The following is a 144,179-nucleotide window of genomic DNA, read 5'->3' as shown; positions in this document are numbered from 1 at the left end:
AATGCTTTATTGGCATGAAAGTTTACAGGGAACCATATTGCCAAAGCTTACATAGCAAAAAGGTACAGTTTTCCAACATTCTGTAGGTGTCAATCGATTTGACATTTGTTGGGTATATACAATATTACTTTTAAACAATATTAATTTTAAACAGTCTTTCTACTTCATTTGGTACGTTCAATATTAATTTTAAACAGTCTTACTTTTAAACAGTCCTCAGGTTGTGACATGTTGTTACATATTTAGCCCCAAGGTATGGTCTGTCTCCTTCTCCTAGGACTAATCTCAATTTTGACAGATCATCCAATTCCTTGAAATCTGGGGTTGTTTGGCTTAGCTTGTTGAATAATATGTTTCTTGATGTGTTGAATTTTTCGCATTTTAGGAGGAAATGCATTTCTGTTTCAACCTCGCCAGCCAGACATTGATCGCATATTCTATTCTCTCTAGGCTGCCAGGATTTCTTGTATCTGCCTTTTTCAATTTCCAGTTGGTGGTCGCTTAGTCTGTACCTGGTGATGGTCTGTCTCTGTTTTGTGTCTCTGATGGTCGTGAGGTAGTCTGCCAGTTTATATTCTCTTTTTAGGGCCCGGTAACATTCTAATCTGCTTTGGTTTTCGGTTATTTTGTTCCAATGTTCCAGGTAGGTTTCTTTGCATTGTTTAATGATTTGGTTCACTCGGATTGGTGTTTGGACGGCTGTGTTGGTCTGGGGCTGGTCAGGGTCCGGCTGAGTACTTAGTTTCAGTAGCAGCTGACTCAGGGGACTCTTTTCTGGGTTTAGCTCTTGGGTCTGAAAGGCTTTGAAATGAAGGGTGTCTGGGGAGCTAGATTTGAGGTGATTTAGGAAGTTTAGTGCTCGTTTTTGGATGTTTATTATCAGTGGGTATCTGCCTAGTTCGGCTCTGCATGCATTTGTTGGCGTTTTTCTTTGGGTGCGAAGGATGCTTTGGCAGAATTCTGCATGTAGGGCTTCTATTGTGTGTTTTTCCCATTTAGTGTAGCTTTGGTGATTTAGCGGGCCCCATACTTCACTACCATACAGTGCAATGGGCAGGATTATGCTGTCAAAAATTTTGAGCCAGATTTTGATTGGGATTTGGATGTTGTAGAATTTTCTTTTTATTGCATATAGGGCTCTTCGGGCTTTTTCTTTTAGTGCATTCACTGCTATGCTGAAGCTCCCTGATGCTGTAATAGTTAGACCAAGGTAGGTGTAGCTCATAGTGTGTCCTATAGTGGTATCACTGAGGGTAAACTGGTATTTGTTTTCCTGACATCTGGGTCTTTTCTGAAAAATCATGATGTTGGTTTTCTTTAGATTTACTGTTAGAGCCCAATTTTGGCAGTATTTGTCGAGTAGGTCTAGTTGTTGCTGTAATCCCTGTTCTGTGGGAGACAGCAGAACCAGGTCGTCCGCATAGAACAGGGACTTCACTTCTCCATCCAGGAGACGGAGACCTGGTGACTCGCTTTGCTCCAGCATGTCTGCTAGTTCATTTATGTATATGTTGAACAGGGTCGGGCTCAAATTGCAGCCCTGCCGGACGCCTCTTCTCTGGGTGAAGAAATCGGTGCGTTTGTCTCCAATTTTGACCCCGCATTTGTTTTTCAGATACATTGATTTAATAAGGTCATAGACTTTGCCCCCTATTCCACACTGAAGAAGTTTATAATAGAGCCCTTCGTGCCATATAGAGTCAAAGGCTTTCTTGAAGTCGATGAAACAGGCGAATATTTTCCCATTTTTTGTTTGGTGTTTATGTTTTTCAATGAGGGTGTGAAGGGTATAGATATGGTCGGCGGTGCGGTGTTTTGGAAGAAAGCCTATTTGGTTTTTTCTGAGGATATTATGTTTGTTAAGAAAATCAAGTAATCTACTATTTAGAATACTGCAGAATAACTTCCCTAGACAACTGTTGACACAGATGCCGCGGTAGTTATTTGGGTCTGATTTGTTTCCACTTTTATATATGGGGGAGATTAGTCCTTGGCACCAGATATCGGGAAAACAGCCTGAGCGTAATATGATGTTGAATAGTTTGAGTATCGCACCCTGCATCTCCATATTGCTGAACTTTAGCATTTCATTTTTGATGTTGTCTGGGCCACAGGCTTTCTTTAGGTGGAGAGATTTTGTTTTTGTGGCCAGTCCTTTCCATGTGATTGGGGAGTCTAGAGGGTTTTGGTTGTCTTTAATTGTTGCTTCTAATGTGTGGAGTTTTTCTGTGACCTGATGTTGACTTGGGTTTGTTTTGTTTTTTGGGATGTCTTTGTAGAGGTTTTCAAAATGTGTTCTCCAGATGTCGCCATCTTGGATTGGTAATGCTTGCAATTGTGTTGTACTCAGGTTATTCCACATTTCCCAGAATTGTTTTGGATTGGTGGAGTTTTCAATTTCTTCGAGTATTTTGTGGGTATAGTTTTGTGTTTTGTTCCTAATGGTGTGTTTATATCTTTTGAGGGTTTCATTGTATCTAGTACGTAGGTCCGGATTGTTTGGTTGCCGATGCTTTTGGTTTGATATTTTTCTCAGGTCTTTTCTGGCATTTTTGCATTCGTGGTCAAACCATTTCATATTTTTATTTTGTCTTTTGTGATGCTTCCTCTTCTGTTTCACGAGGTCGGCTTTTACAGCTGCCTCATGGAAGATCATATTTATATCCTCTATGGCCGTGTTTACACCATCTCTGGTGATCTCATATAGATTTTCTTTAAATTTTGAAATTTTACTTGTGAGATCAGGTGAATTTAGTGCTGTGATGAATTTATCTCCACTGTCTGGGGCCCATCTGTATGTCTGGTTTATTTTATGTAGCTTACTGTGTTCCTTTTTTGTGTCTGTAGTTTGGGCAGAAAGTTTAAGGTACACATTTATTTGGTTATGGTCTGAGAGGGGGGATTGTTGCCTGACAGTGAATGCGTTGATATCGCAGGGGTCCAGGTCAGTGATTGTATAGTCCACCACACTAGACCCAAGAGTTGAGGAGTATGTGAGTCTCCCTTGGGAGTCCCCTCTGAACCTACCATTAACTATGTACAGGCCTAAGGCTCGGCAGAGTTGCACTACCTCCCTACCGCTTTTGTTTATTTCACGATCAAGGTTGTTCCGATTTGCGATGGCTGGTGTGACATCTAAAGGGGTCTGGCCAAACACATGGTTGTTTCCCTGTGGGTCTATGAAGTCAGGTTCACAACCGGTCCTTGCATTTAGGTCCCCACATATTATCACCTTTCCTTGGGCCTGGAAATGGCTGATTTCCATGTGGAGAGTATCAAATAACTCCTCTTCGAAATATGGCGAATCTATTGGAGGTATGTAGATCGCACATAAGTAAACATCTTTTTTTGCTATTCCTATATTTTTATCTAGTTTTAGCCATACGTGTGATTTCCCCTGTTTTACCGGTGAGATGTGTTTGTCCAGTTCTCCTTTATACCACACCAATATTCCCCCGGAGGTTCTGCCCTTGCGTGTTTTAGTGTTCTTTACTGAGGGCACAATGATTTCATGGTACATGGTACTCTCTCTCTCCGCTATATATCCTCTTTCTAACACACACTCTCCGCTCTATATCCTCCTTCTGACACTCTCTCTCTCCACTATATATCCTCTTTCTTACACAAACTCTCCGCTATATATCCTCTTTCTAACACTTTCTCTCTCCGCTATAAATCCTCTTTCTAACACACTCTCTCTCCGCTATACATTCTCTTTCTAACACACTCTCTTTGCGCTCTATCTATTTTCTTTCTAACACATTCTCTCTCTCTTCATTATATATCCTCTTTCAAACACACTCTCTCCGCTTTATATCCTCTTTCTAACACACTCTCTATCTCTCCGCTATATATCCTCTTTCTAACTCACTCTCTCTCCGCTATATATCCTCTTTCTAACACACACTCTCCGCTCTATATCCTCCTTCTGACATTCTCTCTCTCCACTATATATCCTCTTTCTTACACACACTCTCCGCTATATATCCTCTTTCTAACACACGCTCTCTCCGCTATATATCATCTTTCTAACTCTCTCTCTCCCCGCTATATATCCTCTTTCTAACACACTCTCTCTCTGCTATTAATCCTCTTTCTAACACACTCTCTCCCCGCTATATATCCTCTATCTAACACACTCTCTCTCTCTGCTATATATCCTCTGTCTAACACTCTCTCTCTCCGCTATATATCCTCTTTCTAACACTCTCTCCACTATATATCCTCTTTCTAACAAACTATATCTCCACTATATATCCTCTTTCTAACACACTCTCTCTCCGCTATATATCTTCTTTCTACACATTCTCTCTCCCCTATATATATTATCTTTCTAACACATTCTCTCTCTCTCTCCGCTCTGTATCCTCTTTCTAGCAAACTATCTCTCCGCTATATACCCCCAACAAGCTGGCCACCAAACTCCAAACTCTTGGCCTGAACACTTCCCTCTGCAACTGGACCCTGGACTTCCTAACAAACAGACCCCAGTCTGTCAAATTAGGCAACCACACCACCACCCCCCTGACCCTGAACACGGGGGCCCCACAAGGATGTGTGCTGAGCCCCCTCCTCTACTCCCTCTTCACCCACGACTGTGTGGCTGTTAATGGTTCCAACACCATCATCAGGTTTGCAGATGACACCACGGTAGTAGGCCAGATCACCAACAACGATGAGTCAGCCTCCAGGGAGGAGGTCCAGCATCTCGTGAAGTGGTGCACCGACAACAACCTGGCCCTTAACACCAAGAAAACAAAGGAAATAATCGTGGACTTCAGGAAGTCCAAAGGCGGAAGTCACACCCCCATCCACATCAATGGGGCGGAGGTGGAAAGGGTGGCCAGCTTTAAGTTCCTCGGAGTCCACATCACGGAAGACCTCTCCTGGTCCCTCAACACCTCCTCTCTAGTGACGAAGGCCCAGCAGCGCCTATATTTCTTGAGGAGGCTGAAGGGATGTAATCTGTCACCCCCGATCCTCTCTAACTTCTACCACTGCACTATAGAGAGCATCCTGACAAACTGTATCACAGTATGGTACGGCAGCTGTAGCTCCCATGACCGGAAAGCCCTGCAGCGGGTAGTCAAAACTGCCTAACGCATTACCGGCACCCGGCTACCGACCATAGAACATATATATCAGAAACGCTGCCTACGGAGGGCATGGTCCATCATCAAAGGCCCTACCCACCCCACCCACAGTCTGTTCGCCCTCCTACCATCGGGAAGACGCTACAGATGCATTCGCACCCGTACGACCAGATTTAAGAACAGCTTCTTTCCCAGGGCTGTCATCCTACTGAACTCCACAAATAAACACTAAAGCCTGCACATCTGCCGATGCACTTTATTATGGTCATACTTATGCTAATAAATATGTGCAAATGTATGTTGAAATGTTTAAGTGTCCTAATCCAAATTGTACACTCTCGGGAGCCGCAAGCCTACATTTCGTTGTACTGCACTTGTGCACTACAATGACAATAAAAGTTGATTTGATTTGATTTGATTTGATCTTTCTAACACTCTCTCTCTCCGCTGTATATCCTCTTTCTAACACATCCTCTCCGCTATATATCCTCCTTCTGACACTCTCTCTCTCCGCTTCATATCCTCTTTCTTACACACACTCTCCGCTATATATCCTCTTTCTAACACTCTCTCTCCGCTATATATCCTCTTTTTACAGTCTCTCTCTCCGCTATATAACCTCTTTCTAACACACTCTCTCCGCCATATATCCTCTTTGAAACACACTCTCTCCGCTATATATCCTCTTTCTAAGAAAATATCTCTCTGCTGTAAATCCTCTTTCTAACACTCTGTCTCTCTGCTATATATCCTCTTTCTAACACTCTCTCTCTCCGCTGTATATCCTCTTTCTAACACTCTCACTCTCCGCTATATATCCTCTTTCTAACACACATTCTCCGCTATATATCCTCTTTCTAACACTCCCTCTGCTATATACCCTCTTTCTAACACACTCTCTCCGCTATATATCCTCTTTCTAACAATCTCTCTCTCCGCTATATATCCTCTTTCTAACACTCTCTCTCTCCGCTATATATCCTCTTTCTAACACACACTCTCCGCTCTGTATCCTCCTTCTGACATTCTCTCTCTCCACTATATATCCTCTTTCTTACTCAAACTCTCCGCTATATATCCTCTTTCTAACACTTTCTCTCTTCGCTATATATCCTCTATCTAACACTCTCTCTCTCCGCTATAAATCCTCTTTCTAACACTCTGTTACTCCGCTATATATCCTATTTATTTATAACACACTCCGCTATATATCCTCCTTCTGACACTCTCTCCAATATATATCCTCATTCTTACACACACTCTCCGCTATATATCCTCTTTCGAACACCATCTCCGCTATATATCCTCTTTCTAACACTCTCTCTCTTCGCTATATATCCTCTTTCTAACACTCTCTCTCTCCGCTATATATCCTCTTTCTAACACACTCTCTCCGCTATATATCCACTTTCTAACAAACTATCTCTCCGCTATATATCCTCTTTCTAACACACTCTCTCCGCTATATATCCACTTTCTAACAAACTATCTCTCCGCTATATAGCATCTTTCTAAGTCTCTCTCTTAGCTCTATATCCTCTATCTAACACTCTCTCTCTCCGCTATATATCCTCTTTCTAACAATCTCTCTCTCCGATATATATCCTCCTTCTAACACTCCCTCTCTCCGCTATATTTCCTCTTTCTAACACACTCTCTCTCCACTATATATCATCTTTCTAACACACTCTCCGCTATATATCCTCTTTCCAACACTGTCCGCTGTATATCCTCTTTCTAACACACACTCTCTCTCCGCTATATATCCTCTTTCTAACAAACTATCTCTCTGCTATATATCCTCTTTCTAACACACGCTCTCTCCACTATATAGCCTCTTTCTAACGGACTCTCTCTCCGCTATAAATCCTCTTTCTAACAAAAAATCTCTCTGCTATGTATCATCTTTCTAACTCTCCCTCTCTCCGCTATATATCCTCTTTCTAACACACGCTCTCTCCGCTATATATCCTCTTTCTGACAGACTCTCTCTCCGCTATAAATCCTCTTTCTAACACACTCTCCGCTATATATTCTCTTTCTAACACTCTCTGCGCTCTATATATTTTCTTTCTAACACATTCTCTCTCTCTTCGTTATATATCCTCTTTCAAACACACTCTCTCCACTATATATCCTCTTTCTAACACACTCTCCATCTCTCCGCTATATATCCTCTTTCTAACTCACTCTCTCTCCGCTCTATATATTTTCTTTCTAACACATTCTCTCTCTCTTCGTTATATATCCTCTTTCAAACACACTCTCTCCGTTATATATCCTCTTTCTAACTCACTCTCTCTCCGCTCTATATATTTTATTTCTAACAAATTCTTTCACTCTTCGTTATAAATCCTCTTTCAAACACACTCTCTCCGCTATATATTCTCTTTCGAACAAACTATCTCTCCGCTATATATCCTCTTTCTAACACTGTCTCTCTGCGCTATATATCCTCTTTCTAACAATCTCCCTCTCTGCTATATAGCCTCTTTCTAACACTCTCTCCGTTGTATATCCTCTTTCTAACACATACTCTCCGCTATATATCCTCCTTCTGACTCTCTCTCTCTCCGCTATATATCATCTTTCTTGCACACACTCTCCGCTATATATCCTCTTTCTAACACTCTCTCCATGATATATCCTCTTTCTAACACACTCTCTCTGGTATCTATCTTCTTTCTAACACACTCTCTCCACTATATATCCTCTTTCTAACAAACTATCTCTCCGCTATATATCCTCTTTCTAACACTCTGTCTCTCCGCTATATATCGTCTTTCTAACACTCTCTTTCTCCACTATATATCCTCTTTCTAAGTCACACTCTCCGCTATATATCCTCTTTCTAACACACTCTCTCCGCTATATATCCTCTTTCTAACTCTCCCTCTCTCCGCTATATATCCTCTTTCTAACAAACTATCTCTCTGCTATGTATCATCTTTCTAACTCTCCCTCTCTCCGCTATATATACTCTTTCTAACAGACTCTCTCTCCGCTATAAATCCTCTTTCTAACAAACTCTCGCTCCGCTTTATATTCTCTTTCTAACACACTCTCTCTGCGCTCTATATATTTTCTTTCTAACACATTCTCTCTCTCTTCGTTATATATATGCTCTTTCAAACACACTCTCTCCGCTATATATCCTCTTTCTAACACACTCTCTATCTCTCCGCTATATATCCTCTTTCTAACTCACTCTCTCTCCGCTCTATATATGTTCTTTCTAACACATTCTCTCTCTCTTCGTTATATATCTTCTTTCAAACACACTCTCTCCGCTATATATCCTCTTTCTAACAAACTATCTCTCCACTATATATCCTCTTTCTAACACTGTCTCTCTGCGCTATATATCCTCTTTCTAACAATCTCCCTCTCTGCTATATAGCCTCTTTCTAACACTCTCTCCGCTGTATATCCTCTTTCTAACACATACTCTCCGCTATATATACTCCTTCTGACACTCTCTCTCTCTGTTATATATCCTCTTTCTTACACACACTCTCCACTATATATCCTCTTTCTAACACTCTCTCCATGATATATCCTCTTTCTAACACACTCTCTCTGGTATATATCTTCTTTCTAACACACTCTCTCCACTATATATCCTCTTTCTAACAAACTATCTCTCCGCTATATAGCCTCTTTCTAACATTCTGTCTCTCCGCTATATATCGTCTTTCTAACACTGTCTCTCTCCGCTATATATCCTCTTTCTAACACACACACTCCGCTATATATCCTCTTTCTAACACACTCTCTCCGCTATATATCCTCTTTCTAACACTCTCTCTCTCCGCTATATATCATCTTTCTAACACTCTCTCTCTCCGCTATATATCCTCTTTCTAACACACTCTCTCTCTGCTATTAATCCTCTTTCTAACACTCTCTCTCCCCGCTATATATCCTCTATCTAACACACTCTCTCTCTCTGCTATATATCCTCTGTCTAACACTCTCTCTCTCCGCTATATATCCTCTTTCTAACAAACTATATCTCCACTATATATCCTCTTTCTAACACACTCTCTCTCCGCTATATATCTTCTTTCTACACATTCTCTCTCCCCTATATATATTATCTTTCTAACACATTCTCTCTCTCTCTCCGCTCTGTATCCTCTTTCTAGCAAACTATCTCTCCGCAAAATACCCCCAACAAGCTGGCCACCAAACTCCAAACTCTTGGCCTGAACACTTCCCTCTGCAACTGGACCCTGGACTTCCTAACAAACAGACCCCAGTCTGTCAAATTAGGCAACCACACCACCACCCCCCTGACCCTGAACACGGGGGCCCCACAAGGATGTGTGCTGAGCCCCCTCCTCCCTCTTCACCCACGACTGTGTGGCTGTTAATGGTTCCAACACCATCATCAGGTTTGCAGATGACACCACGGTAGTAGGCCAGATCACCAACAACGATGAGTCAGCCTCCAGGGAGGAGGTCCAGCATCTCGTGAAGTGGTGCACCGACAACAACCTGGCCCTTAACACCAAGAAAACAAAGGAAATAATCGTGGACTTCAGGAAGTCCAAAGGCGGAAGTCACACCCCCATCCACATCAATGGGGCGGAGGTGGAAAGGGTGGCCAGCTATAAGTTCCTCGGAGTCCACATCACGGAAGACCTCTCCTGGTCCCTCAACACCTCCTCTCTGGTGACGAAGGCCCAGCAGCGCCTATATTTCTTGAGGAGGCTGAAGGGATGTAATCAGTCACCCCCGATCCTCTCTAACTTCTACCACTGCACTATAGAGAGCATCCTGACAAACTGTATCACGGTATGGTACGGCAGCTGTAGCTCCCATGACCGGAAAGCCCTGCGGCGGGTAGTCAAAACTGCCTAACGCATTACCGGCACCCGGCTACTGACCATAGAACATATATATCAGAAACGCTGCCTACGGAGGGCATGGTCCATCATCAAAGACCCTACCCACCCCACCCACAGTCTGTTCGCCCTCCTACCATCTGGAAGACGCTGCAGATGCATTCGCACCTGTACGACCAGATTTAAGAACAGCTTCTTTCCCAGGGCTGTCATCCTACTGAACTCCACAAATAAACACTAAAGCCTGCACATCTGCCGATGCACTTTATTATGGTCATACTTATGCTAATAAATATGTGCAAATGTATGTTGAAATGTTTAAGTGTCCTAATCCAAATTGTACACTCTCGGGAGCCGCAAGCCTACATTTCGTTGTACTGCACTTGTGCACTACAATGACAATAAAAGTTGATTTGATTTGATTTGATTTGATCTTTCTAACACTCTCTCTCTCCGCTGTATATCCTCTTTCTAACACATCCTCTCCGCTATATATCCTCCTTCTGACACTCTCTCTCTCCGCTTCATATCCTCTTTCTTACACACACTCTCCGCTATATATCCTCCTTCTAACACTCTCTCTCCGCTATATATCCTCTTTTTACAGTCTCTCTCTCCGCTATATAACCTCTTTCTAACACACTCTCTCCGCCATATATCCTCTTTCAAACACACTCTCTCCGCTATATATCCTCTTTCTAAGAAAGTATCTCTCTGCTGTAAATCCTCTTTCTAACACTCTGTCTCTCTGCTATATATCCTCTTTCTAACACTCTCTCTCTCCGCTGTATATCCTCTTTCTAACACTCTCACTCTCCGCTATATATCCTCTTTCTAACACACACTCTCCGCTATATAACCTCTTTCTAACACTCCCTCTGCTATATATCCTCTTTTTAACACACTCTCTCCGCTACATATCCTCTTTCTAACAATCTCTCTCTCCGCTATATATCCTCTTTCTAACACTCTCTCTCTCCGCTATATATCCTCTTTCTAACACACACTCTCTGCTCTGTATCCTCCTTCTGACATTCTCTCTCTCCGCCATATATCCTCTTTCAAACACACTCTCTCCGCTATATATCCTCTTTCTAAGAAAGTATCTCTCTGCTGTAAATCCTCTTTCTAACACTCTGTCTCTCTGCTATATATCCTCTTTCTAACACTCTCTCTCTCCGCTGTATATCCTCTTTCTAACACTCTCACTCTCCACTATATATCCTCTTTCTAACACACACTCTCCGCTATATAACCTCTTTCTAACACTCCCTCTGCTATATATCCTCTTTCTAACACACTCTCTCCGCTATATATCCTCTTTCTAACAATCTCTCTCTCCGCTATATATCCTCCTTCTGACACTCTCTCTCTCCGCTTCATATCCTCTTTCTTACACACACTCTCCGCTATATATCCTCTTTCTAACACTTTCTCTCTTCGCTATATATCCTCTATCTAACACTCTCTCCGCTATAAATCCTCTTTCTAACACTCTGTTACTCCGCTATATATCCTATTTATTTATAACACACACTCTCCGCTATATATCCACTTTCTAACAAATTATCTCTCCGCTATATAGCATCTTTCTAAGTCTCTCTCTTAGCTCTATATCCTCTATCTAACACTCTCTCTCTCCGCTATATATCCTCTTTCTAACAATCTCTCTCTCCGATATATATCCTCCTTCTAACACTCCCTCTCTCCGCTATATTTCCTCTTTCTAACACACTCTCTCTCCGCTATATATCATCTTTCTAACACACTCTCCACTATATATCCTCTTTCCAACACTGTCCGCTGTATATCCTCTTTCTAACACACACTCTCTCTCCGCTATATATCCTCTTTCTAACAACCTATCTATCTGCTATACATCCTCTTTCTAACACACGCTCTCTCCACTATATAGCCTCTTTCTAACGGACTCTCTCTCCGCTATAAATCCTCTTTCTAACAAACTATCTCTCTGCTATATATCATCTTTCTAACTCTCCCTCTCTCCGCTATATATCCTCTTTCTAACAAACTATCTCTCTGCTATGTATCATCTTTCGAACTCACCCTCTCTCCGCTATATATCCTCTTTCTAACACACGCTCTCTCCGCTATATATCCTCTTTCTGACAGACTCTCTCTCCGCTATAAATCCTCTTTCTAACACACTCTCTCTCCGCTATATATTCTCTTTCTAACACTCTCTGCGCTCTATATATTTTCTTTCTAACACATTCTCTCTCTCTTCGTTATATATCCTCTTTCAAACACACTCTCTCCGCTATATATCCTCTTTCTAACACACTCTCCATCTCTCCGCTATATATCCTCTTTCAAACTCACTCTCTCTCCGCTCTATATATTTTCTTTCTAACACATTCTCTCTCTCTTCGTTATATATCCTCTTTCAAACACACTCTCTCCGTTATATATCCTCTTTCTAACTCACTCTCTCTCCGCTCTATATATTTTATTTCTAACAAATTCTTTCACTCTTCGTTATATATCCTCTTTCAAACACACTCTCTCCGCTATATATTCTCTTTCTAACAAACTATCTCTCCGCGATATATCCTCTTTCTAACACTGTCTCTCTGCGCTATATATCCTCTTTCTAACAATCTCCCTCTCTGCTATATAGCCTCTTTCTAACACTCTCTCCGTTGTATATCCTCTTTCTAACACATACTCTCCGCTATATATCCTCCTTCTGACTCTCTCTCTCTCCGCTATATATCATCTTTCTTGCACACACTCTCCGCTATATATCCTCTTTCTAACACTCTCTCCATGATATATCCTCTTTCTAACACACTCTCTCTGGTATATATCTTCTTTCTAACACTCTGTCTCTCCGCTATATAGCGTCTTTCTAACACTCTCTTTCTCCACTATATATCCTCTTTCTAAGTCACACTCTCCGCTATATATCCTCTTTCTAACACACTCTCTCTGCTATATATCCTCTTTCTAACTCTCCCTCTCTCCGCTATATATCCTCTTTCTAACAAACTATCTCTCTGCTGTGTATCATCTTTCTAACTCTCCCTCTCTCCGCTATATATCCTCTTTCTAACACACGCTCTCTCCGCTATATATCCTCTTTCTAACAGACTCTCTCTCCGCTATAAATCCTCTTTCTAACACACTCTCGCTCCGCTTTATATTCTCTTTCTAACACACTCTCTCTGCGCTCTATATATTTTCTTTCTAACACATTCTCTCTCTCTTCGTTATATATCCTCTTTCAAACACACTCTCTCCGCTATATATCCTCTTTCTAACACACTCTCTATCTCTCCGCTATATACCCTCTTTCTAACTCACTCTCTCTCCGCTCTATATATGTTCTTTCTAACACATTCTCTCTCTCTTCGTTATAAATCCTCTTTCAAACACACTCTCTCCGCTATATATCCTCTTTCTAACAAACTATCTCTCCACTATATATCCTCTTTCTAACACTGTCTCTCTGCGCTATATATCCTCTTTCTAACAATCTCCCTCTCTGCTATATAGCCTCTTTCTAACACTCTCTCCGCTGTATATCCTCTTTCTAACACATACTCTCCGCTATATATACTCCTTCTGAAACTCTCTCTCTCTGTTATATATCCTCTTTCTTACACACACTCTCCACTATATATCCTCTTTCTAACACACTCTCTCTGGTATATATCTTCTTTCTAACACACTCTCTCCACTATATATCCTCTTTCTAACAAACTATCGCTCCGCTATATAGCCTCTTTCTAACACTCTGTCTCTCCGCTATATATCGTCTTTCTAACACTGTCTTTCTCCGCTATATATCCTCTTTCTAACACACACACTCCGCTATATATCCTCTTTCGAACACACTCTCTCCGCTATATATCCTCTTTCTAACACTCTCTCTCTCCGCTATATATCATCTTTGTAACACTCTCTCTCTCCGCTATATATCCTCTTTCTAACACTCTGTCTCTCCGCTATATATCATCTTTCTAACACAAACCAAATTCAAATTCAAATTCAAATGCTTTATTGGCATGAAAGTTTACAGAGAACCATATTGCCAAAGCTTACATAGCAAAAAGGTACATTTTCAAACATTTTGTAGGTGTCAATCGGTTTGACATTTGTTGGGTACATACAATATTACTTTTAAACAATATTAATTTTAAACAGTCTTTGTACTTCATTTGGTACGTTCAATATTAATTTTAAACAGTCTTAATTTTAAACAGTCCTCAGGTTGTGACATGTTGTTACATATTTGGCCCCAAGGTATGGTCTATCTCCTTCTCCCAGGACTAATCCCAATTTTGACAGGTCATCCAATTCCTTGAAATCTGGGGTTGTTTGGCTTAGCTTGTTGAATAATATGTTTCTTGATGTGTTGAATTTTTCGCATTTTAGGAGGAAATGCATTTCTGTTTCCACCTCGCCGGCCAGACATTGATCGCATATTCTATTCTCTCTAGGCTGCCAGGATTTCTTGTATCTGCCTTTTTCAATTTCCAGTTGGTGGTCGCTTAGTCTGTACCTGGTGAGGGTCTGTCTCTGTTTTGTGTCTCTGATGGTCGTGAGGTAGTCTGCCAGTTTATATTCTCTTTTTAGGGCCCGGTAACATTCTAATCTGCTTTGGCTTTCGGTTATTTTGTTCCAATGTTCCAGGTCGGTTTCTTTGCATTGTTTAATGATTTGGTTCACTCGGATTGGTGTTTGGACAGCTGTGTTGGTCTGGGGTTGGTCAGGGTCCGGCTGAGTACTTAGTTTCAGTAGCAGCTGACTCAGGGGACTCTTTTCTGGGTTTAGCTCTTGGGTCTGAAATGCTTTGAAATGAAGGGTGTCTGGGGAGCTAGATTTGAGGTGATTTAGGAAGTTTAGTGCTCGTTTTTGGATGTTTATTATCAGTGGGTATCTGCCTAGTTCGGCTCTGCATGCATTTGTTGGCGTTTTTCTTTGGATGCGAAGGATGCTTCGGCAGAATTCTGCATGTAGGGCTTCTATTGTGTGTTTTTCCCATTTGGTGTAGCTTTGGTGATTTAGCGGGCCCCATACTTCTCTCTCCACTATATATCCTCTTTCTAACACACACTCTCCGCTATATATCCTCTTTCTAACACACTCTCTCCGCTATATATCCTCTTTCTAACACACTCTCTCTCCGCCATATATCCTCTTTCTGACACACTCTCTCTCCGCTATATGTCCTCTTTCTAACAACTATCTCTCCGCTATATATCCTCTTTCTAACACACTCTCTCTCCGCTATATTTCCTCTGTCTAACACTCTCGCTCTCCGCTATATATCCTCTTTCTAACTCTCTTTCTCCGCTATATGTACTCTTTCTAAAAATCTCTCTCTCCGAAAAATATCCTCTATCTAAAACTATCTCTCCGATATATATCCTCTTTCTAACAATCTCTCTCTCCGATATATATCCTCTTTCTAACAAACTCTCTCTCCGCTATAAATCCTCTTTCTAACACACTCTCTCTCCGCTATATATCCTCTTTCTAACTCACTCTCTCTCCTCTCTATATATTTTCTTTCTAACACATTCTCTGTCTCTTCGTTAAATATCCTCTTTCTAACACTCTCTCTCCCTCCGTTATATATCCTCTTTCTAACACTCTCTGCACTATCCATCCTCTTTCTAACAAACTCTCTCTCCACTATATATCCTCTTTCTAACACACTCTCTGCTATATAACCTCTTTCTAACACACTCTCCGCTATATATCCTCTTTCTAACACACGCTCTCTCCGCTATATATCATCTTTCTAACTCTCTCTCTCCCCGCTATATATCCTCTTTCTAACACACTCTCTCTCTGCTATTAATCCTCTTTCTAACACACTCTCTCCCCGCTAAGTATCCTCTATCTAACACACTCTCTCACTCCGCTATATATCCTCTGTCTAACACTCTCTCTCTCTCCGCTATATATCCTCTTTCTAACACTCTCTCCACCATATATCCTCTTTCTAACAAACTATATCTCCACTATATATCCTCTTTCAACACACTCTCTCTCCGTTATATATCTTCTTTCTACACATTCTCTCTCCCCTATATCTATTATCTTTCTAACACATTCTCTCTCTCTCTCCGCTCTGTATCCTCTTTCTATCAAACTATCTCTCCGCTATATACCCCCAACAAGCTGGCCACCAAACTCCAAACTCTTGGCCTGAACACTTCCCTCTGCAACTGGACCCTGGACTTCCTAACAAACAGACCCCAGTCTGTCAAATTAGGCAACCACACCTCCCCCCCCCCTGACCCTGTACACTGGAGCCCCACAAGGATGTGTGCTGAGCCCCCTCCTCTTCTCCCTCTTCACCCACGACTGTGTGGCTGTTAATGGTTCCAACACCATCATCAAGTTTGCAGATGACACCACGGTTGTCGGCCAGATCAACAACAACGATGTGTCAGCCTACAGGGAGGAGGTCCAGCATCTCGTGAAGTGGTGCGCCGACAACAACCTGGCCCTTAACACCAAGAAAACAAAGGAAATAATCGTGGACTTCAGGAAGTCCAAAGGCGGAAGTCACACCCCCATCCACATCAATGGGGCGGAGGTGGAAAGGGTGGCCAGCTTTAAGTTCCTCGGAGTCCACATCACGGAAGACCTCTCCTGGTCCCTCAACACCTCCTCTCTGGTGAAGAAGGCCCAGCAGCGCCTATATTTCTTGAGGAGGCTGAAGGGATGTAATCAGTCACCCCCGATCCTCTGTAACTTCTACCGCTGCACTATAGAGAGTATCCTGACAAACTGTATCACGGTATTGTACGGCAGCTGTAGCTCCCATGACCGGAAAGCCCTGCAGCGGGTAGTCAAAACTGCCCAACGCATTACCGGCACCCGGTTACCGACCATAGAACATATATATCAGAAACGCTGCCTACGGAGGGCATGGTCCATCAGCAAAGACCCTACCCACCCCAGCCACAGTCTGTTCGCCCTCCTACCATCTGGAAGATGCTACAGATGCATTCGCACCCGTACGACCAGATTTAAGAACAGCTTCTTTCCCAGGGCTGTCATCCTACTGAACTCCACAAATAAACACTAAAGCCTGCACATCTGCCGATGCACTTTATTATGGTCATATTTATGCTAATATATATGTGCAAATGTATGTTGAAATGTTTAAGTGTCCTAATCCAAATTGTACACTCTCGGGAGCCGCAAGCCTACATTTCGTTGTACTGCACTTGTGCACTAACAATGACAATAAAAGTTGATTTGATTTGATTTGATTTGATCTTTCTAACACTCTCTCTCTCCGCTGTATATCCTCTTTCTAACACATACTCTCCGCTATATATCCTCCTTCTGACACTCTCTCTCTCCGCTACATATCCTCTTTCTTACACACACTCTCCGCTATATATCCTCTTTCTAACACTCTCCGCCATATATCCTCTTTTTACAGTCTCTCTCTCCGCTATATATCCTCTTTCTAACACACTCTCTCCGCTATATATCCTCTTTTTACAGTCTCTCTCTCCGCTATATACCCTCTTTCTAACACACCCTCTCCGCCATATATCCTCTTTCAAACACACTCTCTCCGCTATATATCCTCTTTCTAAGAAAGTATCTCTCTGCTGTAAATCCTCTTTCTAACACTCTGTCTCTCTGCTATATATCCTCTTTCTAACACTCTCTCTCTCCGCTGTATTTCCTCTTTCTAACACACTCACCCTCCGCTATATATCCTCTTTCTAACACACACTCTCCGCTATATTTCCTCTTTCTAACAGTCTCTCTCCGCTATATATCCTCTTTCTAACACTCTCTCTCTCCGCTATATATCCTCTTTCTAACACTCTCTCTGTCCGCTATATATCCGCTTTGTAACTTTCTCTCTCTCCACAATATATCCTCTTTCTAACACACTCTCCGCTATATATCTTCTTTCTAACACACTCTCTCTCCGCTATATATCCTCTTTCTATCCAATTCCAATTCCAATTCCAATTAAAATGCTTTATTGGCATGAAAGTTTACAGAGAACCATATTGCCAAAGCTTACATAGCAAAAAGGTACAGTTTTCCAACATTCTGTAGGTGTCAATCGATTTGACATTTGTTGGGTACATACAATATTACTTTTAAACAATATTAATTTTAAACAGTCTTTGTACTTCATTTGGTACGTTCAATATTAATTTTAAACAGTCTTAATTTTAAACAGTCCTCAGGTTGTGACATGTTGTTACATATTTGGCCCCAAGGTATGGTCTGTCTCCTTCTCCTAGGACTAATCTCAATTTTGACAGATCATCCAATTCCTTGAAATCTGGGGTTGTTTGGCTTAGCTTGTTGAATAATATGTTTCTTGATGTGTTGAATTTTTCGCATTTTAGGAGGAAATGCATTTCTGTTTCAACCTCGCCAGCCAGACATTGATCGCATCTCTCTCTCCGCTATATATCCTCTTTCTATCACAGTCTCTCTTCGTTATATATCCTCTTTCAAACACACTCTCCCCGCTATATATCCACTTTCTAACAAACTATCTCTCCGCTGTATATACTCTTTCTAACACTCTGTCTCTCCGCTATTTATCTTATTTCTAACACTCTCTCCACTATATATCCTCTTTCTAACACACACTCTCCGCTGTATACCCTCTTTCTTGCACACTCTCTCTCTCCGCTATATATCCTCTTTCTAACACTCTCTCTGTCCTCTATATATCCTCTTTCTAACACACTCTCTCCACTATATATCTTCTTTCTAACACAATTTCTCTGCTATATGTCCTCTTTCTAACACACTTTCTATGCTATATATCTTCTTTCTAACACACTCTGTGCTATATATCCTCTTTCTAACAGACTCTGCATTATATATCCACTTTCTAACACACTCTCTCACCACTATACAACCTCTTTCTAACACTCTCTCCGCTATACATCCTCTTTCTAACAAACTACCTCTCCACTATATATCCTCTTTCAAACACTCACTCCGCAATATATTGTCTTTCTAATACACTCTCTCTCCGCTATATATCCTCTTTCTAACACTCTCACCGCTATATATCATCTATCGAACACACACTCTGTCCGCTATATATCTTCTATCTAACATACTCTCTCTGCTATATATCCTCTTTCTAACACAACCTCTCTCCACGATATATATTATCTTTCTAACACATTCTCCCTCTCTCAGTTTTCTATCCTCTTTCTAACAGACTCTCTCTCCGCTATGTATCTTCTTTCTAATAATCTCTCCAATATATATCCTCTTTCTAACATTCTCTCTCCACTATATATCCTCTTTCTAACAAACTATCTCTCTGCTATATTTCCTCTTTCTAACAAACTATCTCTCCGCTATATATCATCTTTCTAACACTCTCTCTGCATAATGTCCACTTTCTAACAGACTCTCTCTCCGCTATGTATCTTCTTTCTAAGAATCTCTCCAATATATATCCTTTTTCTAACACTCTCTATCCGCTATATATCCTCTTTCTAACAAACTGTCCGCTATATATCTTCTTTCTAACACACTCTCTCTCCGCTATATATCCTCTTTCTAACACTCTCTGTGCTATATATCGTCTTTCGAACACTCTCTCTCTCCGCTATATATCCTCTTTCTGACACTCTCTCTCCACTATATATCCTCTTACTAACAAACTCTCTCTCTGCTATATATCCTCTTTCTAACACACTCTCCACTATACATCCTCTTTCTAACACTCTCCGCTATATATCATCTTTCTACACACTCTCTCTCCACTATATATGTTATCTTTCTAACACATTCTCTCTCTCTCTCCGCTATATATCCTCTTTCTAACACACTATCTCTCCGCTATATATCCTCTTTCTAACACTCTGTCTCTCCGCTATATATCCTCTTTCTAACACTCTCTCCACTGTATATCCTCTTTCCAACACATACTCTCCGCTATATATCCTCCTTCTGACACTCTCTCTCTCCACTATATATCCTCTTTCTAACAAACTATCTCTCCGCTATATATCCTCTTTCTAACACTCTGTCTCTCCGCTATATATCCTCTTTCTAACACTCTCTCTCTCCGCTGTATATCCTCTTTCTTACACATACATCTGCGCTATATATCCTCCTTCTGACACTCTCTCTCTCCGCTATATATCCTCTTTCTTACACACACTCTCCGCTATATATCCTCTTTCTAACACTCTCTCTCTCCGCTGTATCTCCTCTTTCTTACACTCTCTCTCTCCGCTATATATCCTCTTTCTAACACACAATCTCCGCGTTATATCCTCTTTCTAACACTCCGCTATATATCTTTCTAAAACTCTCTCTCTGCTATATATCCTTTTTCTAACACTCTCTCTCTCTGCTATATATCCTCTTTCTAACACTCTCTCTCTCCGCTATATATCCTCTTTCTAACACTCTCTCTCTCCGCTACATATGCCCTTTGTAACACTCTCTCTCTCCACAATATATCCTCTTTCTAACTCTCTCTCCGCTATATATCCTCTTTTTAACAAAATCTCCACTATATATCCTCTTTCTAACACTCTCTCTCAGCTATATATCCTCTTTCTAACACTCTCTCTGCTATATATCCTCTTTCTAACACTCTCTCTGCTATATATCATCTTTCTAACACTCTCTCTCTCTGCTATATATCCTCTTTCTAACACTCTCTCTCTCCGCTATATATCCCCTATGTAACACTCTCTCTCTCCACAATATATCCTCTTTCTATCACACTCTCTCTTCGTTATATATCCTCTTTCCAACACACTCTCCCCGCTATATATCCTCTTTCTAACAAACTATCTCTCCGCTGTATATTCTCTTTCTAACATTCTGTCTCTCTGCTATATATCCTCTTTCTAACACTCTCTCTCTCTGCTATATATCCTCTTTCTAACACTCTCTCCGCTATATATCCTCTTTCTAACACTCTCTCTCTCCGCTATGTATCCCCTATGTAACACTCTCTCTCTCCACAATATATCCTCTTTCTATCACACTCTATCTTCGTTATATATCCTCTTTCCAACACACTCTCCCCGCTATATATCCTCTTTCCAACAAATTATCTCTCCGCTGTGTATCCTCTTTCTAACAATCTGTCTCTCTTCCATATATCCTCTTTCTAACACTCTCTCTCCGCTATATATCCCCTTTGTAACACTCTCTCTCTCCACATTATATCCTCTTTCTATCACACTCTCTCTTCGTTATATATCCTCTTTCCAACTCACTCTCCCCGCTATATATCCTCTTTCTATCACACTCTCTCTTCATTATATATCCTCTTTCCAACTCACTCTCCCCGCTATGTTTCCTCCTTCTGACACGTTCTCTCCGCTAAATATCCTCTTTCTTGCACACTCGCTCTCTCCGCTATATATCCCCTTTCTAACACACCCTCTCCGCTATATATCTTTCTAACACAATTTCTCTGCTATATGTCCTCTTTCTAACACACATTCTCTGCTATATATCCTCTTTCTATCACACTCTCTCTGCGCTATATATCCTCTTTCTAACACACTCTCCGTTATATATCCTCTTTCTAACACACTCTCTCACCGCTACACAACCTCTTTCTAACACTCTCTCCGCTATACATTCTCTTTCTAACAAACTTTCTCTCCACTATATATCCTCTTTCTAACACTCTCCCCGCTATATATCCTCTTTCTAACACACTCTCTCTCCACTATATATCCTCTTTCTAACACTCTCTCCATTATATATCATCTATCGAACATACACTCTATCCGCTATATATCTTCTTTCTAACACACTCTGCTATATATCCTCTTTCTATCACAACCTCTCTCCACTATATATATTATCTTTCTAACACATTCTCTCTCTCTCCGTTTTCTATCCTCTTTCAAACACACTCTCTCCGCTATAGAACCTCTTTCTAACAAACTATCACTCCGCCATATATATTCTATCTAACACACTCACTCTCCGCTATATATCAACTTTCTAACACACTCTCTCTCCGCTATGTATCTTCTTTCTAAGAATCTCTCCAATATATCTCCTCTTTCTAACACTCTCTGTCTACGATATATCCTCTTTCTAACAAACTATCTCTCCGCTATATATCATCTTTCTAATTCTCTCTCTCTCCGCTATATATGCTCATTCTAACACATGCTCTCTCCGCTATATATCATCTTTCTAACTCTCTCTCTCCACTATATATCCTCTTTCTAACAAACTATCTCTCCGCTATATATCATCATTCTAACACTCTGTCTCTCCGCTATATATCCTCTTTCTAACTCTCTCTCTTTCTGCTATATATCCTCTTTGTAATACATAATCTCCGCTGTATATCCTCCTTCTGACACTCTCTCTCTCCACTATATATCCTCTTTCATACACACACTCTCCGCTATATATCCTCTTTCTAACACTCTCTCCGCGATATATCCTCTTTCTAACACACTCTCTCTGCTCTATATCTTCTTTCTAACACAATTTTTCTGCTATATATCCTCTTTCTAACACACTCCGCTATATATCCTCTTTTTAACAGTCTCTCTCTCCGCTATATATCCTCTTTCTAACACACTCTCTCTGGTATATATCCTCTTTCTAACACCCTCGCTGCACTGTATATCCTCTTTCAAACTTTCAAACACACTCTCTCCGCTATATATCCTCTTTCTATCACTCTCCGCTATATATCCTCTTTCTAACACTCTCTCTCCGTTATATATTCTCTTGCTAACACTCTCTCTCTCCGCTATATATCCTCTTTCTAACACTCTCTCTCTCCGCTATATATCTGCTTTGTAACACTCTCTCTCTCTGCTATATGTCCTCTTTCTAACACACTCTCTCTCCGCTATATATCCTCATTCTAACACTCTCTCCGATATATATCCTCTTTCGAACACCCTCTCCGCTATATATCCTCTTTCTATCACACCCTCTCTTCGTTATATATCCTCTTTCAAACGCTCTCTCTCTCCGCTATATATCCCCTTTCTAACACACCCTCTCCGCTATATATCGTCTTTCTAACACAATTTCGCTGCTATATGTCCTCTTTCTAACACACATTCTCTGCTATATATCCTCATTCTAACACACTCTGCGCTATATATCCTCTTTCTAACACAGTCTCTCTCCGTTATATATCCTCTTTCTAACACACTCTCTCACCGCTATACAACCTCTTTCTAACACTCTCTCCGCTATACATCCTCTTTCTAACAAACTATCTCTCCACTATATATCTTCTTTCTAACACTCTCCCCGCTATATATCCTCTTTCTAACACACTCTCTTTCCAATATATATCCTCTTTCTAACACTCTCTCCGCTATATATCATCTATCGAACATACACTCTATTCGCTATATATCTTCTTTCTAACACACTCTCTCTGCTATATATCCTCTTTCGATCACAACCTCTCTCCACTATATATATTATCTTTCTAACACATTCTCTCTCTCTGTTTTCTATCCTCTTTCAAACACACTCTCTCCGCTATAGATCCTCTTTCTAACAAACTATCACTGCGCTATATATCATCTTTCTAACACACTCACTCTCCGCTATATATCAACTTTCTAACACACTCTCTCTCCGCTATGTATCTTATTTCTAAGTATCTCTCCAATATATCTCCTCTTTCTAACACTCTCTGTCCACTATATATCCTCTTTCTAACAAACTATCTCTCCACTATATATCCTCTTTCTAACTCTCTCTCTGCTATATATCCTCTTTCTAATACTATCTCTCCGCTATATATCCTCTGTCTAACACACTCTCACACTCCGCTATATATCCTCTTTCTAACACTCTCTCAGCTATATATCCGCTTTCTAAAACACTCTCCTCTATATTTCATCTTTCTAACAATCTCTATCTCCGCTATATATCCTCTTTCCAACACACTTTCCGCTCTATATCCTCTTTCCAACACACTCTTTATCCACTATATATCCTCTTTCTAACAAACTATCTCTCCGCTGTATATCATCTTTCTAACTCTCTCTCTCTCCGCTATATATGCTCATTCTAACACATGCTCTCTCCGCTATATATCATCTTTCTAACTCTCTCTCTCTCCACTATATATCCTCTTTCTAACAAACTATCTCTCCGCTATATATCATCTTTCTAACACTCTGTCTCTCCGCGATATATCCTCTTTCTAACTCTCTTTCTGCTATATATCCTCTTTGTAATACATAATCTCCGCTGTATATCCTCCTTCTGACACTCTCTCCACTATATATCCTCTTTCATACACACACTCTCTGCTATATATCCTCTTTCTAACACTCTCTCCGCGATATATCCTCTTTCTAACACACTCTCTCTGCTCTATAGCTTCTTTCTAACACAATTTTTCTGCTATATATCCTCTTTCTAACACACTCTCTCCGCTATATATCCTCTTTTTAACAGTCTCTCCGCTATATATCCTCTTACTAACACACTCTCTGGTATATATCCTCTTTCTAACACACTCGCTGCACTGTATATCCTCTTTCAAACTTTCAAACACACTCTCTCCGCTATATATCCTCTTTCTAACACACTCCGCTATATATCCTCTTTCTAACACTCTCTCTCTCTGTTATATATTCTCTTGCTAACACTCTCTCTCTCCGCTATATATCCTCTTTCTAACACACTCTCTCTGCGCTATATATCTGCTTTGTAACACTCTCTCTGCTATATATCCTCTTTCTAACACTCTCTCTCTCCGCTATATATCCTCTTTCTAACACTCTCTCCGATATATATCCTCTTTCGAACACTCTCTCTCTCCGCTATATATCCTCTTTCTATCACACCCTCTCTTCGTTATATATCCTCTTTCAAACACACTCTCCCCGCTATATATCCACTTTCTGACAAACTATCTCTCCACTGTATATCCTCTTTCGAACACTCTGTCTCTGCTATATATCCTCTTTCTAACACTCTCTCCGCTATATATCCTCTTTCTAACACACACTCTCCGCTATATATCTTCCTTCTGACACTCTCTCTCTCCGCTAAATATCCTCTTTCTTGCACACTCTCTCTCTCCGCTATAGATCCTCTTTCTAACACTCTCTCTCTCCGCTATATATCCTCTTTCTAAAACACTCTCTCCGCTATATATCTTCTTTCAAACACAATTTCTCTGCTGTATGTCCTCTTTCTAACACACTTTCTCCGCTATATATCCTCTTTCTAACACACTCTCTGTCCGTTATATATCCTCTTTCGAACACAATCTCTCACCGCTATACAACCTCTTTGTAACACTCTCTCTCCGCTATACATCCTCTTTCTAACAAACTATCTCTCCACTATATATCCTCTTTCTAACACTCTCTCCGCTATATATCCTCTTTCTAACACTCTCTCTCTCCGCTACATATCCCCTTTGTAACACTCTCTCTCTCCACAATATATCCTCTTTCTAACTCTCTCTCCGCTATATATCCTCTTTTTAACAAACTCTCTCTCCGCTATATATCCTCTTTCTAACACACTCTCTCTGCTATATATCCTCTTTCTAACACTCTCTCTCTCTGCTATGTATCCAATTCCAATTCCAATTCCAATTCAAATGCTTTATTGGCATGAAAGTTTACAGAGAACCATATTGCCAAAGCTTACATAGCAAAAAGGTACAGTTTTCCAACATTCTGTAGGTGTCAATCGATTTGACATTTGTTGGGTACATACAATATTACTTTTAACAATATTAATTTTAAACAGTCTTACTTTTAAACAGTCCTCAGGTTGTGACATGTTGTTACATATTTGGCCCCAAGGTATGGTCTGTCTCCTTCTCCCAGGACTAATCTCAATTTTGACAGGTCATCCAATTCCTTGAAATCTGGGGTTGTTTGGCTTAGCTTGTTGAATAATATGTTTCTTGATGTGTTGAATTTTTCGCATTTTAGGAGGAAATGCATTTCTGTTTCAACCTCGCCGGCCAGACATTGATTGCATATTCTATTCTCTCTAGGCTGCCAGGATTTCTTGTATCTGCCTTTTTCAATTTCCAGTTGGTGGTCGCTTAGTCTGTACCTGGTGAGGGTCTGTCTCTGTTTTGTGTCTCTGATGGTTGTGAGGTAGTCTGCCAGTTTATAATCTCTTTTTAACCTCTTTCTAACACTCTCTCCGCTATATATCCTCTATCTAACTCTCTCTCCGCTGTATGTCCCCTTTGTAACACTCTCTCTCTCCACAATATATCCTCTTTCTATCACACTCTCTCTTCGTTATATATCCTCTTTCCAACACACTCTCCCCGCAATATATCCTCTTTCTAACAAACTATCTCTCCGCTGTATATCCTCTTTCTAACAATCTGTCTCTCTGCTATATATCGTCTTTCTAACACTCTCTCTCTCTGCTTTTTATCCCCTTTGTAACACTCTCTCTCTCCACATTATATCCTCTTTCTAACACTCTCTCTTCATTAAATATCCTCTTTCCAACACACTCTCCCCGCAATATATCCTCCTTCTGACACTTTCTCTCCGCTATATATCCTCTTTCTTGCACACTCTCTCTCTCCGCTATATATCCTCTTTCAAACGCTCTCTCTCTCCACTATATATCCCCTTTCTAACACACCCTCTCCGCTATATATCTTCTTTCTAACACAATTTCTCTGCTATATGTCCTCTTTCTAACACACATTCTCTGCTATATATCCTCATTCTAACACACTCTCTCTGCGCTATATATCCTCTTTCTAACACAGTCTCTCTCCGTTATATATCCTCTTTCTAACACACTCTCTCACCGCTATACAACCTCTTTCTAACACACTCTCTCTCCGCTATACATCCTCTTTCTAACAAACTATCTCTCCACTATATATCCTCTTTCTGACACTCTCCCCGCTATATATCCTCTTTCTAACACACTCTCTTTCCAATATATATCCTCTTTCTAACACTCTCTCCGCTATATGTCATCTATCGAACATACACTCTATCCGCTATATATCTTCTTTCTAACACACTCTCTGCTATATATCCTCTTTCGATCACAACCTCTCTCCACTATATATATTATCTTTCTAACACATTCTCTCTCTCTCCGTTTTCTATCCTCTTTCAAACACACTCCGCTATAGATCCTCTTTCTAACAAACTATCACTCCACTATATATCATCTTTCTAACACACTCACTCTCCACTATATATCAACTTTCTAACACACTCTCTCTCCGCTATGTATCTTCTTTCTAAGAATCTCTCCAATATATCTCCTCTTTCTAACACTCTCTGTCCACTATATATCCTCTTTCTAACAAACTATCTCTCCACTATATATCCTCTTTCTAACTCTCTCTCTGCTATATATCTTCTTTCTAATACTATCTCTCCGCTATATATCCTCTGTCTAACACACTCTCACACTCCGCTATATATCCTCTTTCTAACACTCTCTCAGCTATATATCCGCTTTCTAAAACACTCTCTCTCCTCTATATATCATCTTTCTAACAATCTCTATCTCCACTATATATCCTCTTTCCAACACACTTTCCGCTCTATATCCTCTTTCCAACACACTCTTTCTCCACTATATATCCTCTTTCTAACAAACTATCTCTCCGCAATATATCATCTTTCTAACTCTCTCTCTCTCCGCTGTATATGATCATTGTAACACATGCTCTCTCCGCTATATATCATCTTTCTAACTCTCTCTCTCTCCACTATATATCCTCTTTCTAACAAACTATCTCTCCGCTATATATCATCTTTCTAACACTCTGTCCCTCCGCTATATATCCTCTTTCTAACTCTCTCTCTTTCTGCCATATATCCTCTTTGTAATACATAATCTCCGCTGTATATCCTCCTTCTGACACTCTCTCTCTCCACTATATATCCTCTTTCATACACACACTCTCCGCTATATATCCTCTTTCTAACAGTCTCTCCGCGATATATTCTCTTTCTAACACACTCTCTCTGCTCTATATCTTCTTTCTAACACAATTTTTCTGCTATTTATCCTCTTCCTAACACACTTTCTCTGATATATATCCTCTTTTTAACAGTCTCTCTCTCCGCTATATATCCTCTTTCTAACACACTCTCTCTGCTATATATACTCTTTCTAACACACTCGCTGCACTGTATATCCTCTTTCAAACTTTCAAACACACTCTCTCCGCTATATATCCTCTTTCTAACACTCTCCGCTATATATCCTCTTTCTAACACTCTCTCTCTCCGTTATATATTCTCTTGCTAACACTCTCTCTCTCCGCTATATATCCTCTTTCTAACACTCTCTCTCTCCGCTATACATCTGCTTTGTAACACTCTCTCTCTCTGCTATATATCCTCTTTTTCACACACTTTCTCTCCGCTATATATCCTCTTTCTAACACTCTCTCCGATATATATCCTCTTTCGAACACTCTCTCTCTCCGCTATATATCCTCTTTCTATCACACCCTCTCTTCGTTATGTATCCTCTTTCAAACACACTCTCCCCGCTATATATCCACTTTCTAACAAACTATCTCTCCACTGTATATCCTCTTTCTAACACTCTCTCTCTCCGCTAAATATCCTCTTTCTTGCACACTCTCTCTCTCCGCTATAGATCCTCTTTCTAACACTCTCGCTCCGCTATATATCCTCTTTCTAAAACACTCTCTCCGCTATATATCTTCTTTCAAACACAATCTCTCACCGCTATACAACCTCTTTGTAACACACTCTCTCCGCTATACATCCTCTTTCTAACAAACTATCTCTCCACTATATATCCTCTTTCTAACACTCTCTCCGCCATATATCTTCTTTCAAACACAATTTCTCTGCTATATGTCCTGTTTCTAACACGCTTTCTCCGCTATATATGCTCTTTCTAACAGACTCTCTGTCCATTATATATCCTCTTTCTGACACAATCTCTCACCGCTATACAACCTCTTTGTAACACACTCTCTCTCCGCTATACATCCTCTTTCTAACAAACTATCTCTCCACTATATATCCTCTTTCTAACACTCTCTCCGCTATATATCCTCTTTCTAACACACTCTTTCTCCGCTCTATATCCTCTTTCTAACACTCTGTCCGCTATATATCATCTATCTAACACACACTCTCTCCGCTACATATCTTCTATCTAACACACTCTCTGTGCTATATATCCTCTTTCTTACACAACCTCTCTCCACTATATATATTGGCCTAGATATTCGGTAGGCTTAGCGCCGCTTTTGAGGCGCCAGAGGGCCTAGCGCCGGAGTTATGGCCAGTTTGGAAATTGAGTGGGTCCCTAAATCGGCGTTAGGCCGTTAGCGCTGCGCCGGCACCGATGACGTCATCGGTGTGCGCAGCGTCCCGGTTGCCATGGTAACCCGCCCGAACTCCGAAATTGACTTGCGGCCGCCTCGCCCGTGGCAGCCGCAAGCAACGTTCTGGCAGAGGTGCCTTACTGGACTTTGCGCCAGCGCATTAAAGGCCCCGCGGCGGCCGGCCGCTTTCCCGCCAGCTGCCTGGCCGCAGCTCCCTCCCCGGACTTCTCCGCCCCCCCCCACCGGGACAGATGCAAGCCCGGCACTTGTCCGAGGTGCCGGGCTCATTTTTAAAATGATTTTCGCGGGCCGCGGCCGGGTGCAGGCAGCTCCTCCTTAAGGGAGGGAGGAGGCCTGCTCTTCCCGAACCTGCCGCACTGCAGCTGGCGCCGCAGCGCCGGAATAGCGCCGCAATTCAGCGCGTAGCGCCAGTTTTCAGGCGCAAACAGCTTTCAGCAGCGCCGGCAGCCGTTTGGGCGCAGAACTAGTGAATTTTTGGCCCGCCCAGCGCGACTTAGCTCCGGCACTAACTTCCGGCGCTAAAGCCGTCGCTGCGCCAAAACCCAATTTCTAGGCCATTATCTTTCTAACACATTCTCGCTCTCTCCGTTTTCTATCCTCTTTCAAACACTCTCTCTCTGCTTTAGATCCTCTTTCTAACAACTATCACTCCGCTATATGTCATCTTTCTAACACACTCTCTGCTATATATCCTCTTTCTAACACACGCTCTCTCTCTCAAAGAATCTCTCCAATATATATCCTCTTTCTAACACTCTCTGTCCGCTAAATACCCTCTTTCTAACAAACTATCTCTCTGCTATATATCCTCTTTCTAACTCTCTCTCTCTGCTATATATCCTCTATCTAACACTCTCTCCCCGCTATATATCCTCTGTCTAACACACTCTCTCTCTCCTCTATATATCATCTTTCTAACACACAATCTCTCCGCTATATATCCTCTATCTAAGACACTTTCCGCTATATATCCTCTTTCTAACACACGCTCTCTCCGCTATATATCATCTTTCTAACTCTCTCTCTCTCCGCTATATATCCTCTTTCTAACACTCTCTCTCTCCGCTATATATCCCCTTTCTAACACACTCTGTCCGCTATATATCTTGGCCTAGAAATTGAGTTTTGGCGCAGCCAGGGCTTTAGCGCCGGAAGTTAGTGCCGGAGCTAAGTTGCGCTGGTCGGGCCCAAAATTCAATAGTTCTGCGCCCAAACGGCTGCCGGCGCTGCTGAGAGGTGTTTGCGCCTGAAAACTGGCGCTACGCGCTGAATTTCGGCGCTATTCCGGCGCTGCGGCGCCCGCTGCGGTGCGGCAGGTTCGGGAAGTGCAGGCCTCCTCCTTCCCTTAAGGAGGAGCTGCCTGCACCCGGCCGCGGCCCGCGAAAATCGTTTTAAAAATGAGCCCGGCACCTCGGACAAGTGCCGGGCTTGCTTCTGTTCCGGGGGGGGTGGTGGGGAAGTCCGGGGAGTGAGCTGCGGCCAGGCTGGCGGCGGGAAAGCGGCCGGCCGCCGCGGGGCCTTTAATGCGCCGGCGCAAACTTGTACAAGGCACCTCTGCCAGAACGTTGCTTGCGGCTGCCACGGGCGAGGCGGCCGCAAGTCAATTTCGGCGCTGGGGCCCGTTACCATGGCAACCGGGACGCTGCGCACACCGATGACGTCATCGGTGCCGGCGCAGCGCTACCGGTCTACCGCGGCACAAGGGCCCCAGGCAATTTCGGCGCCGGCGCCAATTGCAGCGCTCGGCCCTCTAGCGCCGCAAAATCGGCGCTAAGGGCACTGAATTTCTAGGCCCTTCTTTCTAACACCATTTCTCTGCTATATGTTATCTTTCTAACACACTTTCTCTGCTATATATCCTCTTTCTAACACACTCTCTCTGTGCTATATATCCTCTTTCTAACACACTCTCTCTCCGTTATATATCCTCTTTCTAACACACTCTCTCACCGCTATACAACCTCTTTCTGACACACTCTCTCTCCGCTAAACATCCTCTTTCTAACAAACTATCTCTCCACTACATATCCTCTTTCTAACACTCTCCCCGCTATATATCCTCTTTTTAACACTCTCTCCACTATATATCCCCTTTCAAACACTCTCTCCGCTATATATCATCTATCGAACACACACTCTATCCGCTATATATCTTCTTTCTAACACACTCTCTCTGCTATATATCCTCTTTCTAACACAACCTCTCTCCGCTATATATATTACCTTTCTAACACATTCTCCCTCTCTCCGTTTTCTATCCTCTTTCAAACAAACTCCGCTATAGATCCTCTTTCTAACAAACTATCACTCCGCTATATATCAACTTTCTAACACACTCTCTCTCCGCTATGAATCTTCTTTCTAAGAATCTCTCCAATATATATCCTCTTTCTAACACTCTCTGTCCACTGTATTTCCTCTTTCTAACAAACTATCTCTCCGCTATATATCCTCTTTCTAACTCTCTGCTATATATCCTCTTTCTAACACTCTCTCTCCGTTATATATCCTCTGTCTAACACACTCTCATACTCCGCTATATATCCTCTTTCTAACACTCTCTCAGCTATATATCCGCTTTCTAAAACACTCTCTCTCTCCTCTATATATCATCTTTCTACCAATCTCTCTCTCCGCTATATATCCTCTTTCTAACAAACCAAGTCTCCGCTATATATCATCTTTCTAACACTCTGTCTCTCCGCTATATATCCTCTTTCTAACACTCTCTCTTTCCGCTATATATCCTCTTTGTAACACATACTCTCCGCTGTATATCCTCCTTCTGACACTCTCTCCACTATATATCCTCTTTCATACACACACTCTCCGCTATATATCCTCTTTCTAACAATCTCTCCACGATATATCCTCTTTCTAATACACTCTCTCTGCTCTATATCTTCTTTCTAACACAATTTTTCTGCTCTATATCCTCTTTCTAACACACTTTCTCTGCTATATATCCTCTTTTTAACAGTCTCTCCGCTATATATCCTCTTTCTAACTCTCTCTGCTGTATATCTTTCTGACACAATTTTTCTGCTATATATCCTCTTTCTAACACACTCTCTCCGCTATATATCCTCTTTTTAACAGTCTCTCTATCCGCTATATATCCTCTTTCTAACACACTCTCTCTGGTATATATCCTCTTTCTAACACACTCTCTGCGCTATATATCCTCTTTCAAACTTTCAAACACACCCTCTCCGCTATATATCCTCTTTCTAACACTCTCCGCTATATATCCTCTTTCTAACACTCTCTCCATTATATATTCTTTTGCTAACACTCTCTCTCCGCTATATATCCTCTTTCTAACACTCTCTCTCTCCGCTATATATCCGCTTTGCAACACTCTCTCTCCGCAATATATCCTCTTTCTAACACTCTCTCTCTCCGCTACATATCCTCTTTCTAACACACTCTCTCTCCACTATATATCATCTTTCTAACACTCTCTCCGCTATATATCATCTATCGAACACACACTCCATCCGCTATATTTCTTCTTACTAACACATTCTCTCTGCTATATATCCTCTTTCTAACACAACCTCTCTCCGCTATATATATTATCTTTCTAACAGATTCTCTCTCTCTCCGTTTTCTATCCTCTTTCAAACACACTCTCTCCGCGATAGATCCTCTTTCTAACAAACTATCACTCCGCTATAAATCATCTTTCTAACACACTCTCTCTCCACTATATAACAACTTTCTAACACACTCTCTCTCCGCTATGAATCTTCTTTCTAAGAATCTCTCCAATATATATCCTCTTTCTAACACTCTCTGTCCACTATATATCCTCTTTCTAACAAACTATCTCTCCACTATATATCCTCTTTCTAACTCTCTCTCTCTGCTATATATCCTCTTTCTAACACTCTCTCTCCGCTATATATCCTCTGTCTAACACACTCTCACACTCCGCTATATGTCATCTTTCTAACACTCTCTCAGCTATATATCCACTTTCTAAAACACTCTCTCTCTCCTCTATATATCATCTTTCTAACAATCTCTCTCTCCGCTATATATCCTCTTTCTAACACACTTTCCGCTATATATCCTCTTTCCAACCCACTCTGTCTCCACTATATATCCTCTTTCTAACAAACTATCTCTCCGCTATATATCATCTTTCTAACTCTCTCTCTCTCCGCTATATATCCTCATTCTAACACATGCTCTCTCCGCTATATATCATCTTTCTAACTCTCTCTCTCTCCGCTATATATCTTCTTTCTAACAAACGATCTCTCCGCTATATATCATCTTTCTAACACTCTGTCTCTCCGCTATATATCCTCTTTCTAACACTCTCTCTTTCCGCTATATATCCTCTTTGTAACACATACTCTCCGCTGTATATCCTCCTTCTGACACTCTCTCTCTCCACTATATATCCTCTTTCATACACACACTCTCCACTTTATATCCTCTTTCTAACACTCTCTCCGCGATATATCCTCTTTCCAACACCCTCTCTCTGCTCTATATCTTTCTAACACAATCTTTCTGCTATATATCCTCTTTCTAACACACTTTCTCCACTATATATCCTCTTTTTAACAGTCTCTCCGCTATATATCCTCTTTCTAACACTCTCTCCCTGCTATATATCTTTCTAACACAATTTTTCTGCTATATATCCTCTTTCTAATACACTCTCTCCGCTATATATCCTCTTTTTAACAGTCTCTCTCTCCGCTATATATCCTCTTTCTAACACACTCTCTCTGGTATATATCCTCTTTCTAACACACTCTCTGCACTATATATCCTCTATCAAACTTTCAAACACACTCTCTCCGCTATATATCCTCTTTCTAACACTCTCTCTCTCCGCTATATATCCGCTTTGTAACACTCTCTCCGCAATATATCCTCTTTCTAACACTCTCTCTGCTATATATCCTCTTTCTAACACACTCTCCGCTATATATCCTCTTTCTAACACTCTCTCCGCTATATATCCTCTTTCGAACACTCTCTCCGCTATATATCCTCTTTCTATCACATTCTCTCTTCGTTATATATCCTCTTTCAAACACACTCTCCCCGCTATATATCCACTTTCTAACAAACTATCTCTCCGCTGTATATCCTCTTTCTAACACACACTCTCCGCTATATATCTTCCTTCTGACACTCACTCTCTCCGCTATATATCCTCTTTCTTGCACACTCTCTCTCTCCGCTATAGATCCTCTTTCTAACATTCTCTCTCTCCCTGAATTCAGAAATCTGACTGACAACCAAAAACTCCCATTCCTACTGGGGGAGGAGAGAAGCTGTGTAACACTGGCGGCACACTATGTTACAGCTTGCCATGAACAGAGGGACAACCAGTAAACTAAGACAAGAGTATATATAAACAAGGCGAAAATATATTTATAAACTCAGGGATATACCTGTTTATACACTGTATGAATGGAACCGCGTTTATGTGTTCAACCATAAATGTATTTTGATGCTTTGGCAACATAAGATGTACCTTATCATGCCAATAAAGCGATTTGTATTGTATTGTATTGTATATCCTCTTTCTAAAACACTCTCTCCGCTATATATCTTCTTTCAAACACAATTTTTCTGCTATATGTCCTCTTTCTAACACACTTTCTCCGCTATATATCCTCTTTCTTACACACTCTCTGTCGGTTATATATCCTCTTTCTAACACAATCTCTCACCGCTATACAACCTCTTTGTAACACACTCTCTCTCCGCTATACATCCTCTTTCTAACAAACTATCTCTCCACTATATATCCTCTTTCTAACAATCTCTCCGCTATATATCCTCTTTCTAACACACTCTTTCTCTGCTCTATATCCTCTTTCTAACACTCTGTCCGTTATATATCATCTATCTAAGACACACTCTCTCCGCTACATATCTGCTTTCTAACACACACTCTGTGCTATATATCCTCTTTCTAACACAACCTCTCTCCACTCTATATATTATCTTTCTAATACATTCTCTCTCTCTCCGTTTTCTATCCTCTTTCAAACACACTCCGCTTTAGATCCTCTTTCTAACAAACTATCACTCCGCTATATGTCATCTTTCTAACACACTCGCTCTCAAAAAATCTCTCCAATATATATCCTTTTTCTAACACTCTCTGTCCGCTATATACCCTCTTTCTAACAAACTATCTCTCTGCTATATATCCTCTTTCTAACTCTCTCTCTCTGCTATATATCCTCTACCTAACACTCACTCTCCGCTACATATCCTCTGTCTAACACACTCTCTCTCTCCTCTCTATATCATCTTTCTAACAATCTCTCTCTCCGCTATATATCCTCTTTCTAACACACTTTCCGCTATATATCCTCTTTCCAACACACTCTCTCTCCGCTATATATCCTCTTTCTAACACACGCTCTCTCCGATATATATCATCATTCTAACTCTCTCTCCGCTATATGCCCTCTTTCTAACACACACTCTCTCCACTATATATCCTCTTTCTAAGACACTTTCCGCTATATATCCTCTTTCTAACACACGCTCTCTCCACTATATATCATCTTTCTAACTCTCTCTCTCTCCGCTATATATCCTCTTTCTAACACACGCTCTCTCCGCTATTTATCCTCTTTCTAACACACTCTCTCTCCGCTATATATCCACTTTCTAACACACTCTCTCTGCGCTATATTTCCTCCTTCTAACACTCTCTCACTCTCCGCGATATATCCTCTTTCTAACACACTCTCTCTCCGCTATAAATCCTCTTTCTAACTCACTCTCTCTCCGCTATATATATTATCTTTCTAACACACTCTCTCTGCGCTATATATCCTCTTTCTAACACACTATCTCTCCACTATATATCCTCTTTCTAACACTCTCTTTGCTGTATTTTCTCTTTCTAACACACTCTCTCTCCGCTATATATCCTCTTTCTAACACTCACTCTCTCCACTGTATATCCTCTTTCTAACACATACTCTCCGCTATATATCCTCCTTCTGACACTCTCTCTCTCTCCGCTATATATCCTCTTTCGAACAAACTATCTCTCCGCTATATATCCTCTTTCTAACACTCTGTCTCTCCGCTATATATCCTCTTTCTAACACTCTCTCTCTCCGCTGTATATCCTATTTCTAACACACACATCTCCGCTATATATCCTCCTTCTGACACTCTCTCTCTCTGCTATATACCCTCTTTCTAACACACTCGCCCTGGTATATATCTTCTTTCCAACACACTCTCTCCTCCATATATCCTCTTTCAAACACACTCTCTCCGCTATATATCCGCTTTCTAACAAACTATCTCTCCGCTATATATCCTCTTTCTAACACTCTGTCTCTCTGCTATATATCCTCTTTCTAACACTCTCTCTCTCCGCTGTATATCCTCTTTCTTACACTCTCTCTCTCTGCTATATATCCTCTTTCTAACACACACTCTCCGCTATATATCCTCTTTCTAACACTCTCTCCGCTACTTATCCTCTTTCTAACACTCTCTCTCCGCTATATATCCTCTTTCTAACACTCCCTCTCTCTGCTATATATCCTCTTTCTAACACTCTCTCTCTCCGCTATATATCCTCTTTCTAACACTCTCTCTCTCCGCTATATATCCCCTTTGTAACACTCTCTCTCTCCGCTGTATATCCTATTTCTAACACACACATCTCCGCTATATAGCCTCCTTCTGACACTCTCTCTCTCTGCTATATACCCTCTTTCTAACACACTCTCTCTCTACGCTATATATCTTCTTTCTAACACACTCCTCCATATATCCTCTTTCAAACACACGCTCTCCGCTATATATCCGCTTTCTAACAAACTATCTCTCCGCTATATATCCTCTTTCTAACACTCTGTCTCTCTGCTATATATCCTCTTTCTAACACTCTCTCTCTCCGCTGTATATCCTGTTTCTTACACTCTCTCCGCTATATATCCTCTTTCTAACACACACTCTCCGCTATATATCCTCATTCGAACACTCCCTCTCTCCGCTATATATCCTCTTTCAAACACACTCTACCCGCTATATATCCTCTTTCTAACAAACTATCTCTCTGCTGTATATCCTCTTTCTAACACTCTCTCCGCTATATATCCTCTTTCTAACTCACACTCTCCACTGCATATCCTCCTTCTGACACTCTCTCTCTCCGCTATATATCCTCTTTCTTGCACACTCTCTCTCTCCGCTATATATCCCCTTTCTAACACTCTCTCTCTCCGCTATATATCCCCTTTCTAACACACTCTCTCTGCTATATGTCCTCTTTCTAACACACTTTCTCTGCTATATATCCTCTTCCTAGCACACTCTCTCTGCGATATATATCCTCTTTCTAACACACTCTCTCTCCGTTATATATCCTCTTTCTAACACCCTCTCTCACCGCTATACAACCTCTTTCTAACACTCTCTCTGCTCTACATCCTCTTTCTAACAAACTTTCTCTCCACTATATATCATCTTTCTAACACTCTCCCCGCTATATATCCTCTTTCTTACACACTCTCTCTCCACCATATATCCTCTTTCTAACACTCTCTCCGCTATATATCATCTATCGAACACACACTCTACCCACTATATATCTTCTTTCTAACACACTCTCTCTGCTATATATCCTCTTTCTAACACAACCTCTCTCCGCTATATATATTATCTTTCTAACACATTCTCTCTCCGTTTTCTATCCTCTTTCAAACACACTCTCTCCGCTTTAAATCCTCTTTCTAACAAACTATCTCTCTGCTATATATCATCTTTCTACCACACTCTCTCTCGGCTATATATCCACTTTCTAACACACTCTCTCTCCGCTATGTATCTTCTTTCTAAGAATCTCTCCAATATATATCCTCTTTCTATCACTCTCTGTCTGCTATACATCCTCTTTCTAACAAACTATCTCTCTGCTATATATCCTCTTTCTAACTCTCTCTCTCTGCTATATATCCTCTTCAAAACACTCTCTCTCCGCTATATATCCTCTCTCTAACACACTCTCACAATCCGCTATATATCCTCTTTCTAACACTCTCTCTCTCAGCTATATATCCGCTTTCTAACACACTCTCTCTCCTCTATATATCCTCTTTCTAACAAACTATCTCTCCACTATATATCATCTTTCTAACTCTCTCTCTCTCCGCTATATATCTTCTTTCCACACAGTCTCTCTCCACTATATATATTATCTTTCTCACACATTCTCTCTCTCTCTCCGCTACATATCCTCTTTCAAACACACTTTCCGCTATATATCCTCTTTCCAACACACTCTCTCTCCACTATATATCCTCTGGCTAACAAACTATCTCTCCACTATATATCATCTTTCTAACTCTCTCTCTCTCCACTATATAACCTCATTCTAACATACGCTCTCTCCGCTATATATCATCTTTCCACACACTCTCTCTCCGCTATATATATTATCTTTCTCACACATTCTCTCTCTCTCTCCGCTATATATCCTCTTTCTAACAAACTATCTCTCCGCTATATATCCTCTTTCTAACACTCTGTCTCTCCGCTATATATCCTCTTTCTAACACTCTCTCTCTCCGCTGTATATCCTCTTTGTAACACATACTCTCCGCTGTATATCCTCCTTCTGACACTCTCTCTCTCCGCTATATATCCTCTTTCATACACACTCTCTCCGCTATATATCCTCTTTCTAACACTCTCTCCGCGATATATCCTTTTTCTAACACACTCTCTCCGCTATATATGTTCTTTCTAACACAATTTTTCTGCTATATATCCTCTTTCTAACACACTCTCTCCGCTATATATCCTCTTTTTAACAGTCTCTCTCTCCGCTATATATCCTCTTTCTAACACACTCTCTCTGGTATATATCCACTTTCTAACACACTCTCTGCGCTATATATCCTCTTTCAAACACACTCTCTCCGCTATATATCCTCTTTCTGACACTCTCTCTCTGCGCTATATATCCTCTTTCTATCACACTCTCTGTCCGTTATATATCCTCCTTCTAACACAATATCTCATCGCTATACAACCTCTTTGTAACTCACTCTCTCTCCGCTATACATCCTCTTTCTAACAAACTATCTCTCCACTATATATCCTCTTTCTAACACTCTCTCCGCTATATATTCTCTTTCTAACACACTCTTTCTCTGCTCTATCTCCTCTTTCTAACACTCTGTCCGCTATACATCATCTATCTAACACACACTCTCTCCGCTACGTATCTGCTTTCTAACACACTCTGTGTGCTATATATCCTCTTTCTAACACAACCTCTCTCCACTATATATCCTCTTTCTAACACACTCTCTCTCTCTCAAAGAATCTATCCAATATATATCCTCTTTCTAACACTCTCTGTCCGCTATATACCCTCTTTCTAACAAACTATCTCTCTGCTATATATCCTCTTTCTAACTCTCTCTCTCTGCTATATATCCTCTATCTAACACTCTCTCTCCGCTATATACCCTCTGTCTAACACACTCTCTCTCTCCTCTCTATATCATCTTTCTAACAATCTCTCTCTCTGCTATATATCCTCTTTCTAACACACTTTCCGCTATATATCCTCTTTCCAACACACTCTCTCTCCGCTATATGTCCTCTTATAACACACACTCTCTCCGCTACATATCCTCTTTCTAACACACTCTCTCTCCACTATTAATCCTCTTTCTAACACACTCTCTCTCCGCTATATAGCCACTTTCTAACACACTCTCTCTGCGCTACATATCCTCCTTCTAATACTCTCTCACTCTCTGCTATATATCCTCTTTCTAACACACTCTCTCTCCGCTATAAATCCTCTTTCTAACTTACTCTCTCTCCGCTATATATATTATCTTTCTAACACACTCTCTCTGCGCTTTATATCCTCTTTCTAACACACTATCTCTCCACTATATATCCTCTTTCTAACACTCTCTCCGCTATATTTTCTGTTTCTAACACACTCTCTCTCCGCTATATATCCTCTTTCTAACACTCACTCTCTCCGCTGTATATCCTCTTTCTAACACATACTCTCCGCTAGAAATCCTCCTTCTGACACTCTCTCCGCTATATATCCTCTTTCTAACAAACTGTCTCTCCGCTATTAATCCTCTTTCTAACACTCTGTCTCTCCGCTATATATCCTCTTTCTAACACTCTCTCTCCGCTATATATCCTCTTTCTAACACTCTCTCCGCGATATATCCTTTTTCTAACACACTCTCTCCGCAATATATGTTCTTTCTAACACAATTTTTCTGCTATATATCCTCTTTCTAACACACTCTCTCCGCTATATATCCTCTTTTTAACAGTCTCTCTCTCCGCTATATATCCTCTTTCTAACACACTCTCTCTGCTATATATCCTCTTTCTAACACACTCGCTGCACTGTATATCCTCTTTCAAACTTTCAAACACACTCTCTCCACTATATATCCTCTTTCTAACACTCTCCGCTATATATCCTCTTTCTAACACTCTCTCTCTCCGTTATATATTCTCTTGCTAACACTCTCTCTCTCCGCTATATATCCTCTTTCTAACACTCTCTCTCTCCGCTATACATCTGCTTTGTAACACTCTCTCTCTCTGCTATATATCCTCTTTTTCACACACTTTCTCTCCGCTATATATCCTCTTTCTAACACTCTCTCCGATATATATCCTCTTTCGAACACTCTCTCTCTCCGCTATATATCCTCTTTCTATCACAACCTCTCTTCGTTATGTATCCTCTTTCAAACACACTCTCCCCGCTATATATCCACTTTCTAACAAACTATCTCTCCACTGTATATCCTCTTTCTAACACTCTGTCTCTCTGCTATATATCCTCTTTCTAACACTCTCCGCTATATATCCTCTTTCTAACACACACTCTCCGCTATATATCTTCCTTCTGACACTCTCTCTCTCCGCTAAATATCCTCTTTCTTGCACACTCTCTCTCTCCGCTATAGATCCTCTTTCTAACACTCTCTCGCTCCGCTATATATCCTCTTTCTAAAACACTCTCTCCGCTATATATCTTCTTTCAAACACAATCTCTCACCGCTATACAACCTCTTTGTAACACACTCTCTCCGCTATACATCCTCTTTCTAACAAACTATCTCTCCACTATATATCCTCTTTCTAACACTCTCTCCGCCATATATCTTCTTTCAAACACAATTTCTCTGCTATATGTCCTGTTTCTAACACGCTTTCTCCGCTATATATGCTCTTTCTAACAGACTCTCTGTCCATTATATATCCTCTTTCTGACACAATCTCTCACCGCTATACAACCTCTTTGTAACACACTCTCTCTCCGCTATACATCCTCTTTCTAACAAACTATCTCTCCACTATATATCCTCTTTCTAACACTCTCTCCGCTATATATCCTCTTTCTAACACACTCTTTCTCCGCTCTATATCCTCTTTCTAACACTCTGTCCGCTATATATCATCTATCTAACACACACTCTCTCCGCTACATATCTTCTATCTAACACACTCTCTGTGCTATATATCCTCTTTCTTACACAACCTCTCTCCACTATATATATTGGCCTAGATATTCGGTAGGCTTAGCGCCGCTTTTGAGGCGCTAGAGGGCCTAGCGCCGGAGTTATGGCCAGTTTGGAAATTGAGTGGGTCCCTAAATCGGCGTTAGGCCGTTAGCGCTGCGCCGGCACCGATGACGTCATCGATGTGCGCAGCGTCCCGGTTGCCATGGTAACCCGCCCGAACTCCGAAATTGACTTGCGGCCGCCTCGCCCGTGGCAGCCGCAAGCAACGTTCTGGCAGAGGTGCCTTACTGGACTTTGCGCCAGCGCATTAAAGGCCCCGCGGCGGCCGGCCGCTTTCCCGCCGGCTGCCTGGCCGCAGCTCCCTCCCCGGACTTCTCCGCCCCCCCCCACCGGGACAGATGCAAGCCCGGCACTTGTCCGAGGTGCCGGGCTCATTTATAAAATGATTTTCGCGGGCCGCGGCCGGGTGCAGGCAGCTCCTCCTTAAGGGAGGGAGGAGGCCTGCTCTTCCCGAACCTGCCGCACTGCAGCTGGCGCCGCAGCGCCGGAATAGCATCGCAATTCAGCGCGTAGCGCCAGTTTTCAGGCGCAAACAGCTTTCAGCAGCGCCGGCAGCCGTTTGGGCGCAGAACTAGTGAATTTTTGGCCCGCCCAGCGCGACTTAGCTCCGGCACTAACTTCCGGCGCTAAAGCCGTCGCTGCGCCAAAACCCAATTTCTAGGCCATTATCTTTCTAACACATTCTCGTTCTCTCCGTTTTCTATCCTCTTTCAAACACTCTCTCTCTGCTTTAGATCCTCTTTCTAACAACTATCACTCCGCTATATGTCCTCTTTCTAACACTCTCTGTCCGCTAAATACCCTCTTTCTAACAAACTATCTCTCTGCTATATATCCTCTTTCTAACTCTCTCTCTCTGCTATATATCCTCTATCTAACACTCTCTCCCCGCTATATATCCTCTGTCTAACACACTCTCTCTCTCCTCTATATATCATCTTTCTAACACACAATCTCTCCGCTATATATCCTCTATCTAAGACACTTTCCGCTATATATCCTCTTTCTAACACACGCTCTCTCCGCTATATATCATCTTTCTAACTCTCTCTCTCTCCGCTATATATCCTCTTTCTAACACTCTCTCTCTCCGCTATATATCCCCTTTCTAACACACTCTGTCCGCTATATATCTTGGCCTAGAAATTGAGTTTTGGCGCAGCCAGGGCTTTAGCGCCGGAAGTTAGTGCCGGAGCTAAGTCGCGCTGGTCGGGCCCAAAATTCAATAGTTCTGCGCCCAAACGGCTGCCGGCGCTGCTGAGAGGTGTTTGCGCCTGAAAACTGGCGCTACGCGCTGAATTTCGGCGCTATTCCGGCGCTGCGGCGCCCGCTGCGGTGCGGCAGGTTCGGGAAGTGCAGGCCTCCTCCTTCCCTTAAGGAGGAGCTGCCTGCACCCGGCCGCGGCCCGCGAAAATCGTTTTAAAAATGAGCCCGGCACCTCGGACAAGTGCCGGGCTTGCTTCTGTTCCGGGGGGGGTGGTGGGGAAGTCCGGGGAGTGAGCGGCGGCCAGGCGGGCGGCGGGAAAGCGGCCGGCCGCCGCGGGGCCTTTAATGCGCCGGCGCAAACTTGTGCAAGGCACCTCTGCCAGAACGTTGCTTGCGGCTGCCACGGGCGAGGCGGCCGCAATTGCAGCGCTAGGCACTCTAGCGCCGCAAAATCGGCGCTAAGGGCACTGAATTTCTAGGCCCTTCTTTCTAACACCATTTCTCTGCTATATGTTATCTTTCTAACACACTTTCTCTGCTATATATCCTCTTTCTAACACACTCTCTCTGTGCTATATATCCTCTTTCTAACACACTCTCTCTCCGTTATATATCCTCTTTCTAACACACTCTCTCACCGCTATACAACCTCTTTCTGACACACTCTCTCTCCGCTAAACATCCTCTTTCTAACAAACTATCTCTCCACTACATATCCTCTTTCTAACACTCTCCCCGCTATATATCCTCTTTTTAACACTCTCTCCACTATATATCCCCTTTCAAACACTCTCTCCGCTATATATCATCTATCGAACACACACTCTATCCGCTATATATCTGCTTTCTAACACACTCTCTCTGCTATATATCCTCTTTCTAACACAACCTCTCTCCGCTATATATATTACCTTTCTAACACATTCTCCCTCTCTCCGTTTTCTATCCTCTTTCAAACAAACTCCGCTATAGATCCTCTTTCTAACAAACTATCACTCCGCTATATATCAACTTTCTAACACACTCTCTCTCCGCTATGAATCTTCTTTCTAAGAATCTCTCCAATATATATCCTCTTTCTAACACTCTCTGTCCACTGTATTTCCTCTTTCTAACAAACTATCTCTCCGCTATATATCCTCTTTCTAACTCTCTGCTATATATCCTCTTTCTAACACTCTCTCTCCGTTATATATCCTCTGTCTAACACACTCTCATACTCCGCTATATATCCTCTTTCTAACACTCTCTCAGCTATATATCCGCTTTCTAAGACACTCTCTCTCTCCTCTATATATCATCTTTCTACCAATCTCTCTCTCCGCTATATATCCTCTTTCTAACAAACCAAGTCTCCGCTATATATCATCTTTCTAACACTCTGTCTCTCCGCTATATATCCTCTTTCTAACACTCTCTCTTTCCGCTATATATCCTCTTTGTAACACATACTCTCCGCTGTATATCCTCCTTCTGACACTCTCTCCACTATATATCCTCTTTCATACACACACTCTCCGCTATATATCCTCTTTCTAACAATCTCTCCACGATATATCCTCTTTCTAACACACTCTCTCTGCTCTATATCTTCTTTCTAACACAATTTTTCTGCTCTATATCCTCTTTCTAACACACTTTCTCTGCTATATATCCTCTTTTTAACAGTCTCTCCGCTATATATCCTCTTTCGAACACACTCTCTCCGCTATATAGCCACTTTCTAACACACTCTCTCTGCGCTACATATCCTCCTTCTAATACTCTCTCACTCTCTGCTATATATCCTCTTTCTAACACACTCTCTCTCCGCTATAAATCCTCTTTCTAACTCACTCTCTCTCCGCTATATGTATTATCTTTCTAACACACTCTCTCTGCGCTTTATATCCTCTTTCTAACACACTATCTCTCCACTATATATCCTCTTTCTAACACTCTCTCCGCTATATTTTCTGTTTCTAACACACTCTCTCTCCGCTATATATCCTCTTTCTAACACTCACTCTCTCCGCTGTATATCCTCTTTCTAACACATACTCTCCGCTAGAAATCCTCCTTCTGACACTCTCTCCGCTATATATCCTCTTTCTAACAAACTGTCTCTCCGCTATTAATCCTCTTTCTAACACTCTGTCTCGCCGCTATATATCCTCTTTCTAACACTCTCTCTCTCCGCTGTATATCCTATTTCCAACACATACATCTCCGTTATATATCCTCCTGCTGACACTCTCTCTCTCCGCTATATATACTCTTTCTAACACACTCGCTCTGGTATATATCTTCTTTCTAACACACTCTCTCCACCATATATCCTCTTTCAAACACACTCTCTCCGCTATATATCCGCTTTCTAACAAACTATCTCTCCGCTATATATCCTCTTTCTAACACTCTGTCTCTCTGCTATATATTCTCTTTCTAACACTCTCTCTCTCCGCTGTATCTCCTCTTTCTAACAAACTCTCTCCCGGCTGTATATCCTCTTTCTAACACTCACTCCTCTATATATCCTCTTTCGAACACTCTCTCTCTCCGTTATATATCCTCTTTCTATCACACTCACTCTTCGTTATATATCCTCTTTCAAACACACTCTACCCGCTATATATCCTCTTTCTAACAAACTATCTCTCCGCTGTGTATCCTCTTTCTAACACTCTCTCCGCTATATATCCTCTTTCTAACTCACACTCTCCACTGTATATCCTCCTTCTGACACTCTCTCTCTCCGCTATATATCCTCTTTCTTGCACACTCTCTCTCTCCGCTATATATCCCCTTTCTAACACTCTCTCTCTCCGCTATATATCCTCTTTCTAACACACTCTCTCTGCTATATATCTTCTTTCTAACACAATTTCTCTGCTATATGTCCTCTTTCTAACACACTTTCTCTGCTATATATCCTCTTTCTAACACACTCTCTCTGTGATATATATCCTCTTTCTAACACACCCTCGCGCCATTATATAGCCTCTTTCTGACACCCTCTCTCACCGCAATACAACCTCATTCTAACACACTCTCTCTCTGCTATACATCCTCTTTCTAACAACCTATCTCTCCACTATATATCATCTTTCTAACACTCTCCCCCCTATATATCCTCTTTCTAACACACTCTCTCTCCACTTTATATCCTCTTTCTAACACTCTCTCCGCTATATATCATCTATCGAACACACACTCTATCCACTTGTGATGAAATATTCCATTCATCACTCATTGGTATTCTCTGCCTGTGACTGTGGTTGGTTTCAGTTTCATTTCCCTTACCTCAGTTCCGTTTCCTCACCATTGTATTGTACTGTGTGTAGGGCTCCGCCCATACCTGGCCCCTATGTAAGCTGGCCCAGCCTGCATCACATCCAGTACGGCAGACCTCTGGATGGAAGATACCTCTCCTCTGTGTGTTACCTTCTAAGTTAATAAAAGCCTTGTTTTGTTTCGCTAACATCGAGTCTCGGATTTATTGAGGCACATCAATTTTATTGACTTAATTTTCAACACAATGGATCAACTCTTGAAACCCGAACGTTTGGATTTCGACCAGCATGCTTCAGATGCATCGGCACGCTTCGGACACTGGTTTATGTGTATGGAATTCTTCTTGGACAATTCCGCAGCCTTCAAAAATGCTATGGACGCTGCGAGTATGAAACTCAGAATTCTGCGGATTTGGTTTACCCCCTCATCCAAGACGCCGACACGTACCCGGCCGCCTGCGACATCTTAAAGGCGCATTACCAGCAGCCTACGAATGAGGTGTATGCTAGGCATCTGCTCGCTACTCGCGCACAGCGACCTGGGGAATCGGTGGAGGAGTTCCTAGGCACCCTGAAAACGCTTGGCAAAGACTGCAAGTGCCAAGATGTAAAAGCCGCAGTGTACACTGACGAGCTTGTTCGCGATGCCTTTATCACAGGCCTCAGCTCCACTTACATCCGGCAGAGACTGCTGGAAAAAACGGGATTGGACCTGAAACAGGCTGCGGACACAGCGCGATCCCTGGATGTGGCCCAGAGAAACTCGGACGCCTACTCTTCAGCCCGCGCCATCCACGCCGCCACGTGTGCACCAAGGGTGCCGCCGTCTTGGAAGGCATCTTCCCCGCCCGGCAGCCCGACACCGTCGGGGCCCCGCTCTCCCCCCAGAAGCCCTACGACAGCCGCGACGCGTCGGGGACCCAACTGCTACTTCTGCGGGCAGCCGAAGCACACCAGAAACCTGTGCCCGGCGAAAGGCACCACCTGCTTTAAGTGCGGTAAGGACGGGCACTTCGGGAAGGTGTGCAGAGGGAACCCCGCCGGAAAACCCGCCACCGCTGCGTGTGCGCCGTGGGAGCGGCCACAGTCACTGGCAGAGAATACCAATGAGTGATGAATGAAATATTTCATCACATTCACCCCTTCTATAGATTTAGTCTGTTCGGGGGTTTGATAGTCCTCTGCGACCAACGTGGCTGTTGTGGTGCCACGGGTGTCGGCTGGGTGTCCCCGGTGGCCTCCTGGGTCTCTGCCGGGGCTGCCGCCAGGGTTGTTGAAGGGGTAGTTGGTGGGGGTACCGTTGGTCGATGTTCTTCCGGGGGTGATGAAATAGTAGTGGGTGGGTAAGAGTTGCTGCGATCGTTGTTGCTGCTGTTGTCGTGGTTGTTGTCGTTACCGGCTGGGGCGACGTCTTTTATGGACACGGTGTCCCCCCTTCCGTCGGCGTGCCGGACATACGCGTATTGGGGGTTGGCATGGAGTAGGTGCACTGACTCCACGAGAGGGTCCGTCTTGTGGACCCTCACATGCCTTCGCACGAATACAGGACCCGGGGTGGAGAGCCATGATGGCATGGATATGCCTGAGGTGGATTTCCGGGGAAAGACAAACATTCGCTCATGAGGCGTGGCATTAGTGGCAGTACACAATAGTGACCGTATCGAATGGAGCACATCTGGGAGGAGTTCCTGCCAGCGGGAGATAGGGAGGCCCTTGGTCCATAGAGCTAGAGTGACTGCTTTCCATACTGTCCCGTTCTCTCGCTCCACTTGACCGTTACCCCGGGGGTTGTAGCTGGTGGTACGGCTTGTGACGATCCCCCTGGACAGCATGTACTGGCGTAGCTCTTCACTCATGAAGGATGCCCCCCTATCCGTATGGATGTAGCTCGACGTACCGAACAGGCAGAACAGGCTGTTGAGGCATTTAATGACCGTGGCGCTGGTCATGTCTGGGCAGGGGAGGGCGAATGGGAAACGGGAGTATTCGTCCACAATGTTCAGGAAGTAAACATTGCGGTCGACGGACGGGAGGGGGCCCTTGAAATCTAAGCTGAGCCGCTCAAAGGGCCGTGTAGCTTTGATTAAGTGGGCTCCATCTGGGCGGTAGAACCGAGGCTTGCACTCAGCGCAAGTGCGGCAGTTCCTGGTCAGAGACCGAACTTCCTCAATCGAGTAGGGTAAGTTGCGGGACTTTATGAAGTGGAACAGCCGCGTGACCCCTGGGTGGCAGAGGTCATTGTGGAGGGTCTGTAGCCGATCCCCGGTGGCGCTGGCACACATCCCTCGTGCGAGGGCGTCGGGGGATTCCTTAAGGGCCCCTGGCCGGTAAATGATGTCATAATCGAAGGTGGAGAGCTCGATCCGCCACCTAAGAATCTTATCATTTTTAATCTTCCCCCTCTGTTTATTATTGAACATAAACGCTACCGACCGCTGGTCGGTAAGTAGGGTGAAGCATTTGCCGGCTAGGTAGTGGCGCCAGTGGCGCACTGCCTCCACGATGGCTTGGGCCTCCTTTTCCACGGAGGAGTGTCTGATCTCGGGCCCTTGGAGGGTCCTCGAGAAGAAAGCTACGGGCCGCCCCGCCTGGTTGAGGGTGGCCGCCAAGGCAAAGTCAGACGCATCACTTTCCACTTGAAAGGGAGTGTTCTTGTCCACTGCCTATAGCGTGGCCCGCTCAATATCCCGCTTAATGCTTTTGAAGGCGGCGTGGGCCTCAGCAGGGAGCGGAAAAGAGGATGCTTTCAAGAGGGGGAGGGCTTTGTCGGAGTAGTTGGGGACCCATTGGGAATAATAAGAAAATAACCCCAGGCACCTTTTCAGGGGCTTGGGAGTGTTGGGCAGGGGCAGCTCCCATAGGGGGCGCAATCGGTTGGGGTCTGGTCCGATTTCCCCATTCTCCACCACGCTGCCTAGTATGCAGAGGCGCGTGGTGTTGTAAACGCACTTGTCCTCGTTGTAGGTGAGGTTGAGTTTTTGTGCGGTTTTCAGGAACCTCTCGAGGTTCGAGTCGTGATCCTGCTGGTTGTGACCGCAGATGGTGACGTTGTCGAGGTAGGGGAAGGTTGCCTGCAAGTGGTGGTCATCGACCATGCGGTCCATCTCCCTCTGGAAGACCAAGACCCCTTTCGTCACCCCAAAGGGGACTCTGAGGAATTGGTAGAGGCGTCCGTTCGCCTCGAAGGCGGTGTACGGGCGGTTCTCTGGTCTGATAGGGAGCTGGTGGTATGCTGACTTGAGGTCGATGGTGGAGAACACCCGGTATTGGGCGATTTGGTTCACCATTTCTGATATGCGGGGTAGCGGGTAGGCGTCTAGTTGGGTGTACATGTTGATCGTTTGGCTATAGTCGATCACCATCCGTTTCTTCTCGCTACCCCTTACCACTACCACTTGGGCGCGCCACGGGCTGTTGCTGCGTTCAATAATGCGCTCTTTCAGGAGCCTGTCTACCTCGGTCGCGATAAACCGCCTGTCCTCCCAGCTGTACCTCCTGCTTTTGGTCGCTATTGGCCGGCAGTTAGGGGTAAGGTTCGTGAATAGCGAAGGCGGCTTTACCTTCAGGGTAGCCAGACCGCACACTGTGAGGGGCGGCTGGGACCCACCGTAATTGAGCGTGATGCTTTGGTGGTAGCACTGGAAATCCAGGCCCAAGATCACGCTCGCACATAGATTCTTCATGATTAGTACTTTAAAATGATCGTATACAGTTCCGTTAACAGACAATTGTACCGTGCAGTAACCCATAATGGTCGATGTCTGGGTTTTATCAGCCATAGAGATGGTACCCCGAGTAGGGACCACCTTTAGGGAGAGTTGTTGTGCCAGTTCAGGGTGGATAAAACTCTCCGTGCTTCCACTGTCAAATAAACATTTAACCCCGCACCCGTTTACCTCGATGTCCACCATTGATTTGGATAGCGGGTGCGGCCTGTTCTGGTCCATTGTGACCGATGCCACTGTAGGGCCCTGATCGAGACAAGATGGCGTCCACGCTGTCTGCTCACAAGATGGCGGACCCCACGAGGTCGGGCTATATATCTTCTTTCTAACACACTCTCTCTGCTATATATCCTCTTTCTAACACTTCCTCTCTCCGCTATATATATTATCTTTCTAACACATTCTCTCTCTCTCCGTTTTCTATCCTCTTTCAAACACACTCTCTCCGCTATAAATGCTCTTTCTAACAAACTATCTCTCCGCTATATATCATCTTTCTAACACACTCTCTCTCCGGTATATATCCACTTTCTAACACACTCTCTCTCCGCTATGTATCTTCTTTCTAAGAATCTCTCCAATATATATCCTCTTTCTAACACTCTCTGTCCGCTATATATCCACTTTCTAACACACTCTCTCTCCGCTATGTATCTTCTTTCTAAGAATCTCTCCAATATATATCCTCTTTCTAACACACTCTGTCCGCTATACATCCTCTTTCTAACAAACTATCTCTCCGCTATATATCCTCTTTCTAACTCTCTCACTCTGCTATATATCCTCTTTAAAACACTCTCTCCCCGCTATATATCCTGTGTTTAACACACTCTCACAATCTGCTATATATCCTCTTTTTAACAATCTCTCTCTCCGCTATATATCCTCTTTCAAACACACTTTCCGCTATATATCCTCTTTCCAACACACTCTCTCTCCACTATATATCCTCTTTCTAACAAAGTATCTCTCCACTATATATCATCTTTCTAACTCTCTCTCTCTCCGCTATATAACCTCATTCTAACACATGCTCTCTCCGCTATATATCATCTTTCTAACTCTCTCTCTCTCCGCTAAATATCCTCTTTCTAACACACGCTCTCTCCGCTATATATCTTCTTTCCACACACTCTCCGCTATATATATTATCTTTCACACACATTCTCTCTCTCTCTCCGCTATATATCCTCTTTCTAACAAACTATCTCTCCGCTATATATCCTCTTTCTAACACTCTGTCTCTCCGCTATATATCCTCTATGTAACACATACTTTCCGCTGTATATCCTCCTTCTGACACTCTCTCTCTCCGCTATATATCCTCTTTCATACACACACTCTCCGCTATATATCCTCTTTCTAACACTCTCTCCGCGATATATCCTCTTTCTAGCACAATTCACAATTCACAATTCAAATCGCTTTATTGGCATGATAAGTTACATCTTATGTTGCCAAAGCATCAAAATACATTTATGGTTTAGCACATAAACGCAGTTCTATTCATACAGTGTATAAACAGGTATATCCCTGAGTGTATAAATATACATTCGCATTGTTTATATATATTCTTTTCTTAGTTTACTGGTTGTCACTCTGTTCATGGCAAGCTGTAGCATAGTGTGCCGCCAGTGTTATACAGCTTCTCTCCTCTCCCAGTAGGAATGGGAGTTTTTGGTTGTCATTCAGATTTCTGAAATCAGGGCATATTTGTGAGAATTTTTGGTAGAAAATCTCCCTGATGCCCTGATATTTTCCACAAGCTGTGAGGAAGTGCATCTCTGTCTCCACCACTCCCTGACTGCAGTGAGAGCATATCCTGTCCTCTCTTGGCAGGCTGGTCTGCCTGTGTCTGCCTTTTTCGATCGCTAGGCTATGTTCGCTCTCTCTCCGCTATATATCTTCGCTATATATAGCTATATATAGCTATATATCCGCTATATATCTTCATTCTAACACAATTTTTCTGCTATATATCCTCTTTCTATCACACTCTCTCTGCTATATATCTTCTTTCTAACACAATTTTTCTGCTATATATCCTCTTTCTAACACACTCTCTCCGCTATATATCCTCTTTTTAACAGTCTCTCTCTCCGCTATATATCCTCTTTCTAACACATTCTCTCTGGTATATCTCCTCTTTCTAACACACTCTCTGCGCTATATATCCTTTTCAAACTTTCAAACACACTCTCTCCGCTATATATCCTCTTTCTAACACTCTCCGCTATATATCCTCTTTCTAACACTCTCTCTCTCCGCTATATATCCTCTTTCTAACACTCTCTCTCTCCGCTATATATCCTCTTTCTAACACTCTCTCTCTCCGCACTATATCCGCTTTGTAACACTCTCTCACTCCGCAATATATCCTCTTTCTAATACTCTCTCTCTCCGCTATATATCCTCTTTCTAACACACTCTCTCTCCGCAATATATCCTCTTTCGAACACTCTCTCCGCTAAATATCCTCTTTCTATCACACTCTCTCTTCGTTATATATCCTCTTTCAAACACTCTCTCCCCGCTATATATCCACTTTCTAACAAACTATCTCTCCGCTGCATATCCTCTTTCTAACATTCTCTCCGCTATATATCCTCTTTCTAACAAACACTCTCCGCTATATATCTTCCTTCTGACACTCTCTCTCTCCGCTATATATCCTCTTTCTTGCACACTCTCTCTCTCCGCTATATATCCTCTTTCTAACACTCTGTCTCTCCGCTATATATCCTCTTTCTAAAACACTCTCTCCGCAAAATATCTTCTTTCAAACACAATTTATCTGCTATATGTCCTCTTTCTAACACACTTTCTCCGCTATATATCTTCTTTCAAACACAATTTCTCTACTATATACCCTCTTTCTAACACACTCTCTGTCCGCTATATATCCTCTTTCTAAGACAATCTCTCACCGCTATACAAACTCTTTGTAACACACTCTCTCTCCGCTATACATCCTCTTTCTAACAAACTATCTCTCCACTATATATCCTCTTTCTAACACTCTCTCCGCTATTTATCCTCTTTCTAACCCACTCTTTCTCCGCTCTATATCGTCTTTCTAACACTCTGTCCGCTATATATCATCTATCTAACACACACTCTCTCCGCTATATATCTTCTTTCTAACACACTCTCTGTGCTATATATCCTCTTTCTAACACAACCTCTCTCTGCTATATATATTATCTTTCTAACACATTCTCACTCTCTCCATTATTTATCCTCTTTCAAACACACTCTCTCCGCTTTAGATCCTCTTTCTAACAAACTATCACTCCGCTATATGTCATCTTTCTAACACACTCTCTCTCCGCTATATATCAACTTTCTAACACACTCTCTCTCCGCTATGTATCTTCTTTCTAAGAATCTCTCCAATATTTATCCTCTTTCTAACACTCTCTGTCCACTACATATCCTCTTTCTAACAAACTATCTCTCCGCAATATATCCTCTTTCTAACTCTCTCTCTGCTATATATCCAATTTTCCAATTCCAATTCAAATGCTTTATTGGCATGAAAGTTTACAGAGAACCATATTGCCAAAGCTTACATAGCAAAAAGGTACAGTTTTCCAACATTCTGTAGGTGTCAATCGATTTGACATTTGTTGGGTACATACAATATTACTTTTAAACAATATTAATTTTAAACAGTCTTTGTACTTCATTTGGTACGTTCAATATTAATTTTAAACAGTCTTAATTTTAAACAGTCCTCAGGTTGTGACATGTTGTTACATATTTGGCCCCAAGGTATGGTCTGTCTCCTTCTCCTAGGACTAATCTCAATTTTGACAGGTCATCCAATTCCTTGAAATCTGGGGTTGTTTGGCTTAGCTTGTTGAATAATATGTTTCTTGATGTGTTGAATTTTTCGCATTTTAGGAGGAAAAGCATTTCTGTTTCAACCTCGCCGGCCAGACATTGATCGCATATTCTATTCTCTCTAGGCTGCCAGGTTTCTTGTATCTGCCTTTTTCAATTTCCAGTTGGTGGTCGCTTAGTCTGTACCTGGTGAGGGTCTGTCTCTGTTTTGTGTCTCTTTCTAACACTCTCACTCCGCTATATATCCTCTGTCTAACACACTCTCTCTCTCCTCTATATATCATCTTTCTAACAATCTCTCTCTCCGCTATATATCCTCTTTCTAACATACTTTCCGCTATATATCCTCTTTCCAACACACTCTCTCCGCTATATATCCTCTTTCTTGCACACTCTCTCTCTCCGCTATATATCCTCTTTCTAACACTCTGTCTCTCCGCTATATATCCTCTTTCTAAAACACTCTCTCCGCTATATATCTTCTTTCAAACACAATTTATCTGCTATATGTCCTCTTTCTAACACACTTTCTCCGCTATATATCCTCTTTCAAACACAATTTCTCTACTATATACCCTCTTTCTAACACACTCTCTGTCCGTTATATATCCTCTTTCTAACACAATCTCTCACCGCTATACAACCTCTTTGTAACACACTCTCTCTCCGCTATACATCCTCTTTCTAACACACTATCTCTCCACTATATATCCTCTTTCTAACACTCTCTCCGCTATATTTTCTCTTTCTAACACACTCTCTCTCCGCTATATATCCTCTTTCTAACACTCACTCTCTCCGCTGTATATCCTCTTTCTAACACATACTCTCCGCTAGAAATCCTCCTTCTGACACTCTCTCCGCTATATATCCTCTTTCTAACAAACTGTCTCTCCGCTATTAATCCTCTTTCTAACACTCTGTCTCTCCGCTATATATCCTCTTTCTAACACTCTCTCTCCGCTATATATCCTCTTTCTAACACTCTCTCCGCGATATATCCTTTTTCTAACACACTCTCTCCGCTATATATGTTCTTTCTAACACAATTTTTCTGCTATATATCCTCTTTCTAACACACTCTCTCCGCTATATATCCTCTTTCTAACAAACTATCTCTCCGCTATTAATCCTCTTTCTAACACTCTGTCTCGCCGCTATATATCCTCTTTCTAACACTCTCTCTCTGCGCTGTATATCCTATTTCTAACACATACATCTCCGTTACATATCCTCCTGCTGACACTCTCTCTCTCCGCTATATATCCTCTTTCTAACACACTCGCTCTGGTATATATCTTCTTTCTAACACACTCTCTCCACCATATATCCTCTTTCATACACACTCTCTCTGCTATATATCCGCTTTCTAACAAACTATCTCTCCGCTATATATCCTCTTTCTAACACTCTGTCTCTCCGCTATATATTCTCTTTCTAACACTCTCTCTCTCCGCTGTATATCCTCTTTCTTACACTCTCTCTCTCCGCTATATATCCTCTTTCTAACACACACTCTCCGCTATATATCCTCTTTCTAACACTCTCTCTTAGCTATATATCCTCTTTCTAACACTCCCTCTCTCTCCTATATATCTCCTTTGTAACACTCTCTCTCTCCGCTATATATCCTCTTTCTAACAAACTCTCTCCCGGCTATATACCCTCTTTCTAACACTCACTCCTCTATATAACCTCTTTCGAACACTCTCTCTCTCCGCTATATATCCTCTTTCTATCACACTCACTCTTCGTTATATATCCTCTTTCAAACACACTCTACCCGCTATATATCCTCTTTCTAACAAACTATCTCTCCGCTGTGTATCCTCTTTCTAACACTCCGCTATATATCCTCATTCTAACTCACACTCTCCACTGTATATCCTCCTTCTGACACTCTCTCTCTCCGCTATATATCCTCTTTCTTGCACACTCTCTCTCTCCGCTATATATCCCCTTTCTAACACTCTCTCTCTCCGCTATATATCCCCTTTCTAACACACTCTCTCTGTTATATGTCCTCTTTCTAACACACTTTCTCTGCTATATATCCTCTTCCTAGCACACTCTCTCTGTGATATATATCCTCTTTCTAACACACTCTCTCTCCGTTATATATCCTCTTTCTAACACCCTCTCTCACCGCTGTACAACCTCTTTCTAACACACTCTCTCTCTGCTCTACATCCTCTTTCTAACAAACTATCTCTCCACTATATATCATCTTTCTAACACTCTCCCCGCTATATATCCTCTTTCTAACACACTCTCTCTCCACTATATATCCTCTTTCTAACACTCTCTCCGCTATATATCATCTATCGAACACACACTCTATCCACTATGTATCTTCCTCCTAACACACTCTCTCTGCTATATATCCTCTTTCTAACACAACCTCTCTCCGCTATATATATTATCTTTCTAACACATTCTCTCCCTCTCCGTTTTCTATCCTCTTTCAAACACACTCTCTCCACTTTAAATCCTCTTTCTAACAAACTATCTCTCTGCTATATATCATCTTTCTACCACACTCTCTCGCCGCTATATATCCACTTTCTAACACACTCTCTCTCCGCTATGTATCTTCTTTCTAAGAATCTCTCCAATATATATCCTCTTTCTATCACTCTCTGTCTGCTATACATCCTCTTTCTAACAAACTATCTCTCCGCTATCTATCCTCTTTCTAACTCTCTCTCTCTGCTATATATCCTCTTCAAAACACTCTCTCTCCGCTATATATCCTCGGTCTAACACACTCTCACAATCCGCTATATATCCTCTTTCTAACACTCTCTCTCTCAGCTATATGTCCGCTTTCTAACACACTCTCTCTCCTCTATATATCCTCTTTCTAACAAACTATCACTCCACTATATATCATCTTTCTAACTCTCTCTCTCTCCGCTATATAACCTCATTCTAACACATGCTCTCTCCGCTATATATCATCTTTCTAACTCTCTCTCTCTCCGCTATATATCTTCTTTCCACACAGTCTCTCTCCACTATATATATTATCTTTCTCACACATTCTCTCTCTCTCTCCGCTATATATCCTCTTTCAAACACACTTTCCGCTATATATCCTCTTTCCAACACACTCTCTCTCCACTATATATCCTCTGTCTAACAAACTATCTCTCCGCTATATATCACCTTTCTAACTCTCTCTCTCTCCGCTATATATCCTCTTTCTAACACACGCTCTCTCCGCTATACATCATCTTTCCACACACTCTCTCTCCACTATATATATTATCTTTCTCACACATTCTCTCTCTCTCTCCGCTACGTATCCTCTTTCTAACAAACTATCTCTCCGCTATATATCCTCTTTCTAACACTCTGTCTCTCCGCTATATATCCTCTTTCTAACACTCTCAGTTTTTCAGTTCAGTTCAGTTCAAATGCTTTATTGGCATGAAAGTTTACAGAGAACCATATTGCCAAAGCTTACATAGCAAAAAGGTACAGTTTTCCAACATTCTGTAGGTGTCAATCGATTTGACATTTGTTGGGTACATACAATATTACTTTTAAACAATATTAATTTTAAACAGTCTTTCTACTTCATTTGGTACGTTCAATATTAATTTTAAACAGTCTTACTTTTAAACAGTCCTCAGGTTGTGACATGTTGTTACATATTTGGCCCCAAGGTATGGTCTGTCTCCTTCTCCTCGGACTAATCTCAATTTTGACAGATCATCCAATTCCTTGAAATCTGGGGTTGTTTGGCTTAGCTTGTTGAATAATATGTTTCTTGATGTGTTGAATTTTTCGCATTTTAGGAGGAAATGCATTTCTGTTTCAACCTCGCCAGCCAGACATTGATCGCATATTCTATTCTCTCTAGGCTGCCAGGATTTCTTGTATCTGCCTTTTTCAATTTCCAGTTGGTGGTCGCTTAGTCTGTACCTGGTGAGGGTCTGTCTCTGTTTTGTGTCTCTGATGGTCGTGAGGTAGTCTGCCAGTTTATATTCTCTTTTTAGGGCCCGGTAACATTCTAATCTGCTTTGGCTTTCGGTTATTTTGTTCCAATGTTCCAGGTAGGTTTCTTTGCATTTTTTAATGATTTGGTTCACTCGGATTGGTGTTTGGACGGCTGTGTTGGTCTGGGGCTGGTCAGGGTCCGGCTGAGTACTTAGTTTCAGTAGCAGCTGACTCAGGGGACTCTTTTCTGGGTTTAGCTCTTGGGTCTGAAAGGCTTTGAAATGAAGGGTGTCTGGGGAGCTAGATTTGAGGTGATTTAGGAAGTTTAGTGCTCGTTTTTGGATGTTTATTATCAGTGGGTATCTGCCTAGTTCGGCTCTGCATGCATTTGTTGGCGTTTTTCTTTGGGTGCGAAGGATGCTTTGGCAGAATTCTGCATGTAGGGCTTCTATTGTGTGTTTTTCCCATTTAGTGTAGCTTTGGTGATTTAGCGGGCCCCATACTTCACTACCGTACAGTGCAATGGGCAGGATTATGCTGTCAAATATTTTGAGCCAGATTTTGATTGGGATTTGGATGTTGTAGAATTTTCTTTTTATTGCATATAGGGCTCTTCGGGCTTTTTCTTTTAGTGCATTCACTGCTATGCTGAAGCTCCCTGATGCTGTAATAGTTAGACCAAGGTAGGTGTAGCTCATAGTGTGTCCTATAGTGGTATCACTGAGGGTAAACTGGTATTTGTTTTCCTGACATCTGGGTCTTTTCTGAAAAATCATGATGTTGGTTTTCTTTAGATTTACTGTTAGAGCCCAATTTTGGCAGTATTTGTCGAGTAGGTCTAGTTGTTGCTGTAATCCCTGTTCTGTGAGAGACAGCAGAACCAGGTCGTCCGCATAGAACAGGGACTTCACTTCTCCATCCAGGAGACGGAGACCTGGTGACTCGCTTTGCTCCAGCATGTCTGCTAATTCATTTATGTATATGTTGAACAGGGTCGGGCTCAAATTGCAGCCCTGCCAGACGCCTCTTCTCTGGGTGAAGAAATCGGTGCGTTTGTCTCCAATTTTGACCCCGCATTTGTTTTTCAGATACATTGATTTAATAAGGTCATAGACTTTGCCCCCTATTCCACACTGAAGAAGTTTATAATAGAGCCCTTCGTGCCATATAGAGTCAAAGGCTTTCTTGAAGTCGATGAAACAGGCGAATATTTTCCCATTTTTTGTTTGGTGTTTATGTTTTTCAATGAGGGCGTGAAGGGTATAGATATGGTCAGCGGTGCGGTGTTTTGGAAGAAAGCCTATTTGGTTTTTTCTGAGGATATTATGTTTGTTAAGAAAATCAAGTAATCTACTATTTAGAATACTGCAGAATAACTTCCCTAGACAACTGTTGACACAGATGCCGCGGTAGTTATTTGGGTCTGATTTGTTTCCACTTTTATATATGGGGGAGATTAGTCCTTGGCACCAGATATCGGGAAAACAGCCTGAGCGTAATATGATGTTGAATAGTTTGAGTATCGCACCCTGCATCTCCATATTGCTGAACTTTAGCATTTCATTTTTGATGTTTTGAGAACAGTCTCTCTCTCCGCTGTATATCCTCTTTGTAACACATACTCTCCGCTGTATATCCTCCTTCTGACACTCTCTCTCTCCGCTATATATCCTCTTTCATACACACTCTCTCCGCTATATATCCTCTTTCTAACACTCTCTCCGCGATATATCCTCTTTCTAACACACTCTCTCCGCTATATATGTTCTTTCTAACACAATTTTTCTGCTATATATCCTCTTTCTAACACACTCTCTCTGCTATATATCTTCTTTCTAACACAATTTTTCTGCTGTATATCCTCTTTCTAACACACTCTCTCCGCTATATATCCTCTTTTTAACAGTCTCTCTCTCCGCTATATATCCTCTTTCTAACACACTCTCTCTGGTATATATTCACTTTCTAACACACTCTCTGCGCTATATATCCTCTTTCAAACACACTCTCTCTGCTATATATCCTCTTTCTAACACTCTCTCTCTGCGCTATATATCTTCTTTCCAAACACTCTCTGTCCGTTATATATCCTCTTTCTAACACAATATCTCACCGCTATACAACCTCTTTGTAACTCACTCTCTCTCCGCTATACATCCTCTTCCTAACAAACTATCTCTCCACTATATATCCTCTTTCTAACACTCTCTCCGCTATATATCCTCTTTCTAACACACTCTTTCTCTGCTCTATCTCCTCTTTCTAACACTCTGTCCGCTATACATCATCTAGCTAACACACACTCTCTCCGCTTTGTATCTGCTTTCTAATGCACTCTCTGTGCTATATATCCTCTTTCTAACACAACCTCTCTCCACTATATATATTATCTTTCTAACACATTCTCTCTCTCTCCGTTTTCTATCCTCTTTCAAACACACTCTCTCCGCTTTAGATCCTCTTTCTAACAAACTATCACTCCGCCTTTGTCATCTTTCTAACACACTCTCTCTCTCTCTCAAAGAATCTCTCCGATATATATCCTCTTTCTAACACTCTCTGTCCGCTCTATACCCTCTTTATAACAAACTATCTCTCTGCTATATATCCTCTTTCTAACTCTCTCTCTCTGCTATATATCCTCTATCTAACACTCTCTCTCTGCTATATATCCTCTGCCTAACACACTCTCTCTCTCCTCACTATATCATCTTTCTAACAATCTCTCTCTCTGCTATATATCCTCTTTCTAACACACTTTCCGCTATATATCCTCTTTCCAACACACTCTCTCTCCGCTATATATCCTCTTTCTAACACACGCTCTCTCCGATATATATCATCTTTCTAACTCTCTCTCTCTCCGCTATATGTCCTCTTTCTAACACACACTCTCTCCGCTATATATCCTCTTTCTAACACACTCTCTCTCCACTATTAATCCTCTTTCTAACACACTCTCTCTCCGCTATATAGCCACTTTCTAACACACTCTCTCTGCGCTACATATCCTCCTTCTAACACTCTCTCACTCTCCGCTATATATCCTCTTTCTAACTCTCTCTCTCTCCGCTATATATCCTCTTTCTAACACACGCTCTCTCCGCTATACATCATCTTTCCACACACTCTCTCTCCACTATATATATTATCTTTCTCACACATTCTCTCTCTCTCTCCGCTACGTATCCTCTTTCTAACAAACTATCTCTCCGCTATATATCCTCTTTCTAACACTCTGTCTCTCCGCTATATATCCTCTTTCTAACACTCTCAGTTTTTCAGTTCAGTTCAGTTCAAATGCTTTATTGGCATGAAAGTTTACAGAGAACCATATTGCCAAAGCTTACATAGCAAAAAGGTACAGTTTTCCAACATTCTGTAGGTGTCAATCGATTTGACATTTGTTGGGTACATACAATATTACTTTTAAACAATATTAATTTTAAACAGTCTTTCTACTTCATTTGGTACGTTCAATATTAATTTTAAACAGTCTTACTTTTAAACAGTCCTCAGGTTGTGACATGTTGTTACATATTTGGCCCCAAGGTATGGTCTGTCTCCTTCTCCTCGGACTAATCTCAATTTTGACAGATCATCCAATTCCTTGAAATCTGGGGTTGTTTGGCTTAGCTTGTTGAATAATATGTTTCTTGATGTGTTGAATTTTTCGCATTTTAGGAGGAAATGCATTTCTGTTTCAACCTCGCCAGCCAGACATTGATCGCATATTCTATTCTCTCTAGGCTGTATATCCTCTTTCTTTCATTCTCTCTCTCCGCTATATATCCTCTTTCTAACACACACTCTCTGCTATATATCCTCTTTCTAACACTCTCTCCGCTATATATCCTCTTTCTAACACTCCCTCTCTCTGCTATATATCCCCTTTGTAACACTCTCTCTCTCCGCTATATATCCTCTTTCTAACAAACTCTCTCCCGGCTATATATCCTCTTTCTAACACTCACTCCTCTATATATCCTCTTTCGAACACTCTCTCTCTCCGCTATATATCCTCTTTCTATCACACTCACTCTTCGTTATATATCCTCTTTCAAACACACTCTACCCGCTATATATCCTCTTTCTAACAAACTATCTCTCCGCTGTGTATCCTCTTTCTAACACTCTCTCCGCTATATATCCTCTTTCTAACTCACACTCTCCACTGTATATCCTCCTTCTGACACTCTCTTTCTCCGCTATATATCCTCTTTCTTGCACACTCTCTCTCTCCGCTATATATCCCCTTTCTAACACTCTCTCTCTCCGCTACATATTCTCTTTCTAACACACTCTCTTTGCTATATATCTTCTTTCTAACACAATTTCTCTGCTATATGTCCTCTTTCTAACACACTTTCTCTGCGATATATATCCACTTTCTAACACACTCTCTCTGCGATATATATCCTCTTTCTAACACACTCTCTCTCCGTTATATAGCCTCTTTCTGACACCCTCTCTCACCGCAATACAACCTCATTCTAACACACTCTCTCTCTGCTATACATCCTCTTTCTAACAAACTATCTCTCCACATATATCATCTTTCTAACACTCTCCCCGCTATATATCCCCTTTCTAACACACTCTCTCTGCACTTTATATCCTCTTTCTAACACTCTCTCCGCTTTATATCATCTATCGAACACACACTCTATCCACTTGTGATGAAATATTCCATTCATCACTCATTGTTATTCTCTGCCTGTGACTGTGGTTGGTTTCAGTTTCATTTCCCTTACCTCAGTTCCGTTTCCTCACCATTGTATTGTACTGTGTGTAGGGCTCCGCCCATACCTGGCCCCTATGTAAGCTGGCCCAGCCTGCATCACATCCAGTACGGCAGACCTCTGGATGGAAGATACCTCTCCTCTGTGTGTTACCTTCTAAGTCAATAAAAGCCTTGTTTTGTTTCGCTAACATCGAGTCTCGGATTTTTTGAGGCACATCAATTATATTGACTTAATTTTCAACACAATGGATCGACTCTTGAAACCCGAACGTTTGAATTTGGACCAGCATGCTTCGGATGCATCGGCACGCTTCGGACACTGGTTTATGTGTATGGAATTCTTCCTGGACAATTCCGCAGCCTTCAAAAACGCTATGGACTCTGCGAGTATGAAACTCGGAATTCTGCGGAATTGGGTAAGCCACCGGGTTTACCCCCTCATCCAAGACGCCGACACGTACCCAGCCGCCTGTGACATCTTAAAGGCGCATTACCAGCAGCCTACGAATGAGGTGTATGCTAGGCATCTGCTCGCTACTCGCGCACAGCGACCTGGGGAATCGGTGGAGGAGTTCCTAGGCACCCTGAAAACGCTTGGCAAAGACTGCAAGTGCCAAGATGTAAAAGCCGCAGTGTACACTGACGAGCTTGTTCGCGATGCCTTTATCACAGGCCTCGGCTCCACTTACATCCGGCAGAGACTGCTGGAAAAAACGGGATTGGACCTGAAACAGGCTGCGGACACAGCGCGATCCCTGGATGTGGCCCAGAGAAACTCGGACGCCTACTCTTCAGCCCGCGCCATCCACGCCGCCACGTGTGCACCAAGGGTGCCGCCGTCTTGGAAGGCATCTTCCCCGCCCTGCAGCCCGACACCGTCGGGGCCCCGCTTTCCCCCCAGGAGCCCTACGACAGCCGCGACGCGTCGGGGACCCAACTGCTACTTCTGCGGGCAGCCGAAGCACACCAGAAACCTGTGCCCGGCGAAAGGCACCACCTGCTTTAAGTGCGGTAAGGACGGGCACTTCGGGAAGGTGTGCAGAGGGAACCCCGCCGGAAAACCCGCCACCGCTGCGTGTGCGCCGTGGGAGCGGCCACAGTCACAGGCAGAGAATACCAATGAGTGATGAATGAAATATTTCATCACATTCACCCCTTCTATAGATTTAGTCTGTTCGGGGGTTTGATAGTCCTCTGCGACCGACGTGGCTGTTGTGGTGCCGCGGGAGTCGGCTGGGTGTCCTCGGTGGCCTCCTGGGTCTCTGCCGGGGCTGCCGCCAGGGTTGTTGAAGGGGTAGTTGGTGGGGGTACCGTTGGTCGATGTTCTTCCGGGGGTGATGAAATAGTAGTGGGTGGGTAAGAGTTGCTGTGATCGTTGTTGCTGCTGTTGTCGTGGTTGTTGTCGTTACCGGCTGGGGCGACGTCTTTTATGGACACGGTGTCCTCCCTTCCGTCGGCGTGCCGGACATACGCGTATTGGGGGTTGGCGTGGAGTAGGTGCACTGACTCCACGAGAGGGTCCGTCTTGTGGACCCTCACATGCCTTCGCACGAATACAGGACCCGGGGTGGAGAGCCATGATGGCATGGATACGCCTGAGGTGGATTTCCGAGGAAAGACAAACATTCACTCATGAGGCATGGCATTAGTGGCAGTACACAATAGCGACCGTATCGAATGGAGCACATCTGGGAGGACTTCCTGCCAGCGGGAGATAGGGAGGCCCTTGGTCCATAGAGCTAGAGTGACTGCTTTCCATACTGTCCCGTTCTCTTGCTCCACTTGACCGTTACCCCGGGGGTTGTAGCTGGTGGTACGGCTTGTGGCGATCCCCCTGGACAGCATGTACTGGCGTAGCTCTTCACTCATGAAGGATGCCCCCCTATCCGTATGGATGTAGCTCGGCATACCGAACAGGCAGAACAGGCTGTTGAGGCATTTAATGACCGTGGCGCTGGTCATGTCTGGGCAGGGGAGGGCGAATGGGAAACGGGAGTATTCGTCCACAATGTTCAGGAAGTAAACATTGCGGTCGACGGACGGGAGGGGGCCCTTGAAATCTAAGCTGAGCCGCTCAAAGGGCCGTGTAGCTTTGATTAATTGGGCTCCATCTGGGCGGTAGAACTGAGGCTTGCACTCAGCGCAAGTGCGGCAGTTCCTGGTCAGAGACCGAACTTCCTCAATCGAGTAGGGTAAGTTGCGGGACTTTATGAAGTGGAACAGCCGCGTGACCCCTGGGTGGCAGAGGTCGTTGTGGAGGGTCTGTAGCCGATCCCCGGTGGCGCTGGCACACATCCCTCGTGCGAGGGCGTCGGGGGATTCCTTAAGGGCCCCTGGCCGGTAAATGATGTCATAATCGAAGGTGGAGAGCTCGATCCGCCACCTAAGAATCTTATCATTTTTAATCTTACCCCTCTGTTTATTATTGAACATAAACGCTACCGACCGCTGGTCGGTAAGTAGGGTGAAGCGTTTGCCGGCTAGGTAGTGGCGCCAGTGGCACACTGCCTCCACGATGGCTTGGGCCTCCTTTTCCACGGAGGAGTGTCTGATCTCGGGCCCTTGGAGGGTCCTCGAGAAGAAAGCTACGGGCCGCCCCGCCTGGGTGAGGGTGGCCGCCAAGGCAAAGTCAGACGCATCACTTTCCACTTGAAAGGGAGTGTTCTCGTCCACTGCCTGTAGCGTGGCCCGCTCAATATCCCGCTTAATGCTTTTGAAGGCGGCGTGGGCCTCAGCAGGGAACGGAAAAGAGGATGCTTTCAAGAGGGGGCGGGTTTTGTCGGAGCAGTTGGGGACCCATTGGGAATAATAAGAAAATAACCCCAGGCACCTTTTCAGGGCTTTGGGAGTGTTGGGCAGGGGCAGCTCCCGTAGGGGGCGCAATCGGTCGGGGTCTGGTCCGATTTCCCCATTCTCCACCACGCTGCCTAGTATGCAGAGGCGCGTGGTGTTGTAAACGCACTTGTCCTCGTTGTAGGTGAGGTTGAGTTTTTGTGCGGTTTTCAGGAACCTCTCGAGGTTCGAGTCGTGATCCTGCTGGTTGTGACCGCAGATGGTGACGTTGTCGAGGTAGGGGAAGGTTGCCTGCAAGTGGTGGTCATCGACCATGCGGTCCATCTCCCTCTGGAAGACCAAGACCCCATTCGTCACCCCAAAGGGGACTCTGAGGAATTGGTAGAGGCGTCCGTTCGCCTCGAAGGCGGTGTACGGGCGGTCCTCTGGTCTGATAGGGAGCTGGTGGTATGCTGACTTGAGGTCGATGGTGGAGAACACCCGGTATTGGGCGATTTGGTTCACCATTTCTGATATGCGGGGTAGCGGGTAGGCGTCTAGTTGGGTGTACATGTTGATCGTTTGGCTATAGTCGATCACCATCCGTTTCTTCTCGCTACCCCTTACCACTACCACTTGGGCGCGCCACGGGCTGTTGCTGCGTTCAATAATGCGCTCTTTCAGGAGCCTGTCTACCTCGGTCACGATAAACCGCCTGTCCTCCCAGCTGTACCTCCTGCTTTTGGTCGCTATTGGCCGGCAGTTAGGGGTAAGGTTCGTGAATAGCGAAGGCGGCTTTACCTTCAGGGTAGCCAGACCGCACACTGTGAGGGGCGGCTGGGACCCACCGTAATTGAGCGTGATGCTTTGGTGGTAGCACTGGAAATCCAGGCCCAAGATCACGCTCGCACATAGATTCTTCATGATTAGTACTTTAAAATTATCGTATACAGTTCCGTTAACAGACAATTGTACCGTGCAGTAACCCATAATGGTCGATGTCTGGGTTTTATCAGCCATAGAGATGGTACCCCGAGTAGGGACCACCTTTAGGGAGAGTTGTTGTGCCAGTTCAGGGTGGATAAAACTCTCCGTGCTTCCACTGTCAAATAAACATTTAACCCCGCACCCGTTTACCTCGATGTCCACCATTGATTTGGATAGCAGGTGCGGCCTGGTCTGGTCCACTGTGACCGATGCCACTGTAGGGCCCTGATCGAGACAAGATGGCGTCCACGCTGTCTGCTCACAAGATGGCGGACCCCACGAGGTCGGGCTATATATCTTCTTTCTAACACACTCTCTCTGCTATATATCCTCTTTCTAACACAACCTCTCTCCGCTATATATATTACCTTTCTAACACATTCTCTCTCTCTCCGTTTTCTATCCTCTTTCAAACACACTCTCTCCGCTGTAAATCCTCTTTCTAACAAACTATCTCTCCGCTATATATCATCTTTCTAACACACTCTCTCTCCGGTATATATCCACTTTCTAACACACTCTCTCTCCGCTATGTATCTTCTTTCTAAGAATCTCTCCAATATATATCCTCTTTCTAACACTCTCTGTCCGCTATACATCCTCTTTCTAACAAACTATCTCTCCGCTATATATCCTCTTTCTAACTCTCTCACTCTGCTATATATCCTCTTTAAAACACTCTCTCCCCGCTATATATCCTCTGTCTAACACACTCTCACAATCTGCTATATATCCTCTTTTTAACAATCTCTCTCTCCGCTATATATCCTCTTTCAAACACACTTTCTGCTATATATACTCTTTCCAACACACTCTCTCTCCACTATATATCCTCTTTCTAACAAACTATCTCTCCACTATATATCATCTTTTTACTCCAATTCCAATTTCCAATTCAAATGCTTTATTGGCATGAAAGTTTACAGAGAACCATATTGCCAAAGCTTACATAGCAAAAAGGTACAGTTTTCCAACATTCTGCAGGTGTCAATCGATTTGACATTTGTTGGGTACATACAATATTACTTTTAAACAATATTAATTTTAAACAGTCTTTCTACTTCATTTGGTACGTTCAATATTAATTTTAAACAGTCTTAATTTTAAACAGTCCTCAGGTTGTGACATGTTGTTACATATTTCTCTCTCTCTCCTCTATATAACCTCATTCTAACACATGCTCTCTCCGCTATATATCATCTTTCTAACTCTCTCGCTCTCCGCTAAATATCCTCTTTCTAACACACGCTCTCTCCGCTGTATATCATCTTTCCACACACTCTCTCTCCGCTATATGTATTATCTTTCTCACACATTCTCTCTCTCTCTCCGCTATATATCCTCTTTCTAACAAACTATCTCTCCGCTATATATCCTCTTTCTAACACTCTGTCTCTCCGCTATATATCCTCTTTGTAACACATACTTTCCGCTATATATCCTCCTTCTGACACTCTCTCTCTCTGCTATATATCCTCTTTCATACACACACTCTCCGCTATATATCCTCTTTCTAACACTCTCTCCGTGATATATCCTCTTTCTAACACACTCTCTCCGCTATACATCTTCTTTCTAACACAATTTTTCTGCTATATATCCTCTTTCTATCACACTCTCTCTGCTATATATCTTCTTTCTAACACAATTTTTCTGCTATATATCCTCCTTCTAACACACTCTCTCCACTATATATCCTCTTTTTAACAGACTCTCTCTCCGCTATATATCCTCTTTCTAACACACTCTCTCTGGTATATATCCTCTTTCTAACACACTCTCTGCGCTATATATCCTCTTTCAAACTTTCAAACACACTCTCTCCGCTATATATCCTCTTTCTAACACTCTCCGCTATATATCCTCTTTCTTACACTCTCTCTCTCCGCTATATATCCTCTTTCTAACACTCTCTCTCTCCGCTATACATCCTCTTTCTAACACTCTCTCTCTCCGCTATATATCCGCTTTGTAACGCTCTCTCACTCCGCAATATATCCTCTTTCTAATACTCTCTCTCTCCGCTATATATCCTCTTTCTAACACATTCTCTCTCCGCTATATATCCTCTTTCGAACACACTCTCTCCGCTAAATATCCTCTTTCTATCACACTCTCTCTTCGTTATATATCCTCTTTCAAACACTCTCTCCCCGCTATATATCCACTTTCTCACAAACTATCTCTCCGCTGCATATCCTCTTTCTAACACTCTGTCTCTCCGCTATGTATCCTCTTTCTAACACTCTCTCCGCTATATATCCTCTTTCTAACAAACACTCTCCGCTATATATCTTCCTTCTGACACTCTCTCTCTCGCGAAATATCCTCTTTCTTGCACACTCTCTCTCTCCGCTATATATCCTCTTTCTAACACTCTGTCTCTCCGCTATATATCCTCTTTCTAAAACACTCTCTCCGCTATATATCTTCTTTCAAACACAATTTATCTGCTATATGTCCTCTTTCTAACACACTTTCTCTGCTATATATCCTCTTTCAAACACAATTTCTCTACTATATACCCTCTTTCTAACACACTCTCTGTCCGTTATATATCCTCTTTCTAACACAATCTCTCACCGCTTTACAACCTCTTTGTAACACACTCTCTCTCCGCTATACATCCTCTTTCTAACAAACTATCTCTCCACTATATATCCTCTTTCTAACACTCTCTCCGCTATATATCCTCTTTCTAACCCACTCTTTCTCCGCTCTATATCGTCTTTCTAACACTCTGTCCGCTATATATCATCTATCTAACACACACTCTCTCCGCTACATATTTTCTTTCTAACACACCCTCTGTGCTATATATCCTCTTTCTAACACAACCTCTCTCTGCTATATATGTTATCTTTCTAACACATTCTCACTCTCTCCATTATTTATCCTCTTTCAAACACACTCTCTCCGCTTTAGATCCTCTTTCTAACAAACTATCACTCCGCTATATGTTATCTTTCTAACACACTCTCTCTCCGCTATATATCAACTTTCTAACACACTCTCTCTCCGCTATGTATCTTCTTTCTAAGAATCTCTCCAATATTTATCCTCTTTCTAACACTCTCTGTCCACTACATATCCTCTTTCTAACAAACTATCTCTCCGCTATATATCCTCTTTCTAACTCTCTCTCTGCTATATATCCTCTTTCTAACACTCTCTCTCCGCTATATATCCTCTGTCTAACACACTCTCTCTCTCCTCTATATATCATCTTTCTAACGATCTCTCTCTCCGCTATATATCCTCTTTCTAACATACTTTCCGCTATATATCCTCTTTCCAACACACTCTCTCTCCGCTATATGTCCTGTTTCTATCACACGCTCTCTCCGCTATATATCATCTTTCTAACTCTCTCTCCGCTATATGTCCTCTATCTAACACACACTCTCTCCGCTATATATCCTCTTTCTTGCACACTCTCTCTCTCCGCTGTATAGCCTCTTTCTAACACTCTGTCTCTCCGCTATATATCCTCTTTCTAAAACACTCTCTCCGCTATATATCTTCTTTCAAACACAATTTATCTGCTATATGTCCTCTTTCTAACACACTTTCTCCGCTATATATCCTCTTTCAAACACAATTTCTCTACTATATACCCTCTTTCTAACACACTCTCTGTCCGTTATATATCCTCTTTCTAACACAATTTCTCACCGCTATACAACCTCTTTGTAACACACTCTCTCTCCGCTATGTATCATCTTTCTAAGAATATCTCCAATATATATCCTCTTTCTAACACTCTCTGTCCACTATATATCCTCTTTCTAACAAGCTATCTCTCCGCTCTATATCCTCTTTCTAACTCTCTCTCTGCTATATATCCTCTTTCTAACACTCTCTCTCCGCTATATATCCTCTGTCTAACACACTCTCACAATCCGCTATATATCCTCTATCTAACTCTCTCCGCTATATATCCTTTGTCTAACACACTCTCTCTCTCCTCTATATATCATCTTTCTAACAATCTCTCTCTCCGCTATATATCCTCTTTCTAACACACTTTCCGCTATATATCCTCTTTCCAACACACTCTCTCTCCGCTATATGTCCTGTTTCTATCACACGCTCTCTCCGCAATATATCATCTTTCTAACTCTCTCTCCGCTATATGTCCTCTTTCTAACACACTCTCTCTCTCCTCTATATATCATCTTTCTAACAATCCTCTTTCTAACACACGCTCTCTCTGCTATTTATCCTCTTTCTAACACACTCTTCTCCGCTATATATCCACTTTCTAACACACTCTCTCTGTGCTATATATCCTCCTTCTAACACTCTCTCACGCTCCGCTATATATCCTCTTTCTAACACACTCTCTCTCCGCTATAAATCTCTTTCTAACTCACTCTCTCTCCGCTATATATATTATCTTTCTAACACACTCTCTCTGCGCTATACATCCTCTTTCTAACAAACTATCTCTCCACTATATATCCTCTTTCTAACACTCTCTCCGCTATATTTTCTCTTTCTAACACACTCTCTCTCCGCTATATATCCTCTTTCTAACTCTCACTCTCTCCGCTGTATATCCTCTTTCTAACACATACTCTCCGCTATATAGCCTCCTTCTGACACTCTCTCTCTCCGCTATATATCCTCTTTCTAACACACTCGCTCTGGTATATATCTTCTTTCTAACACACTCTCTCCACCATATATCCTCTTTCAAACACACTCTCTCCACTATATATTCGCTTTCTAACAAACTATCTCTCTGTTATATATCCTCTTTCTAACACTCTCTCTCTCCGCTGTATATCCTCTTTCTTACACGCTTTCTCTCCGCTATATATCCTCTTTCTAACACACACGCTCCACTATATATCCTCTTTCTAACTCTCTCTCCGCTAGATATCCGCTTTCTAACACTCTCTCTCCGCTATATATCTTCTTTCTAACACTCTCTCTCTCTGCTATATACCGTCTTTCTAACACTCTCTCTCTCCGCTATATATCCCCTTTGTAACACTCTCTCTCTCCACAATATCTCCTCTTTCTAACACTCTCTCTCTCCGCTATATATGCTCTTTCTAACAAACTCTCTCTCCGCTATATATCCTCTTTCTAACACTCTCTCCTCTATATATCCTCTTTCGAACACTCTCTCTCTCCGCTATACATCCTCTTTCTATCACACTCTCTCTTCGTTATATATCCTCTTTCAAACACACTCTCCCCGCTATATATCCTCTTTCTAACACACACTCTGCACTATATATCCTCCTTCTGACACTCTCTCTCTCCGCTCTATATCCTCTTTCTTGCACCCTCTCTCTCTCCGCTATATATCATCTTTCTAACTCTCACTCTCTCCGCTATGTAACCTCATTCTAACACATTCTCTCTCCGCTATATATCTTCTTTCCACACACTCTCTCTCCGCTATATATATTATCTTTCTAACACATTCTCTCTCTTTCTCCGCTATATATCCTCTTTCTAACAAACTATTTCTCCGCTATATGATAGCAAAATACTGCAGATGTTGGATATCCAAAATAACAACAGAAAATGCTGGAAAAACTCAGCAGGTCAGGCAACATCCGTGGAGAGAAATTTGAGTTGATGTTTCGGGTCGGACCCTTCTTCAAAACTGGAAAGAAAAGAAACTAGATCGAAGGCAGGGCTGCGACCGGACAAAAGAATAAAAGAAACAAAAGAAGTAAAAGAGTTTAGAAGCTAGACGAGATGGTAATACGCTGGGATTAGGTGTAAAGTGTACTGGCAGTGCAAAAGATAGCTGCCAGGTGTGAGAGAGAAACAAAAGGAAAGGGGGGGGTGAGGAAAGGAGTGGAACAATTACAAGAAAAAATGAAATGGGGGCAGAGCTTATGATCTGAAATTGTTGAACTCGATATTGAGCCCGGAAGACTGCAGAGTGCCTTATCGAAAGATGAGGTGCTGTTCCTCGAGTTTACGTTGAGCTTCCGTGGGACAATACAAGAGGCCGAGGACGGTGAGGTCCAAGTGGGAATGGGGCGGTGAATTAAAATGACAGGCGACCGGAAGCTCGGGGTCACCCTTACGGACTGAACGGAGGTGTTCCGCAAAGCGGTCACCCAATCTGCGTTTGTTCTCCCCAATGTAGAGGAGACCGCATCGTGAGCAGCGAATACAGTATACTAGATTGCGAGAAGTACAAGTAAATCGCTGTTTCACCTGGAAGGGGTGTTTAGGGCCCTGGACAGTGGGAAGAGGGGAGGTATAGGGGCAGGTGTTACATCTCCTCCGCTTGCACGGGAAGGTGCCAGGCGAAGGGGAAGGGCTGTTTGGGGTGATAGAGGAGTGGACTAGGGTGTCTCGGAGAGAGTGGTCCCTGCGGAATGCTGAAAGGGGAGGGGAGGGGAAGATAAGTTTGGTGGTGGGATCACTTTGGTTGTAGCGGAAATGCCGGAGGATGATCCGTTGAATGGGAAGGCTGGTGGGGTGAAAGGTGAGGACAAGGGGAACCCTATCGTGGTTCCGGGAGGGAGGGGCAGGGGTGAGGGCAGAAGTGCGGGAGATAGAACTGAAACGGTCGAGGGCAGTGTCAACCATGGTAGAGGGGAAACCTCGGTTGCGGAAAAAGGAAGACATGTCTGAAGCACTGGTGTGGAAGGTGGCATCGTCGGAGCAGATACGGCGGAGACGGAGAAAGTGGGAGAATGGAATAGAGTCCTTACAGGAAGCGGGGTGGGAGGAAGTGTAGTCCAGGTAGCTGTGGGAGTCAGTGGGTCCGCTATATATCCTCTTTCTAACACTCTGTCTCTCCGCTTTATATCCTCTTTCTAACACTCTCTCTCCGCTGTCTATCCTCTTTGTAACACATACACTCCGCTGTATATCCTCCTTCTGACACTCTCTCTCTCCGCTATATATCCTCTTTCATACACACACTCTCCGCTATATATCCTTTTTCTAACACTCTCTCCGCGATATATCCTCTTTCTAACACACACTCTCCGCTATATATATTTCGAACACAATTTTTCTGCTATATATCCTCTTTCTAACACACTTTCTCTGCTATATATCCTCTTTTTAACAGTCTCTCCACTATATATCCTCTTTCTAACACACTCTCTTTGCTATATATCTTCTTTCTAACACAATTTTTCTGCTATATATCCTCTTTCTAACACACTCTCTCCACTATATATCCTCTTTTTAACAGTCTCTCTCTCCGCTATATATCCTATTTCTAACACACTCTCTCTGATATATATCCTCTTTCTAACACACTCTCTGCGCTATATATCCTCTTTCTAACAGTCTCCGCTATATATCCTCTTTCTAACACTCTCTCTCTCCGCTATATATCCTCTTTCTAACACTCTCTCTCTCCGCTATATATCCTCTTTCTAACACTCTCTCTCTCCGCTATATATCCGCTTTGTAACACTCTCTCACTCCGCTGTATATACTCTTTCGAACACCCTCTCTCTCCGCTATATATCCTCTTTCTATCACACTCTCTCTTCATTATATATCCTCTTTCAAACACACTCTCCCCGCTATATATCCGCTTTCTAACAAACTATCTCTCCGCTGTATATCCTCTTTCTAACACTCTGTCTCTCCGCTATATTTCCTCTTTCTAACACTCTCTCCGCTATATATCTTCTTTCTAACACACACCCTCCGCTATATATCCTCATTCTGACACTCTCTCTCTCCGCTATATATCCTCTTTCTTGCACACTCTCTCTCTCCGCTATATATCCTCTTTCTAACACTCTCTCCGCTATATATCCTCTTTCTAACACACTCTCTCCACTATATATCTTCTTTCTAACACAAATTCTCTGCTATATGTCCTCTTTCTAACACACTTTCTCCGCTATATATCCTCTTTCTAACACACTTTCTCAACGTTATATATCCTCTTTCTAACACAATCTATCACCGCTATACAACCTCTTTTAACACACTCTCTCTCCGCTATACATCCTCTTTCTAAGAAACTATCTCTCCACTATATATCCTCTTTCTGACACTCTCTCCGCTATATATCCTCTTTCGAACACACTCTCTCTCTGCTCTATATCCTCTTTCTAACACTCTCTCCGCTATATATCATCCATCTAACACACACTCTCTCCGCTATATATCTTCTTTCTAACACAGTCTCTGTGCTATATATCCTCTTTCTAACACAACCTCTCTCCGCTATATATATTATCTTTCTAACACATTCACTCTCTCTGTTTTCTATCCTCTTTCAAACACACTCTCTCCGCTATAGATCCTCTTTCTAACACACTCTCTCTCCACCATATATCCTCTTTCTAACACTCTCTGTCCGCTATATACCCTCTTTCTAACAAACTATCTCTCTGCTATATATCCTCTTTCTAACTCTCTCTCTCTGCTATATATCCTCTATCAAACACTCTCTCTCCGCTATATATCCTCTGTCTAACACACACTCTCTCAGCTATATATCCTCTTTCTAACACACTCTCTCTCTCCTCTATATATCATTTTTCTAACAATTTTCTCTCCGCTATATATCCTCTTTCTAACACACTTTCCGCTATATATTCTCTTTCCAACACACTCTCTCTCCGCTCTATATCCTCTGTCTAACACACGCTCTCTCCGCTATATATCATCTTTCTAACTCTCTCTCTCTCCGCCATATGTCCTCTTTCTAACACACACTCTCTCCGCCATATATCCTCTTTCTAACACACTTTCCGCTATATATCCTCTTTCTAACACACGCTCTCTCCGCTATATATCATCTTTCTAACTCTCTCTCTGCTATATATCCTCTTTCTAACAAACGCTCTCTCCGCTATATATCCTCTTTCTAACACACTCTCTCTCCACTATAAATCCTCTTTCTAACACACTCTCTCTCCGCTATATATCCACTTTCTAACACACTCTCTCTCCGCTATAAATCCTCTTTCTAACTCACTCTCTCTCCGCTATATATATTGGCCTAGAAATTCAGTATAGCCATTTTTGGAGCGGTATAGTCGGGCGGTCGCTAAAGTTAGCGCCCTCCGGAAACTGCAGGTCACTTCGCCGAAATTCAGTAGATCTGGCCAAGAGTTTGGGCGAGCGCTGAAACTGGCGTTGCACTCCTATCTTCAGGCGCTAAGCCGGCAGTGCGGACTGATAACGCTGAGGCCGGGTGCAGCACAGGTGCGGTCATGTTTTGATTGACAGCAGACACCCTGACGCCGGCCAGCTCTTAAAGGGGGAAGTGTCAACTTTGTCTGCAGCCACGCCCTGGATAGTGGAGCCCTGCAGCTAAGCCTGAACACTGCTGGTGGACCCAAATAGCGCCTGAAGCCATGGAGAAGGCCCGTGAACGAGCGCAGCGCTTCTCCCAGCATGCTTTGAGGGTGCTGGTTAGGGGGTTGGAAACGTACAAAGAGATCTTGTGCCCGGACAGTGGCATGAAGGCACCCAGGAGGCAGTACAGGAGAGCCTGGAGGAAAATCGCCCACAGGGTGTCAGTCAACAGCGATGTCCCCAGGACTGGTGACCAATGCCGCAAGAAGTACAACGACCTCACTCGGATGGCCAAGGTGAGTACCCTTTCCAGTGTCCTCCTCATCCTTGCATGTGCACCTCACATTATGGGCAAAGGGACCTCAAAGGCCTAATGGCCAGCCCTCCTCCCGCAGCTATGGCACTGGCATGATCCTCAATAGCACTTTCTGCACTTAACACACTGGCCAAGCTATTCCACCATGGGAGGCAGTGCACACAACAACAGGCCACCACACTGGCCAAGCTATTCGACCATGGGAGGCAGTGCACACAACAACAGGCCACCACACTGGCCAAGCTATTCCACCATGGGAGGCAGTGCACACAACAACAGGCCACCACACTGGCCAAGCTATTCCACCATGGGAGGCAGTGCACACAACAACAGGCCACCACACTGGCCAAGCTATTCCACTATGGGAGGCAGTGCACACAACAACAGGCCACCACACTGGCCAAGCTATTCCACCATGGGAGGCAGTGCACACAACAACAGGCCACCACAATGTACTTAGAGGCCGTCCTTTCTCTTGCAGGCCAAGATGGCCCGGAATTTGAAGAGCCAGAATGTCACCGGGGGAGGCCGTGCCCAGTTCCAGGAGCTCAGTGAGCTGGAGGAGAGTGTGGCTCGACTCATGCGTGGCCGGGTGGTTGGCCCTGTTGCCATTGGAGATGCCGACCCTGTGCTGCGACCCAATGGTAAGGACATGACCGTTTGGACCTCTCTCGTTCCCCTAGCGCATCAGATCTACATCCTTTGCCACTGTCCGACCAATGCGCTGAATGCCACCACTCATGCCTCCCTCGCTGATGCCCTGTCCTCACTGTAAAGCTACTCTTGTGCCTTCCTGCTTTCAGCTGGTGAGGAGGAGGTCCCTGAAGCAGAGAGTGCCAGACCCTCAGAAGAGGAGCACGACGAGGACCAGCAGGAAGGCGGCACATCGGGGGAAGCATCATCTGCGCCAGGGGATGGCAATGGAGGGGACACGTCTTGCCTGGAGGAGAGCCAGGGGGATGTGTTGCAGGGGGGTGTAGCTCCTGGGCCCAGTGCCGTCCAGGCATGCGGGAAGGGTCGGGCAGAACGGCGGCCTTCTCCCCAGAGGGGGGAAGTGTTGCAGGGGAGGGCAGTTGCTGGGCCCAGTGGCGTCCAGGCACGCGGGAAGGGTCGGCCAGCTCGGCGGCCTTCTCCCCAGAGGATGAGTCCGGCCTCCAGTCCGGAGACGGACCTCGCCCAGGAGGTGCGCCTCCTTGATCAAATGTCGGAGGATTCAGAGCGGCGCCACAGGGAGTTCATGGGGGTTGTGGGACAGTTGCCTCAGGCCATTGAGTCCCTGGCTCATAGTGTGGCCGCTTTCGGGGAATCACAGGCCAGGGGTGTTGAGCAACTCGTGGCAGCACACGCCAGGGGTGTTGACCAACTCGCAGCAGCACAGGACAGGGTTGTCGAGCAACTCGCGGCAGCACAGGACAGGGGTGTCCACCAACTCGTGGCAGCGCAGGACAGGGGTGTCCACCAACTCGCGGCAGCGCAGGACGCGAGTCGCGAGTTCATGGGTGGTGCCGTGCAGACACTCACTGATCTGTTGCGGGCACAGACCAGGGCAGTTCGGGCACTCACTTCTGCCACACTCGCTGTGTCGCGGAAGCATCGCCAGGGCACCCGCCGCCCTGCTGCAGCACAGCGGTCTGGCCTCCACCAGATTGCTGCGCTTGCTGCACTGCCAGCCCGGCCGAGTGCCAGTGTCTCTGGCGAACAGCGAGCGCGTGCCATCAGCCAGCTTGCCCCCATTGCTGCAGCCGCCACTGCAACTCCCCCAGCCAAGGTGCGACGAGCTGCTGCAGAGACTGATGCTGCGCAGCCACAGCTGCAGCAGTCAACAGCCGGCCCCTCCAGGGCCGGACCTCGTCTAGGCCGACCCCCAAGGGCATCTGCCGTCACGCATTGTGCCCCTCAGGAGCCTTCCCCCAGCCTTGCAACACCCACAGGGCCCAGGTTGAGGCGGAGCAACAGGTCGGGCAGGGGCCGCACAAGGCTGCACAAGGACTCGCCCTCTCGGCACACCCAGTAGAGTATGGTGGCAACGGTGTTTTTTATATGGGGGTGTTTGTGTTGTGGGGGTGCCTTCTTTTGGTAAGGCCGAGGATGAAGGCCAATGGTTTTTTATATGAGGGTGTTTGTGTTCTGTTGTGGGGGGGCTTCTTTTGGTAAGGCCGAGGATGAAGGCCAATTGGATGGGCAAGTTTTGTTATTCCTCCCCAGGTTGTGGGAGTGAGATATTCTTTTCACAGTTTTTTGGGGGGTGTTGTCTGTTTTTCTGTTTCATGTGGGAAGGGCCCTGAGTTTGTTAAATAAAGCTTTTTATTTATTCAGCTTGTCCAGGTGTCATGTTTCCAGTGGTTGTTGCGTTAAGCGGCTGAGGGCTTGCGGAGCGGCTGCATTCAGGTGCGTTCATTGCCACAAGCCATTCCCTGACAGGGGGCCTAGAAGTGTCGTTCAATAAGCCGCCGGCGGACGGCCCTTGGACCTTGTGGCTCCCTCCTGGCCTGGTACTCCTCCTCCTCCTCCTCCTCCTCATGGTCCTCCTGCGCGTCCTCCTGAGGTGGTGGTGCTACGTCAGGTGGCAGTGCCTGAGTCCTGCGGATAGCCAGGTTGTGCAGCATGCAGCAAACGACGACGAACTGGGAGACTCTATCCGGCGAATACTGTAGAGATCCGCCGGAGCGATCCAGGCAGCGGAACCGTTACTTGAGGACGCCAATCGTTTGCTCTATGATGTTCCTTGTGGCTTGATGGCTTTCGTTGTATGCCTCCTCCGCAGGGGTCCTGGGCGTGCGGAGCGGGGTCATGAGCCATGTACACAAAGGGTAGCCCTTGTCCCCAATAAGCCATCCCCTTGGTGGAGGCTGTGCCTCGAACATGTCAGCCACAGTAGTCTGGCGCAGGATAAATGCATCGTGGCTGCTTCCTGGAAAGCGGGCATTGACAGCTAGGATGCGCTGCCTGTGGTCACACACCAGCTGTACATTGAGGGAATGGTAGCCCTTCCGGTTGCGGTAATCCTCAGCATTGTCGATAGGTGCCCGCATAGCCACATGCGTGCAGTCAATGGCGCCCTGCACCATGGGGAAGTCCGCGATCCTGCCAAATCCGACTGCACGCTGCTCCTGCCTCTCTAGGGTCATGGGGAAGGAGATGAATTGGTGTCTCCTCGCGAAAAGGGCATCGGTGACCTGCCGGATGCAGCGATGCGCGGCGAACTGGGAGATGTTCGCTATGTCCCCAGCAGCGGCTTGGAAGGAGCCGCTTGCATAAAAGTTCAGAGCCACCGTGACCTTCACTTCCACCGAGAGAGACGTCCTGCACATCAGCTGCGGACGCAGATCTCGGTGAAGCAGCTGGCAGATCTCTGCAACCACCTCCCTTCTGAAGCGCAGCCTCTTAACACACTGCGCGGCAGTCATGGTGAGATAGGACACCTGCTGCCGGTATTCCCTGAGTGGGTAAGGCCTACGTTGCCGACGCCTTATGGCCCCTCTGTGTCTAGGCATGGCTGGCCCTCTCACACAGCGTCTGTGAGCCCTTCGCACATAATGCTGCAACTGAGGGTTGCCACCCCATACAGCCCCCATAATAAACTTGCAAACAGTGAAATCACAATGAATCAAATTTCCAAGCTCTGGCCAGAAGCCAAAAATACCTCTCCTATGTTGTCCCAAATCAGTAAGCTCTGTTCCTTGGTCTCTGTCCAGAAATCCAAAGCACTAAAGTCATTGCAGCAAAATGGCTGGGCTTTATAGGTCAGTGTAAGTGCCCTTTAATTAGCGCTCCCCGAGGCCCGCAGGGCCTCTGTTGTGTTCCACTTCACAGTTCTTAACAGCGCCACGCCCACATTGGGCGGGCGCCACTGAATTTCCGGTTTGGGGCGCACAAACAGCATTGCACAACGAAATGACGTCATAAGCTGCGCGCGCAGCTGAGCGGGCGCAAACACTTTGCGCCGGCGCTAAATGACAACTGAAGTTGGGCGTAGGCGCAGTTCGTTCTGCGCCCGGGCGCTAAGTGCCTAGCGCTGGAAATCTACCCCTCTTATGGCGTTAACGGCTGGCGAACTGTAAGATTCGCAATTTTCAGCAAAAATCACGCAAGAAAACTGGATAAAATAAGACTGTTTATTGACCAAAGTAAGCTTGCACAGAAACACCTTTGATAAAAAAGGGCATACAAAATGGCCGCCAGGCCCCGTGATCAGTTTATGAACCATTTTATTTCTGTTACTGCAAGCCAGACAGGCTTGTGGATTGAAGACAGTGAGCCCACGAAAGCCAGTATCTGGGAACCGAAACTCAGAGCAACAGCATACATATTCAATGGATTATAAGTACAGGATGGGGCCCATCAAGATATGGGCGGACAATGTAAAAACACTTATACCCATTTATCGTACAAAGGAAAAACCGTTTAGCAGCCATCAAGGAAAATGTCCGGACCGATCAATATGCGAACCGAGCCGCGGTGACAATGCAAAGGACATTAAAAGACATTGTCGGCCAGGAAGGCCAGTTTAAGTTATCACCGGCTCCGTTACAAGACAAAGCGCCCCTGCAGAGATTTTCTGCCCGCCAAAATTAATACAAAGACAGGACTATGATTTGGCGGGAGATAAGACTGTCCCAAAAGAGTATAACTATGGATTGAAAGTCCATCTAAGTTACTTCTTCTTCACTGCCACGGCTTCTTGTTGGGCGACTTCAGGCTTCCATTTTTTTTCAAGAACTTTCTTCTACGAGGAATGAACGAAGGGCGGACGGTGCCCGGATCGGCGCCTCTTCCACTTCGGCAGATCGATGAAAACGTTTTCGTCTTTTTAAAGACGGACGGTTTCGGTAAAAGGACAACGTGGTCGGTGTTCAGCCAAACAAGGCTCGGCCACGACGAGAAGACGACGAGGGTGGCCCGCGTACTGGGGTCGGGAGATCATCGACGACCCAGGCCGACGGAGAAGAAGCCCTCTGGAGGACTGGCGATCTAGGCCACAAGATTCTCCCATGTGCATAGCCTGCATCTGGGTCTGCTCCATGAACCCAAATCGACTTAGTGGATCTCAACCTTAACGAGCGCTCATCGAGGCTGTGTCTACCCCACCGCTTCGAGAGAGAGAGAATATCGACTGCGCCAGAAGTTTCCAAATCCACGTGACGACGGAAAGCGGTGCCAAAAAGGCTGCGAACCCCCTTTCTCGCGATTTCGAGAGTGGTGAGCATGATCCCAGGTTCCCCAGGTCAAAACTTAGTTTAGGTATAGGGGAGGGAGTTAAGGGAAATCGTAATGTGTTTCCCCTTTTACGATGTGCCGTGTGTTCCCCATTTCCATAGAGTCAAGTTCTTAAATTTGTGCATGATTGTAGTTACTTTAATCTGTGCCTATGACATGTATTTTGTAATGCTTCAAACTGTTCAAAAATAAAAGCATCCATTTCGTGCTATTCAGCCTGGTCTATTGAGTCCTCTTCTCTGCACTACTGTTCTCTGCATCTAAGTCCAAGGTCTAGAACCGTAGGGGGGGGTGGGTCGAACCACTCAAGGGTAATTCTTGCATGAAGCCTGGCAGGGGGCCAGAACGGGCAAGAGAGCAAGAAAAAAACCCCTACAGAACGCAACTGAATTTCTAGGCCATTATCTTTCTAACACATTCTCTGTCTCTTCGTTACATATCCTCTTTCTAACACACCAATTCCAATTCCAATTAAAATGCTTTATTGGCATGAAAGTTTACAGAGAACCATATTGCCAAAGCTTACATAGCAAAAAGGTACAGTTTTCCAACATTCTGTAGGTGTCAATCGATTTGACATTTGTTGGGTACATACAATATTACTTTTAAACAATATTAATTTTAAACAGTCTTTGTACTTCATTTGGTACGTTCAGTATTAATTTTAAACAGTCTTAATTTTAAACAGTCCTCAGGTTGTGACATGTTGTTACATATTTGGCCCCAAGGTATGGTCTGTCTCCTTCTCCTAGGACTAATCTCAATTTTGACAGATCATCCAATTCCTTGAAATCTGGGGTTGTTTGGCTTAGCTTGTTGAATAATATGTTTCTTGATGTGTTGAATTTTTCGCATTTTAGGAGGAAATGCATTTCTGTTTCAACCTCGCCAGCCAGACATTGATCGCATATTCTATTCTCTCTAGGCTGCCAGGATTTCTTGTATCTGCCTTTTTCAATTTCCAGTTGGTGGTCGCTTAGTCTGTACCTGGTGAGGGTCTGTCTCTGTTTTGTGTCTCTGATGGTCGTGAGGTAGTCTGCCAGTTTATATTCTCTTTTTAGGGCCCGGTAACATTCTAATCTGCTTTGGCTTTCGGTTATTTTGTTCCAATGTTCCAGGTAGGTTTCTTTGCATTTTTTAATGATTTGGTTCACTCGGATTGGTGTTTGGGCGGCTGTGTTGGTCTGGGGCTGGTCAGGGTCCGGCTGAGTACTTAGTTTCCGTAGCAGCTGACTCAGGGGACTCTTTTCTGGGTTTAGCTCTTGGGTCTGAAAGGCTTTGAAATGAAGGGTGTCTGGGGAGCTAGATTTGAGGTGATTTAGGAAGTTTAGTGCTCGTTTTTGGATGTTTATTATCAGTGGGTATCTGCCTAGTTCGGCTCTGCATGCATTTGTTGGCGTTTTCCTTTGGGTGCGAAGGATGCTTCGGCAGAATTCTGCATGTAGGGCTTCTATTGTATGTTTTTCCCATTTAGTGTAGCTTTGGTGATTTAGCGGGCCCCATACTTCACTACCGTACAGTGCAATGGGCAGGATTATGCTGTCAAATATATTGAGCCAGATTTTGACACTCTCTCTCTCTCTGCTATATATCCTCTTTCTAGCACACGCTCTCTCCGCTATATATCATCTTTCTAACACTCTCTCTCCGCTATATATCCTCTTTCTAACCATCTCTCTCTCCGCTACATATCCTCTTTCTAACACTCTCTCTCCGCTATATATCCTCTTTCTAACAAACTCTCTCTCCGCTATATATCCTCTTGCTAACAATCTCTCTCTCCGCTATATATCCTCTTTCTAACACTCTCTCTCCGCTATATATTCTCTTTCTAACAAACTCTCTCTCCGCTATATATCCTCTTTCTAACACACTATCTCCCCGCTATATATCCTCTATCTAACACACTCTCTCTCTCCGCTATATATCCTCTGTCTAACACTCTCTTTCCGCTATATATCCTCTTTCTAACACTCTCTCTCTCCGTTATATATCCTCTTTCTAACACTCTCTCCGCTATATATCCTCTTTCTAACAAAGTACATCTCCACCATATATCCTCTTTCTAACAATCTCTCTCTCCGCTATATATCCTCTTTCTAACACTCTCTCTCCGCTATATATTCTCTTTCTAACAAACTCTCTCTCCGCTATATATCCTCTTACTAACACACTTTCGGCTTTATATCCTCTTTCTAACACACGCTTTCTCCGTTATATATCATCTTTCTAACTCTCTCTCTCTCCGCTGTATATCCTCTGTCTAACACTCTCTCTTTCCGCTATATATCCTCTTTCTAACACTCTCTCTCTCCGTTATATATCCTCTTTCTAACACTCTCTCCGCTATATATCCTCTTTCTAACAAAGTACATCTCCACTATATATCCTCTTTCTAACACACTCTCTCTCCGCTATATATCTTCTTTCTACACACTCTCTCTCCGCTAGATATATTATCTTTCTGACACCTTCTCTCTCTCTCCGCTATATATCCTCTTTCTAACAAACTATCTCTCAGCTATATATCCTCTTTCTTACACTCTCTCTCGCCACTATATATCCTCTTTGTAACACACACTCTCCGCTATATATCCTCTTTCTAACACTCTCTCCGCTATATATCCTCTTTCTAACACTCTCTCTCCGCTATATATCCTCTTTCTAACACTCTCTCCACTATATATCCTCTTTCTAACTCACACTCTCCGCTGTATATCCTCCTTCTGACGCTCTCTCTCCGCTATATATCCTCTTTCTTGCAAACTCTCTCTCTCCGCTATATATCCTCTTTCTAACACACTTTCCGCTATATATCCTCTTTCCAACACACTCTCTCTCCGCTATATGTCCTGTTTCTATCACACGCTCTCTCCGCTATATATCATCTTTCTAACTCTCTCTCCGCTATATATCCTCTTTCTAACACACTCTCTCTCCGCTATATATCCACTTTCTAACACACTCTCTCTGCTCTATATATCCTCCTTCTAACACTCTCTCAATCTCTGCTATATATCCTCTTTCTGACACACTCTCTCTCCGCTATAAATCCTCTTTCTAACTCACTCTCTCTCCGCTATATATATTATCTTTCTAACACACTCTCTCTGCGCTTTATATATCCTCTTTCTAACACACTCTCTCACCGCTATACATCCTCTTTCTAACAAATTATCTCTCCACTATATATCCTCTTTCGAACACTCTCTCCGCTATATTTTCTCTTTCTAACACAATCTCTCTCTCCGCTATATATCCTCTTTCTAACACTCACTCTCTCCGCTGTATATCCTCTTTCTAACACATACTCTCCGCTATATAGCCTCCTTCTGACACTCTCTCCGCTATATATCCTCTTTCTAACACTCTCTCTCCGCTATATATCCTCTTTCTAACACTCTCTCCACTATATATCCTCTTTCTAACTCACACTCTCCGCTGTATATCCTCCTTCTGACCCTCTCTCTCCGCTATATATCCTCTTTCTTGCAAACTCTCTCTCTCCGCTATATATCCTCTTTCTAACACACTTTCCGCTATATATCCTCTTTCCAACACACTCTCTCTCCGCTATATGTCCTGTTTCTATCACACGCTCTCTCCGCTATATATCATCTTTCTAACTCTCTCTCCGCTATATGTCCTCTTTCTAACACACACTCTCTCCGATATATATCCTCTTTCTAAGACACGCTCTCTCCGCTATATATCATCTTTCTAACTCTCTCTCCGCTATATATCCTCTTTCTAACACACTCTCTCTCCGCTATATATCCACTTTCTAACACACTCTCTCTGCTCTATATATCCTCCTTCTAACACTCTCTCAATATCTGCTATATATCCTCTTTCTGACACACTCTCTCTCCGCTATAAATCCTCTTTCTAACTCACTCTCTCTCCGCTATATATATTGGGCTAGATTTTCAGTTGCTTGCGCCAGCAGTTAGCGCCTTAAGAGAAGTGATTTCCGGGCGCTATGCGTGTAGCGCCCGGGCGCAGCGCAGTTTGCGCCCCGCCCCAAATTAAGTTGCCCGTTAGCGCCGGCGCAAAGTTTAGCGCCCGCCCGGATGCGCGCGCAGAAAATGACGTCACATCCTCGTGCAACGCCCTTTGGCCGCCCCGATTGCAAACTTCAGTCGGACCGCCCCATTGTGCGGCGGGCGGCCGGAGCGTTTGGAAAAAGGAACGCAACACAACCAGCGCGGGCCCCGGGGGGCGCTAATTAAAGGGACCGTCCTCTCCAGTATAAAGGCCATCCATTATTTCAGAAAACAGTCTTGTGCAACGCATTTCTGGAGACACAACAAGGAGGATAGCTAACTGGTTTCAAGCAGCAAGAGCCAGGTATTTTTGGACTCAGGCAACAGCGCTGCAAGTGGCCATTTGGAAATTAGAGTGTTTGCCAGGATTTGATGGGGGTTGCATGGGGTGCCAACGCGGAGCTGCAGCTCCATGTCCGTAGGGCTCGCAGACGCATTGTGAGAGGGGCAGCCCTGGCTAGAGGCAGAGGGGGCTACAGGCGTCGGCCACGTAGGCCTTACCCAGTCAGGCTATACCGCCAGCAGCGCTCCTACCTAAACATGAGTGCCGCGCGATGTGTTAAAAGGCTCCGATTCCGGAAGGGGGTGATTGCAGAGATCTGCCACCTGCTTCGCCGAGATCTGCGGCCAAAGCTCAGGTGCAGGACGTCTCTGTCGGTGGAAGTGAAGGTGACAGTGGCATTGAACTTCTATGCCACCGGCTCCTTCCAATACGCTGCTGGGGACATAGCAAACATCTCCCAGTACGGCGCGCATCGCTGCATCCGCCAGGTGACCGAAGCACTGTTCAGAAGGAGAAGCCAATTCATCTCCTTCCCCATGGCCCTGGAGAGCCAGCATCAGCGCGCATTGGGATTTTCCAGACTCGGGGAATTCCCCTTGGTGCAGGGCGCCATTGACTGTACGCATGTGGCTTTGCGGGCCCCTCTGGAGCATGGCGAGCAGTATCGCAACAGGAAGGGCTACCATTCTCTGAATGTGCAGCTGGTCTGTGACCACAAGCAGCGCATCATGGCAGTCAATGCCAGCTTCCCAGGCAGCAGCCACGATGCCTTTATCCTGCGGCAGAGTACTGTGCATGACATGTTCCAGGCACAGCCTCCCCCAAGAGGATGGCTACTCGGGGACAAAGGCTATCCTTTGTGCACCTGGCTCATGACCCCGCTCCGCGCGCCCAGGACCGCTGCTGAAGAGGCCTACAACGAGAGCCATCAAACCACCCGCAACATCATCGAGCTAACTATTGGGGTCCTCAAGCAGCGGTTCCGCTGCCTTGATCGCTCCGGAGGAGCTCTCCAGTATTCGCCGGACCGGGTCTCCCAATTTGTGGTGGTTTGCAGCATGCTACACAACCTGGCTATCCGCAGGACTCAGGCACTGCCACCTGACGTTGGACCAGCACCTCAGGAGGAGGAGCAGGAGGAGCATGAGGAGGAGGAGGAGCAGGAGTACGTTCCCAGGAGGGAGCGACCAGGGCCAAGGGCCGCACGACGCCACCTTATTACACGGTACTTCTAAGCCCCCTGTCAGGGAATGGCCAGGGGCCATGAGGGAAGATGAATGCAGCCGCTCCGCAAGCCCTCAGCCGGCGAAGCCAACAAACACTAAGAAGAACAACCATGGAGACTGCATGAATAAAGATAATTTTTTATTAAACAAAAATGAAAAGCCCTTCCCACATGAATCCCCAAAAACAATAAACGGGCCCCACAAAAAGCCCAACAAACGACTCACTCCCACAAACTGGGGAGGAGCCACTCCACCTTTATTAAAACCGGGCCTCAACGTCGGCCTAACGCAAAAAAAAAGCCCTCCAAAAGCACAACCATGGGCAAAATAAAGATGGCCACCGCCATATTAAAGGAAAGCTGGCCACACCCTCTACTGAGTGGCCCGCGAGGGCGAGACCTTGGCCAGCATTTTGCCTCCCCTGCCCTGCCTGCTGCTCCTTCGCAAGCTCTGCCCAGTGGCTGCTGCGAGGCTGGGGGAAGGCGCCTGAGGCTCAGATGCCCTTCCGCCAGATGCCGCTGGGGGGCGGCCTACACGGCGTTTGGGCCTCGAGGGGCCATCTCCTGAGTGGCGCACCTGAGCCTGGCCACCATCAGCTGCAGCCGCTTGCCCTTGACGGCCCAGAGGGGGAATGGCGGCGACGGATGGCGCAATGTGGGCCAGCAGGCGTCTGGGATGCGCTGGCTGGTGCTGTGGCGCGGTGGCACTCGGCCGGGCCCGCACTGCAGGATCCGCAGCAATCAGCCGACGGCCGGCTTGCTGGGATGGTCCAGCGCGGCGCCTGCCCTGGCGATGCCTGCCTGAGACAGCGCGTGTGGCAGCAGTGAGTGGCCCTGTGGTCCTGGTGTGCGCGCGCATCACATCCGCCAGGGTCTTGACGGCATCAGTTAGCATGCGGCCAGTCGCGGCAGTTGCTGCCCCGAACTCGCGCACACTGGTCGCCAGCGACTCGATGGCCTCAGGCATGCGCCCCACCACGCTCATGAGCTCCGTGTGGCGCCGGTCCGAGTCGTTGGCCATCTGATCGAGCTTCCGCACCTCCTCCGAAGTGAAGGTGTCCGGACTGGAGTCGCGACTCTCCCGCTGGGGAGGAGGGGGCCGAACTAGGGGACCCTTGCCGCGTTGGTGACGGCGAGTGTGCCGAGCAGCAGCACTCCCCTCTGATCCTTCCCCCCTTTGGGGGGAAGGCCGCGGGCCACGCGCACGGCTGCTGGGTGGCTGGACGCCACTGGTCCCAGAAGCTGCATTGCCCTGCGACAGTTCCTCCAGGCACTCGTCCAGTGAGGAGGTGTCGAGCATTTCCTCCTCTCCTGCGGGACGTGACTGTTCCCCCGAAGGTCCGGCTTGCTCCTCCTCCTCCTCCTGGTTGGAGGTGCTGTCACTGGCAGCCTCAGGGTCCTGGTCGTCACCAGCTGAAAGCAGGAATGCACAAGAGTAGCTTCAGAGTGAGGAGACGGCGTCAGCGAGGGAGTTAGGACTGGTGGGATTCAGCGCATTGGTGGGACAGTGGCAAAGGAGGTAGCTCGGATGGGCCAGTGCGACGCGAGAGGGCCAAAAGGCGAGGTCCTTACCATTGCCGGGCAGTGGAGGGTCGGATACACCGCACGCTGTGGGGACAATCACACGTGCTCCCATGAGCACACACACGCGCTCCTCCAGCTGAGTGAGCTTCTGCAGCTTGGCGCGGCCACCCCTGGCACGGGCCTGGCGATTAAACGCTACTTTAGCCTGCAAGAGAAAGGACGGGCTGTAAGTGCGCAGTGAAGCCCTGATGTAGTGTGCACTGCCTCCCATGGTGGAATAGCTTGGACAGAGTGAAGCCCTGATGTAGTGAGCACTGCCTCCCATGGTGGAATAGCTTGGACAGAGTGAAGCCCTGATGTAGTGAGCACTGCCTCCCATGGTGGAATAGCTTGGACAGAGTGAAGCCCTGATGTAGTGTGCACTGCCTCCCATGGTGGAATAGCTTGGACAGAGTGAAGCCCTGATGTACTGTCCACTGCCTCCCATGGTGGAATAGCTTGGCCAAAGTGTAGAGTGCCGAATGGCCATTTGATGCTCATGACTGTCCCAATGCTGCTGGCTGAGGGCTGGCCAATAGGACTTTCAGGTCCCTTTGCCCATCATGTCAGGTGTACATGCAAGAATGAGGAGGAGACTGGAAAGGCTACTCACCCTCACAATCCTGGTCAGATCGTTGTATTTCTTACGGCATTGTTTGTGGGTCCTGGGGGCCTCGCCGGTGAACGTCACCCTCTGGGCGATCTGCTTCCAGGCTTTGGTGTAGTCGTGGTGGGTTGGATTCCTCCCACTCTCTGGAAACAAGATCTTGCGCCTCACCTCCAGAGCTGTGACCATTATGTCCAGATCACCCTCTGAGAAGCGCAGGGCACGCTGACGGGCCTTCTCTGGCGTTGCCATGACTCCCTGGGGCTGAGCAGTAGTGTTGAGGCCTCTTTGCAAGGCTGCAGTGTGCAGGGCGTGGCAGCAGACCAATTCGTCCCTTCCCCCTTTAAGAGCTGGTCGGCACCACGGGGTCTGCTGTCAGTGCAAAAATGACCACACCCGTGCTGCGCCCCGCCTGGGCGCTATCCCTCTGGACCGCCGGCTTAGCGCCTAAAGAGAGTAGTGGAACGCCTCTTTTAGCGCTCCACCAACCTCTTAGGGCGAAGCCACTGAATTCCCGGCAACGGGGCGCTACTTTGGGGCGGGCGCTAACTTCGGGCGGGCGCTAAGGTTAGCGCCCCAAAACTGCCTATACTGAAAATCTAGCCCATAATCTTTCTAACACACTCTCTCTGCGCTTTATATATCCTCTTTCTAACACACTCTCTCACCGCTATACATCCTCTTTCTAACAAATTATCTCTCCACTATATATCCTCTTTCGAACACTCTCTCCGCTATATTTTCTCTTTCTAACACAATCTCTCTCTCCGCTATATATCCTCTTTCTAACACTCACTCTCTCCGCTGTATATCCTCTTTCTAACACATACTCTCCGCTATATAGCCTCCTTCTGACACTCTCTCTCTCCGCTATATATCCTCTTTCTAACACACTCGCTCTGATATATATCTTCTTTCTAACACAATCTCTCCACCATATATCCTCTTTCAAACTCACTCTCTCCGCTATATATCCGCTTTCTAACAAACTATCTCTCCGCTATATATCCTCTTTCTAACACTCTGTCTCTCTGCTATATATCCTCTTTCTAGCATTCTCTCTCTCCGCTGTATATCCTCTTTCTTACACTCTCTCTCCGCTATATATCCGCTTTCTAACACACACTCTCTGCTATATATCCTCTTTCTAACACTCTCTCCGCTATATATCCTCTTTCTAACACTCTCCGCTATATATCCTCTTTCTAACACTCTCTCTCTCTGCTATATATCCTCTTTCTAACACTCTCTCTCTCCGCTATATATCCTCTTTCTAACAAACTCTCTCTCCGCTATATATCCTCTTTCTAACACTCTCTCCTCTATATATCCTCTTTCGAACACTCTCTCTCTCCGCTATATATCCTCTTTCTATCACACACTCTCTTCGTTATATATCCTCTTTCAAACACACTCTCCCCGCTATATATCCGCTTTCTAACAAACTATCTCTCCGCTAATATATCCTCTTTCTAACACTCTGTCTCTCCGCTATATATCCTCTTTCTAACACTCTCTCCGCTATATATCCTCTTTCTAACACACACCCTCCGCTATATATCCTCCTTCTGACACTCTCTCTCTCCGCTATATATCCACTTTCTTGCACACTCTCTCTCTCCGCTATATATCCTCTTTCTAACACTCTCTCCGCTATATATCCTCTTTCTAACACCCTCTCTCCGCTATATATCTTCTTTCTAACACAAATTCTCTACTATATGTCCTCTTTCTAACACACTTTCTCTCCGTTATATATCCAATTCCAATTCCAATTCCAATTAAAATGCTTTATTGGCATGAAAGTTTACAGAGAACCATATTGCCAAAGCTTACATAGCAAAAAGGTACAGTTTTCCAACATTCTGTAGGTGTCAATCGATTTGACATTTGTTGGGTACATACAATATTACTTTTAAACAATATTAATTTTAAACAGTCTTTCTACTTCATTTGGTACGTTCAATATTAATTTTAAACAGTCTTAATTTTAAACAGTCCTCAGGTTGTGACATGTTGTTACATATTTGGCCCCAAGGTATGGTCTGTCTCCTTCTCCTAGGACTAATCTCAATTTTGACAGATCATCCAATTCCTTGAAATCTGGGGTTGTTTGGCTTAGCTTGTTGAATAATATGTTTCTTGATGTGTTGAATTTTTCGCATTTTAGGAGGAAATGCATTTCTGTTTCAACCTCGCCAGCCAGACATTGATCGCATATTCTATTCTCTCTAGGCTGCCAGGATTTCTTGTATCTGCCTTTTTCAATTTCCAGTTGGTGGTCGCTTAGTCTGTACCTGGTGAGGGTCTGTCTCTGTTTTGTGTCTCTGATGGTCGTGAGGTAGTCTGCCAGTTTATATTCTCTTTTTAGGGCCCGGTAACATTCTAATCTGCTTTGGCTTTCGGTTATTTTGTTCCAATGTTCAAGGTAGGTTTCTTTGCATTTTTTAATGATTTGGTTCACTCGGATTGGTGTTTGGACGGCTGTGTTGGTCTGGGGCTGGTCAGGGTCCGGCTGAGTACTTAGTTTCAGTAGCAGCTGACTCAGGGGACTCTTTTCTGGGTTTAGCTCTTGGGTCTGACAGGCTTTGAAATGAAGGGTGTCTGGGGAGCTAGATTTGAGGTGATTTAGGAAGTTTAGTGCTCGTTTTTGGATGTTTATTATCAGTGGGTATCTGCCTAGTTCGGCTCTGCATGCATTCAGCTCTTTCTAACACTCTCTCCGCTATATATCCTCTTTCTAACACACTCTCTCTCTGCACTATATCCTCTTTCTAACAATCTCTCCACTATATATCATCCATCTAACACACACTCTCTCCGCTATATATATTCTTTCTAACACACTCTCTGTGCTATATATCCTCTTTCTAACACAACCTCTCTCCGCTATATATATTATCTTTCTAACACATTCTCTCTCTCTGTTTTCTATCCTCTTTCAAACACACTCTCTCCGCTATAGATCCTCTTTCTAACATACTCTCTCTCCGCCATATATCCTCTTTCGAACACTCTCTATCCGCTATATACCCTCTTTCTAACAAACTATCTCTCTGCTATATATCCTCTTTCTAACTCTCTCTCTCTGCTATATATCCTCTATCAAACACTCTCTCTCCGCTATATATCCTCTGTCTAACACACACTCTCTCAGCTATATATTCTCTTTCTAACACACTCTCTCCTCTATATATCATTTTTCTAACAATCTCTCTCTCCGCTATATATCCTCTTTCTAACACACTTTCCGCTATATATCCTCTTTCCAACACACTCTCTCTCCGCTATATATCCTCTTTCTAACACACGCTCTCTCCGCTATATATCATCTTTCTAACTGCCTCTCTCTCCGCCATATGTCCTCTTTCTAACACACACTCTCTCCGCTATATATCCTCTTTCTAACACACTTTCCGCTATATATCCTCTTTCTAACACACGCTCTCTCCGCTATATATCATCTTTCTAACACTCTCTCTGCTATATATCCTCTTTCTAACAAACACTCTCTCCGCTATATATCCTCTTTCTAACACACTCTCTCTCCACTATAAATCCTCTTTCTAACACACTCTCTCTCCGCTATATATCCACTTTCTAACACACTCTCTCTCCGCTATATATCCTCTTTCTAACCATCTCTCTCTCCGCTACATATCCTCTTTCTAACAGTCTCTCTCCGCTATATATCCTCTTTCTAACAAACTCTCTCTCTGCTATATATCCTCTTTCTAACAATCTCTCTCTCCGCTATATATCCTCCTTCTAACACTCTCTCTCCGCTATATATTCTCTTTCTAACAAACTCTCTCTCCGCTATATATTCTCTTTCGAACACACTTTCGGCTTTATATCCTCTTTCTAACACACGCTTTCTCCGCTATATATCATCTTTCTAACTCTCTCTCTCTCCGCTATATATCCTCTTTCTAACACACTCTCTCTCCGCTATTAATCCTCTTTCTGACACACTATCTCCCCGCTATATATATTCTATCTAACACACTCTCTCTCTCGCCGCTATATATCCTCTGTCTAACACTCTCTCTTTCCGCTATATATACTCTTTCTAACACTCTCTCTCTCCGTTATATATCCTCTTTCTAACACTCTCTCCGCTATATATCCTCTTTCTAAGAAAGTACATCTCCACTATATATCTTCTTTCTACACACTCTCTCTCCGCTATATATATTATCTTTCTGACACATTCTCTCTCTCTCTCCGCTATATATCCTCTTTCTAACAAACTATCTCTCAGCTATATATCCTCTTTCTTACACTCTCTCTCGCCACTATATATCCTCTTTGTAACACACACTCTCCGCTATATATCCTCTTTCTAACACTCTCTCCGCTATATATCCTCTTTCTAACACTCTCTCTCCGCTATATATCCTCTTTCTAACACTCTCGCCACTATATATCCTCTTTCTAACTCACACTCTCCGCTGTATATCCTCCTTCTAACCCTCTCTCTCTGCTATATATCCTCTTTCTTGCACACTCTCTCTCTCCGCTATATATCCTCTTTCTAACACACTTTCCGCTATGCATCCTCTTTCCAACACACTCTCTCTCCGCTATATGTCCTGTTTCTATCACACGCTCTCTCCGCTATATATCATCTTTCCAACCAACTCTCCGCTATATGTCCTCTTTCTAACACACCAATTCCAATTCCAATTCAATTCAAATGCTTTATTGGCATGAAAGTTTACAGAGAACCATATTGCCAAAGCTTACATAGCAAAAAGGTACAGTTTTCCAACATTCTGTAGGCGTCAATCGATTTGACATTTGTTGGGTACATACAATATTACTTTTAAACAATATTAATTTTAAACAGTCTTTCTACTTCATTTGGTACGTTCAATATTAATTTTAAACAGTCTTAATTTTAAACAGTCCTCAGGTTGTGACATGTTGTTACATATTTGGCCCCAAGGTATGGTCTGTCTCCTTCTCCCAGGACTAATCTCAATTTTGACAGGTCATCCAATTCCTTGAAATCTGGGGTTGTTTGGCTTAGCTTGTTGAATAATATGTTTCTTGATGTGTTGAATTTTTCGCATTTTAGGAGGAAATGCATTTCTGTTTCAACCTCGCCGGCCAGACATTGATTGCATATTCTATTCTCTCTAGGCTGCCAGGATTTCTTGTATCTGCCTTTTTCAATTTCCAGTTGGTGGTCGCTTAGTCTGTACCTGGTGAGGGTCTGTCTCTGTTTTGTGTCTCTGATGGTCGTGAGGTAGTCTGCCAGTTTATATTCTCTTTTTAGGGCCCGGTAACATTCTAATCTGCTTTGGCTTTCGGTTATTTTGTTCCAATGTTCCAGGTAGGTTTCTTTGCATTGTTTAATGATTTGGTTCACTCGGATTGGTGTTTGGACGGCTGTGTTGGTCTGGGGCTGGTCAGGGTCCGGCTGAGTACTTATTTTCAGTAGCAGCTGACTCAGGGGACTCTTTTCTGGGTTTAGCTCTTGGGTCTGAAAGGCTTTGAAATGAAGGGTGTCTGGGGAGCTAGATTTGAGGTGATTTAGGAAGTTTAGTGCTCGTTTTTGGATGTTTATTATCAGTGGGTATCTGCCTAGTTCGGCTCTGCATGCATTTGTTGGCGTTTTTCTTTGGGTGCGAAGGATGCTTCGGCAGAATTCTGCATGTAGGGCTTCTATTGTGTGTTTTTCCCATTTAGTGTAGCTTTGGTGATTTAGCGGGCCCCATACTTCACTACCGTACAGTGCAATGGGCAGGATTATGCTGTCAAATATTTTGAGCCAGATTTTGATTGGGATTTGGATGTTGTAGAATTTTCTTTTTATTGCATATAGGGCTCTTCGGGCTTTTTCTTTTAGTGCATTCACTGCTATGCTGAAGCTCCCTGATGCTGTAATAGTTAGACCAAGGTAGGTGTAGCTCATAGTGTGTCCTATAGTGGTATCACTGAGGGTAAACTGGTATTTGTTTTCCTGACATCTGGGCCTTTTTTGAAAAATCATGATGTTGGTTTTCTTTAGATTTACTGTTAGAGCCCAATTTTGGCAGTATTTGTCGAGTAGGTCTAGTTGTTGCTGTAATCCCTGTTCTGTGGGAGACAGCAGAACCAGGTCGTCCGCATAGAACAGGGATTTCACTTCTCCATCAAGGAGACGGAGACCTGGTGACTCGCTTTGCTCCAGCATGTCTGCTAATTCATTTATGTATATGTTGAACAGGGTCGGGCTCAAATTGCAGCCCTGCCGGACGCCTCTTCTCTGGGTGAAGAAATCGGTGCGTTTGTCTCCAATTTTGACCCCGCATTTGTTTTTCAGATACATTGATTTAATAAGGTCATAGACTTTGCCCCCTATTCCACACTGAAGAAGTTTATAATAGAGCCCTTCGTGCCATATAGAGTCAAAGGCTTTCTTGAAGTCGATGAAACAGGCGAATATTTTCCCATTTTTTGTTTGGTGTATATGTTTTTCAATGAGGGTGTGAAGGGTACAGATATGGTCGGCGGTGCGGTGTTTTGGAAGAAAGCCTATTTAGTTTTTTCTGAGGATATTATGTTTGTTAAGAAAATCAAGTAATCTACTATTTAGAATACTGCAGAATAACTTCCCTAGACAACTGTTGACACAGATGCCGCGGTAGTTATTTGGGTCTGATTTGTTTCCGCTTTTATATATGGGGGAGATTAGTCCTTGGCACCAGATATCGGGAAAACAGCCTGAACGTAATATGATGTTGAATAATTTGAGTACCGCACCCTGCATCTCCATATTGCTGAACTTGAGCATTTCATTTTTGATGTTGTCTGGGCCACAGGCTTTCTTTAGTTGGAGAGATTTTGTTTTTGTGGCCAGTTCTTTCCATGTGATTGGGGAGTCTAGAGGGTTTTGGTTGTCTTTAATTGTTGCTTCTAATGTGTGGAGTTTTTCTGTGACCTGATGTTGACTTGGGTTTGTTTCGTTTATTGGGATGTCTTTGTAGAGGTTTTCAAAATGTGTTCTCCAGATGTCGCCATCTTGGATTGGTAATGCTTGCAATTGTGTTGTACTCAGGTTATTCCACATTTCCCAGAATTGTTTTGGATTGGTGGAGTTTTCAATTTCTTCGAGTATTTTGTGGGTATAGTTTTGTGTTTTGTTCCTAATGGTGTGTTTATATCTTTTGAGGGTTTCATTGTATCTAGTACGTAGGTCCGGATTGTTTGGTTGCCGATGCTTTTGGTTTGATATTTTTCTCAGGTCTTTTCTGGCATTTTTGCATTCGTGGTCAAACCATTTCTTATTTTTATTTTGTCTTTTGTGACGCTTCCTCTTCTGTTTCACGAGGTCGGCTTTTACAGCTGCCTCATGGAAGATCATATTTATATCCTCTATGGCCATGTTTACACCATCTCTGGTGATCTCATATAGATTTTCTTTAAATTTTGAAATTTTACTTGTGAGATCAGGTGAATTTAGTGCTGTGATGAATTTATCTCCACTGTCTGGCGCCCATCTGTATGTCTGGTTTATTTTATGTAGCTTACTGTGTTCCTTTTTTGTGTCTGTAGTTTGGGCAGAAAGTTTAAGGTACACATTTATTTGGTTATGGTCTGAGAGGGGGGATTGCTGCCTGACAGTGAATGCGTTGATATCGCAGGGGTCCAGGTCAGTGATTGTATAATCCACCACACTAGACCCAAGAGTTGAGGAATATGTGAGTCTCCCTAAGGAGTCCCCTCTGAACCTATCGTTAACTATGTACAGGCCTAAGGCTCGGCAGAGTTGCACTACCTCCCTACCGCTTTTATTTATTTCACAATCGAGGTTGTTCCGGTTTGCGATGGCTGGTGTGACATATAGAGGAGTCTGGCCAAACACATGGTTGTTGCCCTGTGGGTCTATGAAGTCAGGTTCACATCCGGTCCTTGCATTTAGGTCCCCACATAGTAGCACCTTTCCTTGGGCCTGGAAATGGCTGATTTCCATGTGGAGAGTGTCAAATATCTCCTCATCAAAATATGGCGATTCTATTGGAGGTATGTAGATCGCACATAAGTAAACATCGTTTTTTGCTATTCCTATATTTTTATCTAATTTTAGCCATACGTGTGATTTTCCCTGTTTTATCGGTGAGATGTGTTTGTTCAGTTCTCCTTTATACCACACCAGGATTCCCCCGGAGGTTCTGCCCTTGCGTGTCTTAGTGTTCTTTACTGAGGGCACAATGATTTCATGGTGCATTGGAGGACAGTGGGTCGGCATGTCCTTTTGGCACCATGTTTCTGTTAACACAATTATATCAATGTCTTTTATAGCTTTTAGGAATTCAGGGTCTGTACTCTTCATCCCAAAAGTTGAGGAGCGGAGACCCTGGATATTCCAGCAGCTTATGTGGAAAGAACGCATTTATATAGTTAAAAAAAAACAAAATAAAATGGACCTATTTTGTGGGATGAGTGTGGAAACACTATTTTCTATAATGCTAAATGATGATTTAGTATAAATTTCATGAGGCATGCACATATAGCTATCTAATAATAGTAATAATAATGATAAGATAACAATAATGATAATGATAAATAACAATATTAATAATTTAGTGCATTCCTCTCCGGCTTTCTATCAGGCTGTTCATCATCGTCATGATCTTTCTCAGTTCTTGGTCTACAGTCTGTGGTCTAGAGGGGGGTCTTGGGTCAGGTATAAAAGCACGGTTCTGTTGTTGGTTTTGTATAGGGGGGTGGGGGACATTGGTGGTCCTGTTTGGGTTACGGCTCCCAATGGTAGAGGGGGTGGGAGGGCTGCGTCTTTTGGCAGTGTTTATGAGGTTTCTTGCGAAGACCCACATCCGCTGTTTGAGTAGATGTATTTCGTCATAGAGGTCCCTTGTGTTGATGTTTGGATGATGGGCCAGGTAGACGTTGGGGAAGACAGAACATCTCGTGTCGATCTTCCTGTTGGTGTTGTGGATTATATAGGCTGGGGTGTCCTTTCTGGGCAGTAGTGTGGAGATCACGATCCGTGCCTCGGGGAATTCCTTGCTGGCCTTTTCCGCCATCCTGCTCACCGCCCTAGCAGTGCCTTCCTGTAGGGTGCGTAGGTCGTTTGTGCCTGTGTGGATCACAAGCCATTTGGGGCTTCCAAGGGATTCTTTGTTCAGGATCTTCATTGCATGGTCTGTGTTGCTGCACCATTTTTTCAGGACTTGATGACCTGGGAACAGCCTCTGGGGGTCCAGAAACTTTCCGTTGGAGTCGGTCAGCAGGACCGCCTGAGGGGCTGGTTTTTCAGACTGGGTAGCAGTAGTCTGGGCAGGACTCGACTGATGGCTGGTTGTTGGCTGGGTTTCTGGGATATGTTGTGTGGCAGGAGCAGGGTTTGAGGCTTTCGGTGTGTCCTCGTGTGGGGGGGCATCTGACGGGTTCTGTGTCCCTGTGTGTGAGGACTGGGTAGCGGTAGTCTGGGCAGGACTCGACTGAGGGCTGGTTGTTGGCTGGGTTTCTGGGATAAGCTGTGTGGCAGGAGTGGGGTTTGTGGCTTTCGGTGTGTCCTCGTGTGGGGTGGCATCCGACGGGTTCTGTGTCCTTGTGTGTGTTGTTTTTTGGACCTTAAGAGGTTTGTGTTGCCTGCTGAGCCTTTCTACAGCCTCCATCGTTTTGTTTAGCTGGGTATGGAGTTCTTTGATCTTATTTCTTTGTTCCTCTACGGTCTTTCTCAGCTTGTGGATGGTGGACTCGTTTTCCGTTTTCAGCTGTTTGAGTTCCGTCCAGTTCTTGGCCTGTGTTTCTCTGTATTCGTTGAATTCGAGTTCTAGTTTGGACAGACTCTCTTTCAGCAGTTTGTTTGCGTTGAGAGGTGTGGGAGGGGTGGAGACGGTCAGGGAGGTGTGTGTCTCTGCTGGACTCTCTTCTTCTTCCTCCGCTTGGCTCTCATCATCCTCTGTTCGACTCTCTTTTGCCTCCTGTCCATTGGTCCTATTTGTGTCTGCCTTAGTTTTCAACTGGGGGAATTCCTTTTCGAAGGAGTCCAGATTTTCTACATTCCCCTGTATCATGATCTTTCCTTTTTTGTTGTAGTAGCTTATGGTTAGCAGGGGGTCATCTTTATCTAGATTTCCATCTTTACATGTTTTCAGTCTGCCTCCACTGCCAATACCTTCGCTGGAGACGTATGCGTAGTATTTTTGTAAAGTCTCCTTCCATGAGGGAACGGAGTCGGTGTAGAATATGAGGTTGTTCTTCGTCTTAATCCCTTTGTGTGTGGTATAGTCAACGTAGAGGACCTCTGGGTTACTTTTTAGTGTTATGTCCTTGTGTTTTTCCTTTGCTTTATTTTTTGTGCATTGCTCAGGATATTTCATTTCCCTGCTCATTGTAGTCGTTTGTTTTGTCTCAGGTAGATAACTTTTTTTCTCTTTTTTGTGTCGTGTTCCACCTTATCCCACTTTTAGGTCCAAAATTGAGAATTTTTCAGGGGTTCATCTTTGATATAGCTGCTCTTAAAAGTTTCTCTCTCTCTCTCTCACAGGTTCCTGGTTCGGGTTGTTTATCGTTTCTCTCGGGTTTCTATTCCTTTTTTCTCGCGGGTTTGTTGTTCTTTTTCGAGGTTAATTAAATTTAGGTAGATCTAGGTAAAGCTTTTTTCCTCCGGACCCGGAGTTTTCCTCTCTCTCCTCGCGTCGGTCTCAGGCTGTTTCTTCTCTGGTCCCAGCCCCTCGGCTCGGCTGTGCAGTCCCGGCCCGGTGTTTGTCCGAGTTTCTCCGACCCCGGAGTTTCTCGGGTTTCAGGCCCCGGGCTTGCTCGCTCTCCGGGCTTCTGCCCTGGTCCCAGCCTCTCGGATCGGCTGTGCTGTCCCGGCCCGGTGTTTGTCTGAGTTTCTCCGACCCCGGAGTTTCTCGGGTTTCAGGCCCCGGGCGTGCTCGCTCTCCGGGCTTCTGCCCTGGTCCCAGCCCCTCGGCTCGGCTGTGCAGCCCCGGCCCGGTGTTTGTCCGAGTTTCTCCGACCCCGGAGTTTCTCGGGTTTCAGGCCCCGGGCTTGCTCTCTCTCCGGGCTTCTGCCCTGGTCCCAGCCCCTCGGCTCGGCTGTGCAGTCCCTGCCCGGCCCGGTGTTTGTCCGAGTTTCTCCGACCCCGGAGTTTCTCGGGTTTCAGGCCCCGGGCTTGCTCGCTCTCCAGGCCCGACAGTCCCGACCCGATCCGGCACCCCTACCTCTCCACTCGCCTCTTCGACTGGCTCGGGCCGCTCCTCCCGGTCTGGGTCTACTCCTGTTGCTGCTCGCTCTCCTTCTCTCCGGTGCCTCGCTCGGCCCGGTTCCTCGGGCCTTTCTCCGGCTTCAGGCTCCGTGCTCCGGTTGCTGCTCGGGCTCTGTGTCTCTCTCTCTGTGTGTCTCTCTCTCTCTCTGTGTCTCTCTCTCTCTGTGTCTCTCTCTCTCTCTGTGTCTCTCTCTCTCTCTCTCTGTGTCTCTCTCTCTGTGTGTCTCTCTCGCTCTCTCTGTCTCTCTCTCTGTCTCTCTCTCTCTCTGTGTCTCTCTCTCGTTCACTCTCACCACACACTATATATCCTCTTTCTAAGACACTTTCCGCTATATATCCTCTTTCTAACACACGCTCTCTCCGCTATATATCATCTTTCTAACTCTCTCTCTCTCCGCTATATATCCTCTTTCTAACACACGCTCTCTCCGCTATTTATCCTCTTTCTAACACACTCTCTCTCCGCTATATATCCACTTTCTAACACACTCTCTCTGCGCTATATATCCTCCTTCTAACACTCTCTCACTCTCCGCTATATATCCTCTTTCTAACTCACTCTCTCTCCGCTATATATATTATCTTTCTAACACACTCTTTCTGCGCTATATATCCTCTTTCTAACACACTCTCTCTCCGCTATACATCCTCTTTCTAACAAACTATCTCTCCACTATATATCCTCTTTCTAACACTCTCTCCGCTATATTTTCTATTTCTAACACAGTCTCTCTCCGCTATATATCCTCTTTCTAACACTCACTCTCTCCACTGTATATCCTCTTTCTAACACATACTCTCCGCTATATAGCCTCCTTCTGACACTCTCTCTCTCCGCTATATATCCTCTTTCTAACACACTCGCTCTGGTATATATCTTCTTTCTAACACACTCTCTCCACCATATATCCTCTTTCAAACACACTCTCTCCGCTATATATCCGCTTTCTAACAAACTATCTCTCCGCTATATATCCTCTTTCTAACACTCTGTCTCTCTGCTATATATCCTCTTTCTAACACTTTCTCTCTCCGCTATATATCCTCTTTCTAACACACACTCTCCACTATATATCCTCCTTCTAACACTCTCTCCGCTATATATCCTCTTTCTAACACTCTCTCTCCGCTATATATCCTCTTTCTAACACTCTCTCTCTCTGCTATATATCCTCTTTCTAACACTCTCTCTCTCCGCTATATATCCTCTTTCTAACACTCTCTCTCTCCGCTATATATCCCCTTTGTAGCACTCTCTCTCTCCACAATATCTCCTCTTTCTAACTCTCTCTCTCTCCGCTATATATCCTCTTTCTAACAAACTCTCTCTCCGCTATATATCCTCTTTCTAACACTCTCTCCTCTATATATCCTCTTTCGAACACTCTCTCTCTCCGCTATATATCCTCTTTCTATCACACTCTCTCTTCGTTATATATCCTCTTTCAAACACACTCTCCCCGCTATATATCCGCTTTCTAAGAAACTATCTCTCCGCTGTATATTCTCTTTCTAACACTCTCTCCGCTATATATCCTCTTTCTAACACACACTCTCCACTATATATCCTCCTTCTGACACTCTCTCTCTCCGCTATATATCCTCTTTCTTGCACACTCTCTCTCTCCGCTATATATCCTCTTTCTAACACACTTTCCGCTATATATCCTCTTTCCAACACACTCTCTCTCCACTATATATCCTCTTTCTAACAAACTATCTCTCCGCTATATATCATCTTTCTAACTCTCTCTCTCTCCGCTATGTAACCTCATTCTAACACATGCTCTCTCCGCTATATATCTTCTTTCCACACACTCTCTCTCCGCTATATATATTATCTTTCTAACACATTCTCTCTCTCTCTCCGCTATATATCCTCTTTCTAACATAATATTTCTCCGCTATACGATAGCAAAATACTGCAGATGTTGGAAATCCGAAATAACAACAGAAAATGCTGGAAAAACTCAGCAGGTCAGGCAACATCCGTGGAGAGAAATTTGAGTTGACGTTTCGGGTCGGACCCTTCTTCAAAACTGGAAAGAAAAGAAACTAGATCGAAGGCAGGGCTGCAATCGGACAAAAGAATAAAAGAAACAAAAGAAGTAAAAGAGTTTAGAAGCTAGACGAGATGGTAATAGGCTGGGATTAGGTGTAAAGTGTACTGGCAGGGCAAAAGATAGCTGCCAGGTGTGAGAGAGAAACAAAAGGAAAGGGGGGGGGGAAAGGAGTGGAACAATTACAAGTAAAAATGAAATGGGGGCCGAGCTTATGATCTGAAATTGTTGAACTCGATATTGAGTCCGGAAGACTGCAGAGTGCCTAATCGGAAGATGAGGTGCTGTTCCTCGAGTTTACGTTGAGCTTCCGTGGAACAATACAAGAGGCCGAGGACGGTGAGGTCCAAGTGGGAATGGGGCGGTGAATTAAAATGACAGGCGACCGGAAGCTCGGGGTCACCCTTACGGACTGAACGGAGGTGTTCCGCAAAGCGGTCACCCTATCTGCGTTTGGTCTCCCCAATTTAGAGGAGACCGCATCGTGAGCAGCGAATACAGTATACTAGATTGTGAGAAGTACAAGTAAATCGCTGTTTCACCTGGAAGGGGTGTTTGGGGCCCTGGACAGTGGGAAGAGGGGAGTTATAGGGGCAGGTGTTACATCTCCTCCGCTTGCATGGGAAGGTGCCAGGCGAAGGGGAAGGGCTGTTTGGGGTGATAGAGGAGTGGACTAGGGTGTCTCGGAGAGAGCGGTCCCTGCAGAATGCTGAAAGGGGAGGGGAGGGGAAGATACGTTTGGTGGTGGGATCACTTTGGAGGTAGCGGAAATGCCGGAGGATGATCCGTTGAATGTGAAGGCTGGTGGGGTGAATGGTGAGGACAAGGGGATCCCTATCGTGGTTCCGGGAGGGAGGGGCAGGGGTGAGGGCAGAAGTGCGGGAGATAGAACTGACACGGTCGAGGGCAGTGTCAATCACGGTTGAGGGGAAACCACGGTTGCGGAAAAAGGAAGACATGTCTGAAGCACTGGTGTGGAAGGTGGCATCGTCGGAGCAGATACGGCGGAGACGGAGAAACTGGGAGAATGGAATAGCGTCCTTACAGGAAGCGGGGTGGGAGGAAGTGTAGTCCAGGTAGCTGTGGGAGTCAGTGTGTCCGCTATATATCCTCTTTCTAACACTCTGTCTCTCCGCTTTATATCCTCTTTCTAACACTCTCTCTCCGCTGTATATCCTCTTTGTAACACATACACTCCGCTGTATATCCTCCTTCTGACACTCTCTCTCTCCGCTATATATCCTCTTTCATACACACACTCTCCTCTATATATCCTCTTTCTAACACACTCTCTCTGCTATATATCTTCTTTCTAACAAAATTTTTCTGCTATATATCCTCTTTCTAACACACTCTCTCCACTATATATCCTCTTTTTAATAGTCTCTCTCTCCGCTATATATCCTCTTTCTAACACACTCTCTCTGGTATATATCCTCATTCTAACACACTCTCTGCACTATATATCCTCTTTCTAACACTCTCCGCTATATATCCTCTTTCTAACACTCTCTCTCTCCGCTATATATCCTCTTTCTATCACACTCTCTCTTCATTATATATCCTCTTTCAAACACACTCTCCCCGCTATATATCCGCTTTCTAACAAACTATCTCTCCGCTGTATATCCTCGTTCTAACACTCTGTCTCTCCGCTATATATCCTCTTTCTAACACTCTCTCCGCTATATATGCTCTTTCTAACTCACACCCTCCGCTGTATATCCTCCTTCTGACACTCTCTCTCTCCGCTATATATCCTCTTTCTTGCACACTCTCTCTCTCCGCTATATATCCTCTTTCTAACACTCTCTCCGCTATATATCCTCTTTCTAACACACTCTCTCCGCTATATATCTTCTTTCTAACACAATCTCTCACCGCTATACAACCTCTTTTAACACACTCTCTCTCCGCTATACATCCTCTTTCTAACAAACTATCTCTCCACTATATATCCTCTTTCGAACACTCTCTCTGCTCTATATCCTCTTTCTAACACTCTCTCCGCTATATATCATCCATCTAACACACACTCTCTCCGCTATATATCTTCTTTCTAACACACTCTCTGTGCTATATATCCTCTTTCTAACACAACCTCTCTCCGCTATATATATTATCTTTCCAACACATTCTCTCTGTCTTCTATCCTCTTTCAAACACACTCTCTCCGCTATAGAGCCTCTTTCTAACACACTCTCCGCCATATATCCTCTTTCTAACACTCTCTGTCCGCTATATACCCTCTTTCTAACAAACTATCTCTCTGCTATATATCCTCTTTCTAACTCTCTCTCTCTGCTATATATCCTCTATCAAACACTCTCTCTCCGCTATATATCCTCTGTCTAACACACACTCTCTCAGCTATATATTCTCTTTCTAACACACTCACTCCTCTATATATCATTTTTCTAACAATCTCTCTCTCCGCTATATATCCTCTTTCTAACACACTTTCCGCTATATATCCTCTTTCTAACTCTCTCTCTCTCCGCTATGTAACCTCATTCTAACACATGCTCTCTCCGCTATATATCTTCTTTCCACACACTCTCTCTCCGCTATATATATTATCTTTCTAACACATTCTCTCTCTCTCTCCGCTATATATCCTCTTTCTAACATACTATTTCTCCGCTATACGATAGCAAAATACTGCAGATGTTGGAAATCCGAAATAACAACAGAAAATGCTGGAAAAACTCAGCAGGTCAGGCAACATCCTTGGAGAGAAATTTGAGTTGACGTTTCGGGTCGGACCCTTCTTCAAAACTGGAAAGAAAAGAAACTAGATCGAAGGCAGGGCTGCAATCGGACAAAAGAATAAAAGAAACAAAAGAAGTAAAAGAGTTTAGAAGCTAGACGAGATGGTAATAGGCTGGGATTAGGTGTAAAGTGTACTGGCAGGGCAAAAGATAGCTGCCAGGTGTGAGAGAGAAACAAAAGGAAAGCGGGGGGGGAAAGGAGTGGAACAATTAGAAGAAAAAATGAAATGGGGGCCGAGCTTATGATCTGAAATTGTTGAACTCGATATTGAGTCCGGAAGACTGCAGAGTGCCTAATCGGAAGATGAGGTGCTGTTCCTCGAGTTTACGTTGAGCTTCCGTGGAACAATACAAGAGGCCGAGGACGGTGAGGTCCAAGTGGGAATGGGGCGGTGAATTAAAATGACAGGCGACCGGAAGCTCGGGGTCACCCTTACGGACTGAACGGAGGTGTTCCGCAAAGCAGTCACCCAATCTGCGTTTGGTCTCCCCAATGTAGAGGAGACCGCATCGTGAGCAGCGAATACAGTATACTAGATTGCGAGAAGTACAGGTAAATCGCTCTTTCACCTGGAAGGGGTGTTTGGGGCCCTGGACAGTGGGAAGAGGGGAGGTATAGGGGCAGGTGTTACATCTTCTCCGCTTGCATGGGAAGGTGCCAGGCGAAGGGGAAGGGCTGTTTGGGGTGATAGAGGAGTGGACTAGGGTGTCTCGGAGAGAGCGGTCCCTGTGGAATGCTGAAAGGGGAGGGGAGGGGAAGATACGTTTGGTGGTGGGATCACTTTGGAGGTAGCGGAAATGCCGGAGGATGATCCGTTGAATGTGGAGGCTGGTGGGGTGAATGGTGAGGACAAGGGGAACCCTATCGTGGTTCCGGGGGGGAGTGGCAGGGGTGAGGGCAGAAGTGCGGGAGATAGAACTGACACGGTCGAGGGCAGTGTCAACCACGGTAGAGGGGAAACCACGGTTGCAGAAAAAGGAAGACATGTCTGAAGCACTGGTGTGGAAGGTGGCATCGTCGGAGCAGATACTGTTAAGTCTGTGAGTTGTTCAAGTAATTAATACTCAGACTTAATCAGTAACAATAAAACAGGTCTTTACTGGTTGGAGGTAGGGACTACACTGAATACAAGATTACTGCACAGTGCTTATATACCGGTGTGTTCACCCCCGGTATTACGTCTACAGCAGCCTGAGAAAGTAGTACATCTCTTAAGGTGGAACAGGCTTAAGCTCTCTTAAGGTGGAACAGGTTACATACACAACACTCCTCCCTTCTTAGCTTTATAGTCACCCCCCCATTTAACATAACATAATAACATATATACATATATAACTTCATGTTTAACGTAACATATCACAGATTCAGTCTCTGCGGAAAACAGTTCACAGATTCAATCTCTGTGGTGTAGTCGGTTCACGTTACTCATTCAATAGTCCTTTCATGGATTTAACAGCTTGAACTTCCGAACTGATTTGGCTCCGTTCGGAGGGACCACGTGTGTGATCTGGTAGAGGTGATAATGCTTCAGATGGGTCATCTTCTGTTTTTACTTTTCCTTTTCTGCTTCTTGGAGACTCTCTGGGCTCCATTGTCAGCTGCCACAGCTGCCAGCTGCATGCGCAGTTCCTCCTTCTCTTCCTCCTTTTTTCGTAGTAGAGCCACCTTCTCCCGATGTTCCGTAGACTTTCGGTGCTCCTCCATGATTTCTGTATGGTGGGAGTCGAAGTTACAAGTTGGGCAGGACAGGACATAGTAATATTCGGAGTCGTCCGACAGGTCAGCGAGAGGGTCGTCTATTTCCTCCATACCCAGCTGGACGTTAGCCAGCTCTTGTTCCAAATCCAGACATCTTTCCTGAAGAGGCTTCTTCATGTGTACCTCTGCATCCAGCTTTTTCTGGGCTTTCAGCAAGTCGTTTACTAGTGACCTCATTTGTGATTTTAATACTTCAACTTCCTTTGGAGATTGATTGATCGGACTATGCAATCCCTCTACCGGAGCAGCTGTTTCAGCGGTCTGTTGTTCTACATTGACATGAGTCAGTGTACTTTTGGCATCCAATGGCTGCTCTGTTGCAGTCGTTTCAGTCTGTGTCGTCACATCAGCCATCTCAATGACTTTTGAGAGCTCCGAACCCTTTTCCTTTGAAGATCGCAGCTCGTGTTCAAGTTTTTCCCATTTCAGAGTCTTGTCCCTCAGCATATGAAGGAGTTGGCTGACCGTTAACTCTTCCGACACCAGATTATGGCACGCACCTTCAGAACCTGAATCAGCTTTGATTCGTTCGGCCTCCTCGCGCAGATGGTTGGTGTGCTCCTGCTCCATTTTCTCCATCAGTTGCTTCTGTTGCCTTTCCAGATTCTCCCACTCTGTAACAAAGAACTTTTTTATTTCATTCATCTCTTGCTCAAAAGGCGAATCATTTGTTCTAATTGCTGTTGTAGTTTGAAATGGAGTTGAGTTCGAGCCCAGTGTCCCTCAAGAATGTGCATATCAGTAGACTTGACAGACTCAGAATTCTCTGTTAAACTATGTTGTTGTTGCTCAGTGGAATTCTGTGCTGAAACTTTGTCTTTTGCACATGGGTTGGTCTTACCATCATCAGTTCTAGAGTCTGGGCTGATTATCTGCACCGAGTTCTCACTCTTTATGGCTTTTAGCGAATGCCAGTCCATATTTATGTTTCTAAACCACTCCCGGCCTAGTAGTGGTGGACCTCCCTCCGGTAGCACATATAAGTCCATTATTTGACTTCCTTCGCCCTTGTTGGCCACTGCAACCTTTATTGTCCCGATGGGGTACACTCTCTGCCCCGTGTAGGTTGTCAATATAATCTCCGTATCCTGTAGGGGAATATGTTGGAATAACCTTCTGTAATCTTTCTTATTCATGACCGACAATGTCGATCCAGTGTCCAATTCCATTTTTACTTGGACTCCTTCTATCTGAAGAGTAACCCAAATTGTCTGGAGGTCTGCACCCTTACCAACGTTGAGTACCCTTAAGCTAGCCAGTTCAATACTGCTTAAGCCAGCCAGTTCATTACTGCTAGCGTCTGAATCGGACTCCTGTTCGGCCACCTTGTGCACTTTTGCGTATTTCCCTTACGGTGACTTCTTGTTGCTGGTCTTCTTCCCTGACCTGCATACTCTAGCTATATGTCCAAGCCTACCACAAGTTCTACATTCTTGGTTTTTAAACCAACACTGGTTCTGATCATGCGTTGTCTTTCCACAACGATAACATTTGCCAGAACTCACACCCAATTTGTGTGCACTGAGCTCCGGTGACCGTAGCTGCATTACTGCCGTGCCTCTCGCTGCGGCTTCGTGTGCTGCTGCCATAGTGACCGCCTTCTCAAGCGTCAGCTCATTCTCCTCGAGCAGTCACTTTTGTGTATCCTGTTTAAATAAACCACACACAAATTTGTCTCGTAGTGCATCTGTCAGTCCCGTTCCAAACTGGCAATATTTCGCTAATTTACGCAATTCCAGCAAATATTCAGCATTGCTTTCATGCTGTAGCTGCCTTCTGTCATAAAATTTAAATCGTTCCGCTAGCATCAGCGGCGTGGGGTTTAGATGATCTTTCAGGACAGTAACAATCTCATCGAACGTCTTATCCGCCGGTTCATCTGGTGATAACAGGTGTTTCAATTGCCCGTATGTCTTCGCACCCATTAAATTTAATAATGTTAGTGCTTTATCAGCCTCACGAATTTTATTGGCCTTACAATAATTTTTAACTCGTTCAACATATATGGCCCAATCTTCGATGTCACTATCAAAGTTGCTAATATTCCCGTGTTTAGGCATTGTAGTACTTTATCAGATTTGCAATTTCTCAAAATTTTTTTTTTTACTGCTATCCAAGATGGCGGCTTCCCGCTCTTGCCGTCGTCCTCCGCCCACAAAATGGCGGTTTTCCCGCGCTTGGCGGTCTTCACCCGTCCCCCGACGCCGTCTCCCTTCAGCCCCGAGTGCGGCCCTTATCTTCGCCGCGATCGATGGCCCGCGCTTTTCACCGCGGCTCTCGCGCCTTCAGTTTCTGCCGATGCTGCGCCTTTCAGCCCGAGTGCGGCCCTTATCAGGGATTTCGATCGATGGCCCTTATACCTCCGACTTCCCCCAGCCCTGTCTTTGCAGCCAACGCTGCTTGGCTTACCCACCACCAAGGTTGAAAAAGAAGCTGCAGGATGTCTTCTGTCCTCCAGTTTTCAGTCGCTGATGGAGGCTTCAGGGTCCTAATGCCTGTCGCTTCCAGTGGGGTGGTGAGATTTGAAACCTCTCTTCAACGTCCTGTCTGTGGACGAAGCCGCCGTGGAATAACTGCCGCAGGGTAAGAACCTGACTCGTCGCCAGTGTTAAGTCTGTGAGTTGTTCAAGTAATTAATACTCAGACTTAATCAGTAACAATAAAACAGGTCTTTACTGGTTGGAGGTAGGGACTACACTGAATACAAGATTACTGCACAGTACTTATATACCGGTGTGTTCACCCCCGGTATTACGTCTACAGCAGCCTGAGAAAGTAGTACATCTCTTAAGGTGGAACAGGCTTAAGCTCTCTTAAGGTGGAACAGGTTACATACACAACAGATACGGCGGAGACGGAGAAACTGGGAGAATGGAATAGCGTCCTTACAGGAAGCGGGGTGGGAGGAAGTGTAGTCCAGGTAGCTGTGGGAGTCAGTGTGTCCGCTATATATCCTCTTTCTAACATTCTGTCTCTCCGCTTTATATCCTCTTTCTAACACTCTCCGCTGTATATCCTCTTTGTAACACATATACTCCGCTGTATATCCTCCTTCTGACACTCTCTCTCTCCGCTTATATCCTCTTTCATACACACACTCTCCGCTATATATCCTCTTTCTAACACTCTCTCCGCGATATATCCTCTTTCTAACACACTCTCTCCGATAAAGATCTTCTTTCTAACACAATTTTTCTGCTATATATCCTCTTTCTAACACACTCTCTCCACTATATATCCTCTTTTTAACAGTCTCTCTCTCCGCTATATATCCTCTTTCTAACACACTCTCTCTGGTATATATCCTCATTCTAACACACTCTCTGCGCTATATATCCTCTTTCTAACACTCTCCGCTATATATCCTCTTTCTAACACTCTCTCTCTCCGCTATATATCCTCTTTCTAACACTCTTTCTCTCCGCTATATATCCTCTTTCTAACACACTATCTCTCCGCTATATATCTTCTTTCTAACACTCTCTCCGCTGTATATCCTCTTTCGAACACTCTCTCTCTCCGCTATATATCCTCTTTCTATCACAGTCTCTCTTCATTATATATCCTCTTTCAAACACACTATCCCCGCTATATATCCGCTTTCTAACAAACTATCTCTCCGCTGTATATCCTCTTTCTAACACTCTGTCTCTCCGCTATATATACTCTTTCTAACACTCTCTCCGCTATATATGCTCTTTCTAACACACACCCTCCGCTATATATCCTCCTTCTGACACTCTCTCTCTCCGCTATCTATCCTCTTTCTTGCACACTCTCTCTCTCCGCTATATATCCTCTTTCTAACACACTCTCTCCGCTATATATCTTCTTTCTAACACAAATTCTCTGCTATATGTCCTCTTTCTAACACACTTTCTCCGCTATATATCCTCTTTCTGACACACTTTCTCTCCATTATATATCCTCTTTCTAACACAATCTCTCACCGCTATACAACCTCTTTTAACACAGTCTCTCTCCGCTATACATCCTCTTTCTAACAAACTATCTCTCCACTATATATTCTCTTTCTAACACTCTCTCCGCTATATATCCTCTTTCGAACACACTCTCTCTCTGCTCTATATCCTCTTTCTAACACTCTCTCCGCTATATATCATCCATCTAACACACACTCTCTCCGCTATATATCTTCTTTCTAACACACTCTCTGTGCTATATATCCTCTTTCTAACACAACCTCTCTCCGCTATATATATTATCTTTCTAACACATTCTCTCTCTCTGTTTTCTATCCTCTTTCAAACACACTCTCTCCGCTATAGAGCCTCTTTCAAACACACTCTCTCTCCGCCACATATCCTCTTTCTAACACTCTCGGTCCGCTATATACCCTCTTTCTAACAAACTATCTCTCTGCTATATATCCTCTTTCTAACTCTCTCTCTCTGCTATATATCCTCTATCAAACACTCTCTCTCCGCTATATATCCTCTGTCTAACACACACTCTCTCATCTATATATCCTCTTTCTAACACACTCTCTCTCTCCTCTATATATCATTTTTCTAACAATCTCTCTCTCCGCTATATATCCTCTTTCTAACACACTTTCCGCTATATATCCTCTTTCCAACAAACTCTCTCTCCGCTATATATCCTCTTTCTAACACACGCTCTCTGCGCTATATATCATCTTTCTAACTCTCTCTCTCTCCGCCATATGTCCTCTTTCTAACACACACTCTCTCCGCTATATATCCTCTTTCTAACACACTTTCCGCTATATATCCTCTTTCTAACACACGCTCTCTCCGCTATATATCATCTTTCTAACTCTCTCTCTGCAATATATCCTCTTTCTAACAAACGCTCTCTCCGCTATATATCCTCTTTCTAACAGTCTCTCTCCACTATAAATCCTCTTTCTAACACACTCTCTCTCCACTATATATCCACTTTCTAACACACTCTCACTCCGCTATAAATCCTCTTTCTAACTCACTCTCTCTCCGCTATATATATTATCTTTCTAACACATTCTCTGTCTCTTCGTTACATATCCTCTTTCTAACACACTCTCTATCTCTGCTATATATCCTCTTTCTAACACACGCTCTCTCCGCTATATATCATCTTTCCAACTCTCTCTCTCTCCGCTATATATCCTCTTTCTAACAATCTCTCTCTCCGCTATATATCCTCTTTCTAACACTCTCTCTCCGCTATATATCCTCTTTCTACCCATCTCTCTCTCCGCTACGTATCCTCTTTCTAACACTCTCTCTCCGCTATATATATTCTTCTAACAAACTCTTTCTCCGCTATATATCCTCTTTCTAACAATCTCTCTCTCCGCTATATATCCTCTTTCTAACACTCTCTCTCCGCTATATATTCTCTTTCTAACAAACTCTCTCTCCGCTATATATCCTCTTTCTAACACACTTTCGGCTTTATATCCTCTTTCTAACACACGCTTTCTCCGCTATATATCATCTTTCTAACTCTCTCTCCCTCCGCTATATATCCTCTTTCTAACACACTCTCTCTCCGCTATTAATCCTCTTTCTAACACACTCTCTCTCTCCGCTATATATCCTCTGTCTAACACTCTTTCCGCTCTATGTCCTCTTTCTAACAAACTATCTCTCAGCTATATATCCTCTTTCTTACATTCTCTCTCGCCACTATATATCCTCTTTGTAACACACACTCTCCACTATATATCCTCTTTCTAACACTCTCTCCGCTATATATCCTCTTTCTAACACTCTCTCTCCGCTATATATCCTCTTTCTAACACTCTCTCCACTATATATCCTCTTTCTAACTCACACTCTCCGCTGTATATCCTCCTTCTGACCCTCTCTCTCCACTATATATCCTCTTTCCTGCACACTCTCCCTCTCCGCTATATATCCTCTTTCTAACACTCTCTCTCTCTGCTATATGTCCTCTTTCTAACACACTTTCTCTGCTATATATCCTGATTCTAACACACTCTCTCTCCGTTATGTATCCTCTTTCTAACACAATTTTTCTGCTATATATCCTCTTTCTGACACACTTTCTCCGCTATATATCCTCTTTTTAACAGTCTCTCCGCCTGAAATCCTCTTTCTAACACACTCTCTCTGCTGTATATCTTCTTTCTTACACAATTTTTCTGCTATATATCCTCTTTCTAACACACTCTCTCCGCTATATATCCTCTTTCTAACACACTCTCTCTGATATATATCCTCTTTCAAAATTTCAAACACACTCTCTCCGCTATATATCCTCTTTCTAACACTCTCCGCTATATATCCTCTTTCTAACACTCTCTCCGCTATATATCCGCTTTCTAACACTCTCTCTCTCTGCTATATATCCGCTTTGTAACACTCTCTCTCTCCGCAATATATTCTCTTTCTAACACTCTCTCTTTCCGCTGTATATCATTTTTCTAACACACTCTCTCTCCGCTATATATCCTCTTTCTAACACTCTCTCCACTATATATCCTCTTTCGAACACTCTCTCTCTCCGCTATATATCCTCTTTCTATCACACTCTCTCTTCGTTATATATCCTCTTTCAAACACACTCTCCCCGCTATATATCCGCTTTCTAACACTCTCTCTCGCCACTATATATCCTCTTTCTAACACTCTCTCTCTCCGCTATATATCATCTTTCTAACTCTCTCTCTCTCCGCTATATATCCTCTTTCTAACACTCACTCTCCGCTATATATCCTCTTTCTAACAATGTCTCTCTCCGCTATATATCCACTTTCTAACACTCTCTCTCTGCGCTATATATCCTCTTTCTAACAATCTCTCTCTGCGCTATATATCCTCTTTCTAACACTCTCTCCCCGCTATATACCCTCTTTCGAACATACTCTCCGCTATATATCCTCTTTCTAACACACGCTTTCTCCGCTATAGATCATCATTCTAACTCTCTCTCTCTCCGCTATATATCCTCTTTCTAACAAACTATATCTCCACTATATATCCTCTTTCTAACACATTCTCTCTCCGATCTATATCATCTTTCTAACACTCTCTCTGCTATATATCATCTATCTAACACACACTCTCTCCGCTATATATCTTCTTTCTAACACACTCTCTGTGCTATATATCCTCTTTCTAACACAACCTCACTCCGCTATATATATTATCTTTCTAACACTCTCTCTCTCTCTGTTTTCTATCCTCTTTCAAACACACTCTCTCCGCTATAGGTCCTCTTTCTAACAAACTATCACTCCGCTATATGTCATCTTTCTAACACACTCTCTCTCCGCTATATATCCTCTTTTTAACACACTCAGTCTCCGCTAGGTATCTTCTTTCAAAGAATCTCTCCTCTTTGTAACACGTACTCTCCGCTGTATATCCTCCTTCTGACACTCTCTCTCTCCGCTATATATCCTCTTTCATACACACACTCTCCGCTATATATCCTCTTTCTAATACCCTCTCCGTGATATATCCTCTTTCTAACACACTCTCTCCGCTATGTATCTTCTTTCTAACACAATTTTTCTGCTATATATCCTCTTTCTAACACACTTTCTCCGCTATATATCCTCTTTTTACAGTCTCTCCGCTATATATTCTCTTTCTAACACACTCTCTCTGCTATATATCTTCTTTCTAACACAATTTTTCTGCTATATACCCTCTTTCTAACACACTCTCTCCGCTATATATACTCTTTCTAACACACTCTCTCTTGTATATATCCTCTTTCAAACTTTCAAACACACTCTCTCCACTATATATCCTCTTTCTAACACTCTCAACTATATATCCTCTTTCTAACACTCCCTCCGCTATATATCCTCTTTCTAACACTCTCTCTCTCCGCTATATATCCGCTTTGTAACACTCTCTCTCTCCGCAATATAACCCCTTTCTAACACTCTCTCTCTCCAATGTATATCCTCTTTCTAACACACTCTCTCTCCGCGATATATTCTCTTTCTAACACACTCTCTCCGCTATATATCTTCTTTCTATCACAATTTTTCTGCTATATATCCTCTTTCTAACACACTTTCTCCGCTATATATCCTCTTTTTAACAGTCTCTCTGCTATATACCCTCTTTCTAACACACTCTCTCTGCTATATATCTTCTTTCTAACACAATTTTTCTGCTATATATCCTCTTTCTAACACACTCTCTCCGCCATATATCTTCTTTCTACACACTCTCTCTCCGCTAGATATATTATCTTTCTGAAACATTCTCTCTCTCTCTCCGCTATATATCCTCTTTCTAACAAACTATCTGTCAGCTATATATCCTCTTTCAACACTCTGTCTCTCCGCTATTTATCCTCTTTCTTACACTCTCTCCACTATATATCCTCTTTCTAACACACACTCTCCGCTATATATCCTCTTTCTAACACTCTCTCCGCTATATATCCTCTTTCTAACACTCTCTCTCTGCCATATATCCTCTTTCTAACACTCTTTCTCTGCTATATATCCTCTTTCTAACACTCTTTCTCTCCGCTATATATCCCCTTTCTAAAACTCTCTCTCTCCGCTATATATCCCCTTTGTAACACTCTCTCTTTACACAATATTTCATCTTTCTAACACTCTCTCTCTCCGCTATATATCCTCTTTCTAACAAACTCTCTCTCCGCTATATATCCTCTTTCTAACACTCTGTCTCTCCGCTATAGATCCTCTTTCTAACACACTCTCCGCTATATATCCTCTTTCTAACTCACACTCTCCGCTGTATATCCTCCTTCTGACACTCTCTCTCCACTATATATCCTCTTTCTTGCACACTCTCTCTCTCTGCTATATATCCTCTTTCTAACACTCTCTCTCTCCGCTATATATCCCCTTTGTAACACACTCTCTCCGCTATATATCTTCTTTCCAGCACAATTTCTCTGCTCTATGTCCTCTTTCTAACACACTTTCGACGCTATATATCCTCTTTCTAACACACTCTCTCTCCGTTATATATCCTCTTTCTAACACAATCTCTCACCGCTATACAACCTCTTTGTAACACACTCTCTCTCCACTATACATCCTCTTTCTAACAAACTATCTCTCCACTATATATCCTCTTTCTAACACTCTCTCCGCTATATATCCTCTTTCTAACACATTCTCTCTCCGCTCTATATCGTCTTTCTAACACTCTCTCTGCTATATATCATCTATCTAACACACACTCTCTCCGCTATTTATCTTCTTTCGAACACACTCTCTGTGCTATATATCCTCTTTCTAACACATCCTCACTCCGCTATATATATTATCTTTCTAACACATTCTCTCTCTCTCCGTTTTCTATCCTCTTTCAAACACATTCTCTCCGCTATAGGTCCTCTTTCTAACAAACTATCACTCTGCCATATGTTATCTTTCTAACACACTCTCTCTCCACTATATATCCTCTTTCTAACACACTCAGTCTCCGCTATGTATCTTCTTTCAAAGAATCTCTCCAATATATATCCTCTTTCTAACACTCTCTCTCTCCGCTGTATATCTTCTTTGTAACACATACTCTCTGCTGTATATCCTCCTTCTGACACTCTCTCTCTCCGCTATATATCCTCTTTCTAACACTCTCTCCGCGATATATCCTCTTTCTAACACACTCTCTCCACTATGTATCTTCTTTCTAGCACCATTTTTCTGCTATATATCCTCTTTCTAACACACTTTCTCCGCTATATATCCTCTTTCTAACACACTCTCTCTGCTATATATCTTCTTTCTAACACAACTTTTCTGCTATATATCCTCTTTCTAACACACTCTCTCCGCGATATATCCTCTTTCTAACAAACTCTCTCTGATAAAGATCTTCTTTCTAACACAATTTTTCTGCTATATATCCTCTTTCTAACACACTCTCTCCACTATATATCCTCTTTTTAACAGTCTCTCTCTCCGCTATATATCCTCTTTCTAACACACTCTCTCTGGTATATATCCTCATTCTAACACACTCTCTGCGCTATATATCCTCTTTCTAACACTCTCCGCTATATATCCTCTTTCTAACACTCTCACTCTCCGCTATATATCCTCTTTCTACCACTCTCTCTCTCCACTATATATCCTCTTTTTAACAGTCTCTCTCTCCGCTATATATCCTCTTTCTAACACACTCTCTCTTCGTTATATATCGTCTTTCTAACACACTCTCTCTCCGTTATATATCCTCTTTCTAACACACTTTCTCACCGCTATACAACCTCTTTCTAAAACACTCTCTCTCTGCTATACATCCTCTTTCTAACAAACTATCTCTCCACTATATATCCTCTTTCTAACACTCTCTCCGCTATATATCCTCTTTCTAACACACTCTGTCTCCGCTATATATCCTCTTTCTAACACTCTCTCTCTCCGCTTTGTATCTGCTTTGTAACACTCTCTCTCCGCAATATATCCTCTTTCTAACACACTCTCTCTCCGCTATATATCCTCTTTCGAACACTCTCTCTCTCCGCTATATATCCTCTTTCTATCACACTCTCTCTTCGTTATATATCCTCTTTCAAACACCCTCTCCCCGCTATATATCCGCTTTATAACAAACTATCTCTCCGCTGTATATCCTCTTTCTAACACTCTGTCTCTCCGCTATATATCCTCTTTCTAACACTCTCTCCGCTATATATCCTCTTTCTAACACACATTCTGTGCTATATATCCTCCTTCTGACACTCTCTCTCTCCGCCATATATCCTCTTTCTTGCACACTCTCTCTCTCCGCTATATATCCTCTTTCTAACACTCTCTCTCTCCGATATATATCTTCATTCTATCACAATTTCTCTGCTATATGTCCTCTTTCTAACACACTTTCTCTGCTATATATCCTCTTTCTAACACACTCTCTCTGCGCTATATATCCTCTTTTTAAAACACACTCTCTCACCGCTATACAACCTCTTTCTAACACACTCTCTCCGCAATACATCCTCTTTCTAACAAACTATCTCTCCACTATATATCCTCTTTCTAACACTCTCTCCGCTATATATCCTCTTTCTAACACACTCTCTCTCCGCTATATATCCTCTTTCTAACACTCTCTCCGCTATATACCATCTATCTAACACACACTCTCTCCTCTATATATCTTCTTTCCAACACACTCTCTGCTATATCTCCTCTTTCTAACACCACCTCCCTCCGCTATATATATTATCTTTCGAACACATTTTCTCTCTCTCCGTTTTCTATCCTCTTTCAAAGACACTCTCTGCGCTATAGATCCTCTTTCTAACAAATTATCTTTCCTCTATCTATCATCTTTCTAACACATTCTCTCTCCGCTATATATTCTCTTTCTAACACACTCTCTCTCTGCTATGTATATTCTTTCTAAGATTCTCTCCAATATATATCCTCTTTCTAACAAACTATCTCTCCACTATATATCCTCTTTCTAACTCTCTCTCTCTGTCTGCTATATATCCTCTATCTAACACTCTCTCTCCGCTATATATCCTCTGTCTAACACACTCTCACACTCCGCTATATATCCTCTTTCTAACACTCCAATTCCAATTCCAATTCCAATTAAAATGCTTTATTGGCATGAAAGTTTACAGAGAACCATATTGCCAAAGCTTACATAGCAAAAAGGTACAGTTTTCCAACATTCTGTAGGTGTCAATCGATTTGACATTTGTTGGGTACATACGATATTACTTTTAAACAATATTAATTTTAAACAGTCTTTGTACTTCATTTGGTACGTTCAATATTAATTTTAAACAGTCTTAATTTTAAACAGTCCTCAGGTTGTGACATGTTGTTACATATTTGGCCCCAAGGTATGGTCTGTCTCCTTCTCCTAGGACTAATCTCAATTTTGACAGATCATCCAATTCCTTGAAATCTGGGGTTGTTTGGCTTAGCTTGTTGAATAATATGTTTCTTGATGTGTTGAATTTTTCGCATTTTAGGAGGAAATGCATTTCTGTTTCAACCTCGCCAGCCAGACATTGATCGCATATTCTATTCTCTCTAGGCTGCCAGGATTTCTTGTATCTGCCTTTTTCAATTTCCAGTTGGTGGTCGCTTAGTCTGTACCTGGTGAGGGTCTGTCTCTGTTTTGTGTCTCTGATGGTCGTGAGGTAGTCTGCCAGTTTATATTCTCTTTTTAGGGCCCGGTAACATTCTAATCTGCTTTGGCTTTCGGTTATTTTGTTCCAATGTTCCAGGTAGGTTTCTTTGCATTTTTTAATGATTTGGTTCACTCGGATTGGTGTTTGGGCGGCTGTGTTGGTCTGGGGCTGGTCAGGGTCCGGCTGAGTACTTAGTTTCCGTAGCAGCTGACTCAGGGGACTCTTTTCTGGGTTTAGCTCTTGGGTCTGAAAGGCTTTGAAATGAAGGGTGTCTGGGGAGCTAGATTTGAGGTGATTTAGGAAGTTTAGTGCTCGTTTTTGGATGTTTATTATCAGTGGGTATCTGCCTAGTTCGGCTCTGCATGCATTTGTTGGCGTTTTCCTTTGGGTGCGAAGGATGCTTCGGCAGAATTCTGCATGTAGGGCTTCTATTGTATGTTTTTCCCATTTAGTGTAGCTTTGGTGATTTAGCGGGCCCCATACTTCACTACCGTACAGTGCAATGGGCAGGATTATGCTGTCAAATATTTTGAGCCAGATTTTGATTGGGATTTGGATGTTGTAGAATTTTCTTTTTATTGCATATAGGGCTCTTCGGGCTTTTTCTTTTAGTGCATTCACTGCTATGCTGAAGCTCCCTGATGCTGTAATAGTTAGACCAAGGTAGGTGTAGCTCATAGTGTGTCCTATAGTGGTATCACTGAGGGTAAACTGGTATTTGTTTTCCTGACATCTGGGCCTTTTTTGAAAAATCATGATGTTGGTTTTCTTTAGATTTACTGTTAGAGCCCAATTTTGGCAGTATTTGTCGAGTAGGTCTAGTTGTTCTCTCTCTCAGCGATATATCCTCTTTCTAACACACTCTCTCTCTCCTCTATATATCATCTTTCTAACAATCTCTCTCTCCGCTATATATTGCCTTTCTAACACCCTTTCTGCTATATATCCTCTTTCCAACACACTCCCTCTCTGCTATATATCCTCTTTCTAACTCACGCTCTCTCCGCTATATATCATCTTTCCAACTCTCTCTCTCCGCTATATATTCTCTTTCTAACACACGCTCTCTCCGCTATATATCTTCTTTCTACACACTCTCTCTCCGCTATATATATTATCATTCTAACACATTCTCTCTCTCTCTCCGCTATATATCCTCTTTCTAACAAACTATCTCTCCGCTATATATCCTCTTTCTGACACTCTCTTTCTCCGCTATATATCCTCTTTCATAAACACACTCTCCGCTATATATCCTCTTTCTAACACTCTCTCCGCGATATATCCTCTTTCTAACACACTCTCTCCGCTATATATCTGCTTTCTAACACAATTTCTCTGCTATATATCCTCTTTCTAACACACTTTCTCCGCTATATATCCTCTTTTTAACAGTCTCTTTCTCCGCTATATATCCTCTTTCTAACACTCTCTCTCCACTATATATCTTCTTTCTAACAAAATTTTTCTGCTATATATCCTCTTTCTAACACACTTTCTCCGCTATATATCCTCTTTTTAACAGTCTCTTTCTCCGCTATATATCCTCTTTCTAACACACTCTCTCCGCTATATATCTTCTTTCTAACACAATTTTTCTGCTATATATCATCTTTCTAACACACTCTCTCCACTATATATCCTCTTTTTAACAGTCTCTCTCTCCGCTACATATCCTCTTTCTAACACACTCTCTCTGGTATATATCCTCTTTCTAACACACTCTCTCCGCTATATATCCTCTTTCTAACAAACTATCTCTCCGCTATATATCCACTTTCTAACACTCTGTCTCTCTGCTATATATCCTCTTTCTAACACTCTCTCTGCTATATATCCTCTTTCTAACACTCTCTCTCTCTGCTATATATCCTCTTTCTAACACACACTCTCCGCTATATATCCTCTTTCTAACACTCTCTCCGCTATATATCCTCTTTCTAACACTCTCTCTCCGCTATATATCCTCTTTCTAACACTCTCTCTCTCCGCTATATATCCTCTTTCTAACGCTCTCTCTCTCCGCTATATATCCTCTTTCTAACACTCTCTCTCCGCTATATATCCTCTTTCTAACACTCTCTCTCTCCGCTATATATCCTCTTTCGAACACTCTCTCTCTCCGCTATATATCCTCTTTCTAACACTCTCTCTGTAGTGTATGTAACCTGTACCACATTAAGAGGATACCTTAAGGTGATGGACTACTTTTTGATGGCTCCTGTACAATGTAGTACCGGTGGTGACCACACCGGTATATAAACCCTGCAGAGCAAAGTGTATCCCAGTTCAGCCCTGACCCTCAATCACTAAAGACCTGTTTAATTATTTCTGTTGTCTGTGTCCTGTTATTCAGCATAACTACATTTGAAAACACAGACTCAACAAGCTCCGCTATATATTCTCTTTCGAACACACTTTCTCTGCGCTATATATCCTCTTTCTAACAAACTATCTCTCCGCTGTATATCCTCTTTCTAACACATTGTCTCTCCGCTATATATCCTCTTTCTAACACTCTCTCCGTGATATATCCTCCTTCTGACACTCTCTCTCTCCGCTATATATCTTCTTTCTGACACATTTTCTCTGCTATATGTCCTCTTTCTAACACACTTTCTCCGCTATATATCCTCTTTCTAACACACTCTCTCTGCGCTATATATCCTCTTTCTAACACACTCTCTCTCCGTTATATAACCTCTTTCTAACACACTTTCTCACCACTATACAACCTCTTTCTAACACACTCTCTCTCCGCTATACATCCTCTTTCTAACACACTCTCTCTCCGTTATATATCCTCTTTCTAACACACTCTTTTTCCATTATATATCCTCTTTCTAACACACTTTCTCACCGCTATACAACCTCTTTCTAACACACTCTCTCTCTGCTATACATCCTCTTTCTAACAAACTATCTCTCCACTGTATATCCTCTTTCTAACACTCTCTCCGCTATATATCCACTTTCTAACACACTCTCTCTCCGCTATATATCCTCTTTCCAACATTCTCTCCGCTATATATCATCTCTCTAACACACACTCTCTCGGCTATATATCTTCTTTCTAACACACTCTCTCTGCTATATATCCTCTTTCTAACACAACCTCTCTCCGCTATATATATTGGCCTAGAAATTCAGTGGATAGCGCCAGCTGTTAACGCCATAAGAGGGGTCTACTTCCAGCGCTAGGCACTTTGCGCCCGGGCGCAGCGCGATCCGCGCCGACGCCCAAATTCAGTTGACATTTAGCGCCGGCGCAAAGTGTTTGCGCCCGCTCAGGTGCGCGCGCAGCTTATGACGTCATATCATCGCGCAACGCTGTTTGTGCGCCCCTAACCGGAAATTCAGTGGCGCCCGCCCAATGTGGGCGTGGCGCTGCTAAGAACTGTGAAGTGGAACACAACAGAGGCCCTGTGGGCCTCGGGGAGCGCTAATTAAAGGGCACTTACACTGACCTATAAAGCCCAGCCATTTTGCTGCAATGACTTTACTGCTTTGGATTTCTGGACAGAGACCAAGGGACAGAGCTAACTGATTTGGGACAACATAGGAGAGGTATTTTTGGCTTCTGGCCAGTGCTTTGACATTTGACTCATTGTGATTTCACTGTTTTCAACTTCATTATGGGGGCTGTATGGGGGTGCAACCCTGAGTTGCAGCATTATGTGCGAAGGGCTCGCAGACACTGTGAGAGAGGGCCAGCCATGCCTAGACGCAGAGGGGCCATCAGGCGTCGGCAACGTAGGCCTTACACACTCAGGCAATACCGGCAGCAGGTGTCCTATCTCACCATGACTGCGGCGCATTGTGTTAAGAGGCTGCGCTTCAGAAGGGAGGTGGTTGCAGAGATCTGCCAGCTGCTTCACAGAGATCTGCATCCACAGCTGATGTGCAGGACGTCTCTCTCGGTGGAAGTGAAGGTCATGGTGGCTCTGAGCTTTTATGCAAGCGGCTCCTTCCAAGCCGCTGCTGGGGACATAGCGAACATCTCCCAGTTTGCCGCGCATCGCTGCATCCGGCAGGTCACCGATGCACTTTTCGCGAGGAGACACCAATTCATCTCCTTCCCCATGACCCGACAGAGGCAGGAGCAGCGTGCAGTCGGATTTGGCAGGTTCGCGGGCTTCCCCATGGTGCAGGGCGCCATTGACTGCACGCATGTGGCTATGCGGGCACCTATCCACAATGCCGAGGATTACCGCAACCGGAAGGGCTACCATTCCCTCAATGTACAGCTGGTGTGTGACCACAGGCAGCGCATCCTAGCTGTCAATGCCCGCTTTCCAGGAAGCAGCCACGATGCATTTATCCTGCGCCAGACTACTGTGGCTGACATGTTCGAGGCACAGCCTCCACCAAGGGGATGGCTTATTGGGGACAAGGGCTACCCTTTGTTTACATGGCTCATGACCCCGCTCCGCGCGCCCATGACCCCAGCGGAGGAGGCATACAACGAAAGCCATCAAGCCACAAGGAACATCATAGAGCAAACGATAGGCGTCCTCAAGCAACGGTTCCGCTGCCTGGATCGTTCCGGCGGCTCTCTACAGTACTCGCCGGATAGAGTCTCCCAGTTCATCGTCGTGTGCTGCATGCTGCACAACCTGGCTATCCGCAGGACTCAGGCACTGCCACCTGACATTGCACCACCACCTCAGGAGGACGAGCAGGAGGACCATGAGGAGGAGGAGGAGGAGGAGGAGGAGTACCAGCCCAGGAGGGAGCCACAAGGTCCAAGGGCCGTCCGCCGGGGGCTTATTGCTCGACACTTCTAGGCCCCCTGTCAGGGAATGGGCTGTGGCAATGAACGCACCTGAAGGCAGCCGCTCCGCAAGCCCTCAGCCGGTTAACGCAACAACCACTTGAAACATGACACCTGGACATGCTGAATAAATAAAACGCTTTATTTCACAAACTCAGGGCCCTTCCCACATGAAAGAGAAAAACAGACAAGAGCCCCAAAAAACAGTCAAAAACATCTGTTGCTCCCAAAACCTGGGGAGGACTTACAAAACTTGGCCATCCAAATGGCCTTCAACATCGGCCTTACAAAAATAAGGGCCACCCTCCACAACACAAACACCCCCATAAAAACAAACAAGGCCTTGATCTTCGGCCTTCCCAAAATAATCCCCCCCAAAACACAAGCCCCCCATATATAAGAAACCGCTCTCACCACACTCTAGTGGGTGTGCCGAGAGGGCGAGTCCTTAGACAGCCTTCCCCGGCCCCTGCCCGACCTGCTGCTCCACCTCAACCTGGGCCCTGTGGCTGGGACAAGGCTGGGGGAAGGCTCATGAGGGCCCCGAGGCGTGTCGGCAGATGCCCTTGGGGGTCGGCCTAGAAGACACACGTCCCGGGAGGGGCCGGCTGCTGACTCCTGCAGCTGTCGCTGGCCAGCATCAGTGCCAGCAGCAGCTCGTTGCACCTTGGCTGGGGGAGCGGCAGTGTCGGCTGCACCAAGGGGGGCAAGCTGGCTGATGGCAGGCGCGCGATGTTCGCCAGAGAAACTGGCACTCGGCCGGCCTGGCAGTGCAGCAGGCGCAGCTATCTGGTGGAGGCCAGACCGCTGTGCTGCAGCAGGGCGGCGGGTGCCGTGGCGAAGCCTCTGTGCCACAGCGAGTGTGGCAGAAGTGAGTGCCCGAACTGCCCTGGTATGTGGCCGCATCAGCTGTGCCAGTGTCTGGACGGCACCACTCATCTCGTGAGTCGCGTCCTGCACTGCCGCGAGATGCTGGACACCCCTGTCATGGGCTGCCGCGAGTTGTTCCACCCCCCTGGTCTGTGATTCCCCGAATGCGACCACACTCTAAGCCAGGGACTGAATGGCCTGAGGCATCTGGTCCACAACCCCCATGAACTCCTGGTGGCGCCACTCAGAGGCCGCCGAGATCTCTTCGAGGAGGCGCACCTCCTGGGTGAGGACCCTCTCCGGACTGGAGGGAGGACTCTCCCTCTGGGGAGAAGGCGGCCGAGCTGGCCGAACCCACCCGCCTGCCTCAACCCCACTGGGCCCAGGATCTGCCCTCCCCTGCAACACCTCCCCCCTCTGGGGAGCAGGCCGGCGTGCTGCCGGACCCTTCCCGCGTGCCTCAACCCCACTGGCCACAGGATCTGCCCTCCCCTGCAACACTTCCCCCTGGCTCTCCTGCAGGCCAGACGTCCCCCCTCCATTGCCATCCCCTGGCGCGGCTGAGGGTTCCCCCGATGTGCCGCCTTCCTCCTGGTCCTCGTCGTCCTCCTCCTCCAAGGGCCTGGCACTCGGAGCTTCAGGGACCCCCTCCTCCTCAGCAGCTGAAAGCAGGAAGGCATAAGAGTAGCTTTAGAGTGAGGACACGGCGTCAGCGAGGGAGGCCTGAGTGGTGGCATTATGCGCATTTGTCGGTCAGTGGGAAAGGATCTAGATCTGAAGCGCTAGGGCAACGAGAGAGGTCCAACCGGTCATGTCCTTACCAGTGGGTTCCAGTACAGGGTCCGCATCTCCGATCGCAACAGGGCCAGTCACCCGGGAACGCATGAGTCCAGCCACGCTCTCCTCCAGATCAGTGAGCGCCTGGTACTGGGGACGGCCTCCACCGGTGACAGTCTGGCTCCTCAAATTCCTTGCCAGCTTGGCCTGCAAGAGAAAGGATGGACTCTCAGTACAGTGTGGTGCCCTGTTGCTGTGTGCACTGCCTCCCATGGTGGAATAGCTTGGCCAGTGTGGTGCCCTGTTGCTGTGTGCACTGCCTCCCATGGTGGAATAGCTTGGCCAGTGTGGTGCCCTGTTGCTGTGTGCACTGCCTCCCATGGTGGAATAGCTTGGCCAGTGTGGTGCCCTGTTGCTGTGTGCACTGCCTCCCATGTTGGAATAGCTTGGCCAGTGTGGTAAGTGCAGAAAGTGCTATTGATGATCATGCCAGTGCCATTGCTGCGGGAGGAGGGCTGCCCATTAGGCCTTTGAGGTCCCTTTGCCCATAATGTGAGGTTCACATGCAAGGATGAGGAGGACACTGGAAAGGGTACTCACCTTCACCAACCGAGTGAGGTCGTTGAACTTCTTGCGGCATTGGTCCGCACTCCTGGGGACATCGCAGGTGGATGACACCCTGCGGGCGATTCTCCTCCAGGCTTTCCTGTACTCGCTCCTGGGAGCCTTGTTGCCACTGTCCGGGCACAAGATCTGTCTTTTGTCCTCCACACCATTAATGAGCACCCTCAGAGCATGCTCGGAGAAGCGCTGCGCTCGTTCACGGGCCCTCTCCATGTCTCCTGGCGCTATTTTGGCCCACCAGCAGTGTTGAGGCCTAGCTGCAGGGCTCCAGTATGCAGGGCGTGGCAGCAGTCAAAGTCGACCCTTCCCCCTTTAAGAGCAGGCCGGCGTCAGGGTGTCTGCTGTCAATCAAAACATGACCGCACCCGCGCTGCGCCCGGCCTCGGCGTTATCAGGCCGCATCGCCGGATTAGCGCCTGAACAGAGCATTGCAACGCCAGTTTCAGCGCTCGGCCAAACTCTTGGCCAACTCTACAGAATTTCGGCGAGGTGGCCTGCACTTTCCGGCGGGCGCTAACTTTAGCGAGCGCCCGACTTTAGCGCCCCAAAAGTGTCCAGACTGAATTTCGAGGCCCCTCTCTGTCCGCTATGTATCTTCTTTCTAAGAATCTCTCCAATATATATCCTCGTTCTAACACTCTCTCTCCGCTATATATCCTCTTTCTAACAAACTACCTCTCCGCTATATATCCTCTTTCTAACTCTCTCTCTGCTATATATCCTCTATCTAACACTCTCTCTCCGCTATATATTCTCTGTCTAACACACTCTCACACTCCGCTATATATCCTCTTTCTAACACTCTCTCTCTCAGCTATATATCCTCTTTCTAACACACTCACTCTCTCCTCTATATATAATCTTTCTAACAAACTATCTCTCCGCTATATATCATCTTTCTAACTCTCTCTCTCCGTTATATATCCTCTTTCTAACACACACTCTCTCCGCTATATATCTTCTTTCTACACACTCTCTCTCCACCATATATATTATCTTTCTAACACATTCTCTCTCTCTCTCTGCTATATATCCTCTTTCTAACAAACTATCTCTCCGCTATATATCCTCTTTCTAACACTCTGTCTCTCCGCTATATATCCTCTTTCTAACACTCTCTCTCTCCACTGTATATCCTCTTTCTAACACATACTCTCCGCTATATGTCCTCCTTCTGACACTCTCTCTCCGCTATATATCCTCTTTCTAACACTCGCTCCACGATATATCCTCTTTCTAACACACTCTCTCCGCTATATATCTTCTTTCTAACACAATTTTTCTGCTATATATACTCTTTCTAACACACTTTCTCCGCTATATATCCTCTTTTTAACAGTCCCTCTCTCCGCCATATATCCTCTTTCTAACACACTCTCTCCGCTATATGTTTTCTTTCTAACACAATTTTTCTGCTATATATCCTCTTTCTAACACACTCTCTCCGCTATATATCCTCTTTTTAACAGTCTCTCTCTCCGCTATATATCCTCTTTCTGACACACTCTCTCTGGCATATATCCTCTTTCCATCACACTCTCTCTGCTATATATCCTCTTTCTAACAAACTATCTCTCCGCTGTATTTCCTCTTTCTAACACTCTGTCTCTCCGCTATATATCCTCTTTCTAACACTCTCTCTCTCCGCTATATATCCTCTTTCTAACACTCTCTCCGCTATATATCCTCTTTCTAACACACACTCTCCGCTATATATCCTCCTTCTGACACTCTCTCTCTCCGCTATATACCTTCTTTCTTGCACACTCTCTCTCTCCGCTATATATCTTCTTTCTAACAAAATTTCTCTGCTATATGTCCTCTTTCTGACACACTTTCTCTGCTATATAACTTCTTTCTAACACACTCTCTCTGCGCTATATATCCTCTTTCTAACACACTCTCTCTCTGTTATATATCTTTCTAACACACTCTCTCTGCTATATATCCTCTTTCTAACATAACCTCTCTCCACTATATATATTATCTTTCTAACACATTCTCTCTCTCTCCATTTTCTATCCTCTTTCAAACACACTCTCTCCGCTATAGATCCTCTTTCTAACAAACTATCTCTCCGCTATATATCATCTTTCTAACACACTCTCTCTCCGCTATATATCCTCTTTCTAAGACACTCTCTCTCCGCTATGTATCTTCTTTCTAAGATTCTTTCCAATATATATCCTCTTTCTAAATCGGCGGCAGTGCGAGGTGAGGCCCGATCAGAGCATCGGACCTGTGAAGGGGCAGTGACCGGCGGCAGTTAAAAGCGGCGGCAGATTCAAATCGGCGGCAGTGCGAGGTGAGGCCCGATCAGAGCATCGGACCTGTGAAGGGGCAGTGACCGGCGGCAGTTAAAAGCGGCGGCAGATTCAAATCGGCGGCAGTGCGAGGTAAGGCCCGATCAGAGCATCTGACCTGTGAAGGGGCAGTGACCGGCGGCAGTTAAAAGCGGCGGCAGATTCAAATCGGCGGCAGTGCGAGGTGAAGCCCGATCAGAGCATCGGACCTGTGAAGGGGCAGTGACCGGCGGCAGTTAAAAGCGGCGGCAGATTCAAATCGGCGGCAGTGCGAGGTGAAGCCCGATCAGAGCATCGGACCTGTGAAGGGGCAGTGACCGGCGGCAGTTAAAAGCGGCGGCAGATTCAAATCGGCGGCAGTGCGAGGTGAGGCCCGATCAGAGCATCGGACCTGTGAAGGGGCAGTGACCGGCGGCAGTTAAAAGCGGCGGCAGTGCGAGGTGAGGCCCGATCAGAGCATCGGACCTGTGAAGGGGCAGTGACCGGCGGCAGTTAAAAGCGGCGGCAGTGCGAGGTGAGGCACACCAAATCAACAGCAGAGGAGAGAGGTAAAAAGTAATCAGAGTGTGACGTCACCAGGGAGCAGGTAAGTGATTGGTTGGTGAGTATTTCTCTTTTTTAAACTTTAACTCTGTAGTTTATAGTTACTAGGGTCTTTTCTGGTGTAGCAGGGACTGTTGGTAGACTATACAAGCGCCTTAGAGATATTTTTAATTGGTGGTAGTAAATTAATTTAAATTAAGTAAAGGGAAGGTCATGCCAGGTGAGCCCAGCCCCGTGATATGCTCCTCTTGCTCTATGTGGGAATTCAGGGACCCCGGTGCCCCTGATGACCACGTGTGCCAGAGATGCATCCATCTGCAGCTACTAGCAGACCGCATTGAGGCGCTGGAGCTGCGGGTGGATGGGTTGTTGAGCATTCACGATGCTGAGAGGATCGTGGATAGCACGTTTAGTGAGTTGGTCACACCGCAGGGAAGGGCTGCACAGGAAGACAGGAAATGGGTGACCACCAGGCGGAGCAATAGAAGCAGGCAGGTAGTGCAGGAGACCCCTGTGACCATTCCCCTCTGAAACAAGTATACCGCTTTGGATAATGTTGGGGGGGATGACTCACCAGGGGAAGGCAGCAGCAGCCAACTTCCTGGCACTGGGGGTGCTCCTGCTGCCCAGGAAGGGGGAAAAGAGTGGGAGAGCAATAGTGGTAGGGGATTCTATAGTAAGGGGAACAGATAGGCATTTCTGTGGCCGTAGACGTGAATCCAGGATGGTTTGTTGCCTCCCTGGTGCCAGGGTCAAGGATATCACTGAGCGGCTGCAGGGCATTCTGGAGGGGGAGGGTGAACAGCCAGAGGTCGTGGTCCACATTGGTACCAACGACATAGGTAAAAAGAGGGATGAGGTCCTGCAGCAAGAATTTAAGGAGCTAGGTGAAGGATTGAAGAGCAGGACCTCAAGGGTTGTAATCTCTGGATTACTCCCGGTGCCACGTGCTAGTGGGTATAGGAATAGGAAGATAGAACAGATGAATGCGTGGCTAAAGGGATGGTGCAGGGGGGAGGGCTTTAGTTTCCTGGATCACTGGGTCTGCTTCTGGGAAAGGTGGGACTTGTACAAGTCGGACGGTTTACACCTGAACCAGAGGGGAACCAATATCCTTGCGGGGAGGTTTGCTAGCACTGCTCGGGGGGGTTTAAATTAACTTGGCAGGGGGATGGGGTACAGAGTGGAGCTATAGTAGGGGGTGATTTACAGCCAAATACAGAGGAAAAAACAAGTCAGCTGGGAAGGCAGAGCAAATATGTGAAGGCAAAAGGGAATATGGCAGGGCTGGAAGGCATTTATTTTAATGCAAGGAGTCTTGCAAATAAGGTGGATGAACTGAAGTTGTTGTTGAACACATGGGAGTACGGTATTGTTGCTATCACGGAGACATGGTTGAGGGAGGGTCAGGACTGGCAGCTCAATATTCCGGGGTATAGAATCTTCAGGCGAGACAGAGGGGGGTGTAAAAGGGGAGGGGGTGTTGCAATATTAATTAAGGAGTCAATTACTGCTGTAAGGAGGGATGATATATTAGTGGGTTCCTCTAATGAGGCCATATGGGTAGAACTTAAAAACAAAAAGGGGGCAAGCACTTTGCTGGGAGTGTACTATAGGCCCCCAAACAGTCAGGGGGAGATAGAGGAACAGATATGTAGGCAAATCTCAGAGAAGTGCGAAAATAATAGGGTAATAATAGTGGGGGATTTCAACTTCCCCAATATAAATTGGGATAGTCAGAGTGTGAAAGGCTTAGAGGGTGCAGAATTCTTAAAGTGCATCCAGGAGAGCTTTTTGAGCCAACATGTAGAAAGTCCTACAAGAGAGGGGGCGGTACTGGACCTAATTCTGGGGAATGTAGCTGGGCAAGTGGTGGAAGTATCAGTAGGAGACCATTTTGGCGACAGTGACCATAATTCGGTGAGATTTAAGGTGGTCATGGAAAAAGACAAAGACGGCCCGGAAATAAGGGTTCTAAATTGGGGGAAGGCCGATTTTAATATGATAAGGCAGGATCTGGCCAAAGTGGACTGGGAGCAGCTACTTATAGGAAAATCCACATCAAAACAGTGGGAGACTTTCAGAAGGGAAATAGAGAGAGTACAGCGCCAACATGTTCCTGGAAAGGTCAAGGGTGGGACCAACAAGCAAAGGGAACCTTGGATGACAAGGGATATACAAAAATGCATTAGAAATAAAAGGGGGGCTTTTGGCAGTTACAAAAGACTAAAGACGGAAGAAGCCCTAGAGGAGTATAAAAAGTGCAGGGGCATACTTAAAAAAGAAATTAGGAGGGCGAGGAGGGGCCATGAAATAACACTGGCGAGCAAAATAAAGGAAAATCCTAAGATGTTTTATAAGTATATTAAGGGCAAGAGGATAACCAGGGAAAGGGTAGGGCCCATTAGGGACCAAAGTGGCAATCTGTGTGTAGAGCCAGATGATGAAGGCGGGGTTTTAAATGAATTTTTTGCATCTGTGTTCACTATGGAGAAAGACGATGCAGACATAGAAATCGGGAAAGGGGACTGTGACATACTTGAACATATTAGCATCGAGAGGGAGGAGGTGCTAGCGGTTTTAGCAGGCCAAAAAGTGGATAAATCCCCAGGCCCGGACGAGATGTATCCCAGGTTGCTGTGGGAGGCAAAGGAGGAGATTGCAGGGGCTCTGACACAAATTTTCAGAACCTCTCTGGCCACAGGGGATGTACCAGAGGACTGGAGAACAGCTAATGTAGTACCATTATACAAGAAGGGTAGCAGGGATAAACCAGGGAATTACAGGCCAGTGAGCCTAACATCTGTGGTAGGGAAATTATTGGAAAAAATTCTGAGGGACAAAATTAGTCTCCACTTGGAGAGGCAAGGATTAATCGGGGATAGTCAGCATGGCTTTGTCAAGGGTAAATCATGTCTGACAAATCTGATTGAATTTTTCGAGGGGGTGACTAGGGGGGTGGATGAGGGAAATGCTGTGGATGTGGTTTACATGGACTTCAGTAAAGCCTTTGACAAAGTCCCGCATAGGAGACTGGTCAAGAAGGTAAGAGCCCATGGGATCCAGGGTGCCTTGGCGCGTTGGATCCTAAACTGGCTGAGTGGCAGGAGGCAGAGGGTGATGGTCGAAGGTTGCTTTTGTGACTGGAAGCCTGTGTCCAGTGGGGTACCTCAGGGATCGGTGCTGGGTCCCTTGTTGTTTGTGATCTACATAAATGATTTGGATGAGAATGTAAAAGGTATGATCAGCAAGTTCGCAGATGACACGAAAATTGGTGGGGTGGTCAATTGCGAGGAGGAAAGCCTCAGGCTACAGGACGATATAAACGGGTTGGTCAGATGGGCGGAAAAGTGGCAAATGGAATTTAACCCTGAAAAGTGCGAGGTGATGCATTTTGGACGGACAAATAAGGCAAGGGAATACACAATGAGTGGTAGGACCCTAGGAAGTACAGAGGGTCAGAGGGACCTTGGTGTACATGTACATAGATCCCTGAAGGCAGCGGAACAGGTAGATAAGGTGGTTAAAAAGGCATATGGGATACTTGCCTTCATTAGCTGAGGCATAGAATATAAGAGCAGGGAGGTTATGATGGAGCTGTACAAAATGCTGGTGAGGCCACAGCTGGAGTACTGTGTGCAGTTCTGGTCGCCTCACTATAGGAAGGATGTGATTGCTTTGGAGAGGGTGCAGAGAAGATTCACCAGGATGTTACCTGGGATGGAGCGCCTCAGCTATGAAGAAAGACTAAACAGGCTGGGGTTGTTTTCCTTGGAGCAAAGAAGGCTGAGGGGGGACCTGATTGAGGTGTACAAAATGATGAGGGGCATAGATAGGGTAGACAAAGAGGAACTTTTCCCCTTAGTAGGGGGGTCAATAACAAGGGGGCATAGATTCAGGGTAAGGGGCAGGAGATTTAGAGGGGATTTGAGGAGGAACTTTTTCACCCAGAGGGTGGTTGGAATGTGGAACTCAATGCCCAAAATGGTGGTAGAGGCAGGAACCCTCACAACATTCAAGAAGCATTTGGATGAGCACTTGGAATGCCATTGCATACAAGGCTATGGACCAAATGCTGGAAAATGGGATTAGACTGGACAGGGATGGATGGATGGGCGGCGCAGACACGATGGGCCGAAGGGCCTCTTTCTGTGCTGTAAAACTCTATGGGCTAGATTTTCAGTATAGACAGTTTTGGGGCGCTAACCTTAGCGCCCGCCCGAAGTTAGCGCCCGCCCCAAAGTAGCGCCCCGTTGCCGGAAATTCAGTTGCTTCGCCCTAAGAGGTTGGTGGAGCGCTAAAAGAGGCGTTCCACTACTATCTTTAGGCGCTAAGCCGGCGGTGCAGAGCGCAACACCTGAGCTCGGGCGCAGCACACAGCAGACACTCTGGTGCCAGTGAGCTCTTAAAGGGGAAGGGTGCATGTGTTTTTTTCAAAGGAGTCTGGGGGGGGGGGGGAACAGGAGGAGGAGGAGGAGGGGGGGGGGAGGAGGAGGAGGAGGAGGAGGAGGAGGAGGAGGAAAACATAAATACACCGTTCACAACAGCACACTGGATCCTTGCACACAACACATGCAGACTGCCTTTTATAGTGCAGGAGGAGTGACCTTTAAGTTGCGCTCCCCAGGGTGTGTTGCGTTCCATTTTACAAATGCTCTGGACGCCAGCTGCACAATGGGGCGGTCCGACTGAAGTTTGGATTTGGGGCGGCCAAAGGGCGTTGCACGAGGATGTGACGTCATTTTCTGCGCGCGCATCCGGGCGGGCGCTAAACTTTGCGCCGGCGCTAACGTGCAACTTTATTTGGGGCGGGGCGCAAACTGTGCTGCGCACGGGCGCTACACGCATAGCGCCTGAAAATCACTTCTCTTAAGGCGCTAACTGCTGGCGCTATCAACTGAAAATCTAGCCCTTAGACTCTATGACTCTATGGGCTAGATTTTCAGTCGCTTGCGCCAGCAGTTAGCGCCTTAAGAGAAGTGATTTTCGGGCGCTATGCGTGTAGCGCCCGGGTGCAGCGCAGTTTGCGCCCCGCCCCAAATAAAGTTGCTCGTTAGCGCCGGCGCAAAGTTTAGCGCCCGCCCGGATGCGCGCGCAGAAAATGATGTCACATCCTCGTGCAACGCCCTTTGTGCGCCCCGATTCCAAACTTCAGTCGGACCGCCCCATTGTGCGACTGGCGGCCGGAGCGCTTGGAAAAAGGAACGCAACACAACCAGCGCGGGCCCTGGGGGGCGCAAATTAAAGGGGACGTACTCTCCAGTATAAAGGCCAGCCTTTTTTCAGAAAACACTCTTGTGCAACGCATTTCTGGAGACACAACAAGGAGGATAGCTAACTGGTTTCAAGCAGCAAGAGCCAGGTATTTTTGGACTCAGGCCAGAGCGCTGCAAGTGGCCTTTTGGAAATTAGAGTGTTTGCCAGGATTTGATGGGGGTTGCATGGGGTGCCAACGCGGAGCTGCAGCTCCATGTCCGTAGGGCTCGCAGACGCATTGTGAGAGGGGCAGCCCTGGCTAGAAGCAGAGGGGGCTACAGGCATCGGCCACGTAGGCCTTACCCAGTCAGGCTATACCGCCAGCAGCGCTCCTACCTAAACATGAGTGCCGCGCGATGTGTTAAAAGGCTCCGATTCCGAAAGGAGGTGATTGCAGAGATCTGCCATCTGCTTCGCCGAGATCTGCGGCCAAAGCTCAGGTGCAGGACATCTCTGTCGGTGGAAGTGAAGGTGACAGTAGCATTGAACTTCTATGCCACCGGCTCCTTCCAATACGCTGCTGGGGACATAGCAAACATCTCCCAGTACGGCGCGCATCGCTGCATCCACCAGGTGACCGAAGCACTGTTCAGAAGGAGAAGCCAATTCATCTCCTTCCCCATGGCCCTGGAGAGCCAGCATCAGCGCGCATTGGGATTTTCCAGACTCGGGGAATTCCCCTTGGTGCAGGGCGCCATTGACTGTACGCATGTGGCTTTGCGGGCCCCTCTGGAGCATGGCGAGCAGTATCGCAACAGGAAGGGCTACCATTCTCTGAATGTGCAGCTGGTCTGTGACGACAAGCAGCGCATCATGGCAGTCAATGCCAGCTTCCCAGGCAGCAGCCACGATGCCTTTATCCTGTGGCAGAGTACTGTGCATGACATGTTCCAGGCACAGCCTCCCCCAAGAGGATGGCTACTCGGGGACAAAGGCTATCCTTTGTGCACCTGGCTCATGACCCCGCTCTGCGCGCCCAGGACCGCTGCTGAAGAGGCCTACAACGAGAGCCATCAAACCACCCGCAACATCATCGAGCTAACTATTGGGGTCCTCAAGCAGCGGTTCCGCTGCCTTGATCGCTCCGGAGGAGCTCTCCAGTATTCGCCGGACCGGGTCTCCCAATTTGAGGTGGTTTGCTGCATGCTACACAACCTGGCTATCCGCAGGACTCAGGCACTGCCACCTGACGTTGGACCAGCACCTCAGGAGGAGGAGCAGGAGGAGCATGAGGAGGTGGAGGAGGAGGAGCAGGAGTACGTTCCCAGGAGGGAGCGACCAGGGCCAAGGGCCGCACGACGCCACCTTATTACACGGTACTTCTAAGCCCCCTGTCAGGGAATGGCCAGGGGCCATGAGGGAAGATGAATGCAGCCGCTCCGCAAGCCCTCAGCCGGCGAAGCCAACAAACACTAAGAAGAACAACCATGGAGACTGCATGAATAAAGATTATTTTTTATTACACAAAAATGAAATGCCCTTCCCACATGAATCCCCAAAAACAATAAACGGGCCCCACAAAAAGCCCAACAAACGACTCACTCCCACTAACTGGGGAGGAGTCACTCCAGCTTTCTTCAAACCGGGCCTCAACGTCGGCCTAACGCAAAAAATAAGCCCTCCAACAACACAACCATGGGCAAAATAAAGATGGCCACCGCCATATAAAAGGAAAGCTGCCCACACCCTCTATTGAGTGGCCCGCGAGGGCGAGACCTTGCCCAGCCTTTTGCCTCCCCTGCCCGGCCTGCTGCTCCTTCGCAAGCTCTGCCCAGTGGCTGCTGCGAGGCTGGGGGAAGGCGCCTGAGGCTCAGATGCCCTTCCGCCAGATGCCGCTGGGGGGCGGCCTACACGGCGTTTGGGCCTCGAGGGGCCGTCTGCTGAGTGGCGCACCTGAGCCTGGCCACCATCAGCTGCAGCCGCTTGCCCTTGACGCCCCAGTGGGGGAATGGCGGCGACGGATGGCGCAATGTGGGCCAGCTGGCGTCTGGGGTGCGCTGGCTGGTGCTGTGGCGCGGTGGCACTCGGCCGGGCCCGCACTGCAGGATCCGCAACAATCAGCCGAGGGGCGGCTTGCTGGGATGGTCCAGCGCGGCGGCTGCCCTGGCGATACCTGCCTGAGACAGCGCGTGTGGCAGCAGTGAGTGCCCCTGTGGTCCTGCTGTGCGCGCGCATCACAGCCGCCAGGGTCTTGACGGCATCAGTCAGCATGCGGCCACTCGCGGCAGTTGCTGCCCCGAACTCGCGCACACTGGTCGCCAGCGACTCGATGGCCTCAGGCATGCGCCCCACCACGCTCATGAGCTCCGTGTGGCGCCGGTCCGAATCCTCGGCCATCTTATCCAGCTTCCGCACCTCCTCCGAGGTGAAGGTGTCCGGACTGGAGTCGCGACTCTCCCGCTGGGGAGGAGGGGGCCGAACTAGGGGACCCTTGCCGCGTTGGTGGTGGCGAGTGTGCCAAACAGCAGCACTCCCCTCTGATCCTTCCCCCCTTTGGGGGAAAGGCCGCGGGCCACGCGCACGGCTCCTGGGTGGCTGGACGCCACTGGTCCCAGAAGCTGCATTGCCCTGCGACAGTTCCTCCAGGCACTCGTCCAGTGAGGAGGTGTCAAGCATTTCCTCCTCTCCTGCGGGACGTGACTGTTCCCCCGAAGGTCCGGCTTGCTCCTCCTCCTCCTCCTGGTCGGAGGTGCTGTCACTGGCAGCTTCAGGGTCCTGGTCGTCACCAGCTGAAAGCAGGAATGCTCAAGAGTAGCTTCAGAGTGAGGAGACGGCGGCAGCGAGGGAGTTAGGACTGGTGGCATTCAGCGCATTGGTGGGACAGTGGCAAAGGAGGTAGCTCGGATGGGCCAGTGCGACGCGAGAGGGCCAAAAGGCGAGGTCCTTACCATTGCCGGGCAGTGGAGGGTCGGATACTCCGCACGCTGTGGGGACAATCACACGGGCTCCCATGAGCACACACACGCGCTCCTCCAGCCGAGTGAGCTTCTGCAGCTTGGCGCGGCCACCCCTGGCACGCGCCTGGCGATTAAACGCTACTTTAGCCTGCAAGAGAAAGGACAGGCTGTAAGTGCGCAGTGAAGCCCTGATGAAGTGTGCACTGCCTCCCATGGTGGAATAGCGTGGACAGAGTGAAGCCCTGATGTAGTGTGCACTGCCTCCCATGGTGGAATAGCGTGGACAGAGTGAAGCCCTGATGTAGTGTACACTGCCTCCCATGGTGGAATAGCGTGGACAGAGTGAAGCCCTGATGTAGTGTGCACTGCCTCCCATGGTGGAATAGCTTGGACAAAGTGTAGAGTGCCGAATGGCCATGTGATGCTCATGACTGTCCCAATGCTGCTGGCTGAGGGCTGGCCAATAGGACTTTCAGCTCCCTTTGCCCATCATGTCAGGTGCACATGCAAGAATGAGGAGGAGACTGGAAAGGCTACTCACCTTCACAATCCTGGTCAGATCGTTGTATTTTTTACGACATTGTTTGTGGGTCCTGGGGGCATCGCCGGTGAACGTCACCCTCTGGGCGATCTGCTTCCAGGCTTTGGTGTAGTCGTGGTGGGTTGGATTCCTCCCACTCTCTGGGAACAAGATCTTGCGCCTCACCTCCAGAGCTGTGACCATTATGTCCAGATCACCCTCTGAGAAGCGCAGGGCACGCTGACGGGCCTTCTCTGGCGTTGCCATGACACCCTGGGGCTGAGCAGCAGTGTTGAGGCCTCTTTGCAAGGCTGCAGTGTGCAGGGCGTGGCAGCAGACCAATTCGTCCCTTCCCCCTTTAAGAGCTGGTCGGCGCCACGGGGTCTGCTGTCAGTCCAAAAATGACCGCACCCGCGCTGTGCCCCGCCTGGGCGCTATCCCTCTGGACCGCCGGCTTAGCGCCTAAAGATAGGAGTGGAACGCCTCTTTTAGCGCTCCACCAATCTCTTAGGGCGAAGCCACTGAATTTCCGGCAACGGAGCGCTACTTTGGGGCGGGCGCTAACTTCGTGCGGGCGCTAAGGTTAGCGCCCCAAAACTGTCTATACTGAAAATCTAGCCCTATGACTCTAACACTCTCTGTCCGCTATATATCCTCTTTCTAACAAGCTATCTCTCCGCTATATATCCTCTTTCTAACTCTCTCTCTCTGCTATATATCCTCTATCTAACACTCTCTCTCCGCTATATATCCTCTGTCTAACACACTCTCACACTCCGCTATATATCCTCTTTCTAACACTCTCTCTCAGCTATATATCCTCTTTCTAACACACTCTCTCTCTCTATATATCATCTTTCTAACAATCTCTCTCTCCGCTATATATCCACTTTCTAACATACTTTCCGCTATATATCCTCTATGCAACACACCCTCTCTCCGCTATATATCCTCCTTCTAACAAACTATATCTCCGCTATATATCATCTTTCTAACTCTCTCTCTCTCCGCTATAAATCCTCTTTCTAACACACGCACTCTCCGCTATATATCGTTTTTCTAACTCTCTCTCTCCGCTATATATCCTCTTTCTAACACACGCTCTCTCCGCTATATATCCTCCTTCTAACTATCTCTCACTCTCCGCTATATATCCTCTTTCTAACACACACTCTCTCAGCTATAAATCCTCTTTCTAACTCACTCTCTCTCTGCTATAAATATTGGGCTAGATTTTCAGTATAGGCAGTTTTGGGGCGCTAACCTTAGCGCCCGCCCGAAGTTAGCGCCCGCCCCAAAGTAGCGCCCCGTTGCCGGGAATTCAGTGGCTTCGCCCTAAGAGGTTGGTGGAGCGCTAAAAGAGGCGTTCCACTACTCTCTTTAGGCGCTAAGCCGGCGGTCCAGAGGGATAGCGCCCAGGCGGGGCGCAGCACGGGTGCGGTCATTTTTGCACTGACAGCAGACCCCGTGGTGCCGACCAGCTCTTAAAGGGGGAAGGGACGAATTGGTCTGCTGCCACGCCCTGCACACTGCAGCCTTGCAAAGAGGCCTCAACACTACTGCTCAGCCCCAGGGAGTCATGGCAACGCCAGAGAAGGCCCGTCAGCGTGCCCTGCGCTTCTCAGAGGGTGATCTGGACATCATGGTCACAGCTCTGGAGGTGAGGCGCAAGATCTTGTTTCCAGACAGTGGGAGGAATCCAACCCACCACGACTACACCAAAGCCTGGAAGCAGATCGCCCAGAGGGTGACGTTCACCGGCGAGGCCCCCAGGACCCACACACAATGCCGTAAGAAATACAACGATCTGACCAGGATTGTGAGGGTGAGTAGCCTTTCCAGTCTCCTCCTCATTCTTGCATGTACACCTGACATGATGGGCAAAGGGACCTGAAAGCCCTTTTGGCCAGCCCTCAGCCAGCAGCATTGGGACAGTCATGAGCATCAAATGGCCATTCGGCACTCTACACTTTGGCCAAGCTATTCCACCATGGGAGGCAGTGGACAGTGCATCAGGGCTTCACTCTGTCCAAGCTATTCCACCATGGGAGGCAGTGGACAGTACATCAGGGCTTCACTCTGTCCAAGCTATTCCACCATGGGAGGCAGTGCACACTACATCAGGGCTTCACTCTGTCCAAGCTATTCCACCATGGGAGGCAGTGCACACTACATCAGGGCTTCACTGCGCACTTACAGCCCGTCCTTTCTCTTGCAGGCTAAAGTAGCGTTTAATCACCAGGCCCGTGCCAGGGGTGGCCGCGCCAAGCTGCAGAAGCTCACTCAGCTGGAGGAGCGCGTGTGTGTGCTCATGGGAGCACGTGTGATTGTCCCCACAGCGTGCGGTGTATCCGACCCTCCACTGCCCGGCAATGGTAAGGACCTCGCCTTTTGGCCCTCTCGCGTCGCACTGGCCCATCCGAGCTACCTCCTTTGCCACTGTCCCACCAATGCGCTGAATCCCACCAGTCCTAACTCCCTCGCTGACGCCGTCTCCTCACTCTGAAGCTACTCTTGTGCATTCCTGCTTTCAGCTGGTGACGACCAGGACCCTGAGGCTGCCAGTGACAGCACCTCCAACCAGGAGGAGGAGGAGGAGCAAGCCGGACCTTCGGGGGAACAGTCACGTCCCGCAGGAGAGGAGGAAATGCTCGACACCTCCTCACTGGACGAGTGCCTGGAGGAACTGTCGCAGGGCAATGCAGCTTCTGGGACCAGTGGCGTCCAGCCACCCAGCAGCCGTGCGCGTGGCCCGCGGCCTTCCCCCCAAAGGGGGGAAGGATCAGAGGGGAGTGCTGCTGCTCGGCACACTCGCCGTCACCAACGCGGCAAGGGTCCCCTAGTTCGGCCCCCTCCTCCCCAGCGGGAGAGTCGCGACTCCAGTCCGGACACCTTCACTTCGGAGGAGGTGCGGAAGCTCGATCAGATGGCCAACGACTCGGACCGGCGCCACACGGAGCTCATGAGCGTGGTGGGGCGCATGCCTGAGGCCATCGAGTCGCTGGCGACCAGTGTGCGCGAGTTCGGGGCAGCAACTGCCGCGACTGGCCGCATGCTAACTGATGCCGTCAAGACCCTGGCGGATGTGATGCGCGCGCACACCAGGACCACAGGGCCACTCACTGCTGCCACACGCGCTGTCTCAGGCAGGCATCGCCAGGGCAGGCGCCGCGCTGGACCATCCCAGCAAGCCGGCCGTCGGCTGATTGCTGCGGATCCTGCAGTGCGGGCCCGGCCGAGTGCCACCGCGCCACAGCACCAGCCAGCGCATCCCAGACGCCTGCTGGCCCACATTGCGCCATCCGTCGCCGCCATTCCCCCTCTGGGCCGTCAAGGGCAAGCGGCTGCAGCTGATGGTGGCCAGGCTCAGGTGCGCCACTCAGGAGATGGCCCCTCGAGGCCCAAACGCCGTGTAGGCCGCCCCCCAGCGGCATCTGGCGGAAGGGCATCTGAGCCTCAGGCGCCTTCCCCCAGCCTCGCAGCAGCCACTGGGCAGAGCTTGCGAAGGAGCAGCAGGCAGGGCAGGGGAGGCAAAATGCTGGCCAAGGTCTCGCCCTCGCGGGCCACTCAGTAGAGGGTGTGGCCAGCTTTCCTTTAATATGGCGGTGGCCATCTTTATTTTGCCCATGGTTGTGCTTTTGGAGGGCTTTTTTTTTGCGTTAGGCCGACGTTGAGGCCCGGTTTCAATAAAGGTGGAGTGGCTCCTCCCCAGTTTGTGGGAGTGAGTCGTTTGTTGGGCTTTTTGTGGGGCCCGTTTATTGTTTTTGGGGATTCATGTGGGAAGGGCTTTTCATTTTTGTTTAATAAAAAATTATCTTTATTCATGCAGTCTCCATGGTTGTTCTTCTTAGTGTTTGTTGGCTTCGCCGGCTGAGGGCTTGCGGAGCGGCTGCATTCATCTTCCCTCATGGCCCCTGGCCATTCCCTGACAGGGGGCTTAGAAGTACCGTGTAATAAGGTGGCGTCGTGCGGCCCTTGGCCCTGGTCGCTCCCTCCTGGGAACGTACTCCTGCTCCTCCTCCTCCTCATGCTCCTCCTGCTCCTCCTCCTGAGGTGCTGGTCCAACGTCAGGTGGCAGTGCCTGAGTCCTGCGGATAGCCAGGTTGTGTAGCATGCTGCAAACCACCACAAATTGGGAGACCCGGTCCGGCGAATACTGGAGAGCTCCTCCGGAGCGATCAAGGCAGCGGAACCGCTGCTTGAGGACCCCAATAGTTAGCTCGATGATGTTGCGGGTGGTTTGATGGCTCTCGTTGTAGGCCTCTTCAGCAGCGGTCCTGGGCGCGCGGAGCGGGGTCATGAGCCAGGTGCACAAAGGATAGCCTTTGTCCCCGAGTAGCCATCCTCTTGGGGGAGGCTGTGCCTGGAACATGTCATGCACAGTACTCTGCCGCAGGATAAAGGCATCGTGGCTGCTGCCTGGGAAGCTGGCATTGACTGCCATGATGCGCTGCTTGTGGTCACAGACCAGCTGCACATTCAGAGAATGGTAGCCCTTCCTGTTGCGATACTGCTCGCCATGCTCCAGAGGGGCCCGCAAAGCCACATGCGTACAGTCAATGGCGCCCTGCACCAAGGGGAATTCCCCGAGTCTGGAAAATCCCAATGCGCGCTGATGCTGGCTCTCCAGGGCCATGGGGAAGGAGATGAATTGGCTTCTCCTTCTGAACAGTGCTTCGGTCACCTGGCGGATGCAGCGATGCGCGCCGTACTGGGAGATGTTTGCTATGTCCCCAGCAGCGTATTGGAAGGAGCCGGTGGCATAGAAGTTCAATGCCACTGTCACCTTCACTTCCACCGACAGAGACGTCCTGCACCTGAGCTTTGGCCGCAGATCTCGGCGAAGCAGGTGGCAGATCTCTGCAATCACCCCCTTCCGGAATCGGAGCCTTTTAACACATCGCGCGGCACTCATGTTTAGGTAGGAGCGCTGCTGGCGGTATAGCCTGACTGGGTAAGGCCTACGTGGCCGACGCCTGTAGCCCCCTCTGCCTCTAGCCAGGGCTGCCCCTCTCACAATGCGTCTGCGAGCCCTACGGACATGGAGCTGCAGCTCCGCGTTGGCACCCCATGCAACCCCCATCAAATCCTGGCAAACACTCTAATTTCCAAATGGCCACTTGCAGCGCTGTTGCCTGAGTCCAAAAATACCTGGCTCTTGCTGCTTGAAACCAGTTAGCTATCCTCCTTGTTGTGTCTCCAGAAATGCGTTGCACAAGACTGTTTTCTGAAATAATGGATGGCCTTTATACTGGAGAGGACGGTCCCTTTAATTAGCGCCCCCCGGGGCCCGCGTTGGTTGTGTTGCGTTCCTTTTTCCAAACGCTCCGGCCGCCCGCCGCACAATGGGGCGGTCCGACTGAAGTTTGCAATCGGGGCGGCCAAAGGGCGTTGCACGAGGATGTGACGTCATTTTCTGCGCACGCATCCGGGCGGGCGCTAAACTTTGCGCCGGCGCTAACGGGCAACTTAATTTGGGGCGGGGCGCAAACTGCGCTGCGCCCGGGCGCTACACGCATAGCGCCCGGAAATCACTTCTCTTAAGGCGCTAACTGCTGGCGCAAGCAACTGAAAATCTAGCCCATTATCTTTCTAACACTTTCTCTCTCTCTCTTCATTATATATCCTCTTTCTAACACACTCTCTCTCTCTCCGCTATATATCCTCTTTCATACACACTCTCTCCGCTATATATCTTCTTTCTAACACAATTTTTCTGCTATATACCCTCTTTCTAACACACTTTCTCTTCTATATATCTTCTTTTTAACAGTCTCTCCGCTATATATCCTCTTTCTAACACACTCTCTCTCCGCCATATTACCTCTTTCTAACACTCTCTCTCTCCGCTATATCTCCTTTTTCTAACACTCCCTCTCTCTCCTATCTTACCTCTTTCTTACTCTCTCTCCCCGATATATATCCTCTTTCTAACACACTCTCTCTGCTATATATTCTGTTTCTCACACAATCTCTCCGCTAAAGCTCCTCTTTCTGACACACTCTCTCTCTGCTATATATTCTCATTTTAACTCTCTCTCTCTCCGCTATATATCTTCTTTCTAACATACTCTCTCTGCTATATATCCTATCTAATACACGCTCTCTCTGCTATATATCCTCTTTCTAACACACTCTCCGCTGTATATCCTTTCTAATACACTCTCTCCGCTATATATCCTCTTTCTAACACTCTCAATCTCCGCCATATATCCTCCTTCTAACACTCTCTCTCTCCGCTATAGATCCTCTTTCTAACAAACTATCTCTCCGCTAGATATCCTCTTTCTAACACTCTCTCTCCGCTATATATCCTTTGTCTAACACTCTCTCTCTCCGCTATATATCCTCTTTCTAACACTCCCTCCGCTATATATCCTCTTTCTAAAAAAATATATCTCCTCTATATATCCTCTATCTAACAAACTCTCTCTCCGCTATATATCTTCTTTCTACACACTCCCTCTCTGTTATATATATTATCTTTCTAACACATTCTCTCTCTCTCCGTTACATATCCTCTTTCAAACACACTCTCTCCGCTATATATCCTCTTTCCAACAAACTATCTCTCCGCTATATATCCTCTTTCTAACACACACTCTCCGTTATATGTCCTCTTTCTAACACACTCTCTCTCCGCTATATATCCTCTTTCTAACAAACTATCTCTCCGCTATATATCCTCATTCTAACACAGGCTCTCCGCTATATATCCTCCTTCTGACACTCTCTCTCTCCGCTATATATCATCTTTCTCACACACACTCTCCGCTATATATCCTCTTTCTAACACTCTCTCTCTCCGCTCT

Source organism: Somniosus microcephalus, chromosome 3, assembly GCF_052327205.1.
Source record: "Somniosus microcephalus isolate GS21.2 chromosome 3, FLI_Smic_1.0, whole genome shotgun sequence".
Lineage (NCBI taxonomy): Eukaryota > Metazoa > Chordata > Chondrichthyes > Squaliformes > Somniosidae > Somniosus > Somniosus microcephalus.
Note: the sequence above shows the minus strand (reverse complement) of the source record.